Here is a 111,625-nt window from a genome sequence, read left to right as displayed (position 1 = left end):
TTCGGTGAGATGTTGGATGTGAACATTAACTGAAGCCCCTCTACAGGGTTCTTTGCATTACACCCATGCTACATTATCCATGTGAACAGGTGTATTGGTCTATGTTTAGTGGACTGAGGAGAAGAGTCACATGCAGGTGTACATTTAGGAGGGGTGAAGAGAACAGAAGGTGTTCTACAGATCCTCTACTGTGTCTATCAATTCAAGAAACCTCGGTCTGTAATCTCGGTCTGTGTCTCGCAAACCGTTATCTTATCAGCTTCATACTTGGCATGTGTATTGTCAAGGGCCCAAGGAAGTGCAGTGTCAAATTTGGTACGATTTGGACATGTGATACATTCAATACAAATAAACTTGAATAACCAGACGAGCTGCGTTTCTGTCGCAGCAGCGGCCGGTTCTCATCAACAAAACTGACATTGTCGAACGGGAGTTTTGACGACAACGACAACGACAACTGATTCTCCAGTTCACGGTTCTGAGTCGAGCTTAACCAAACTTTGAATAAACAGATGAACAGCTCTTTGTGCAGCAGCAGCAGTGCTGCAGCCTCAGAGTTATGCGGACGGGTACCTCAATTACTGCAAGTCACTTTTACAGTTTCAGAAAGAAAAGCTGCAACCAGCATCACCCCCAGGCCAAACAAACATCCCATTCCAAGCAGGCAGGTTTAGAACAGGCACTGCAGTACTTCTTGTGATGAATTTGAAATAAAATGAGTCTAGCAGGCTAACAACAGCAGTCCACAAAGTTCTGTAGCCAGGCAGCATTTCATTATTTACTGTGTTTTAGTTTCAAAAGAATAATATAAACCAACAGCATTTCCCCGCTTTCAAAGCCTCCAGATTTCACAAGATCAAATGTCAATCTGACAGAGCGTTGGAAGTGGGTGATCAATTGAGGAGGCGTGAAGAAGTGAATGGGAAGCAAAATCTGGTGTGACCGCACCATAGAAGAGAGGAAGTGTGAGCGCATAATGTTCAATATGATATAATGTTACAGTAGTTACAGTGGTGGATGAGTCAATAATTCAACTGAGACTTCATGTCATATCTGAGTCACTGTTCATGTTCTATACACGAAACCAGGCCACGATCTTTCCTTTACTGTAAGAGCCTAAATATCACCATTAAAAAGTTGATACAATAGTAGTTCTTGTACTGCAAGATTGGGTATTTTTGTCAGTGAAAAATTACTTATACATTCAGTACATCATTCTTGCCAAACATGTAGACTATCAAAGATATGTCCTCATTACATTAACAGAAAATGTAGTTTGGGCCCAATCATGTGTTCTACAAGATTTATTTACTGTTGCCGATTAGTTGCATATAAACATAATTCCCACAGGACAGAGCTGCTCTGTGGTCTTTGGCTTTATTAGGTTGGCATGTACAATCCAGTGTAACGTTTCTGTCATAAAATCTATTTTTATCATATCTGGAAAGTTCAGTTTTCATTTATTTGATTATATGGTTCAATATTGAGGTCATAGATGGTGTAATGGTAAAAGCTCAATAATAACAACGGCACTCAGTAGTACATACAGTACCTCTGCATTGACAAACAGACAAACAAAAAGGGGAAAATGTAAAAATAAGCCCGATATGACCCACAACACATCCTTCCATCACCTTTCATGCAAATGTGTTCAGTTGCTTTTGTCAAAGCCTAGTTCAAAACAAACCAACAAACGAATACACCGGTGAAAACGTAACCTCCTCGGCAGAGGTAAAAATACAATTAAATTCACATCGCATACATCCAACAATGTTTTTTTTACATTGAAGCAGACATTGCAGGTGTACCTAATAAATTGGGCAATGCAGTAAAAACAGTATTAAAATAAAATGTGTAATAGGTGCTTTTAAGACAAGAAGAAAAACAAAAGAATATATTCATAAGAATTACAAATCAAAAATATTCACATACAGCTTATGTATCATGTTAATTCACTGACATGTTGGAAGGAGCAGATACACAAATTAACTTAAAACCTCATTAAATAAAATGTTATAACAGGAGAAGAAAAAAGACAGAAGCTATTTAAGTGCAAAAACGATTTAAAAAAAGAATTGTGAAAATGGCGAACCTGTACTCAATGCATTTTAAATCTGTAGGTAACTTATGCATTTTTATCCTTTGAAATATATACTATTAATAACATTTAAGCTTTTTAAGACACAAAGTGAAAGTTGTGTAAAAGTAGTAAAAGTTGATCATGGTTCAAAAGTTTAGATGTAAACCTGTCATAACACACACTTGTGTCTGTATTTGAATGTTTTCTTGGGTGAACGAGGAGCTGTGCTGAACGTAACCGGATCCTGATTGGTCGGTCTGTGGCAGCCTCTGTTATGAATGGCGGTTAAATCGCTCCCTGAGGCACCGTCAGGCTCACAGTAATTGATGTAATCAAAGGCATTTGGCGTTGGGTCACATGCCTGCTCGCTCGCTGACAACGGAACTGCATTTACGTCTTTGTGCCTCTGTCTGGACTTGCCGCTCTCCTGAGGCAGCCGCTTCTTTTTGGCTGGCGGTCCGACCGGGGTGACCGCAAACCCTGATGAATCACTTGGAGATGAGTCACCGTCGCTCTTGAATTGATGACTCTTTGACCAACACGTCTCAAGATTTTTTTTGTTCATGCTTTTGGATCTTGCTTTGAACACCTTTCGTATGAGTCATTGCTTCGAGCAGATGCAGGATTATACATGTGCTTGTTCAGCGCACGGTGCATATTTACTAAGCTACTCTGGCTACACATTGTGTCCCTGTTAGTGACTGAAAAGCCTCATGAAATCCCCAAATATTGAATTAAGAAAAAAACACGAATACATGGTACACAATATGTTTGCAAACGGCTGTCATGAGCGCTTTAATGATAAGATGTTTGTTGTGCAGACAGCTTCCTGAAGAGGCTGGATACATTATGTGTGCATGTTTGTGTTCAGATGAATACAAACTGCTGTTACACAGATCATGTGTCATCTAATCCCTCCGAAATAACAGGCTGTTTTCACTAATCCGACTTTGACACTCAACAGGGCTGGGCCCAGGAACTGGAACTGTATACCAAGAAACCTGTTTTTTCTCTTACTCTAGTCTGTGGCAGTCGTATTATTACCTTCAAGCTACATAATCCAGCACAAACACACATCTGGAATTTTCTAGAAATAAGTGTCAAGTGATATTTTTCCTGATTGTTAAATAGTGATCTGCCTCATTGCTCCACACACATTTCAGAGACTGAAATATGTAAAGTAAAAATAAAAATGGAGTCACTTCGGCAACCCAGTGGTATGTAACACTTCTTGAATGAATTGGATGCTTTAGGTATGAGGAAGACTTCTCCTAGAAACATATAAGGAATGGAGCACGAAGGTCTGGACGTCTTAGGGGCTCCTGAATAAACAGATTGATCCAGTGTTTAAGGGGGCACTGAAGCCCCCTTTTCCACCGGTTGAAAAACCCACTGACATGTGGGTTTTGTCTACAATGGGAATAGATACAATCAGCATTCAGTCCCGACTCAAATGACTCTGCAGCAGACCGGTTTTCATTGGCTCCAGCTCTGATCGGCAGTGATGGAAGTGAGCCATCCGAATAAAAGCGTTTATTTGGCAAGACAGCGAGGTGAGAGAGTGCCTCAGTCTCCTGGGTATTCGTGACATTGAACGAAAAACAGGAAAAGCAAACTCCTCTACTGGCAATGACAAAGAAGTCATCCCCTTTTGTCAGCAGGTTAACCCTGTTTTGGTGTAAAAGAGGCATCAGTGATGGCGGTACTGAACTGACAGCGGAATGACAGGTTGACTTACAGCTGAATGGCACAGGCATGTCAGGTTGAGAGAATGAGCCGGTGGAGCCTGGAGACAGCAGGAAGTGGAAGGCGCAAGAAGGCAGCCTTCCTGACTGAACCTTCGCCTCAGCTTCATGTCATTGTTTTAGAAACACATAGATTTTTTCTCTGTTTTTAAGAAGAGAAGACTGGTGTTAGACTAAAATACTTGATATATTTGACTTGATTTGATCAAATCGATAAATTGATAAAGTTGTAGGAGGCAGGAGATATGTAGCGCGTCTGCATGTGCACCTCCGGCTTCGTTCTTTAAGCGATTGTACTGTTGCTGTTTAGAAAATATATGTAGTATTAATGTAGTTTTCATAAGTTGAAATTCAATAATTCATTTTTAATCAGCAGCAGATTTATTCTTATGAATAGTTATATTAAATATTTACTAGTAATAACACATGATAAGAACAACGTAATGCAGTATTTTGAAAAAAAAATAAAAACCTGGCGGGTGTTCGCTTAGTTAGCAGAAACACAGTCTGAAATATTAGTAACATATTAATAACTGCTCGATAGCGACTAATAAACAGTTTCTTCTTTAGAATACAGCCGGTAACGTAAACTGACTGAGAGCAGGTTTAGCACAGTGTTGTACCTGCAGGGTTGGTTAAACAAACAGAAGGTGGATGAGTAGAAGAGACGTACGTGTATCTGTTGCTTCGCAGTAAAGCATGAATGACAGTGCACATTTCCCTCTGACACCTATCAGCCAAACAATAACATTCCACATGTGTTGCACAATCGTCGGCTCTGCCTTGTCCTCAAGCTGAAGGTTTCAGAGTTCACACCGAGCAGCCTCCCCCTGCACGGGGCGTCCTCTTTCCGTGAGTGACCAGACGGTTCACATGCTGCTTTTATTAAGTCTAATTAGTCTTACCAACATAAGAACACAGTGTTGTCAATAGCTTGGCATTGGGCGGGAAGACTCGGCTAATGCCATCGCTCTGTGGACTCTCTCACCCCCACAGCACCACAGCACCACCCCATTCATCCCCCACACCTTCCCCCTTTTTTTCCGCCACCCAACTTCAGTCAGCCGCCTTTGTTGAAAAGGCCTCGAGGAGAGGTCATTGAGTGCAGGAATGCTATTGCTCACTGTGTGTGTGTGTGCGTGTGTGTGTGTGTGTGTGCAGGGTCTCCATAGTCTGTAATTAAATTCTCCTCATGCACTTGGTGCATTGGGAGCATGAGCCAAGATGGTGACTGTGAAAGTAGCGCTCTGTGACACGCTGGTCAAAGCTCGTCTCCCGGCCCCCTTTGACACCCACTGGCCCCTGCCTGTGTGCGGCCCCCCAGCCTCGCTTTGGAGCTCCACAACTTAGATTTTTCAGAATCAAAAACCCTCACATGTCCCGAAGGTTTCTGCGTGGATGCATATGAATATGAATACCTTCACTAATCTGGGGGATTAGCTGCGGGATTGTCAAACTGTGTCTCTGACCCCTAAAAAAAACACACTCCTTGACAGGCAGCACTTTGCTGCTGCATTTCTTATTGAGCATTTAGCTCCTTATATAAAGACACCTCTGATTTCCCTCTGTCACATTTGACTTTTAAATTGTGAGTACACTCATAATCCTCATATACTTATTATGCATATCAATTTCTAGTCATGTGCAGAGTGCAGTGAAATCTGTGCCTGTCATCTGAATTCTTAGAAGTCAAAATAACACTTGGATTAAGCTGGTGGCTCCACAGTCCGATGTTGAGAGAGCCAGTCAAGAAGCAGCAGGTTAAAGTCAAACTGAAATGTTCTTGTTCTGCAAAGAAACATTTACTGAAATGATGGTGCAGTTATTGTACAGATTTTCAAAAGAGCGTAGAACCACTTGTCAGCTGATGTTGTATCGTTATCTTCTGTGTCGCTAGTGACTGGAAAATACACTGCACAGCCTATAATTATGCTTAAAAACCTTTTCCTCCATTTCTCATTAAGTCCACAAATAGTTAGCTATGAGCATTTAACAATTAAAGCTGTGTGTCTTTACAACAGTAGTATAGTGACTACAGGATAGACATTGTGCAGATGTATATTGTTTGTTAGTCGGTAAAGGGCAAAAAAAGGGGATTGGCTTCTTTTTTTCATTGCAGGTAGAGAAGTCGGCCTTCCTGTTTTTTCTCCGATGCATCATGTTCAACATTCCAATATCACACTGACAAAAACCTGTTTCTACTGCACACTCATTTGACCTGGGAGTGAATGCTGACTGTATCCATTCCCATTGCAGACATAAGACACGTGTTAGTGGGTGATAATGAGTTTGACCAGTGTAAAAGGGGCTAAAGTCTAAAGTTGGTTGTTCGGACACAACAAGAACATTCATCACGTTGGGGGAAACCACTTCTTCCCTTAGATTTGTATTCCAAGTGGAAGTGGAAGCTAGCTAGCCTAGTTTGCCAACATTAGCACTGATTCCCGCTAGGTGTAACTTTTAATTCCTGTTGTATTCAAAGGAGGGAGCCCAGTGTGTTAGCGGCTAACACACCATGCAGGGTTAGGGCTAAGGGATTGTTGTGAGTGAGATATTGCACCATTTAAACACAGCATGTCCTGTAATCCTCTGGGGAACATAAACAATACAGTAGGTGTTGCAAGGGTGGGAGCTTAATAGAAGTTAGGTTCATTTCATATTTGAGGTTAATGTAATTTTGACATGCCCGCAATCAAAAAGAGTCCAATTAAATATGTAATTTCTCAGAAAAAAATGTAATAAATTCAAAACTCTTTTGGGCACTCTGTTTCCCCTCCCTGATGTATTTCCTCTTTCTAGTCAGGTGAGGTGTATTGTGAAAAGGGTGCTTTCTCCCCCTTTTTCACTAGGCCCTGTCGCCCTATATTAAAACATTTGGTCATTTGATTATTATTTGAATTTTGATTATCAATTAGATTCTGTAGATAATCTGGTTTTGAGATGTGTGTTGTGTTATTGAGTGTGTGTTGACAGTTTATTTTGTTATGTCTGTGATGCTGCTCTGTTTGTTGTTTTCCAGATATGTGCATGGGGTCGATCAGGGAGAGTGACAACAGGTTTACACAGATCAGGTCTCTGAGAGAGGAGGGGCTGGGCAGACTCAAGGTGACAGAGAATGGGTGACGTGTGCCGCATCAGATTACATTTTAGTCAACCTATTGCATTTACCTGCTGTGTATTTGTGCAGATAGATTGAATTGATAGGTCAGCAGTAGCCCAGAGTCCAAACTTGATCTTGTCTTGAGTGGGGTTTATCTTTGTCTTTCTGTTTAGCTCACCTTATACTTACCAGCACAGGTGGTAGGTTCCAAGCAGGTGAGGGTATAAAGCTAAAATGCCAGTCAGTAGTGAGGGGGGGGGGGGGGGGGCGAGGGGAGAGGAGTTGGCATCTTGCTGTGAGGCTGCAGATTTTTCTAGTTTTGTGGTATTTTTCGTTCTCTAGTATGATTTAGTTTTTTTTTGCATTTCCCAGGGATCATTCAGTTTTTCTGTTGTTGTACCTTTTTGTTAATAAAATGCTGATTTTTCTGGGGGGTGACGGCGCTACATGTATAAACGTTTGTCAATTATTTGTTTTGATTTATTGCATTTTAGAAATCACCCTGTGCGTGATTATAAAATGTAATCATCCCGTTCCCCGTACATACAGTATGTAGATCTTTTTTTTTTCTACAGTCTTTTTCTGAATCTCACTTTGATGTTCTCTCCACACATATATCAAATGCCTCGTGGTGGTGGTGTTTTGATGCCAGCAGCAGCAGCAGCACCATCTCAAATCACCAGTTTAACGTGTGCAGCAGCAGCAGAGGGGGCTGCTCTTTGAATGCCACTCAAGGAATATCCAGAGAAAAGTGAATACCGCTGTGAAGATGGGGCTGTCTGCTGTTCTATGATAATTCGTAATTACATGCAAACTCCCTGGGGGCAGTCTTTACATTAGAAATTAAAACGTCTCCAGTGAGTGTTCGCTTGTCCAAACAGGATGTGAGCTCCTTCCAGAACAAAACCCTGCCTCCCTCACATGGCTTGTGTTTGAGCCAAACAGCGTTCTCCAGCTTACCTCCCTCCCACCGCCCCGCTCCGCTCATTTAGCATCCTGCATTTGTGTTTGTTTTGGTCAGTATTCAGAGGTGAAAACTTGTTAGTCAATATTATGGTACTATGGCTATAGGATATTTCTATAGAAACCTGTATTGCAGGGGTGGGAAATCGCCACTCTTGTGTAGCCAACAAGATACTTTGATCCAACCGCAAGACAATTCGTAGACACAAAAATACATTAAATAATGAGAAAAATATTTATTTTACAGTCATTTTTTGCCATTCACTTATTTACACAACCATTCATACAGTGTATCTATGTGCAGTACTTTCTCAATGACAATGGGTAATTTGGGTTTCAGTATCTTGCCCAAGGACACGTCGGCACACGGAATGGGGGAGACTGGAATCGAACCGCCAAACTTTTTGTTTAGTGGATGACATGCTCTACCCAGTAGATGAAGAATGTTACACTCCTTCCAAGGGAAATGGGAAAATTATAATTTATGATGAATTAAAAATGAGTCAGTCTGTCGTGTTTGCAGTGATGACAAAGTCCAATTACAGCTGGAAACATGGTAAATTGGATGAGTTGAGTTTGGTTCTGAAAGAGACAATGTTATACACAAGGCAAGTGGTGTGGTGAATGAGCTAATAGCTAAGCTGAAGGAGAATTAAGAATTCAGAGGGAGGATTTATGAACAACCAAACAAAGTCAAACTGTTCCAAAGTGATCCTATAGCTCAGCGCTTATGGCTTATACCATATGGGTGTAAATGCCCTGAGCACCAAGTCCCCTGTTTGACTCCCAGAGGAATCAAGGGAACTACTGTGTGAGCTGATATCTGGTTTACTGCTGTGAAGTGCACATAGACGTACTCAAACAAACTGTGGGTGGAAGTAAATTCATTTGTAAAGATGAAGGGGAAACCTTTGGTGGAACACAGAGAGAGCAAAATCAGAACGGTCTCAATTTACAGGCTGCATCCTTTGGAGACTGCATTTGAAGACCGACTGCATCACAGTGGCGTGACTATAAAGGATGCAGCCCTTTGAATTGAGACACAGCTGCTATGTGGTTTTGCCTTCAAGGTGGACAACATCAATTACCTCTCAGGGCCTAACGTCAAGCAACAAGGTCCCAACCAGCTTCTCAGCCCTCTGCTTCCAAATGTAAGAGATATCTGAAACTAAATGTAAAGCCTTGGGTAGAGGTAACACTGCATGTTCATACTCTGAAAGAACAAACGCCAGCAATGACATCTGAATATGCTGACGAGTGTGTAAAACTCCTTCAGACATTAAGCCACAGGTTTCAGGGCATGAAGTAACTGAACATATTTGTAAAGCTGTTTAATCTGGAACCAGCTGATGTGCCTGACAAAGTACTTCACAAACCCATTGGGCTGCAAAGTAACGAGTTCAAGGCTTATTCAACAACCTCCCTCTGCTCAAGATCTACGAGCTGTATCCTGAGGTTTTTATAATATGTAATATATAGTACTAATAAAATAAAATAAAACCTGCTGGGATAAAAACGACCTCAACTCGAAAAGAAGGCCAAAGAGAAGAGTGCAAGAGAGGGGTCAGATCTAATATGGAGGAATGAGCTGAAATTTAAAAGTTTACGCTAAAAAATCGATCCTGTGAAGAGCAGGAAGCCAGTGAAGGGAGCACAACACAGGTGTAACGTGGTCCCTCTTTTTCTTTCCTGTCAGGAGGCGAGCAGCAGCATTTTGAGCTGCAGGCGTTGAATGGTTGACTGGTCTAAGCCCACATACAAAGAATTACTGTAATCAAGTTGAGAAGTTATGAAGGCATGGATCACCTCTCTAGATCTTTAGGTGGGAGATAGGCCTTTACCTTAGCTCTAAGTCTCAACTGAAAGAAGCTAGACCAAACAACGGAGGAAGTCAAATGTAAGAACACTGTCAAAATAAACACTCTTCACAGAGGAGTGAATATTAGGGGCTTAGAGGGCCAAGGGAGAAATCTCACTTTTCAGGCATGTACTGACCTGCACTCAGTTCGTAATTGTCAGTTTCATTTTTCTTAGGCTTTCGCTAAAAACAAATAATATCTAAGTTGACAGAATTTGCAATCACTTGTTATTTTAGTAATATTGACTGCTGGAGTGCGGAGTCTCATTGTGTTTTATTCCTGGAATCCCCCTAAAAGTCAATCGTCATTATCCTTGCATCATGGATTTATGTTTTTTCAAGGTCTAGTTGTTTAAAGTGCAGACATTTAAGAATGTTTTGCAGTATAAATGACCAACATTTTATTTCTTTTACATTTTGTGAATTCACTTCAATTTTATTTGTATAGCGCCAAATCATAATATACATTATCTCAAGGCACTTTACATATTAGGTCAACAATCATATTGCTGCCTCATACACTTGTGGGTTAAGAATTACAATTTAATTTGTTTGCGTTGCTACAATGATCAGTTGTCAGTTGTTATAATGATCCAAAACATACTTATATATAAGATGTGATCAAAGACAGTTGTTGAACATGTACGTTTAACCTGTGGGTGAAAGTCAGATTCTCATACTGCAATTATAGATGCAGTCTATTAATCATCATATTGATTTCACAGAGATCCTCATCAGCTCTGGTCAAGTTAACAGAGTAGAAATAAAGGAAGTATATAAACAGGACAACCCAATTGAATCACTCTTAAACAATAAGAGCAGAGCTCAATCACACTGATACCGCTGATCACTGTAGTGTTCTCTATTTGGGCTGACTGGTACAAGAGCGACACCACCTCGCCTGTACTTGCAACCCTCCTGTTCAAGGATAACAGGTGTCAGGTTCTTTTCAGCATTGAATGGCCTGTCCCATTACATCTCTGAGCTTCTCTGCCCTCTCTCCACTCTCAGATCCTCCCACCTGTACGGCTCCCGGCTGTCCCTTGGTCCAGGCTGAAGGATAAAGGTGATCAAGTGTTTTCTGTCCCCAAGCAGTTTAGCATTTACAATTAGTTCCCCCTCTGTAGACATATTAAAGGCTACCCATGTTTTCTCTGGCTTTTTGAGTAGTTTTTATCCACTTTTTAGACTTTTCCTTTTCCATTTCTATTTCTGATTTATTTTAGTTTATTGAGTTATTGTGCTTCTCATGTTTATCTAGTACATTATTTCAACTCAGGTTGTTTAAATGTGCTTCATAAATAAACTTGACCTACCTATCAATGTGATATTGTGTAACTCTGTGAAAATGGAAAAGAGCTCTAAGTAATAATACAAATAATTGCTAAATGTTTCCATAATAATGATAACTTAATTTATGTTATACCCATAGTAAAAGCAGTTTGGTCTATTTCATAGTAACACGCAGGTGTAAGTGCCCTGAGGGCTGTGTTCAGCTCCAGTCCCAGGGAGACATCACAGTGTGACAGTGAGTCAACATCAACAACTACACCAGGACCTTGAACCTGAAGCAGCTGAATGGAACTCAGCTGTGGCTGTTTGACTGTTTACACCTGTGCTTTTCTGTGACACATCAAAATGTCTTGCCATGGAAAAAAGGCCCATATATGAAATGCTCTTCAAAAGTCAACGGTTGCACACACAAACGTCTGAAACATTAGTAGACAATGAACTTTTATTCATACAGGTTAATATTTTCTTTTAAAAATGTAATTGTAAAAAACACTACTTCCAAATTGAATTCAAGACGTTTAAAGCCTTTTCTTTTCTATTTGGGATAAACTCCCTTTCAGGGCCCAGCTTTTTTCTTTTTCACTAAACAGTTTAAAACATACTTCAAACATGTAATTTTGTGTGGAAATGTAGTTTGACTCAAAGAAAAATAGTAAAATAAACTGCCTTATCATAGATTTTTAAATGAGTAAAATAAAGTGTCTTATATTAGAGTTTCAAATGTGGTTTGACTCAATAAAAACTATCTTAAATTAGAGTTTTGCATTTAGTTCAACTCAATATTAGTAAAATAAAGTGTCTTATATTAGAGTTTTAAATTAGTAAAGTGTCTTGCCTTAGACGTTTCGATCTGGTTTGACTTAAGGAAACTGAGTACAACAAACAGCCTCACCTGAGTTTGAAATATATAGCGTGACTCAGAGTCAGAGACAAAGAGCAGAGTAAACCGTGCTCTCCTCTGCACTTAGTGAGAATACCTTGAGTCATGTTGCTCCATCATGATGATGGGGGGGAGAGGGGGGGGGGGGCGCCGAAAAGAGCGGGCGCGAGAGGGGCGGGGTTTCAGACGAGCGGGCCCCACTAGTGCGATTCACCAAGCTGCGCTGCGCACGTTCGAGGGCGTACGCGCGCGCCAACGATGTTGTGAATGAGGGGATGGGAGTGACGTCAGCGGCCGAATGTCAACAATGTAGCGGCGGAGAGAGGGGGGGGGGAGAGGGGGAGGAGGCTCCAGTCCAGAGGAACAAACTGCGGAGACGGAGCGCTGCACCAGCACGCGCACACACACACTCACTCGCAGACACGCGCGCACGCACACACGTAACACAACAGACCGGAGAGACGCTCGTGTTTTGTTGTGAAGTGAGAAAAGAGCCGAGGCGCACCGACGCGGGGCGAAGAAGAAGAAGGAGAAGAAGGAGAAGAAGAAAGAGGAGAAGAAGAAGGAGGAGAAGAAGAAGAAGTGGGCTCAGCGCAGCTCCGAGGAAACGACAAAGAGAGCCATCATGTGAAAGAACTTAACGTGGGAAACGGACGACAGGGCTGGAATACGAGCGGAAGAGAAAGTCAAAGGTGAGCCGCCGTGCACGTTTCTTTACGTCCCCCCTCTCTCACGCCGACTCGTGTCTGCGTCGCGTTATTTCTGCGAATCCTTCAAATCTGTGCCTCTTGTTGATATGCGCCCACAAAGCGAGTTGAAAGTTGGTGTGGAAGCGGCGCTGCAGCCGGGAGACAGCCCGCTGTCACACACACACACACGGGCGCAGAAGTGACTTGTAGTGAAAGAAAGAAGGGGATGGATAGGAGAGGACAGGAGGAGAAGCCCTGCGTGCACGGCAGCTGGAAGCAGCGGGCGGCGGTGCGGGTACTGAATGGGGTGTAATGCGCCGGGGTGTGAACGCGGGTTCAGGAGTGAAACACAACTCTGCACCACATCCTGTTGTGCTTTGAGTCAACGCGCCGTGTGCGCTCCCCGTTTTTCTCTGTTGTCTCTGTTCGTGCAAAGTCGAGGCGTTGCTGGTCCCGGTGGAGAGCTGGACACGCTGCTGCTGCTGTCAGGGAAAACACTCCAGAACACAAACACGACAACACAACACGGGAGCTGTCACTCGGGAGCGTCATTAAACGTCTCCCTGAGTCACTTCATCCATCACATTCAAAAAGGAGCATGCTGTTGTTATTTCACGCTGCATTTGTATTGACTTTCGATCGTTGCATTTGTGGTTACACCCCCTCATTAATATACCTTGTGAAAAAACACAATCAAAAATATTTGCTGTGTAAGGACGAGCCTTATTTGCTACGACAGCCAATGGAATCCTCTCATCTCCCCACGGTGCCGTTTAACAACCCGTATTTTCGTCGTCTTTAGTCTTAAGCCCTTATGTTTAAAAAAAACAAACAGACCAGGAGCAAGTTCGACTACCACCAGAAGCAAATGTAAAGTGATTAAACTCCCACACACATTGGTGGCTCTGTAGTCCACTCACAATGGTGATGGAATAAGGCGCTGCGCCTTTACGCGCGGTCCTGCTTTGTCATGAGAATTGATGCTGCAGTCGTGGCTTAGTCAGTCCCTGTCACTCTTATTGTGTAGGAGTCAGTGTTGTACTATATGATGCAAGTCGTACATAACGGTTTATGTTATATGTTTGTATACATTTAAATGACATTTGTTGGGAATCACATTTTTGCACATTCGTTTTTTCTAGTTAAAAACCCTTTTAATAAACCAAATTAATAGCACATGATGTTATGCAACTTGTTACAACCTTAAAGAGAAATAGTGGAGTTTACATTTTTAAATTGGATTATAGTTTTTAAATCGGCGTCCACGTTTGCTTTGCTGACTCGGGAACATGAGAAGCAGCGTGCATGTGTCACACACAGGCTGCGGGGATGTTTACTGTCAGAATCAGACCGCAGGATAAACGTGTGTGTACGTTTTGGGGGTTTTCTGTTGTTCGGTTCCCCGAGTGGCCGAAGTCACCGGGGGAGTGGAGCGATGCTGTCACTAATGCGGTGATACAGCAGATTTGGAGGGAGCGGTGTGGCGTGCACGGGCATCGCAGCCTCTTTGTTAGTGCTGATGCAACGCGATGATGCCACCGGTGGAGGGAGGGGGTCGCGACGTTCCCCCCCCCCCCCATCCTCAGGCATCCCTGTCATCATCATCCAGTGCAGCCTTCGTCCCCGCACAGAGTGATGACATTGAGGATGAGCGGGGGAGTCACGCAGCAGCAGCGGAGACAGCGGGACCGGTGCGGGATGAGCTGCCGGTGCGTGCGCGAGTCAGAGACGCACCGTGCACAGGTTTCGTAGTAAACTCCCCCCCCCCCGTTGTCACCGGAGAAGCTGATGATATTAAAAACGCTCAGTGACGTCGCTCCGCTTTCGCAACACGTGTGCGGCTGCAGCACCCATGCGCAGTGTCGTGCACGGCGCCTTTTGTTCTGTACAGTATCCCCCCCACCTCATGCACTGCCCTTCTTTTTTCATTGGCAATCCCCTGCTTAAATTGTTGGGATGCATGTGTGCGCGTGATCGTGTGTGTGTGTGTGTGTGCTGGTTGGGGGGGGGGGGGGGGGGTGACTCAGTCAGGCTTAAATGCCACTTCATCCAGTCTGCCAGCTTCTCCTGCTGTTGTCACGTTGCCATTGTCTGCTGTGTTATCGGTCACATTTGTTTATCTGCATCATATTTTACACTTTTGTAAAATAGTATGAATGGATCCAGTCCCTTCTTTACTGGTTTAAAAAGTGATTAATTGCTTTTTTTTTGGCTCATTGAGGTGATAACAATGATGTAAGACAAGATAGAACATTGTTACTCAAGAGCTGGATAGTTATGAAATCAATATTATAATAATGTTAAGATAATTTTGGCGTATGTACACAAAATGACACATTGCACATATCTAATGTTATATTGTACATATATTTCTCTTTTATAACACACCACAGCCAAGTCTTTGGATGTGAAAACCTACCTGGTGATAAAACCCGATTCTGATTCTAAAATAATAATAATAAATGTTTGGTGCAGAGAACTGTTTTAAATCAAACAAAACTTTACATTAATCCAAACCTGCAACAATCTGTCTTCATTTTCTAATCACATATTTAATTTGGGCAACAAAGCTCAGTGAAATAATATGTATGACATATCTCAATATCACAGTACGACTCCACCGGATGCCAGTAAACAAGGATTGCCCAGTTATTGCATCACATAGTCCTGAATTGCCTCTCTCGTCTTCTGCCCCGTGCATTATTATAAAAGCTGCAGCTTAAAAGTCGCATGATGAGTAACACAGACTGAGGTCTGGAATGACCCCCACCCACTTTCATTTTAGATTATTAATTGTACAGTTAACTCCCCCCAATCTGAGGAAATCCCCACATTGCCAGAAAAAAACCCACCCATGGCTTGTGACCTAATTGTCCAAAATGGGCGCTACACCCATATTGGGGTGTTTACCTCCCTAAAAAAAAGAAAAAGAAACTTTGTTTAAAGGACCTAGGAACTGTTATAATTATAGAAAACCTTTTGCACAGTTTTTTTAAAGCTTTCTTCTTCCTCTTTTCTGTCGCACCACAACTGAAAATGCATCAATATGAGCTGAGGAAGAGCCCACTGAAATCTCACCCAGCAACAGGAACCCACATGTTAAATTTCTATTCTGACCTGTAGTGTTCAGGTCCTCCATTGCCACAGAGCTCATAGTAATCATGTTTTATAGCACTGCACTTCCTGTCAAGCTAATTGAAATGCTAATGACAGAAGAGTGTCCAAAAGTAACAAAGCACTTTTGGGTTAAAGATTTATGAATTTGCAGCCGAAGTATAGGACACGATAAAGTGATCTCCTGCTGCGATCCGAGATGGATTCCCCCTGAAAACAATCCCAGCAGTCGCCTAACTGCATCATATTTTATTTTCATGAGGCACAGTAAAGATAAAGCTGATCCTCCTTACAGAAATTAACAAAAAGCTGTACATCCACATCTCTCACATAGATTATTTCTCCCCCCCCCCCCCCCCCCGCATCATTAAAGGATTGTTTGCATCACTGAGGATATTTGAGTAACCCCCCCCCCCCCCACCACCAGCTTCGCTCCACATCTCAAGTCGGAAAAAAAGAAAAAAAAAACATGTTCCCATAGCTCTCCCACGTCAGCACAAAGGCATGTTTGACTGGGCTGCTGCCAGGGTGAGGCGTACATGGAGCAGCACTGCTGGGAGAAATCTAAGATCCTGCACTTTACACCAAGGGCTATTGTTCCCACCCCTCCACACCACCTCCCTCCTCTTCCATCATGTCATGGCCGCTCATTCTTCCTCTACTGTCGTTCACGGCAGTGATGTGCACTGGTGTTTTTTTGTTTTTTTGCTCGCCATGTGAAATCAGATTGTATTATCCCGCCAGAGCCATGCAGCTCCCGTCAGTCTGCGGTTCCAGAGTCAGAGTGTTTCTCTCTCTCGCAGTGTGTTTGCTGCTCAGTTGCCAAGAAGATATCAAATCTAAACCACCAGAGGCACATTTGTAATTGCTCAGCTTTTGTTTGGATGTATTTTTTTTTTTTCATTGGGACAAGTAAATCATCCTGATGGTTGCGTCAAACCTGTTTGATGATCTCACAGACTTGTCCTACTGCCTCAAGCTTAGCCTTGTGAACTCCTTATACTTGAGTAACCCATCCAAGTTTATAACTGTGCAAGACCCATTGAACTAGTGAAATTATGCACATGTGGCCCTGATAGCTTTGGAAGTAAAGCACTGGAATAGTGGAAGAGGGAGGGTATAGGAATGAGGTGTTTGTGAAGTGGCGCTTGGTGAACAAAGAGAAAACATTTAGCATAGTACAATGTCCTTTTTGTACTGGATTACTACAACTACTACAACGAGTGGCAAGAGGAGGGAGAGCACTGCCGAGGTCTGTTTGAACGTGCACGCTCTGAACTGGGGTGGGTTCAGTGCAGAGGTGCTGCTGCTTCCTTTGGTCTCCTTATATTCAGTGAGCAGGAGGTTGTACTGCTGCTGAGCCTGGCTCCACTGCTGGTTTGACTTGCACCTCAGCTCCTCAGTCAGAACAAACTCATCTCCAGCAATTTAGCTTATTCATAATAAAGTGTAAAAGTTCTGACATTTGTGAATTTAATTCTGAGTTTAATATTACAACTTTTAACTTAACGCAATAAGTGATAACGTTATATAATTCTTTTTTTTTTCATAATGCCGACTTTGTAGGATTGTTTAAACCCATGGTTTGATTTCAGTTTGGATTTCCTCAGATTTCTGTTCACAGTTCTAAGAATTCTGACAATTCTTACAAAATATCAAGTTAAGCCTTCGCTTCACTGACATTTTCACACACATGCATTTCACAGAAACCAAATGTTGTTCCTTGTGAGCCACATTTATTAGGAATGTTTTTTTAGAAATTATTTCAATGCTCTGTTTGTGGTCTTCATCCTCCACTGAAATCAGATGGTAAATTTAGCATTAGAAAAAAGTGTCAGTGTCAAACTTATCAGAATTGTGAGAATTGACTCTAACCTACGTTTTTTTAATTTCATTTAGAATTGACTTAAATTTATCCCTCTAACATAATTCTGTGGATTCTGTAATAAATCTGAATTCTGAAGAGTCTCACAATAAATCAATAAGTTGAACAGTATTTGTAGCAATATTTGGAACTTGGTTTTATTAAAATATTTCTAAACTTCTTCCACATATTTTAAATCTAATTTGAAATTCTGACAAAAAGAAAAAAACTGTCAAAATGGTAAGGTTTTTCATATCAGCTTTAATTTTGACTTTATTAGACAAAACTCAGAAACAATCTGTGCTTCAGTGTCTGACTTAAAACATAATGGCTCATTCTTAGGAATCTGAAAAAGGACTTCCTCACATTTCTGCTTTTGACGTTGTTTCCTGATAAATGGTTTGCTTTTAATTTCAGTTCTCCCTTCAGGAATCAAATTCAGTTTCCTAATTATCTTCGGTACGCGTCAGTTTGTCTGTTGTCAGTTGGACAGTTCACAGAGTCAGTTCACTGACTTTGGTGTGAGTGATATGTGTGCCACAGTTTCCGATGGGAACAAGAGTGGCCACAGAGCCACATGAAGTGCCTTTACTGTGTTAGATATTCACCTTGGTAACAGTAATGGCGCCATTATTACAGCACATAAAAATGGCGCCTCCTCCATGTATTCATGTTGGATTTTCTTAGGGTTGCAGTGCTTATTCATAGTAAACACTGTTGTCTGTGTACTCCCCAGAGCCCACCCCCTGCTGCCACTGTAGAAACAATATGCAAACCATATCAAATTAGAGCAGAAAGCCAGAGTAAATAGTGTGTCTCTTGGTTTAGGCCTCCTTTGGTGTTAGCAACTCTATGTCCTCTCAGGGAACACTGAAGCACGGTTGTAGTGGCAGTTACAATTTAAAGTCCCGCACTTGTCTCGGCAGCTGCTGAGTCACATAATGTGGATGCTCATGTCGAAAAGATAAAGAGCCACTGCTGCACTGCGACCTCACACAGTCTCTGTCTTGACTGTCAGTCCTTTATTCATTTCTATGGTTTTTGTGATTAACTAAGAGAAGTAGCTACCAATCAATCAATTGCATTTCTACAGACTAATTTATGTTAAGGTTGTTTACAGCTAATAGTTTCCAAGGTCAAGATTGAGCTTGAAAGCTCAACATGTAAGTTATTGTGGATTAAAAGTCCTGTGTTGCCAAGCTGGCTCCTTAGTGTGACATTGTTCAAAAAAAGGACCCATGAGTCCAAGATGTGTTTTGTGCCTTTTATTAATATTTAAACTTAAGGTTAAACATGAAGGTTAACAGAAAATATTGCAGCCCTACTTCTGCCTTTGTGTGTAACTCGTAAATATATAGTGAAGTTATGGCATCCTGAGCAGAGAATGAAGGCCCACTCCCTGTGTACGCTTTGATCCGAGTTTCTGTGTACTTTTGTCTTGGTAAGTGGTTAGGGTGCATGTGCACAGTGTAACGTCTTTCAGAGCACCTGAACAGTGCAACCACACTTGTAACCTGCCAACCTCAGTGCTCTTAAAACAGAAACCAATGGCTACACCTTATCTTATTCTTTTTATTTATACTGACTATGGGCTACACACATCATGTTATGGCTATGTTAACGATGCTAGCTATGCTAAGCACAGCTTGAAATTAAGCTTTAAAAACATGCTCAGACACCAACAGGAGCACCAACCAACAGATGACAAGCCACAGATCTATTTTAAAAGTCTGCTCATAGACTGTATATAGAGATGGACGTCATGTCAGCTCCCAAAAGTGAAGCTAAAATCACATTTATCGCCCCCTGGTGGCTAGCTGTGGTATAAACTAGGTCATAAACCCTGCCTCCTTCATGTTAGCAGCATGGAACGTGGACCAAACTGAAATAAAAATCAAAGTACACATTCACTTTAAAAGCCATGCTTTTGAAATGACTTGAAATCTGCAGAAAGAGTGAAGTAGCCCAAGTAAAACTAAATACTGTAGAAGGATTGCATCTATTGACCCTACTTTTTGAAGTAGCACAAATTAGACATCTGTGTAAATGACGATAGAATAAACAGTGTTAATTTTGACCCCACCCCCCCGCCCTGCACAGGCAGAAGAATGCTGTTCTGTGCGTCTTCGTCTGAAATCTGAGGTCATATCCTCATATGTGACACCCTTTTGTTCTGTTCACTGACATCGCAGTACCCACAGAAACAGTGGAAGGTTACCAGTTGTCACTGTTTTTTCCCTCGTACTGAGTTGGAGTTAAACTCGTCACACTGAAATGAATATGAAATATGACACTAACCTTTTACACACGTTGCTGATGAGGATTAAAATTGTTGGCCTTAAAGCAGTTGAGCAATTCTACTTTGTGTTTATACTCATAACCCAGACGGACACAGCAGAGAGGATTGGATGTCCACGGGTGATGAATATGATATCAAAGAACATTTAAGGACATTTGTGAGCTGAGCCAAAAGTTTATCATCTGATTACATGCTGCAGTTATACATTGATATCACAAGCATCTGTAGACCAATATTTTCTGCTGATATTAGACAATACCCGATGAATTGTTGATGGTGTGTATGTTGGCAAACAGAACATTTTAATTACTAAACATTCCAAAGCTGTTGTATTGGAAGAATTTATTGTATGTTATAAAATTTAAATTCAAGTTTAGAAAGCTCAACTTACTGTCATATTCTGAAATAAAAAAAAACTAAAAATTCATCCATTCCTTACTTGTAGAAGTCTGACTGTGGTTTACTATATAATTGTTTTTCAAAAAGGTCATAAATTGTTGCTTTTAAAGATGTTTGGGGGCCATTTATTTGACAGTTGAAAATATAGAAAGAAAGAAATATGACATTTGATCCCCAGGCCACTGTGAATATTGCAGTTCTGGGGTCTGCACCTATGAGGCCATCAGACTTCCTGGGTATGGATTTCTTGGATTTTCTCAAGTGTTATTATCGGCCTGAAAACCACGCAATCGGTCAGGCTCATATTTTTGACTTATCTTTCCTTCAGCATCAATCTCATCTCTCCTCAACTTCACTGCCAGTGATCATTCCCTGTGTCTCGCTGAGTTACAGTGGCTTTGTAGTCACTGGCTGTAATTCAAACCATTAGCTGTAAGGGGCCAAATGAAGCTAGTTCCCATCTCGCTAGAGGGCTTGATGTTTCCTGCCAAGGTCATTATGTGTGCCCCCCCCCCACCACCCCACCTCTCTCTCTCTCTGTTCTCTGGGTCGATGGGAAAAAGAAGTGGCGCTCAGTCAAGCATAGTGGAAGGTATTTCAGACAATCAGCGGATTGCTGGTACGGGGAATGAGATCATTGTTTTAGCGAAGGAGGGGGAGTGAGGGAGGGAACTGGAATGACCCCTGGCAGGACGTTAGCCAGAACGAACGCGACACCGGCTCTGGCAGACGTCAGAATTCCTCTCCAGATGGATTTATTTGTACTGCTTTGCACATTAGAGACACCTTGCAAAAACAAAACACTACCATTGTGAACCTCTGACATCTGCGAAAGATGAATACGGTATAAATAGAAAGTAATAAGCGTGCTGCTCTGAGGCTGGGGTAAACAAAGTGTCAGGCAACAACAACCACTGATCATTAAGTACACACGCCCAAGTTTGATCTCTTGTTTGTTTCGTGAGCGCACACACTTTAAAGAAGGCAGAGAAATGCTCCATGTTCACGCACTGTATATCATTACAGCTCAGCTTTAACTTCAACAATCACATGAGAGCATGAACTCAGCTGTGCGGCATAACTCTGTAACGTGACAGTTCACTCCAAGCACAACAAAACATATAAAGATAACAGTGAAGAGTGGTTGACGCTTCCCAGATCAAATCGCAGTTTTAATCATCTTAATAGCTTTTAATTAAGACCTCCAGATTAAAGGCTTGGACACATTTCAGTCTGAGGAGCTCATGTTGTCTCATGCAGATTAAGTGCAGAGGTGTAGAGGCTGTTATTTGGATATTGAACCTTTCACCACAAGACGTTACCTAACTGTAGTTTGTCATTGTTACCATAATTGGACAGTGTAGCTGTTATGAAGAAATGATATCCCTCTGAACCCCAAGCAGTTTATGGGCATTTTATGTTTTTAACTCACAATGAGCTCATTTTCCTTTGCAACACAAAGTTCTGTTAGTCTGTGGAAACAGCACAATCATGATTGGATGTAAAGACAACTGTAAAACGTCTTCTGTGCACTATAAACACGGTTATAATGAATAAATTATCATGAAGAAAAAAGCTATTAGCTCTTCATGCCATGTATGTTAATCTGTGACTCAGTTGTGCTGAGGAGCAGAATATTAAAGAATCTTGTTTGTGCGGAAATGGTTGATTTTGGGAAAATATTTAAATGGGACGTGAAATAAAGGGATTTTGAAGAAATATCACTATTTTAAGCTCAGAATTAGCTTTTTTATTCCTGACAGGAGCTATTTGAAGGTCAAAACCTGGTGATAGTTTCTGTTGCTAAAGATCCTGGATGTGCCCTTCAAACCAGCCAGCCAGTGTTTTGGGATCAGAGGGATACACCATGAATGTGAAAGCTTGGGAAATGGAGTTGTGTTTTGCAATGTAGCAACTACATCATTTCAATATCGTACTTAAAAAAAACGTAACAATAAAATTTAAATTTTTTTCATCAGAGACATTGAAAATGACTTTAAAAGAAATTCAACAGCAGCGTCTTCCCTGAAACAGTACAAATAACCAGCGGGCAAAACAACCTCTGTAGAAAATCATTCTAGTGTATAATTCCAAATGTGCGTATGAAGAAGATTATCTACAAACCACGTATCTCTAAAAAAAAACTGTGTGGTGAGACACCACTTGAGTTAAATATGAAGATGTGTTTCCTAATGTGGGCTCACTGACCCTGCATAAACTGGGAGGCAGTTTGCAGCAAACCATGTCATATCTTCGCTGACATTGAAGCAGTGGAGTGTAAAGCAACAGAGTGTGTTGGGCGTGTGGTTTGGTGAAGAAGTGCAGCTGTAAAGGAGTTTGTGTCGCGAGCTGCTGAGGGTTGGAGGATGGGTGGGCGGTTGGGGGGCTCGCATGAGACCACAGCACAGGTGGTTGGGAGGGGGTTTGGGGTAGTGGTGGGAGGGGAGGTGGGCAGGGGCGTGGACTTGCAGTAATGTGTCCATTTCCTGCTCAGAGCCCTTGTGCTGCACTGTAAATCAGTAAGCTTACAACCAGATCAGCAGGATTTGCAGTTGGTGGCTTCTCGCCATTTCACAGCAGGCAGCCATAGGTGCAGATCCTGTCTGTGCACTCGAGTGGCCCACCGTGCCATAACCATGGGCCATAGCATGGAGCAGTAAAATAAATTCTACAGACAAAAGAAAAGGACGAATCACCTTAAAATAACACTTTCATTAACTGCATTTTGAGTCAATAGGTGAAACTGTAGACTATGTATTTGTTTATACACATTTAAATTAATTGCAAAAAAAAGCATATTAATATTGAATAACTCTGCAAAACCACAGATTCTGTTCAGTGGTGTTTTCCACCAATCAAAGATGACAGGGTATCAACCCAGACCTGCAGTGTTAAAAACAGCTTTCACACCCATGCATCACAGCAAACAGCACATCCTCACTTCTCTGTGTAAATGCATCATCTTCAATAATGTACTAAACATACTGTTTATATTACATAGGGTGTCTGCAGAAAATGGAACCACACTTAAATTCACTATATCAGATTTCAGTTTTTTTCATCAAGATCAATGAATTCCTATCTGAGAAATCAATCAGAATGTTGATAAACGCCCCATCTCACAATGTCAAAGATACAGAAAATAAAAAGTCCTGGGTTCGCCCCCTGGTCCAGAATTTAACAGATTCTTCTTTGGGTCATTCCCCACCCCTCCACAAACTTTCAAGGAAGGTGGTCGAGTAGTTTTTGCCTAATCCAGCTAACAAACAAACAAATGGGGGAGGAAAGGAAAATGGGATAATAACACCAATCAGTAAGCAAAATCACCTAACATTTTATTGCCTTCATGATACTGATAATTGATTTATTTAGCCTAGAGTATTTATGAAGTAGAAATGTAGCTGAAAGTTGATGATAATTTGTATAATTGTGTAGGTAACTGTGTATGTATTATCTTCTGACATTGTACTGAATAAATAGTAACCAAAATCAGACAAAAACAGTTTGAGAACTAAATAACTTCTGTTTGACCTCATTTTCATCTCTGACATTGTAAGTGGACTTTAAATTAAAATTATTTGGTCAAACTACAATTTCCAAGGGTTTTGGTTTTGTTAACATCTTATTTTTGTGTCATTAAATAAAGAAATGTTAAATACTTTCTAATCACAAGCAGTCATCGATGAGTGTTGACAAAATAAAAGTCTAAAATTATTTTTTTAAATCGTTGAATCTGGTTAAAATCAATATGACGTATCTGAAAAGACGTGAGCTTTCAGCGCCTGTCTGGTTTTGATGCTTGGTATTCTTGGTGTAGCTCTCTGGCCCATACAATTCTAGATGTTGAACATCCAGTAGTTGCGGCTTTCATATCAAAGACGGAGAAGAAAGATTGGGAAACAAAGGCAGACAGAGCAGAGAGAGTTTGCGCGAGCAGAGATCAATAGTCGTGGCTGCATGAAAGGCTGTAGGAGGCAGCCATTTAGATGGATTACAGTAGCACTGCTCCCCTTTCATCTCACTCAGGGATTGTGTCTTGAGGGAAGGAAGCAAATTGGTTCTCATCATGCTTAGCAACTGCTCAGTCTGATAGCTGAGTCTGTTTGAACACCATGATGTATATTCCTACAGCGTTATATACATGAGGAACATTTATGCTGCGCTCTAAGCCAACTATCGCAGTCATCTTCCCCTCCATGCGCGCAGTGACAGACCAGAAGCGGTCTAATCTATCACTCTGCACTCTGCGGCTTTTCGGGAAAATGTGATTCTTCAGGGCGCCGCTGTAACCATCATCGTATCTGACACAAATGTGCAGCTGTAAGCACACGCTCAGGTCGAGCTGTTTGATCAGTCGACACCAGTGGCAGAATTATAACAGATTCCACTGCTGATTTGAATCTGAAAGTGAAAGACACCAGCACAGACAGACACTCACTGCTGTTATCTCTCACTGAGTTACAGTCAGGACGGGATTTACTGTAAACTGCTCTGTGATCAACAAGTCCTCTCACCCAAATCACCATATACTGTAGTTAATGCAGTCTATATAAAGCACGGACATTTGTTGTCATGGTAACAATGATACGACCTGCAGGAGTGTACCGATGGCAGAAGTACCAGACTTTTGTTGTCATGGTGACAATAATGAACATGCACTAAAGGTCGTGAAACAGTCATGGTTTAGTTAAGTTTGGGCGCAAGAAATACTTGATTAGCTTTGGGAAAACACTTTTTGTTTGGGCTAAAATAAGTTCTTGTTAAGGTTAGAGAACCTTTGGCTGTGGATAAAAGAAACAACATCGGTTCCACCCCACTTGAACCTTACAGCCGCCATAATAACTCCACTATAGGTCGCCAGAGAATAAACGTAACAATGGGTCAGAATAAGGTGCTTGCACTGACGACCTATGGAAATTGTGTTTTTTAGGAGGAGAATTTCAGTCTTTACTTCTACTTGCTTACGTAGTTTCTCTGTTGAAATAAGGCTAGAATAATACGGGAGATAAATAAGCTGATTTATAATTACTATTAAATTGTAATATATAATGTAATATAATATAATATATAATTATTATTAAAAAAGGATTGTTGGAGCTCAGCTAATAAAATTTCTGTAATCCCTGTCAATTTATCAGTTTATTCATAATTGTTCATTCTTGACCTTGATGGTGGTAGTTTGAAAAACAATGGTGCAGCAGTGCTTTCAACGACATCTGTGGATGGAATTTACATGACAACTAGGGAAACCCTCTCCATTGACTAAGACTGTGAATGAAACTTCTTTCTTCTAGAAATATAATAATAATCTTGTAATTTCCTAGAATCCAAACCTCTGTTTTCTTCAGCCAATGTTACAAAAGCTGCAGTGGTCTTAAGAGACATTTGAATGAATCAAATGTTTGATATTTTTTAAAACAAATTGGTCATTTTTCTCTTTTCATGGTTTTCCTCTTCTTCCTCAACAACTGAACAAACTCTGTTTGGAGGATGACTTTGAGAAAGCCTAGGAAAAAAGCAAGAAGTGGATCTTGAGTATTTTTTTCAAACTACTGTTTCCAAAATCAAGAATGAACTTTCTCGCTTAGCATTTAAGTCAACAAGTCTAATTAAAGCTACACATTACTATTTTTAACAAATTAATTTCATATCTCAGGAGCACAAAATTCCTGAAATCAAATAAAATCAAAGTTAATCTTTGTTTATGAGAAAACCACCGAAGTCACTGGAAACAGAGGTTTTTTTAACCCTGAATTCAAAGGGACTGAATGACTATTTGAGTTTGTGCTCAAATGTTTTACATTTTATAATACTAATAATAAATTTCTTTATAGTAGACTTTTAATACCAGAGATGTAGCTCAAAGTGATAACAGTAAAACTAAAAATGAAATTGTACAATAAAACAAGGATGAATGGAAATATATTATAATTAGATAATAAAAAGGCAATAGATAATAAAATATATTCATAAAGATGATTAAGAATGATATTATTTAAAGGCCAAAATAAAAATGTGAATCTCTTTTAGCACCTTGATAGTATGTACAAGTTCCTACTCTGCAGCCATAGCTTCTAAAAGACACCTGAAAAATAAGCAGTTTTATAACAGATGATAAAATCCAATAAAACTCTCTGGTTCTACTCTTCATGTTAAAATGTTGTCCACCTCGACTGTTGTGCATGTCTCTGCAGCTGTCCTGTGAGAGTGGATGACAGGACGATCTGTCCTCACGCTGCAGGGACGTCCTCCCCATGCACCAACGACCTGCCAATCATGTATCTGCCCTCACATCTGTCTGGCTGACAGTAACACAGATGTGTCAGTGTGACTGAACGCCGCTCGTGGATAAATGATCACTAATCACTATCGGAACATGAAGGGCAAGTCTGTGAGTAGCGTTGATACTGTAACATACGTTTAGTTTCGACATTTCAACACATTATTTTTACTGTTGACAGGAAGGCAGTTTTTTTATTTTTTCCTGTTGTGGTTAGTTTGTGTGAAGCCGAGGCAACATTTTACACAGTGATGCACACAAACACAAAAAACAGACTCCTGCTGTTCTTTGATTCTTTATATTTATATTAACCTATATTTAACAAAACTTATTTATTTTTGATTTAAGATAATTCATAGATTCATTTCTGCTCCAAAGCAAAAAAAGTTCAAAAGTGGGTTTTAAAAGTTAAAATTCTTGATTTCAGCCGGTGATTTAAGGCTGTTGAAGACTGATTATGTCACTTGTATGTTGTCAAACAACAGGAGAAAACTGCATTCTTTGAAACTAATTAACTCTTGACAAAGTGCATTTTTAACTCTTTAATTTATAACAAACTGTCACAAAGGAAATACAGCTTCCTTCTCTGACTTCCTTTGCAGGTGCAAGAATAACAACTGTTGTGGGCTTTAATATTCAAAGTTAATTAATCCAACTTTCTCTCTTATGTCTCTAACAAGCGTCATGCTATGATTTACTCAAGTGATTTACTGACAAAATAAACAAGGGAAACCTGCATTTTAAAGCCTTTCCCTCCTATAATAGATCCAGGAAAACTATTTCACTAAATTATGCTTGTTAAATGGGTGAACTACATCTCTAAAGTGACTTGTCGCTCACAAATGTCTTTATGGCAGCTCTCACGTGCATTGGGTATGTATTAAATGGGAGCTCTCCTATCCCAGCTTTTCCTAAAAAGTCTTCAAGCAAACACAAAGGCGTTCTTTGTTCCCTGAACTGTTAGATTCATAGCCAGAGTTTGTGGCTTAGTGTAAGTCGTGGAGTTAGATTGTCAGAGTACTTAGCCCAGACCACGTGGAGTGCTGGCATCTGTGTGTCACGCCCTGAGACTTGCTCAGCGTGGTGACTTTTACTTTTGACGGGGCCATGGTTGTGGCACGCTGTGCTAGTGTAGTAACACTGCTGCCCTCCCCCCACTGTAATATACGTAGATCTGAATTATTTAGAATTGCTTTTTCTTTACTTGTCCACTTATTTTATTGAAAAGATATTTTTTTTAATTTTTCAATTCTTAAAAAAATGATGGATTTATTAACCAGTTCAAAGCTCGGTGATGGAGAGCATACTTTGCTTGTTTTTTGTATTAATTGAGGAATTGTTGTCCTCTCCTCATTGGTCCACAGATGCCTGATGTTTTCATCTGCGGCCATCTTCCTCTCTCCTGTAGCGGTAGCTTGAGTGGCATTTAGGTCACGTCATTTCTCCATGTCATCATTTCTTCACCGAATCTGTCTCCACTGCACTCAGTTAAAGTTATCTTTGATCGATACACCAACTTTTCCACCTCGAACAAGCGCGAAAACAAGATTTTTTTCTAATGCTAGCTAGCTGTCTTCTTCTGTTTAATTATGCTACTGAACAAACAGAACACTTAGTCCAGGAGCTGACAGTGACCCAGCAAGTATGGAATTAAAATGAGCGAAGAAGAATCCAGTGAGAATCAGTGCTAATGTTAGTACGCTACTCTTGCTAGCGCCCCCTGTCTGGATGATGTACAAACAACACATTGGATCTTCTCCGAACTAAACACAAACATTCACTCTGACCACAGCCCCAGTATAACATTCTCCAGTTGGTTGGAACTTGACAGACACTGTTTTCTCGAATATGTCCGATAATGAGGAATGAGACAAAATAGTTGTAGTATCAGTGTACCTAATATTTCCTTACACAAAGAGCATTTAGAATTCAAAGTTTTGTGAGACTTTCATATTCCATAAACATCTGTCTAAGTTGTTTAATATTTCTTTGCTATTCTACCTCGTGGGGTGAGAAATCCAAAATGACTTCCTGCTTCCTGCTCAACTAAATAGAATCCTGTGTGGTTGTTAAAACAATTATTCAAACACTATGTGTATTGCTATTAGTATCCAAAGGGCTCTCTCTGTCTTCAAAGAGCATTCGAAACCCATTTTCATTTCGTCTGTGCATTTGTTTGTCAAAAATACACAAGGCTTTAAGAGAATCGAAATCAAGCATATATCCTTATTTATTTATATTTCCTAAGGCCTCCAATTAAATCCTTGCATTTTTTTTTTTTCTTAAGAAATTTATGAAGAAAAACAATTAGAAAACATTCTTTTAAAACGCTTTAAGCAAACGAACATTGGGAAATACATGAAAACTGCAGTTGTGTCATCTCCACTGGAACAAGTGATGTATCTTTGAACAAGGCAGCAAATGTAGAAATATGGAGTGCAGACAGCAGCCTGTCCTTAAAAGAAGTGCTTGTATTTCTGACTTGTAGGAGGTTTGTGAACTGCTTGCCCTCTAATACCGACTGAGTGTGTGTTTTACAAAGCAGGAGTAATCCAAGCACATAATTCACACATGGTGCATGTCTGGAAGTTTAAGTGCTATTGCTTGTTGCCTGGGTTCGTCCGTGGCCCCTCTGAAGTATCCGAGCTCAACTGAACGACTCTGTCTGCCTGTCTGCTTCCCATCATGCACCTCCCCAACCCCAGCCTGGCGAAAGGCAGTGAAGGAAGCCATTGTTCCTGTCACTGTGAGGCATGTTGCATGCACTTATGACACTGAGTGGGAGAAATTATTCCCATTATATCCCTGGAATGTCTTTGAATCAATCAATTCTGTATGAATATGCGGAGCTCTTTAGCCGAGAAAATCCTTCAGTTACAAATGTGCTTGTTTACATGTTTGAAATGAAGAGAAATAAATTATAGTATTGTTTAAAAACAAATTTAAAGGAGCTCAGATACGTTTTTAAATCAAAAATCAACACCTTGTTTTATGCTAAAATCCTCCCTCATTGAGGCATTTCTCGTTTTTTAGAAAAAGACCACCTCCAGGGTCTGATTCAGAAGTCTGATCCTCTCAATCAGGTTGTTAACAAATGGCGTTCAGAGCTTCTCTCCACTAATTCCTTTCTTTTCCTGCTGAGCTTTGATTGATGTGCAGCAAACCACAGCTGGAAAACCTTGCAGCTTCTCTCGTGGATTTTTCCGGCATGATGTAATGTTTTGATGATTCTCAATGTAGTGTGCCGTGTGCAGTGACATCAAAACAAAAGAAATATCCTCCCCCTGAAAAGGTGGACTCCTCCGTCTCGGCGGGCAGATCATTTATGCTTCACATACCACAAAACCCTTTGAATCCTCAAAGCAGGACGCGCTTTGCTTTTTGACATGCGTGAGAACGTCAGATTGTCTCTGTTCTCAAGTTCCAGGAGATTTGAGGCTTCCTTATCCTATTTCAGGATCTATAAGTGTTGCAAAAAAGTGCCTGTTCTTTTCTGTTTTTAAATCCTGAGCTGAGTCGTATGACTCTTTGCCACAGACACTCTAAACCGAGAGCGCTATGCTGTGGTCATGAAACACTGCCCTGTCCACCAGCGGTGAGTCTATTTTTAACTCTGCTGTATCACCTATCACGTCTTGCCAATCAATCTTTTGTTCTGCCACTGACCGGTTGTAAGGATTGAGAATGTGCTGTTCTTGTATATTTGTGTGGTTGGCCCACACGGCCACCCGGAGCTTTAACGTCATTTGTAATGTGGTCTCCGATAATTGGCAGTCTTGAAAAATGTGCAGACCTTGCACATATGGAAAACCATAAAGGAGTCTTGCACCATCATTCAAGCAAATGATGATTCTTGCCTTTCTAGTTTGAGCAGTTTATTAAAAATCTATAGTGTGATTTCAAAGCAGGAATACTAGTCTCTCCTTGATGATATTCATGAGGTTGCACTTAAGTTTTGACTCATGACGCTGATGGAGATAATTGAGTGAATAAAGAAAAAAAAGGGAACCTGATAGAGAACTTCAAATCCATGCACAATGCATGGAGCAGGAGTGACTGCTGGATCCTTGGTTCTCAGGGACAGAGAACCTGTCAGAGGCAGTACAGATTCAGATGTAACGGGATTGGGTTGCAGACGCTATGTGAGGACCCAACGAGCACTCGTTTGAGCCTGATAAACACAACTTGCATTCAAAATCACAGAAATCTTCATAGTTTTCAACGCAGTCCGATCATAGCCTACACATATTTTTGGAAATCAGTGTAATGCTCTTTCCATTGACAAAAGAACCCCTGTTGAACTCTCCCTTAGACATTTCTAATTTGAATAATATATGCTCCTTGCTCTCTTAAATTTAGACTCTCCCCTTTTTCTATTGGGTTTCTCTATCATTTTGTAAGATCTCGACCTCACTGTGTTAAATGCCTTGAGTTAATGTATGTTGGGATTTGTCTCTATACAAATAAGAAAAAAAAAGTTTCCACATTAGGTAAGTAAGTACCATTAAATGAATGTAGAAAACCCCCAGTGTGTGTAGAGTACAACATGTGTGGTAACCCACTCTGACAGTGACCTGACAGGTGGAAGGTGCCAACCTGTAGGACATATTGGTCGGCTATTTTATTTTAATTTATATTTTGTCATGGAAAAAAACAATTGTTGTTATGAGGGTTTTTTTGTATTTATTTCTGAGTTGCTATTTATGCCATTTGTGAATTTTCAGAGACCGGAGATTCCACACACAGCCTATAGGGCTGAAAGGCCCAATAAAAAGTTGCTGAATAAAACGGATTCAGACAGTGATTTGGAAGGTTCCAGTTGTTTGGTTCAGAGGTCTAGTGAGTGAACAGGGCAATCAGGACAACAGTGAACATCTTGCCAAGGCTTAAGCTCCTCTAGGGTAAAGCTCACAGGCCCGTCTGCTGCTCTATTTGTTTGGGTTGGTTATGATCCTCAATCTAGTCTGCTGCTGCTGCTCTGTTTTGCTCAGAGTTTTTTTTTCTGAGTATGACAGGGGAATGTGTGTGGGGTGGGGTCACAGACAGGGGTGGAGTGCAGGAATTCCCGCTCACTTGGCTCATCTTGCATTTTGCTCCACTGCTCCGCCGAGTCATTCCCACCACACACGGAAAAGGGGATGTTTTGTTTGTGGAAAAGCTGCACTCCCAGCGCCGCGCACACCATCCTTGTTCTTCAAACTTCTGGGACCTGGAGAGGCTGCACAATGTGGTGGGATGAATGCCGCTGAGTTCATTCATCCGCCTGTCAAGGGCCACTTTTTGCTTTTATTTTTAGCCAGAATTCATCAGGCTTGAAAGGCAAGGCAATTTGAGCCAAGCAGAGGGCTGCACTCCAGGTCCACAAAGTCTACCTTCTCCTCCCCATTTGGGAAAAAGCTTTGGACAGCGCTGCTCCAGGCCCGGGGTTTTGTTGAGTCATGTGAGATCATGTCCACAGAAACCCAGGAGAGGTGGGGGCTGAAGGTGGAGGGGGCTGCAGGGTGAATGAGGCAGGTGGGGTTGAGGCCAGGGGCAGCAGGGGAGCTCAAATTTGCTCACAGGCCAGCAGACAGCAGAACACGCTGGTCTTGTATAAGGTAATGTCTAGCGGGCATGTTGGGGTGGGTCGTGTGCACATGATTTATTTTAATATACTGCCGGTGTTGCCAGTGAGGGGTTGGATGTCGAGCCGGTCAGCTCGTCCCAGCAGCACTGTCACACTTCGGACGAGACCGGACTATTTGGACAAACCTGCCACAGACTCGTAAATAAACTGTGAAAAGAGGCAAGTTTGAGGCCGAGCCTGACCTGTTAATCTGCATGGTTAAATTGGATTTCCTTTCCATCCCCTGAAGGCTGTTTGCACTCATTTTCCTCATGCTGTCTACATGTGTCTGGACAAGCTCCTCTTACACATGCATGTTTTGAGCTCATCGCACTACAGGGAGGTCTGAATTTGGCATGTCATTCTGGTATTTAGCATTGCACTGATAGAGTATGAGTTGTTGCCTCAAGGTAGGCGTCTGTTGCAGCTTCATGCCCGAATGGATTTGTTTCTGGTTTAGAGAATGAAAAGTTTCAATGTCTTACCTGAATAATTAGACACTACTGGGACTGCAACTAGTTATTTATTTCATAATGAATAAATGTATAAACATTTTTCTTCACTCAAGTGCTTTGTTTTATTTATAAAATGTCCCAAAAGTAGTGGAAATTTGACAATGTATAATCATGTAAAACATAAAAACAGCAAATGAGAGGTTGGAACTTCAAATGTTTTACAATTGTGCTTAATAAATAATAAAGTATTATCCAAGAGTGTTAAAAATCTGTCCCAGAGGGGAAAGCCCAGGAAATAAATGTGGACCTCGTGTTCAGTGCTTTTTCTAAAACCAAAATAGTTGTTGATTTTTTTCCCTCTCAGTTGACTGATCAATAAAGTTTCTCAAGCTATAAATACTGTTGTTGCATAATTATGCAATCAATTGCGAAAGGCTGAGAGGATATAGAGTAGAAACTACTTCCTTTTCATGAATGAAAATGACTTCCACTGTCCTTAAAATAGAACCTATAATGCTTTTTAAACATTTCTTTCACACACATTGTTATAAAGTAGTTATAACGCACTCACAATTAATCCCTGTGTGAAAATAGCTCAGATATCAGACTGTTCTGAACACAAGGTTTTTAGTACTTCAGCTCGTCACAGATTCCTGTATCACTTCATCCGCATAAAGCACAGGTCATTCTCTCAAAACAGTCAGTAGTTAGTGGCCACATTGTTACCCATAGAAACCTTTTTATAAATGGAGTATAATTGAAATACGTTAAGTGTTATGTCACACTATAAGCAGGTTGTGGGAGTTTTTGCTGTATTTTGATGTACACTGAAGTGCTCGCTCAGCCTTTTTCTAGCAACTCGAGCGTCAGCATAGACAAAAGTAGTTTGGTTTGTGGTACCAGTGGTAGCTTACTTAGCCATGTTGGCGGCAAGGATAAAATCTTTGGTTCTGATTCAAATATCTCAAAAACATTTGGATCATTTGTACAGATATTTATGTTCCTTCATTTTTGTGAGTTTAGCCATTATCATTAACCATTAACATTGTCATTGTAAGAACCTTAACATATTGAAATCAGCGTATTTCTGTATTTCAAAGTGCTGTAAGTGCAGAGGTGTAACACAGGCTGTAGACCTGGTGTGCAACCAAAGCAGAGAGAGAAAGCATGACTATCTAGCATCAATAATTTAATCTGAGCTAATTTTGGACTTGGACTGGAATGGGATGCTACTATCAGGTTCAATGTTGACTTAATGGCTGGTAGCCAGTGCCAGTGATGGCCAATGACCACAGCTTGGGTGTGAAATCCACTCCAAGGAGGGAAAATTAATGAGCATTTTTTTTTTTTTTCTTCCTCCTTCAGTGGCGGCTTTTGCTTTTTTTACGTGGTAGATATTTTCTGTTGTGGGATTAAATTGTTTAGAGGGCAGTCAGTGTAATGGTAATTTTTATAGCCTATAAAACACAGCAACACTCTCACAGGACATAAATCAGACCAGTCTGTCTTCGCGGCATGTTCTTAAGCATGTTGGAAACAAGGCGGCTGCACACCCCTTTCCACCCCACCTTGAGCAATGAAGGTGACACAAGAGGAGAGTAAATGACCAGGGACACAGGGCAACTTTAATGAGCCCTGCACAAGTGTTATTTAGATTCCATTATACCGTGTCTTCCCACTCCCACTATAGCTGTCAGGAAGCTGTATATCCTCTGTGTGTTCATGTGAGACTTTTGTCTCTGGGAACTGTTCGCGTCTGACCCCGCTGTATTTCTCCCAGCGACTCTCTGATGCTTCATGTCAAAGCCAACTTGGTTTCATTTTAAAAAGGCCTAATTGAGGTGTGTCCAGCATCTCCAGACAGAGTGGACCTCTTTCAAATGATCACTTGCTGAGGGCAGAGTCTGTCACATTTAATTCAGACATAATCTTGCATAATTCTGCTTCAACAAGCACCTGGAGATCTGGAGCAAGTCAGTGAGCGAAGTGGGTCAGTGGAGGGCAGATATAGAGTAGGTGAGCTGCCATTAAAGGTTCAGTGTGTCGAATTTAGTGACATCTGAAGTTGAAGTTGCATGTTGCAGCTGAACACCCCTCACCTCACCCTCCCCTTCCAAACATTGAAAGATAACCTGTGGTAGCCTTCAGTTGTCATAAAAACTCAAAGGGTGTTTAGTTTGTCCAGTTTGGACAATCGTAAAAAACATTTTATATTCAATTTTTGCAAATAGATCCCTTTTACCTAAATCTTACACACTGAACCTTTAAACAATAAAGCAGCCAAATTACTTTGTGGAGCAGGGCTGCAAATAAAGATAATTGATCATTATGTAATGTGTTCCCAATTTGAAAAGGTTTAACCAGATAATTTTAACCTTATAAATTACTCTGGATTGTTTAATACTCTTCTATCAGTCGACTAAACAATTAATTTACCTCTATTAAAACTAGGGTTGGTAACTAGCAAGAGTAGACTACACATTGAAAGAATGCAACCAATACATTCCATCCCCTCCCATTGACCCTCTCATCAAAGCAACGCCCCTAAAACACATGAACACTCACTGACTGCTAGACGCCGACTTTTCCGTTACTCGTTTGCTAACTTCTGGCTGTCGTCTCTGCTTCAGTGGTGTACATCTCTCCGGCTGAAGACTTCGGTCATGTGCATGGCCACAGACAACTTTATTTATTGATGCTATCAGAAAGTGAAGAGGATTTCAACAAATATGGTGGAAGTGTTTCAGAAATAAATTACCAACCCTGCCTTTAAGTGTGAAGCTCCAAAAAACCTGGAGACTTCACTTTCCATAACTTAACTCAAGATCAGATCAGGGCAGCATTTAAAACAGGGAAATCAGAAGAGTTTGTGTTACGAATACTGAAGTACTAACTCACTGTCTGATTGGGGACCAAGCTAATTGTCAGTCAGCGAGCAAGGTTGCCAAGAGAGAGCCACGGTGATGGACAAGTGCTCTCATGTTCCCAGCTTCTGTCGCTCCCCAAATAGCCTCGCAAGCAGTCACTACCTCGTCAAGCGCCCAGCACCAGATATCTTGCAAGGAGACCCTAATGAACTTTGCTGTGTCACTTTCAGGCCATTTCTAAGAAAAGAGACTTTTTTTTAAATGACTGATGTCTCCTTTTAGAGCCAAAGCCCTGACTAGATTTATTGTCCTCTCAGTGTCTGATGTTGTGTAGCGTCCAGCCTCTGCTGCTTGTGACCAGGGGTTTATAAGCGGGTCATCACCCCCCCCCCCCTCCAGCTGTCAGCACTGTAGCCTGTGGTCAGTCTGTTGCTCGGAGCTTACCCATGTTTCACCCTTTCAGTGTGACATCATAGACTTGCTCGGCCACCATCCTCCAGCTATGGAGCTTGTCTCAGAAGCATGGAACTCTGTCTTTCTCTTTGTTCTCTTTCCGTCAAACTACTTTGTAGATAAAAAAATATATATATATATGAAGTATGTTCTGTCTCAAATGATTATTGATAAAAAGGGTTCATTAATACCTTATCAGAAGCTGTGGCGTTGTAGTGGAGTGCTGCTAAAATTGAAATGGCCATTCCCAAAAAGGATGTGGCTCTCCAGACTCCACTGGATTCTGTTAAGGATGCTATCTTCACTCAGACTATTGAGGCATGCAAATTCCTTCTGTGTTGTCAAGACCATAGGCTGAAAGGATGCTTCTGAAAAAAGGATGTTTGGAGCTATAGCCGTGGACCATGGGAAAAGCAGAGATGGAAGTGAGCGTGGACAAAAGCGGATTTTCTTTTCCGTAAATCGGAGTTTAGTTACCTTCTGACACAGAATGGAAGAAGGAGCCGGCTGAAAAATGTTCCATAACATGGTGGAAGTTGGGGTCATTGTTCTGCCAGTTCATTTTCTGTACCACAGCCCTGGATCGGAGGACCCATCACCATGGAAACCATTATGTGGGGCAATTGGCGGCAGAGCACTTTAGAAATCTCTTTGGAATATATTAGGAGCTGCAAAGGCCCCACTCCCCTCATCTTCAACCTCTCGCCATTGTCTCAGAGTTTACTCCAGGCGCTGTTCTCAGAATTTCAGACCGCGGCTCAGGAATGTTCAACCTACAACCCATCTCTATGCGGGGATGTAAAAACAACCCAGCTTATGTCGGCTGAGGTTTGAATTCTCAAAAAGGAAGGCTGTAACACACAAACCTTCCAATAGTGAAGCTCCACTGCCCCCGAATTCTCTCTTTTCCTATTTTATACACAAGAAATCCAATTAAAAAGATGAATTTCATGACTCATACATACTCATGCCGTAGCAGTGCAGAAGTTCAATTTTGACTTGAAATTAAATGATTTCAGTTGCAGCGCTAAATAGAGACACGCTGTTTTTCCTGATGTAGCAAAACTCTAAATAAGACGAAGACTTCACATGTAGCAGTTGTGCTGAGACTGAGATTTCACAGAGAAGCTGCCACAGATTCAGAATGCCCATTGAACCACTCTGAAGTGTTTTTATTCATCTCTTTCACCTTTTTGCCCCTGACACATTTCCCTGTGGTCTTTTGTTGAGAGTTTAGGTTCTAAGATTGAAATGCTCAGCAATCTTCAGCTCTGTCACCTGGGATCGCTCAAAGGCATTGGGTTTACTACCACTTTATCTTTTTAGGTAAAAAAAATGTTGGGGATTTCTGTGTTACAACCCGATATAGCATATTTTTATTGTGCAGGAAAACAAGCTTCCTAAAGATCTAACCCATCTGGCTGAGGTGATTAGCAAAAGCTGTGGCAGATGGTGCCACGACGAGATTCTGCATTGCTTCAGGGCTGTATTAATCTGCATATACGTCTGACAGCCATGTTTGGCAGTGAAAAGAATATATATTTTTTGGTGTGTTACATGACTGAATGGGAGTGTGTCAGTCTTTTCCTGCAGTGTGTGTGAGGTTTCTCGTGGAACCGGCTCATTTGACTGGGACCCTCAGGATGTTTTTGTTAGGGGACGAGGGGTGGGGGCGGAGGGCGGAGGGCGGGCGGTATGCGGACATTCCCCTCTTCATCTGCAGCAAAAACACTAAAAGTGAATGAGCCACACAGCAGTGTGCCCCCCCCACCCCTCCACTCCTTCTCAATGTTGGCAGCGAGGTCTGGAAATGTTGACACACGGAGCTTAGAGCAGCCCCAGAAACCCCAAGAATCCCCCTGAGAAGTCGCAGGGCGGGAGGGTGAGGTGGAGCCTTGGAATGCACTTTGAGGAGTCAGTCACTTATTTACTAGCTGAACTCAGTGAACCTGGCCTGAGTCAGCCACTTCCACCACAGTCAGCCTGCCCCACCTCTCTCTCTCTCTGTTGTGTTGTTGAAGCTACCCTAATGTCTGCATGCCCCTCCTTTCACCTCCTTATCCGCAGGCACTTGGCTCCTCATTGGCCGCCATCTTTGCCCATGCCCCCTGAGCATCACTGACCCCTGTCACCCTGTTCTCACCCTCAAGCTGCAACACTGAGCTCATGATGAGTAACAAAACAAATGTCAGCAGAACTGTGAGTTGAGCTGGGCAGTGCGCGGAATACAGCCAAGGTACAGGAAGTACCTCACGTATTTAGGCTTCTGTGAAAAGTACTCGTCAGTTCAAGGAGTGAATCTGATCTTCCTCAAAGCCTGGCTCGTGATCTGCTGTTTGACCTTTACGGCAGCACATCCCATCCAGTATTCTAAACTGGGGGTTAAAATGAAGGGTTGTTGGTGGGCCCAGACACACTTCACAATGTTTATGAAAACATCTTCATCAGATAGTCCTGCTCACACCCCAGAAAAGCCTTTGTGTGAATCCCTCATTGAACCTGCCACTTTTAGACCCTATCACATAAATGTGCTGCCTCAAGTCTTCAGAGAGAGATTAAAGCCATTTTTAGACATGAACTCCAGAGGATGCAACCCAGTTGGGTCTGGAGTCTCACACATGAACTACGCAGCAGGATTCTGTTCAGACGTTCTGCACTCACTGCAACACAGAAATCTACAGAGGGTTCAGTTGAGGGGTGACGCTGCAGGTGGAGACAGGATGTTACGCATTAAGGCCGCTGTGTAGACCACATGTTTTTGTTTACAGCACATCGACACATCGGCCCATATCACCAAAAGCTCTCTTGACACATTCATCAGTGTCTTCTACGTGTATGGCATCGCGTGTTCATCCTGAGTTCTTGTTTTCTTTTTTGAAGGTCAGGAGATTAGCTGGAGTTCAGCATGTCTGAGAGTGACACCAACACTTTCAGGTTCAGGGTCGAGAGTAAGAAAACCTCTTTCAAAATCACACTTTCATTTCTTATAACAGACAGTAAATTGCTGAAAAGCCAGCCTTAAACCTTACTCAGCAGTATGTTGTAAAGTCCATTACATTTAATACATCTAATTTGCATTTCAGTTTGTAATTTTAATTTCTTATTTATTCATGTTTCCAGCAAACATCATTTTCCACAAGGGACTGTTGCAGTGTCAGTTACTGATGTTTCCTAGACTGGAACATGGAGATTCACATGTGTGTTTCCACAAACAGTGTCTTTAATTTTCCCTTTAATCAATTAACAATAAATTAAGATGACTCATCCACCAACAGCAAATGCAGCGTGGTTTATTGTGAAGTAGCCAGCACTATGCAGATTCCATGTGAGTGGACTCAGGATCCAGAGGGAGGGTGAGTCACTCCTCAGCCAGAGAGATGCGTCATGAGAGGAGATGTAATGATTAATAACTGTCTCTGTCTTTTTTTCTCTGACCACTGATCTGATGAGGGAACAATAATCCATGACTCCGCAGGAATCCGGCGCTGTCTTGTCAGTGATACTCTCTGCATGACAATTACTGTCGCTGGGAAATGTCAGTGGGAACGCAGCAGACGCTATAAGCTCTGCGTGAACAATGATGACTGAACAATCGTTTATTATTGCATAGATAGATGAAGTAGATCCAACACAGACGGTGTGTTTCTGAGGAAAGGAGAATTAAAGGCATTCTTATCTACATAGCTACTTGGGCCTTTGTCTTTTTGTGCTCTCGTGCTGTGTGTGTATTTGTGTTCATGTGTGTGGTCCACAGAAGGCTCATTTGACTGTGGATATTGAATGAACATAAGACTGATGGGGGGGGGTTCTTCATGTGCCAGCAGCAGACAGCGTAGATGTGTCCAACTAGGTGCTGTTTCTGCTCACTTTATCACCTTCATCCTGCTGCTTATGTCGCTAACATTCTGAGAGAAAAAGCTTTTTCAGAAAAGGTAAAAGTGAAACTGCTGAAGTTGTTGCAACAATGGTGTAGCTCATTTGTAGCCTATATTAACTTTTACTTGTGCCGATAGTGTGTTGGCTTCAGTCATCAACATTTTGACCTTTCTGCAATAATCCAACAGTGCAGCACTTTATTCTGTCAGTTGCTTTATCAAATCATTGTAGTTGATTAATCGATTAATCAATCCCATTTGATTCAGTTCTAACTATGTGGTTAATTAGCTTGGGTTATATATTAATGATTGAGGAGACTGACTTTGAGCCGTATGTCTTGAATTATCTCCAGGAACCACTGTGATATTAAATAAACATTCCTTGGTCTTGAATATGAACCAGATTTAAAGTCACATTCCTCAGATTTCTACTCAGCCCTACAGCAACACTCGTCTGTAAAGCCTCATGTTTGAGTTTGGTTTTTGTTCACTGCTGTGGTGTTTTCGTACCTCAGAGTTCACCTGCCTGTCAAACGGTGGAGCGGCGTTTTCTGTTGATGCAGGTGGATCTCTTTTCTTTGTCTGGCTCAGGGTGACTGCTCCATTCTTCTGCTGTACTCAACTGTTGCTTGTGGCGATGAAAGAAAAGAGGCATCACTTCCTTTGTGCTGGACCGACTCCTCTCCAGGCAAAACGGAAAGTGTAAAAGCCTTGGCCCACTATATGTAATGTGGTGAAAACATGATTATCAGTGCATAATGAAAAGCAGAAAAGAATTCCTTGTGAATGAGAATGAAGAAGTTATCTGTTCAAAAGTGTTTTGGAATCATATCACTTTTAATTCCTGTGCATACCAACACGGCTGAAAAAGTATATCATGAGACCACTCACATATGCTGGTGATACACGTTCTGGTGTAAAAAGGCATGTGTGTCCCACTGGACACAGGAATTATCACAGATTGCTTGAACAACAGCTCGTCTCCTACGCATTTATGCAGACGTATCATTTTAAATTGCAGAATTTAACTGCACTAACAGCTGGGTAAGGACCTCTTGTTATTGTTTATCCATGTGGCTTTCTGGTAGTTGAGGCTAATACCGCTTGTTTTTCTTCTGTAAAGGAGTCATGTGATAGAAGCCTGACGAATCAGCGAAGGCTAAGTTGTGGACAAAATGACTCAATGTGGCTTTGGAGTTTTGAAACAAAAAATGGGTCAGCAGTGTTTCCAAACTTCTCAGTTTTAGCGGCTCTAAAAATCTGGAGTAGTGTGGACGCCAGGCCTATGCGTTGCAGAGTAGATACGTTTTAAAATGAACAGGTTGTAGCGTGGATGTAGCCTCAGCTTATTGAAGCAAGGTGTTTATTGCCACAGAGAAAATCGTCTTCTAAACCTGACGGCCTGTGACACAGTTAAAGACACAGACAGGCCAGGCTGACAGGGTTGAGCCTTAGTGCCAGGGGCTGATGGGAAAGATGTGTGTCCAACAGACAGATGCTGCCAGAGTTTACCCACTGGACCTTTGCCCTAGTTCTCTGATCAATGGCACTGACTGAGAAGAGATGTGGGCTTTGATCAAACTCTTTCCTGATGCATTTAAAAAAAACAATGGATTACTTCGATATGACTTTCCTTTACATCTGACTCTGATCTTTTCGTGGCTGCGCAAGGTCTTGCACAATACCTTCACCACATTTTCCTTAAATGACACTTGAAGTCGGTCTGTGTTTTTGCTCGTCGGGAAGAAACAGACACGGCCCCTAAACTCCCCAAAGACATTCAACACAGCCTCCTAATCAAATCAACCAGAGAGAGAGGGTGTCTTTTGTGTTTTTGCACTTATGTTTTGACTCTCCACATCCCGGCAAGAAAGTAGGTCACAAGCTGACCGAGGTAAAGTATGAGGCAGCAGTTTGCCGGCCAGCCCCCGTCGAAGCAGATCGTGTCTCCAGGAAGCTTGTTGCAGAGGGGGAGACGTTAAACACACAAGTTCCTGTTTGACATCTGTTTCCAGCGAGTCTCACAGGCCTGTCTTTCCCCCCGCCGCTCAGAGGGCCTCGTTCACCTAGCCCCTCCATCACAGCCTGGTTTGTCCGTTTAACTGCTCTTCGACCCCTTCCTCCCCTCCCTTCCTCGAACCCCCCCCCCCCCCCCAAAAAAAAAAGAAAAAAATCGTATGACGTGCCTTCCGTTGACTCTGTGCCCAGAAAAACGAAAACTTAAGCGATAAAATCAGGACAGACAGGTTCTTACGCAGGCAGCTACTCTGCCAGACTGCAAACCCTCCGGGTTGTGAATAATTAACCAGGTGTATATTTAAGGAGACAAGGCAACACTGTGTTTGGAGTACATCTGCTTGATGTAAATGATCACATCCTGTCATTTTACATGTTAAAAAAATCTTGAAATTGCAGCTCAAAGAAAGACGTGATGACAAAGAGAGAACTAACCAAGGAATTCTTTAGGTAAGCTATGAACGTGGGCTTTGTTGTTTGCTCAGAGCTGGCTCTAATTTGTTTTTCCGTCATCAATAAACCGGTGGTAAACCTCTGCCAGTTCTCCGCGGGCTTCCCTCCCTCACATGTATGAAGGCGGACACACGAGGGGTGTATTTTTAGCTCAGGAAGATACTGTGATACCGCCAGACATCAGAAGCCCAATTATCCTCCCACTACACCTTGCTTCACGTGAAACCCTAGATAGGCTGAGCTGGAGGGAGACGGCGACCTGACCCCACGAGCAGCGCTGATGTCAGAGGCGAGGCTGAAAAGCAACACGAGGGAGCGACAGGGGAGTTCAGGCAGAGGGCCAGCAGGGCCACGGCACAGTGCCCCCCCCCCCCCCCACACAGGGAAAGGTGTCACTGCTTCTCCCACCTGGACTCTGGCCTGCACCGTCATGTAGACACACAGTTGCAGCTCTTAGTCAGTGACAGTGCTTCTTTTCACACTGTATAACATGTATTATTTTATAAGTCGCTGTTATTAAATACAAAATCTAATTGAATTATTACACAATCAACTCATTGTTTTACGTAACTTTTATATTTGATTACACTATAAAAAATACTCTTGTGAGTAAAAACTCTGCCTTTACTGAATAATGATATACTACTTTAGATACTGTGTGGATCATATTTTAGATGGCTATTTCTTATTATGGAACTTAAGTTTGACTATCAAATAATTGTTAAGTAGCAAATGACAGAAGTATAAAAACAAGAAATCGACCAAATATTCAGTCCAGTACCGACACATTTATATAACATGGCCTTATAGAGCCTGGGTCAGCTATATCTGAAGGTATAAACTCTAAATAATGCTTGTTAATATTAATCAACAATAGTGATATTTACATGTTATTGAACAGAAACAACTTTAGATTAGAAGTCACATTTACTTAACAGCTTCAGCCTTAGTTTTCCATCATCCTCTAAAATAGGACTCTGTCAGACTCACCACTGAACACATTTGCTACAACTACTCCTTCAACTGCAATATGCTGCTTGTGTGTTAAAACTGCACTATACAAGGAGCTTTTCTCTATAATGTGCTTCACCCTGTGATACATTTAGGAAATGAGGCTGGTTATACATCTGCACTTTCACTTCAGTAACAATTTGAACACAAGTCAAAACTATAAAAATAAGAGTAGAGTTGTAGTAAAGTGAAATTATTCTTTATGACTGACTCTTTTTCACAAAGTGAGCATGTGTTTGCCTTGTGGAGCGCTGACATTAAGTATCAATAGCAGCCTTTAACTAAATGCCATACAGTTAGTCATTACCCAGTAGATGAAAACAGTGCTGTGCCCACTTCTCTCCGTGGAGGAAGATCTCCTGCTGTCAGGGATGTGATACAGTCGGATTTTATGAATATGTTAAAACCCCTGTACATTTTCCTGTGTGGAAACAATGAGAGGTGGTAGGCCTAGCCCACATTTCCACTGATTTTTTTTCTCTCGGTCTGAAGGGTTACAGTGGGTGAATAAGATTTTCCACTTACTGTAAAGCTGCTGGCAGCTGAAGCTTCTCTGTCAGTACTTTGTTAGTTTTTAGAATAATGTGACAACATCCTCAAAGTTTTCCTTCACAAAGTTACATCTCTGCAACAGCTCACATGTGACATGTTGAATGAGTGCAGGTGCTGTCATACAGTAACCCACTGTGTCTCATTTCTCCTTATTGAGCGGTTGACTCTGCTCTCAGTAAGTGAATAAAAACGCAGAGTGAGTGCAGGTGCTGTATAAGCACCGATTTGCGTCTTCTTGATCATGGCCTCGCTCCAAAACCAATTCAGCCATGAGGTGTGAAAAGACTTCTGTATCTGTATGATTGTGCAGCTCGGTATTTGAGAATCTCGGCCGTATTGACGTGGCTCTGATCGATAAACCATGAGCGGAGGGTGCAGGGGATTCGGGAAGGGAAAAAGAAAGAGAAGAGAGAAACGCTTGGTTTCTCTCATAGTATGTGGGAGTCAGTGCGATGAGACGGAGGAAGAGGGAAAATAAAAGAGCTTTGTTTGTTGTTGCTCACCAGCGCTGCAGGCTGAGATCAGACTAATCAATAGCAGGGATAATGTGGAGATGAGGAGTATGACATCAATATCGCACACAGAGCCCAGCAACACCATTTTGCTGCTCTCCAGCTCGCCCTGTGCTGAGTAAACAGTGGCTCCCCAGGGAGGAAGGAACTCGTTGATGGGTCTCCCGCCTCCGTGCGGCGTTGGGCCTCCCATACACAGCCACGCCATGAGCAGAGGGGGGGAGGGGGACGACCATACCTGCTGGTCAACAGAGGATGAGGGCTCCTGGTCGATAAGCGGTTAAATTCAATAACTTCTCAGTGGTTTGAGACGCTGAAGTACTCTTACCCTCCACTCCAGTGTTGTTTGTTATTGGATTGTGAAATAAATCACGAAGCCTCAGCTGGGGCCATTCATGTGGGTGATTGAAGGCTCTTCCTTGTGGAAGTTTAGTGTTTCACTGATGCCTGATGATTTTTTACAACATCTTTCATTTTCCCACTGGGAACGTGTGTGGGTACAAAATGAAATATACACAGTTTAATGAGACAAATAAAGTGACACCTCTTCCTATAAACCGAATCAAGTCATTACCATAGAAATGAGGAAATCATTTTTTATTTTTTTCAACAGTTTATTACAAACTTCTCACTGATGTATACACTGGATATTGCTGCAAATTTCATATAATGATTAAATCTTAAATGGATGCCGTCTATACTGATCCTTTTTAGCCACACAAGCACTGTAGCTTCAGGAATGGAAATGTCAGTCATTTAGTTGTTCAGTCAGTTACTGAAACATCCTCCCAACCATTAATGGATTGCCATGACATTCATGGTCTCACTGGAAGAATCTCTCTTGATATTTCTGGTAGTGTCACCATGAGGTTTAGTAAAATGTCCTGACGAACATTGGATGGAGCCATTGGATAGTTTAAATGAGCCCCAGAGGATGAATCCTAACAGCTTTGATGATCACAAATAAGGCTTTAACTTATTTAGTGAAATATCCCAACATTTATGTTATAGATTTGGCAGTTCATGGCCTCTAGAGGATGTATTCCAAAAAAATGACTGTAGATCGTCAACATTTTGCTTTTGTGACCATCTCTTGTGACCAAGTTGAATTCAGACATGCACTGAACTCCGGATAATCTCCTGATATTCTCCAGAGGGGCTGTGTGTGAGAACACAAATGTCTGAGTGAGATTGCTGTAAACAAAAACATGTTAAACCATTAGTACATTACATCCTGCCTCTGCCTGCTGCACCACCCCTCACCTTGACACTCCGGAGATTTCTCTGTTGTTGTGAACGCGTCTGAGCATCTAATCTTCTTGTTCTTGTGTTGAAAGGCAAACTTCAGAGCAATTGTGCGGACGTCCTCAGGAGTTCAAATCAACAATGAAAAGTGATTCTTAAAGTGAAAAAACGAATAAATACTGTGAGGTTCATTACAACTTCTGGTGTTAACAGCAGATAAATATTAAGTATTCCAGTCATGCATTTGGTGTTTAGTTCAGATTACTTGAAGAGTACCTGCTACCTGACCTGGTTGGCTCTGCCTCCGACAGGCCGCAGCTGACCTGCAGTTTGATGAATATCTGCTATTTCCCCTGTGGTTCATGCAGCAGCAGAATAGGTATGATAAGAATCCTCATCTTTCTCTCGAGAAGGAAACGCACAGGATGTATGAGTCAGCGAGGCCACTGACAGGCTAATGCTGGTCATCTCTTATACATCTGTGCTGCAAGCAAAGCACTTTACTGATCTACTGATGAAGCCTCTCTGACAGTACAGAGAATAACTGTCACTTTGAATTAGTTATGCAAGATTCTACCTAAAATTCTAAAATTGTAATACTTTTTTTTAAATTAAAAACAATAATCAGTTGGACCACTGCTTCGAGTCAAGTCACATTATCTGGTTCCAGCTTCTAACATTGCACATTTATATGATCCTGTAAAGGATTGTGCTGAAGAAATCAAAATATACTAAAGCTAGAGCACAGTTTGTGATCTTCAGTTAAGACTTTTCTTTGTCAAATCACTGCTTCTTAGATCATGAATGGAATTTCACATGTAACTGAACAAATTAGGAACAAAACCATTTTCACTACCACTAGTGATCCTTATGTGTTTTTTTTTACCAAAATTGTAATTGTTATGATGTGACACAATTCCAGTTTGGCTCCAGGAATTGCATTCACGTTTGACAAATGTGCACCTCACAACTTGTGCTCAGTCCCTCATAGCCGAGTGGAGAGCAGCAGGTCTGTTGTGCATCTGACTTTCATGCACTCAAACTGAGTTTGTGCTCTTGCACAATCCAGCAGCTGAACATTCTCTTCTTTGAGACTGTGGCCACGACCTTCCCCTGACATACTTTGATTATACCATATTTGTAATGCACAGATAAAGAAACTTAAACTTACCTTTTTTTTATGTTGTGAGTTCACATGAACTTGGGGTTTTACAGAGCGGTCTAATACGGGGACAGTTTCAACTAGTTTAAATCTAAACTGATATTTTCAGAGGATGAGGCAAAGAAAAGCTCCTTATAGTGATTGTGTTGTCCTGCAGTGGAAATTGTTAGCACTTGTCTAAATTAAAATCCAGTTGGTGTGCAACAATAAGGTTGTTTTTTTTCCATGTGTGAGCTGGAGAGACAGTGGGACAGACAAATGGTCTTGTGACAGACTTAAGTAAAAGCTTCAATTGATCACTACCCATGATCCTCCATTCTCCTCCCTCCCTCCCTCGTTGGCGGTCTGCCTCGCTCATCTCGTGGAGTGGGGGACACCTGACGTAATTGCTGGAGCTTTGATGTGACGCTGCTTTCGCCGAGCCTCTCGATTCAGCACTTAGCACTAAACAATGCACGTTTCTTTTCATCTGCCGAAGAGTGGAGTAGAATTTCAAAGAGCCGCTATACAGAGGGGCTGTATATAATATATACATTCTCAAAGGAGATGTGGTGTCACATTACCGCACACAATGCTTCTGCATTTTTTGGCGTGAAGTTTTTGCATGACTGGATTATGCTGTCGTGAGAGGTGGTCTCAGAGGCGGAGCAACCAGTTGACCTCAGGAAACCTAGGTTCAGTGTTCTCACCACAGTGTATACTGCAACATCAGGGTTTATTCACAGAAGAATTTTACTGCAGGAATAAATGTCACCAGACGGCAGGTTCGGTCTCATCACTGGAGTTATTTATTGTGTCAAGAGACAAACAGTCCCTGAGAGTCATTCATGCAGCACTGAGATGTACTATTAGGCTTGTGGAACATTTTCTGACTCATTTCTGTCTTCCTCCTTCATAATATGACTCAGATGCACAGTGTGAAAGACAAAAAAAAGACAAAAAAAAAAATCTGACTTCAGAGCATTGTTTGTGAATATGTATTTGTGTGTGCATGCGTAGTAATCAGAGATAGAGACAATGCAAGGTTTAAATGTAATTGGATTACAAATGAAAAAGTGACTGGACTCCCCCCCAGGATCTATTTCTAGAAGTAGGTAATCACATTACTGCAGCTGCTCCTCAGGAGTCACCGTACGTCTGGTTTATTTTATCACTGATTCATTTGAACATTTGCAAGTTAAAATAATTAAAGTATGAATTTGTCTTGATTCGTCAGAGGCAATTTGTGTGAGTGTCATGTCACCACCCTGTGTAGTGACCTGCTTTTCCTGCGAGGACGAGTGAAGTTGAGACAAAGGTGCATCATGGGAAGTGCAGTTTGCAAATTCAACTCATGTAGTTTCCGAGATCCAAGTACACAAAAGGCTACACAGATTATTTTATAAAAACAACACTAGAACCAACAAATAAAAAATCTCATTGGACTATTTTGCAAAAGGGTCAGGTTTAGGCAAAGATTGTGGTTTTGATTAATGAAAAGACAGACCTTAACTACCAGTCTGCAGTAGATCCAGTCTCCTGGACTCAAACTGCCCCAAAACACCTGAAGTTTTCTCTCTTGCAAATGTTTGAAGACTTTAATCCCTTTCTCTTCGAGAGAATCAACATTTGTTTGTTTATCGAATGCTTCTCAAGGTTTAAAAAGCAATAGGACGAGAAAATAAGAGGGAAGGTAAAACTACGCAGACATTGGGAAAGAATATCTTAAAGCGCAGCACCTACAGACCTCAAATAAATAGGTAACCTCCACCTGTAGAATGGTGCTTGTGTCATTGTTCATTTCATTTAAGCATTTATAGAATGTCCGTCAGAGGGTGCAGACGTTTACCAGGGCCCATGTCAAACAACATGAACCAGACATCAGAGGAAGTTTGGTTGACTTAGTACATGTTTTGTGATCCTGCTGGCATACAAACAGAATGCTTAGGATTTGACAAAACTGTAAAGTTGGCGATCTTTTTAAATTAACCTGTTTACGTTCATGTCCAAGTTTCTCTTGTTTGCAGCGATCTGCCTTATTCATGTTTCGTTTGAGGGTACAGACATTAGCAGAGAATTCTCCCTCTTAAGCTTTTTTGTATGAGAACCGGGTTAACATTTTAACTGCCCTCAATAACATGACAGAAAAAGAAAAGTGATTCAGAACTTTTGCCATTACTGATTTGACATTTCTTTTAGAGTATTTAAAAACTGTGCAAACAGGTCTGATGGTTCTCTTAATGTCAAACAGGCTTGTGTGCTCATGCTGAGTAATCCTCCAACACAGAAACATACTTTTCATATGTGTGCATAAATGTGCGTGTCCATACACTGCTCCATTTCTGTGGGAATGGGGAAGTGAAATTGAGTCCAAATGCCCCGACCGCCCCCCCACACCCACCGCCTCCTCGTCCATCAGTGCAGTACAGTGTGCATGTGTGTGTGTATGTGTGGAAGAATGGGAGGGGATGCATGCCCTGCGGCAAACCCCGGTTGCTTTGTGTGCGCTTTGTTTACGAGTCTCCTCTGTAGCCCTTTGCACCGCCCTAGCTCCTCCCCTCACCCCCACCCCCACACTCACCCCCGCCTTGCCACAGAGAGTTTGTTGTGACGAGCCGGAGCAACTGTTTGAAACAAGATTACGACAGTCACACAGGATGTGAAAGGGTTCAGAATAAGTCAGCTTGTCACATATACCATGCAGCGATATCAGTTACGGATGGTCGTGTTTACAGTGCCTGGTGTGACTGTGATTGTCGCTTCCTAAATCACGAGCAGAGAACGGTGAAGAGAGTCAAAGTTCTGAGGCAAAAGAGCAGCCCAGTGAGTTTGGTTGACGTCAGCTCTTCCCTCAAATAACCTTCGGCTGGTGCAGAGCTGGTGAATGGACCATGACTCACTGCGGGTTGTTGCCCTGACAGGTGAAGTCTGGTCTGTGGAGCTTTTACGAGCTCTGTGAGGTGCAGAGGTGAGAAAAGTTCACCCAATGAGATGACTGAGGGCCGGAGGCACTGCAGAGGCGTGCTAGTAAACTGTGCTGCAAAGCTGCAGGTACTGTGAGAAGCTGCCCCAACCAACATGCAAGGAATGTAGAGTTATTACACTTTCAGTGCCACCACATAATTCATTTTTCATAAATTAATACAGGTGTCATCCAAGCAGTTTTTCAGACTCTTGTTTGATGGATGGTTTGACAGTTAAAGTCTGAAGTTTGATATGGTACTGCAATTTAATTATTGTACAGGCTACTACTACTACTCTACAGATCCTCTATTGTAGTGGTGACTTTGTATGTCAGGGATTCGCCATTAACTGCTTTCATACCCCTTTTGCAAAGACATATGTCTGTATCGTGCAGAATAGACCAGATGTTGAAACACAGTCATTAAAATGCAGCTGAAACAAAGGCTGTATGAGCTCATTTTTGTTTTTGTCTGAAACATGGCTTCACTCTTTTCATTATCATGTTGCCTGACTTTAAAGAACAAAGCTACGTTTAACAATTTCATAATTTTCAGATTTTTCTTAATTGATGGATTCAATCTAAAATACAATGCATGAAACTGTGAGTTGGCTCATTTCAAGATGCAAGCTTAAGTTTATTTATATGTAATGTAATAAATGCACATTAATACATAGTACATTTTTAAGTGTAAGTGCAAGTCTTAGGTCTATATTTTTGCTTTAAACATATTTTATTCCAAAGTCAATGTCATAACAAGGTTCAGGTTCAAGTTTTCAAATTGAATAACACATTCACATTGACTCAGTTAATGTCTCAGAGGAGGGAGCTGCTGAACGTGATCATTCACAATCATCCAGTCAGTCCACATCAACTTAAGAGTGTTTTCACACCTACTGTGTAATTCATGTGCTCTGGTCTGAATCAGTTGATTAGTATCTAAACATGGACTTTTCCAAACAAACCAAAATGCAACATTACAAATCACTTGACAAGGTTAGTGGAAGGAGCATTTGTGCTCTGGACTCATGCATATGCATATCAGAGCCTGCTATAGTTAGCGTATCCTGCCACGTCCCAAAAATGCTGCAAGAGTCCCTGGCTGCTGGAACCCTTTAGCTCAAATTTGTGGAGTGCACCTGGTACTTGTGTTGTCACACATGCCCAAAGGAATCACACCAAGGGGGAAAACAAACCAGAGTCTGATTTAACTGAATTAAAAGTGCAGGTGTTTAAACTCTGAAGCCACTGCAGTAATGGCGGGATATCAGTTAGAGATGGGCCAAACTCTCTGCACCGTGTCTCTCGGCAATGTAATCAAACAGTTGGGAAAATCCAGTGTAGAACAGTCCACCTTGTCTTGAACTGAATCTAGTTCCACCTAAACCAGTTTGCCGAAATGATGCCAGTGGCCAGAAATGGAAACGTTTTGCTTACCACGCCGAGTAAAAGTCCCAAACCAAAACCCCAAAACCGGTCCATGACTGTCCAAGTCTTCTGTGGTCAAACATGATTGATGAACTTTCCTGTTTGCCTTGGTAAGCGGCATGACTTTGAGACTTGAGGTGTTAAACACAGAACATGTCTCAAAGTTAGAATCCTGGTAGGTTGACAGAGTTCAATCACTTGTATATTCTGAGCTCAGACCCTCGTAGATCAGTGATCCCGGGAAATGCTTCTGGCGTGATGAGATCCAGACATGTGATACTGTCGGCTGGCAATCTTTGCCTGGATGATATTCACAGATGTACAGTGGCTGAGATAGATATGTGTCTGCAGTCGACGAGTCAACTGCTGGTTTTACATGAGGATACAGTGAGTTTGACGGTGCACAGGGAAGTGGGGAGTCAGCATGACCTCACGATGGACGACGAAAGAGCAACTCATCGGGGCTGAATGTAGAACAGAGCCCATTTGTCAACTCCTGGAAAATAAATCACCTGCCATCATGTCACCACTGAATGCACGTGTCTTATCTCCCTGTCTTGTGGAGAGGTTCAGAATAGACTCTGTAACGCTGAAAAAAAAAGATTCCGTGCACTTCGTTCTCTGCTGCACACGTCTGCTTGCACACCCCCAGTTTTCCCCTTGCATGAGAGTACTGCTGTGAAACTAAACTTCTTACATGACCTATTGGTGAGGAAAATACATGTTTGCCTCATCTCACCTCAAACTAAAATTCAGTGCATTTCTGACCTCAATCTGTACTGGTCAGTTTTGCAGTAAATCTTCGCTATTGACGTATGACGTAATCTGCTCCTTGCTTGCTTGGCACCGGACGACAACATATTCTCACAGGCACATTAAACAGTAAAAATAATGAGGGGGAGAAATTGAAAACATTTATTCCGTTACTTCATAATAAGGGAAAGGCGTCCAATCTGAACACCCCTATAGGTCATTTGTCATATTCACTTTCAGATACGACCTGTTGGAGAGTCTCCTGACATCGTGCCCATAAAGCAACAGGCTAATCAGACCTCATCATCATGGTTAGGATAACAAACCCGAACTTGGTTACCATGGTTAGGATAATAAACACACGGTTAAGGGCCTCGCGGGTTGGTGAGAAAGCTGTCAATCACTGTCATCAGTGGTCACGCCCCCAGCAATTCCAATGTTTACGATATTGAATCCTAATTTTATATAATCTTCTTCATTCAGTTTGGCTAGGTGGTCAATATTTGGTTTGACAAATTCTGAACAAATATTTATTGCTGCTTTACACTGACTTTCATTTTAGGATTTATTTGTTTTTTCTTGGTGAAAGTAAATATATATATTTTTTTATAAAGAATCAGGCAGCTTATAAGACAAGGCAGAAAAATAAGACTTGCAAATACACAACACATCCACAGCATGTCTTTTTTAGCACACTGAAGGCTACCTGTGTAATGGTACCTGTCAGTTAAAAACAGTAAGCTGAACTCCTGGTCTACTTCTATTGTATCAATGCCTGCTTGGCCATGTTTAGGAGTTTAGTTTTTTACTCCTTGTGGGCTGGTTGCCGCTGCCTATTGATAGGCTTCCAAGCTTTTAGGTCATTTATCAGTTTTTAATTAAGTAAATGTAAAAAATGTGTTCAAAACAACATGTTGTGGATGTTTTGAATTTCCATGTTGGCCCGCAGCACCCAGCTAAGCGAGATGGAATGATGGAATGATTATGGGAGAACAGGGCTCAGCTCCCAGTGTGGTACTTTAAAGCTATAAAGGGCCGAGAGGTTTAGGCCCAGCCCTGTCTCTTTATGTTTATGTCTGCAGGATCCTACACAGTCAGAGGAGTTCCTGATACAATCCTGCGATGGGTGGGGGTTAATGCAGTCGATGTGTGGTCATGTTTGTTACCACCCACCTCAGCAGATAAGCTCCTCAGTTAATGCTTAGCAGAGCAGAATGTCCGGGGTCACGTCCAGCAGTTATGAAAGAATGAATCAGACGCTCTCCATGACAAACCTGTTGTTTTTAACACTTGCTGAATGGTTGCTTTCCTCAGAAATGCTCTCAGCTGACATGTATATTTGTCGCCTTTCATTACCGTGACTGCAGGATGCATGGATTATATTTTCCTTAGGGAAATGTAAAGGGCAAAAAATAATTAAAGATCGTGCATAAACCCAGTATATGCTTCAACATGAAGCTTTTAATGTTTATTTTTGTCATCTGGTCAGTCTGGGCCATTATAAATCCACTGAAGGATTAGGCAGCTAAAAATAGCCTCTTATGATAGGGGACTTAGTGCACAGTCTGAACCGTAAACAAGCAAATGGCAATCTCTCGCCGGCCCTGTCTGCCAGCATTTCAGGGAGTAATTTGTGGTGTGCAGAGAGGTTGACCTCGGTCAGGAAACTGTGGCAGGATACAGAAGGGCCATTTAGCTCTGTTTGGAGCTCAAGAAAGGCTGCTCGCAGGCCGTGTCCACCTTGTGGCAGCTGCATGGCCGCAGACGAGCTAAAACGCTTAGGATACTCAAGCGGAGATGTGCATCAATCATGCCCTCCAGGAACTGTGAACCACTAGAAAAGCCAGTGTCCTCCCGCAGTCCAGCATGTTGTTCCAACCAGTGCCGTCTCTCATCTGCAAATAGCAGCAGCTTGCGTCGTGTTTTTTTCCCCCCAGAGGATTCAAGAGGCTGATCTGAGAAGGAGGAGGAGGAGGAGGAGGCAGGCTTCCTCTGTCTGTCAGTGTAATGTTTGCTCTGCATTTGGTGAAAGTGGCAGAGGAGGGTGACCTTTGATACACAGAGCAGGGGCCCCAGGTATTTCATCTACCTGTTCAACAGAGGAGCACAAAGCAGTTTAGCGCTCGGTAGAACAACCACATCCTTTTGAAGCACTAAGAGAGTGTGGCGCAATCAAAGGTGTTAAAAGAGAGAGCGAGACAAAGCTCCTAAAGGATACTGAACAGAAAAGTCTGTAACAGCAAAGATTGCAGTTGTATGAAGCATATCCCACCCCTCCGCCCAATCGTCTTGGTAGAGAAAAAAAGCAGTTTTTACCTTATTTGGAGACAAAGTCACCAAGAATCGCTTACTAGTGATTTTGTACATGTAGTCTTTATGTCCTGTGACCTTTAAGTTTTGTGCAGTTATGGCAGACGTTATGCTGCTAACTTGTAATAAGACCTAGCAGTGCTAACCAAACATAGAGAAACAGTATATAGCCGTTATAGTTGTTTCTGGCACAGAGGTCATGTGCAAAGTACGCTGTGATGTCATCATAATTATCTATAGGTTTGTCATTACAGGCGACGCTTTAACATTACACAGCCATTTGATGCATTGTTAATATGAAAAACATTGATTAGTGCAGCTTTAAAGGCTAAACGGAACACCTCTCTGACGGTGACTGATGGGAAATTGGTTCCCAATCTGAACCCTTTACACATGAAAAAAAACCATTTGTATATGAGTAAGATTTATTCCCCTTTGATTGACTGGTGAATAAAATGGAGCGGAAACATTTCCCTCATGTTCACACTGAAAGAGAAACATTCATGAAAGGACTGAGAGCAGGTGAACGCTGAATGGCTCTGCTTATTTATCTTCACGAGGAGACAGATAGATGGAGATATGAACACTCATCCGTCTGCCTTGCTGCTCTCAGCCATGATGACACTAACAAATGGCAGCACACGGGCTTGTCTGCTCTCCCAAGCTGCAGAGTCATTGAAAACATCAGAGTGCAGTGAATGAAGAATGACAGATTTTAAATTTAAACCAGAGTTTCTCCTAAAGTCACTGTCCCGAAACATCTCTTGATTTTACATTCTTTTTAAGTCCCATCAGAGGAGGATCAGTGTGTGAAAACAAACAGCCGGGCTCTGACTTGCTGTGTGTTGCCTATAGATATTGTGCTTTCAGCTGATTATTGGATTACTCATTTCCAGCCATGATGGAAAAATCAATCCCACGTCGCTTGGACAAATGTCATCCAGTATATACCACCGTGTGTGCACTCTGCTGTGTCGTGCTGTGGTCTGGGTGTACAGTATAGAGTGTGAGCTCAGGGTTTCTTCCACAGTGACTCGTACACCATTTGCTCTCGCTGCTCCTTCTCCTTGAACTTGGTACAGTTGCATGTTTTAATTTAAAAAAAATCAATACTCCCAGAGATAAATATTGATCCCTCAAGAGCCAAGACTGTAAGTGAGTCATTTGACCAGTGGCCTGCACTTTTACAGCCAGATATACACTGTGGAACTATGGCAATGTTTGGAAGAAGAGCGAGAGGTGGCTTTTTGTGAGCGTCTAAATGTCTGTATTGTTGATTTTTTTTTGAGTACTTTCTAAACCTGGACTCCTGAGGATTTCTGCGCAATTGGGTCTGGACTTTCTTTGGGGTTTCCCTTTAACACATTAACAGCGCAGCAGGAGATTCTCTCCTTAGACGTGTTTACAACAACAAAGAAATCACCGGAGCATTCAGGTGAGGGGGTGGCACACCATGCAGAGGCAGGACGTAATGTAAAATTCCGCTGGGCAGATCACTTTTATTTGTTCACAGCACATTAACACTAGTGTTTGCCCGTATTTACAAAAGCTCTCCTGACGCCTCCTAATTGTATGGTTCTGCATTTTCATCCTGAGATATTTGTTTTCTGTTTGTTTTTTTAATTTTTGCATCTGTTGCATGTTAGAAAATGTCTTCAACTCGCCCAATCGCTCGTTGTGAATCCTGCGGAGTGCATGTCTGAAGGCAGCTTAAGTCTAACAAAGAAACAAGTAAGGGACACTTCAGGAACTGAATGATAATCACCAGTGAAACTTATATAATTATATAATTCTGAAAACTTTCTTTGTATTTTCAGGTGTTTCTTTTAGAATTTCACTCTCAGGAATGTGGTTTCACCAATTTAAAAAGAGTCCTTGACTGAGTATGAAAGAGGTTTTCTTTCTCATTCAACAACATTTTAGTAGATTCACATATATAAGCAGCACATACCAGCTGTGTCCGAAATCACTACGTAGTCCACTATATGGTGATTTTGCCATTTTGTAGTGCTACCATCCTGCATTGCACTCACAGCGTTGACAGGATGAAAAAGGGTGGAGAGACGAGACTAGAGAGGGCAGCACTTCTCTCTCTCTGTGCTGATTCTACTTCTTCTTATTCTGATGAAAATGATCTGAATTATTGTGAAGATAAAGACATGCATGTTTATATTTGCCAGCATTTTTACAGACACAATTTTAAAACAGTCTGTTTTAGTATATCTCTTATATTTTCAATGGCGATTTTTTTTCATAACCAGCATGAGACAAGTCTGAGTTGTGGCAGTCATCACACCACAAACTGCAGCAAATAAGTTTATGTCTACATTTAAACATGGGGATTCAACAAGCATTTTGAGGTTAAAGTATAAGTACTATATTTAAAATATTTCAAATTTATTATGGGACTTTCCACCAGCTGACGTTGTTGTACGTCATAATCCTGCAACGATGATGTAATTACCAGCTCAAAGAAAATGACCTGCGTAGTGTCTGAAAGTGTTTTTTTCTTTTGCCGATGAGATCACTGTATAGTCCTCTACATAGAAGTCCCTATTCAGTGAGTAGGGGGTAGTGAACGAGTGGGGGATTTTGGACACAGCCACTGTTTTAATAACAGTATTTTAAAGTCTGTTCTCTTAGAAATATTCATTTCACGGTAAATATTTAAACTGTTATGCACCACATTGTAACGTTTTTAGATTTTTCTGTTTGTGCATATTATCAGTCTGTCCTTCTCCTATCTATCACCATGTGACAGTGCGCAGCAAACATGAATAGTCCGATTGCAACACTGTGTTTAACAGATTAGTCTAATGGCTGCATGACACAGCTGGCCCACCCATGTCAAGATAAATCACTGCAGGATGGATCCAAATGCAATAATTACACAGGGAGGACTTCATGACTGAGAGCCCTGCTTTACTTTTTACTGCCAGCCTGTGACAGGGGGAAACAAGTAGAGTTGATGGAAAAAGTTGAGTCACAAGTTGTGCATTTAAAAACAGAAAATGCTCTGTCATCACAAGGTGGACAGGGTGTTCAAGGGGATTGAAGGCGTCCATCTTGAATGTGCTGTATTCCAATGTATTTATGGTTCCAATATATATTGTATTGCTTCATAATTAGGAGCAAGTGATGAAAACCAAACGCCCCAAACAATTCACACTCTGCTTACGGGTGATGCACTTCCTCCTCCCTGCGAATATTTCCACTGTGACTTGTGATGCTTGGGCGTGCAAATGAGTCCAATCAATAAGCAATATACTTTCTCTTCTCAGTCTGACTCATCTCAGGCGGCTGCCCAAAAGCCACTAAACCACACTCTGTGTCACATCTGCGCACACTTGAAACCATAACCTTTCATTCTGTGCCCTCGCACTCGATTGCAGACAGGCGGCGTTTGCGCTGACGTACTCTGACAGCGCTGACTGACCTATGACACATTCATTGCACTCACGCTTTACAGTAGATGATGTCATATACCCTGTAGGTATATTGTAAATTGTTATTGATAATACGTGTTGTACGAAACAGAATTGGCTGGATTATATTAATTTGAATGAATGAAGCCACTCATGTTTACAGGGTGGATGGAGAGTGAACAAGATGCACAACTCTCACAGCAGAGGCCGGTCTGCATCCCGAGACCTGGCTGTGCTTTGGTTCAGTTCAATTTAGGGAAAGATCATGGTTGTGTTTAATTTGTGTGTGAAGTTACTGGGCTCAATTTGACCTTATTGCTATGAGGGTCTAAAAAGAACGATTAAAAAGTGTCATAGTTGTCAGTGGATATTTTACTGCAAGATTAGATGTTATGGTGGAAAACAAATTTGTTGTCTGTGAATGTTTTTACGGATACATATCAGTGTATCAGTGCAGCTTACCATAGAGGCCTATTTAAATCAAATCATATCCACATGATGCTATTAGAAAATACACCTCTGCCACAATTACATTCCTTAAAAAACATTTGCAGTTGAGTTGTAGAGAAATGTCATTGTGTGTGTGTGTGTGTGTGTGTGTGTGTGTGTGTGTGTGTGTGTGTGTGTGTGTGTGTGTGTGTGTGTGTGTGTGTGTGCGCATATATTTTCACCCTCACATCACTTCCCTGATTACCTCTGCGTGGCTTCTACTGCTGCCAATGGGTCATCTAACCTGGTGTAACATTTTGTTGATTAACTTATTTTACTTATTTACTTATTTTTTCATTATGTTGATTATGTTCAGTAAGCATTATATTCTGCCCCTTTAGATTTGGAACCATGTGATGTTGCCCACATTGTCGGTGATGAAATAAGATTGTCGGAGTGATATGATGTAAGATTAGATGTGCCTCTGGTGTTCAGGTGTCCCATGTTTCCGGACATTAAAATTTGGATGGAGTTTGCTCTGTGAGTTTAGAGTTAAGGCCGGGAGAAACCTGCCTCACACTGACGTGGCTGTTCCCTGGCTGGGTAATGTGAGTGAGCTCCTAACTCAGCCTCAAGTGTTGGAACATGTGAATGTGTTTCCCCCCCCCCCCTCCTCGTGCCCCTCACACTGGCATCGCCGCGGTTGCCGTAAACTGACAGCAGCGGCTGTTCAGCAGATCCATGACGTGAATGACGTTTAGGTTTTTATGTGACCCGGTCTGACTACCTTAGAAGCCAGGGAGGTTAAAGTCAGCAACGTACAGTAGCCACACTCATCAGAGCTTGTTTACACTCGCAATCAAAGTCACATGGAGTCATAAAAACATCATAAAAACTGATTTATTTGCCATTTCCATGCATGGGAGGGGTTGAGCTCTCTGAAAATTAATGTTGAAATGTCATTTTAAGTATTTCTTCTGTAATAAAGATCAGCCTGTGTGAGCCTCCATTCTGAGCCTGAAATTCTAGCACATAAAATATTGACATAAAATACTACAAGTAAAAAAAAAACGAGTCACGCTGGATCAGGACACACAGGAGACCACTGTTCCAGGCATTGTTGTTTCATTTATTAATCACCATTAATCCACAACCTTAAACATGGGTTTATCCTTGTAGCCATGAAGATGAAGGTCCTCGAACCTTAAGGAATTTTAACCAAATCCACAAAGCACAAAAAACTACATGGTTAGAAATAGTCAAAACCTAACCAAGGATTTTTTTTGTGCTTTATCCTTGACTTACTTCATTACCATTTCATTTTTATTTATTGTTACCATGACAGCATGTTGATGGATAACTGCACTTTTGGAAACCTGATCGTGTCGTCTGCGTTGCTGTGACACTGTTTTTATGCTGAGTGGTCACATTATCCTCAAATTAGATTTCTTTAGTCAGAGGTAAATATGCTGATGTTGTCAGGCGTCTCGTATGAATGACAGCCGTATGCAACCTTGTGAAGGAAGAGAACAAGAGCTGCAGGGCGCCGTGCTAAACAAGCTTGTTTGTGAATGGTTGAAAGACAGTTTGGAGGGAATCCGCTCGCGTGGCCTTCCAGTCTTGCGCGTGGTCTTTCACGGCAGAACAAGACGTTCCGGCGGCACATGAACAAATACACACGAAAGAATTTGATGATTAAAGAAGCGTCAGCGTGGTGTCAAGCTCCGACCCTGAGTATTGCGGCACGCAGGGATGTCTCTTTGTGCTTGTCAACTGTGTGTTACAATCAGTCGCGTTCGTAGATGTTGTCTTTTATCGTTTTATCACAGCCTGGTTTTGCGGCCTTTTGATCTTAGCAGGATATTTATACCAGTGCTCCAGTTTTGCACATTGACGCATGTTTCTACAACAATGTAAAGCACATTCGTAAAACCTGAGATGTTGCACACAAGAGAAACGTGTGTGAAAAAAAATGCTTTTCTTTGCCATATCAACAGGCTTGTACCCTCCAGCCCACTCACTCATACACACATGATCACACACACATGCTCCCTTGGCTTTGCACACACACCCACACACATGCATGCGTACAGACGTGGCTTTTGAAGGTTTTGACGTGGGCGATGCCTCTGTGTCAACTCTTTCCTGTGGAGAGACTTTCCACTTGATTTTTTTTTTTCCATGAGAGCTCTGAGTGTGAGCTTTTTGTCGAAATGACGGTTACATTTTTTTTCATGCATGTGCCGAGTCTATTGTTTCAGATGAAGGCTTCCACCTCAAACCTACCGACCCCCCCCTTCTCAACTCTTCACTCCATTAATAATTCAGCACATAATCCAGGCTTGGTCACACTCATGCTAGCAGCCCCTTGGCCTGCCCATCACTGGCCTAATTAGTGCAAGATCTGCTCCTTTTCAGGCGGTTGCTGGAGAACACTCCACTTATCCTAATCCAGTCCCTCAGAGGGCGCCTTCCCTCTTGGCAGTGGTGGTTTTGGGGGTGTTTTGTTTCCCCCTTTTGGCCTTAGGGGGGCTGGCAAACACCAAAACTTGTTTCCTTGTTAATTCAGCCAATCGCACAGAAAGAGGTTTAGACAAACAGATTATTGTGTGTGCAGGTGTGAATGTCAAGCACCAGTTAAGAAATGCAATATGTATCCGCTAACCTTTCTGGAGTCGAGAGTCTTTGCTTTGGCGCATGTTGTGCAGTAATGTGGTATTTACATTAAAGGCTGTGTCCAATGAAAACCGAATGGGGTCTGAGTCACGTTGAGTCACACCAGAATGTTGGGCAGACTGTTCAAATACTGAACGTCTAATTCACAGACATCAAAGATATTTCTTCTCCGACGACTAAAAGAAGAGGAGTTAGTTGTCATATCATGTGAGGACCAAGAGGACGCTGACACAGAGCAACTCTGCTTCAGACATTTGAAACATCGAGCCCAGTCTATAGATAACCCCAGTGTTTCTATCACATGTGCAGTGTGTTACCATATAAGACAGCAATATGACTCACCCCGCTCACTGACCTACTATGTGGGAAGTCATGATTCATGCAAGCTGCATTTAAGCAGGCAGGGTCCAGAAATACTCTGGTATGCCATCGCACATGCAAAACTACCACACACACACACACACACATACACACACATACCTCAGTTGCTCAGTCATACTCACCACCCACAGACACTGATAGGCTAGATCCCGACAGTAACCAACAGTGAGAGACATTAGAAAGTTATCAGAGCAGACTGGAATAACAAGATGACTGGATCTGTGCTTAGGCCTTTCTGAGGTAATGGCAACGTGTTCAGGTGACGCTTACACCGCTTGATTTACACTGTTTCTGTGACGTTTGATAGTAGGCAAAGGTGATTTTTAAAGAAATCAAAGTAAAGTCTTGTATTTTTCAACAGGCAGCTCCAGTGATACTGACTGCATTTCAGTGAATACTTTCTGTGACAGGATACCTATTTTTGATTATTTGGCCGTCAAGGGCGGGTGGTTTCCTTCATTGTTTGTCTTGATATTATTCTTCGAGGTGAGCTTTCAGGAGGGATTAATCAGCAACATGCATCTTTACATAGTGTCTTGAGTGTTGTTCAGTTAGATGCAGATGAAAGCCACCGCAGTGACACCAGGTTTGGAAGACATGCTGTAGAAACCCGTGTTCACACCTGGCCACGAGTGCCAAGCGTCTGTTTCCACATTATGCTCTTCCGTTGTCTTTTTGTTGATTGAAGCAGTCTCTTACCCCTCTGACTTCACATTTTCCTGATGTCAAAGACAAAAGCCTCAATGCAATTTTTACCCTGATAATGAGTTTCTTAGTGTGCAATCCAGAAGTCTTTGATTGTTTCTGCACGGCTTGTGCTACACACTAATTGTTTTTTTTAAAAGCTAAATCTCGGCGGTGGTTTGAGTATTGATTCCGTGGCTGAGGTCACTGCCTGGACCTTTCCATTGCCGGGAGATGAAGTAGCTCTGGTGTTAATTAGGCCAGTTGCAGATAGATGCAGGTCTGTGCAGCAGTCCAAGTGCATTCTGGCCTGTTCAGAGCTTGCTCACTTGCATGCTCGCTCTCTCAGCCAGTCCCATTCATCAGTGTCAGCAGCTGGAGCACCGTGGGATGGTCTGCAGCTTGGCTGCACCCAGGGGACGCAACCTAACCCAGGTTACTCCAGTCATGTGACCATGCCAGTCCTGAGTGTTTGCTAAGGACATTACATTAATGGAGTACAGAGTAGGTGCCTTCTCAGGACAGGCACTTGTATTAGATCCAGGGCAACAGATCTAGAGTCCAGCTGAATCTTGTGCATGAATACCTCCTCTGTGTGGAGGGTTTGATGCTGTGTTGTCTTTGTCTCAGTCCTCCAATCGAAGCACAGGGAGACAGTATTGATTTCTATCTGCAACGAAGAGCACTTGATCCATATGTAGATGAACTTGAGGATAATGAGTCCAGTTGCATCCTGACATGGTACCATGACACCCAGGTTTTACTTTCAAACTTTCTAGAATACCATCTGTTGTGAAACACCTTACCTCAGTCATATTCCATTTACAACCACAGTGATACCCATTCTTCAGTATTAAATATTTTATGATACATACACAACAGGACTTATGATTTGGAATTAATTGCACAGTGGAAATAATTCAGATATCTTTGTTAGTGCAATCAAACACGGCAAAGAAAGGTTCTCATCATGCTTCCACATTTCTCAGTGTTTAATCAGCAGATCCCGGTGAGCATCAGCTGCATGTCTCTGAGGTGGCTGTCTTGCACATATTATCTCAGGATCAATATTGGCAACCCTGTGACCTTCTGAAAGCTGTTTGGCTTATCAGCAGTGTGGAGAATGAGGAGCATCTGCCATGGATGTTAGTGAAGCCTCTGTGGTCGGAGTGGAAAGCCCCACAAAAACGGCTCGGCTCTAAACATGTCTTACAATCTGAAATGGAGGAATTTACTTCAGGGATGTCGTCGCGCTGCTGGTTTTGATACAGCGCACTGATGATGTGCTTTATCTAAATGACAATTCAAATTCATCCATTTTTAACCGAGGTGTGAGGAAACAAGTTGAATGCTGAAGTCACTTAGTTCTCTTTTTTGTGTCCGAACACCACATCATTGAATGCATTACTCAGTTACCTCTTAAGTTACAGATTTTTTTGTTGCAATAAGGAGACACACAAGACTTCCTTCCTCTTACCAAGAAAGGCCTCTCCTTTTGAAATCACGTATTTGTGATGGCATAGTTTTGGCTGAATATGGGCTCCATTAATAATTTCTGAGGTATATGATGCAGCCTGGGCAGGATGTTTAGTCTGTGACAGCAACAGTTGCACACACAAAACCTCGCTGTGTAATTAGAGAACATCTTTTTCTTTCAGGAACAGGAAAAGAAGACTTGTTTTTAGTCTTGATGACAGTGCATATTTAACAGGTTTTGCAACACTATCAAAAGCCACAAAGTTCAGAGAGTTGTATCAACCACCAGGCAACCACTCAGTCCTGCTTAAGTTACAACATAACAGAAATAACCAATATTTGTCGAGTGGAAAGGTGGATCACAAGTGAAGTCACACAGTTTTTGCATGACCATTAATTATAATTTCTGGAGAGTTTAAGTGATGTCAGGTACACTGATCAGTCACAACATTAACACAGGTAACTAGTTTAAATGCTGTGGCTCATATAATACCAATCACAGCTCATTTAGAGTCTTAAATAACCTGAGTGTGAAACCTGAACAGGACTAAAAGAAACAGAGAGGGGTGTAGTTGCATAATATCCAGGGAGACATTTGAAGCAAGTTAGGAGCTGTAGGTCTGAATCCAACCTCATTTGCATTTTATATTACAGCCCAGATAGAGTAATCCCTGTTTAATCAATCCCTGTGTCTGATATCCCCATTCGGCGCTCGTAATGAACTATTAACGCGTTTCTGATGATCTCTGCAGTTTGTCCATCCTGTGTATGCACCACCTTTTGATAATAAAGGACAGCCCCCTATTGTCCAAAATGAATGTATGATGCAGTACTGCATGACTGGAGATGCACATGTTTCAAGATTATTATGCCATCTTAAATATGAACTGTTTATTTTAACAGAACAACTAAATGAGATGCTTTTTGCATTTGTTTGTGTAAATGTTTTAGAGCTCACAAGTTACAGTGCACAATGATCATGTCGGCCTCACTCTATCTGTACTTTTGTCAAATAAGCTGGTCTTTATGTCACCATGTCCTAAAGATGAAGCTGTGTATAGATGATCATTTTTCTTAAAAGCCAAAAGAGTGCTACTTTCAACCACAATGGCTGATGCAGTACCAATGGTTGCGGTCCAAATGGGAATGTCATGCTGTGTGTGTATTGTGGGCAACTCTAAACTTGTAACCAGGTCAACAGCTCGAAATGTTGAAGTTTCACAATAATAGGAAACACAAAATCAGCCGAACCACACAGCACTATGACAGAGAATGAGAGAGAAATTGAAAGTATGTTGCAGACTAGAGTATGTAAATTAAGACAACTACATGTAAGCTCATTGATTATTACCATCATTTTCCAAAAAAGATGCTACCTGTGAAAAAGTTGGTCTGGAGAATGTAAAACACTTTCAGAACCAACCACATCCGCACAAGATTTAGAAAGAAAAAAAATGACACAAACCAAAACCCCAAACCCCTAAATCTGTACTTTCCTGGAATCCACTGGGTCTAGGTGGTGAAGCAGAACTCTATTTCATTCCTGACTTTCTCAACTTCTGTCTTGTCAGCTTGGGTAGCTGACAACTTACCATGTACATACATGTGCTCAGCGCAACCTGCCCAACATTGCCACAAATAATAATCAGAGGTTATGAGGAAGCAGATAGTTTCACATGAGGAAATGAAACCTTTAAAAAAAAGTATCAGTACATTGTATTTAAATACAGTACATTATGATGTGCATTTGTGGCTAAAAATGTTTTTTCTTGCATTTGCTTTGCTTGCAAACGTAGAAGGAAAGCATGGTAACATACGCTGTTATACTTATACTACTGTATTTATCATCATCATCATTATCATCATCATCATCAACATCATCATCATCATCATCATCAACATCATCATCATCCTCATCCTCATCCATTTTGACATTTGCCACCTTGTACAGCACCAAGGGCATTTGTAACTGTGGCTTAATTTGATAATTCCAATTAAAATCAGTGTAATTACAGTCATCTGGCAGAAGTCCTCCCCCCTAATTCCACACAGTGACACAGTGTTCATGCAAGTCTCCCTCTGACTGTACTGCCTCAGTGGTTAATGTTATTAGTCTGTCGCAGCAGCAGTTGAGACTAACCTTGTTTGTTACACGGAGCCACAGTGCATTTGGATTTCGTCACAGTCATGCTCTGACGATGTTCCGTGGGACAAAATCGTCCCACAACTATTATATCTGTTGACCCACATTTGTCTGTGGTTTGCAGCAGGTGCTCATGTTGCCTCATTCTGCTCCGTGCTGAGCATTGTTGTTCTGTCAGAGGCACTAATCTGTCAGGAAAATGATGGAAAACATCATCAGATATGTCAACAAATCAATAAGTAATGGAACAAAAAACAATTTCATTGATTAAAAGGAAGGCTTGGTAAGTTGTTTGGCTGGCGTACCTGTCCGTCACTAACCTACCTGCCTACGTGAACCCTATCCGTGCTCTCACTGTGCATGACAGGGTCTTCACAAGCCGGGGAGACATACACCACTGAAGCAGGGTCAATAGCCAGAAGTAAGTCTGGCCAAAAGTCGGCTTCGAGGAGTTGTCGGGCAGTGTGCGTGCTTTGACAAGAAGGCCGTTGGGAGGGGGAGGGATGTATCGTTTGCATTTTTCCAAAGTGTATCCTGCTCATGCTAGCTTTCCCAGGATTACCAACCGCAGCTTTAAGTGTAAGAAATGGAGCAGGTTCCATCTCTACAAAAAGGATGATGCCATTTCGTCCTAGTTTCAACTGGTAATATAGATATTATACTCGTAGAATTCGTTGATCAGATTTCCGAAAATTACAAAATGTAGGCCTGTAATGTCACAATCCTAGATGTGAGTTATTCAAAATGAAAAGATAAGGTCCAAGTCGACAGAACAATGTTGCTGTTGATCTTTTGTCTGTATCACAGTCTTCATCACAATGGAACTGTGAAAATCATTAGGAAGATTTAAAGATCTACGATATCAAGAGATTAAAGGCCCCATAATGAGAAAGTAATACACTTTTAACATTTTTACACCAAAGGAAGCGCATATGTAGTTTATTAAACATGGGTAAACCCTCTAAGTAGACTTGTGTGTCTCTCTGTCTTTTTTTATATTTAGTACATCCACCACGGTGTCATGTTTACATTGGAGTTGATAAATGGGTCAATGACGTATAAGGATTTTCAACAGGCCAATTTTAAAATAAATACAAAAATTTAACATAAACCGTTGTTTCTGAAATATTAGAAAAAAATACTCTAATTGCATAGAGATATTTTCCAAATAATACTAAAATAAAGTACCTTATGTATAGAAATCATTAATTGAATATAAAAAAGCCCCAAAACTCCCAATCTAGGACATATATCTATCATGTAAAACACTCTGCAATGGTCGCACCACATTTGGTCGCACCACATGATATTTTCTAGTTCAGTCAAAATTTACAGCCACAGAATTGTCCACCTAAAGAAAACAAACTAGGTCAGCACAAAAGGTCACTATGAAATTTATAATCAAAATATATATCTTTAGAAATAACTAAAAATTCATAGTTTTTTTGAGCTGTGGAAAAGGTTATTTTTTTCCAAATTTGAGAGGTTTATGATGCAACTTCCTGTCTTTGAATGGATTTCAACAGTCCCAAATTGGTCCTTTCTTGATGGTCGCACCACATGATATTTCATAAAATGGACATCATCGGACAAAGTTTGTTTGTATACTATGATGGAAATATAAATGCAAATGCTTTGCAATTTTGTACAGGATTACAAAAGACTTTGGAAATCATGCGAAATATGGCAGAAAATAAATTTGAATAGATTTTGAGTAATTTCAAAGAAGTTTTCACAACAGCAGTCATGGCCAGACGGTTGCACCACATGATATTTTGACACTTTAAAAAACAGAAACATTTAAATAACTAATGGTTTTTGGAAATTTAAAGTGTGTACATATACGGGACAGGTACTACATATATATGGTATTTCTTTATGTATTTAAACCTTTTTTTAACCGAAGAAAATGCAGTCGGACAGAAAATATAGGCGTCACGTCAATGACCCAAATACGTGTGACCTCTGCATAGTAATTTGACCCAGGATTTAATGCCAATTGTATCCTCACGCAACACAAGAGCCAGATGTTAGTGGGAAACAGGGATAAGTGGACCTTGAGTGAGGATTGTTTTGTCACCAACTTGTCTCTTATTGTTCTCAGTGATTTGTGTCTATTTTTGAGTAAGTGGACTTTGACTGGAGATTGTTTCGTCACCTGCTGTACATGTTCCAAAGGTCAGGAACCAACTGTAAAGCTCCAAGACTCAAGTTGTTCTGAAGATAATCACCCTTTAATGTTCCTCTATATGTGTCCACCTCTGTCTTGCTTTGATATTGATGGGTGTTCTTGAAAACATCCTGCCTTCAGAGTGTTGACGGACTTTGTCTTGAAACTGTCCGACCAGTGACTCAGAAGAACAATGTTAGTCAGGAGGGTTAGTTGATATCTTCTGGTGCTCGGATGCAGCCAGGTTTCCAATCTGGTTCTGTTTTTCTGCACGTTAAACTGGCAAATCCCACATGAAAGTATTTCGTCGTTGCAGAGGTGCACAGTATCTGTTTGCCAGAAGCACAGAGAAAACAGGAAGCCTCCACATCGCAGCTTTCAGTGTTGGCTTTGCTTCAAGGAGAAATGGCAAAACAAACTATGTTAAAAGAATCCATGCTGTTGTATATAATCTGCATATAGAAAACTCAAGGAGGGCATCTCTCCAGGAATGTGTAGAAGAGCTCCATGAATAACGGATGATGTGTTTTTTATGATAGGAGTAATCATGACTCTGCCACCGGGGGCTCAGTTCAGCCCCCAAACACTGTCCGCCCTCTCTCCTTCGTATATTTAAATCTGTCATGGCCCAGCCCCGCCTCTTCCTTCCACACACCCTGAACGTCATCCTGCCGAGTCTTGACGAGGGGAGGGGGGACACACATCACAGAGCACATTATGATACTCAGTCACACATTACTACCCCTCCTACTTAAATTCCCCCAACCAAGACCACATGAATATGATAGCGTCAGGCCAAAGCTGCCTCACACCTCCTGCTGCTCGTCCTCCTCAGATCAATGACTGCTTCAATGTTTTTGTTCCTCTATAAATGCTGCTGTTGTCCACAGAATGAGTCCAGCCTTAGCTTTGCTCTTATAATGAACGGATGCATCCAACTAAAGCCTGACTAAGGCCAAAAGATCTTTCTGACCTACCCCCGAGGGAATCTCAGCTGCGTTTCCATGGCGATAATCAGTGACACTGCCGATAACTGAGAAAAAAAAAGAGGAAAGCATGGCGCACAATTTGTGGTGTGTGTGCGTCAAAGGAAATAATGTGACATTGAGCCTGTAGACAGATTTTCATTTCTGCTTCTGCCACATTAAATCAGGAAATCGTCCTGAAGTGTTTTTATTCTCCCAGCAGGCACAAGTTCACCACGCAGCTTGAAGTGGATGTTTGTAGTGCTGAAACAACTCAGCACTTAATCAATTAATCAACAAAGCTTTAATCAAGACAAAGGACTACTGGCTACTGTAATGACTTTATCAGGCAAACCAGCCAAATATTAGCTTGTTCCAGCTTCGTCTTGAGGATTGTTATATAAAATGATAATACCTCATTTTAATGATATAACTATAATTAAATTTATATATTAAATATCATTAGGTTATCGACTGCTGCTATGGATATGAATAGAACATGCAGATCTTACCTATGGCTCTGGGAAATGATTATGAACAACTTGCAGTCCTGATCCATTCTTCACGTTTTTTAAGTCCAGCAAGAATATGTATTTACCCAGAATGCGTTGTCCACTATTCTTTCTTAAAGGAATAGATGGACATTTTCTGAAATATGCATTTGTACTATTAGTCAAGAGGCGATTAGCTTTGTGTAAATGTTGCAAGATACATCTTTCGAGTTTGTGAGCTTTAGAGATGTGGGTAATCTAGCTCTTTTTCCTTGCTTCCCCTCGCTAAGCTAACCACATCGTGACTCCAGCTTTGAACTGAAGTAAGTAAGTGAGTAAAGTTGAGGACCTTTCCCTGAGCAAAGTCACAAAATGCTTCCCAAAAATAAAATAACCATGGCTGTGGCTTAGAGGTTGGTTCGCTAAAGTGCTGTCTTTAAGTGGTCGACTTTATGCAAAAACAGCCCATTTACCATAAAAGTAGTAATTATCAATAAATATATGCAATAAAAGACTTGTGACTGACATTGATCTTCCTAGATAAATAACAATCTTAGATTTAGATTCAAGATGGTAAAACATCACTTGACCAAGGACAACAGTCAGGCAGCAGCAGATACAGTTAGTGCTGGCTCTCGATTCATGACAGGTGAACATTAGTGTAGTACAAGATGTTACCTGCAGCTGCTTCTGACGCACCTTCTGTACGCTATGGCAGAGTGCTGCTTTAAGTGGTGCACCGAAGCTCCACAAGCGTAATTGCTGTAAGGCCGAGTGCAGAGCTAATGGGTCTCCAGCCACATTAGTCTTCATCAGCTTTGCTCAGATCAGCAGGCTCGCTCCGGGAGAAGCTGGCCGTAAACCCTGAAGTCAGCTCTGCCCTGCCGCTGGAGTGTACTCATCGTGATCACGCCGCACGTTTGATCTGCGCATAAATGTTAGGACACCCACCAGAAGCTTGGCGGCATCAGTATAAGCAGCTGCCGTCAACAACTGACCCTGGGAGTTAAAAAAGGAAATCAGCACTTCTAATCATAATTCTGCCACAGCCGGCTATTTTGTGATGTGTGCGTCTGGGTATGTGTCTGTCTTCATGTATGTGTGTGTTTGTAAAGGAATATGCTTGCAAAGTATTTGTGTGTGTGTGTCCGTGTGTTTGTGTGTGCCATGTGTTTGTGTCATCCTTGCATTTTCCCCCCGCTGCAACAAACCATCTGAAGTCCAAGTGAAGGGTAGAAATAGCATGTTTGGATTGCTCTGAACCTCGCAACCGCATCTGGAAACATTATTCTTGGAAGACAGGTCATTATCCGAGGAAGCCAACTGAAAAATGTTTGGTGGAAATAAGCAAACTGTACAACAGTTGGACCAGCCAGAACCGCAGGAGGAGTCTGGACTGACACAGTTGTTCCACAACAGCCCCCACAGCAGACTGCTGCAGTCAAAATCATTATCATAACTCTGTCATATAGGTAAACAGCTGAATCTACAAATGGCCTCATAGTAAGGGGCCTGTGGTTCAGTGTAGCCGCACACAGCCAGAATGTTCACTTCCCTCATTTCTGGTTGTCTGGGCTCAGTGTGAGTTTGCTTGTGTCCGACGTCATTTCTCTTGTAGAAGAAGAACTCTCCTATATGCTGAGGCATCAATGTGATTCTTTCTTGCACTTGATTGGACAAAAAGCACAACTCACTGGGCTGCTGAAGGTCTCTTGGTCTGATTTTCCAACATGCCTGTTGTTCTGGAAGAAGTCTCAACTGTCACCCAGTTCCCTTATGAGGATAATCAGTTTCTCAGGGTCAAGACTTTGCTCAGTCTTTTGCATATTTTCATCTGGTTTATAGATGATCATTGGAGAGTTTTAAAATGATGCGACTTGCATCACTAACTAAAACACCTTTTTTAGTCTGGCTTTCAGCTCAGAGCGGATTGTCAGTGGATGTTTTCCAGATGTTTTCCTTGAGCTTCAGATTTAAAGCTCTTTTATGAGGCTTGTCTCAGCTGACTCACGGCCCAAAACTCCCGCTCAAGTCTGGAGGAATGAATCTGTTAAATCTGTAAAGGATCGCGGTTGCATAAAATGTCAACTCTAAAAACTAAAGTAAATAATATAATTTTTGCAATCTATAGTTTAAATAAGTACTTCTTCTTTCTATCTTAACATTTAGTCCAATAATCTGCTCTCATGTTGATTAAGAAGGAAAATGTTAAATGTGGTTGAATATGTCTGTGAAGTCAGGAGTTACACTTTCTTCCAGCACTGTTCCCCACATTAACATGGAGCCTTTTTACTCCACATGCACTTTTTGTAATATCTATATTTATTCCACATATATTTACCCATTCTAGTTAAGCCAGAGGCCTTTGTGTAGTGTCTTTCACAAGCTCTTTGTTCATCTCTCTTGGCAGAACCATCTTTAAACCGGTGACATTTACTAATTTCACCTCCTGTAAAGCTCATCTGACAGTTACCTTCAGCACTCCTGTATATTGTTGTGGGGATTGTGAACTGGACTGATTGCCTTCAGGAGGAGAAACATTTGCTCGTGACACCAAAGCCGGTGATCAGAGTCTCAGCCGATCCGCTACAGTGTGGAGAGATTCCTACTCCTCATCCTCACCCCGTCCTTTTTCCATTCACACAATGAAGAGCTCCCATTTTCACATGATGGGAGCTTATTCCACATGCGAGGTGAAGGCTCCTCTCAGTCTTCATTTTCACAACAACACCGTTCGGCACACACACCACTGTTCCTGAGGCCTCTCACCCAGATTTACTGACACTCAGAATCCTGGGTGACGGAAAAGTAATCTCACACACTCAGATAAAAGATTGTGCCATGACAAGTGACATGTTTTTACTCCAGAGGTGTGTGTGTGTGTGTGTGTGTGTGTGTGTGTGTGTGTGTGTGTGTGTGTGTGTGTGTGTGTGTGTGTGTGTGTGTGTGTGTGTGTGTGTGTGAGTGAGTGAGTGAGCAGGAGAATCTAGGCCATGTGTTATTATGTATGTTTGTGTTTTGACACTGACTTACTGTTACTTCAGCCAGGTTACATAATCTATGTTTTCAAATATGATATTATTTATTTTGATATGCTTGAAAATGTAAATATAGTGGGTAGGCACAGAGTAAACAGTACCTTGCATTGTTCCTGATACTGTTCATGTAAATCCATGCGTGGATTTACATGAACAGTATCAGTATTTATTTATAAATCTGTCTATCGAAACCTGGATGAGAAGCTTGATATCAATGTAATCCTTCATCTCTGTGTTTTGAGTACAGAGCTGAATGGTGGAGAACTGAGGTTAGAATAAAAACTTGAAGTTCTCAGCAGGCAGACAGACCCATGTCACTCGGGCTCTGTTGCACATGAGAATGCAAATCTCTTTTAAATTGAAATTATTACAAACTAGTAAGCAAAGACACAACAAACCTGGAACAGAGTAATATTCCTGTGGACTGCAGGTTGACTCTTTCCTGCTTATAGCATTTATTCAACTGCTTCTATTTTCATGCCTAATCATCGACCTCAGTTGCGTCATTTCATTTCTTATCCTGTGAAGAAGCTCCTCCTTTTAAATTTCTCAGCCTCTTTCCGCTGATGGTCTGATGTGTCCAAGTGCTCGGAGTAGCTTGACAGTGATTGTGACTTTTTTATACAATGCATGATCTAACTTACCTTCTAGCACCTGGTCGGTAGCCTCCACCATAGCTTTCAAAAAAGAAATGGCCGAATCTTTAAATTAATTTATCGCCATTGTTCTGTTGTAATATATCTGTCGATTTTTGTATTGATGGAAATGTGTATAAGCTGGAAATACTTTCTAAGTCTGTTCTTGTGTGATTCATGTCTGTGTGAGTTCTTATGTGTAACTAGTAACTTTTTGAATAACTAAAAGTGAGTATGTAAAGCGTAGAGCAACAGTCCGTCAAGCCTGTGTAGGAGGTTGTCTGCAGCAGACAACCAGGGCAGATATCAGCTCTTGGGTATGTGCTCACCAGGCTCAGCTGTAAGCTCATCCCCCTCTGTTTTGCTTCTATTTTCAGGGCGTGAGCGGAATGTCCGTGGATGTGAAGCCTGAAGCCCCCATGTATGTGTATGAGTCGACGGTTCATTGTACCAATATCCTCCTCTGCCTCAACGACCAGCGGAAGCAGGATATCCTGTGCGATGTGACTGTCCTGGTGGAGGGCAAGGAGTTCCGCGGGCACCGGTCCGTGCTGGCCGCCTGCAGCGAGTATTTCCTCCAGGCGCTGGTGGGCCAGGCGGAGAATGGCTTGGTCGTTAGCCTTCCTGAAGAGGTTTGTTCATCAAACACAATGTTTCCCTGAAATGCTATTGACTTTTAAACAATGTAAAACTTAAACTCCCCCTGACACAGAAACAAAGGCAATAACCAGGCACTCAGCACTTTCCACGCAGTAAAACACTCTTCTCAGAACGCATCTTGTGACCATAAACAAAGAACTTGTGTAAATGATAACATGGTGAACTGTGTCCACTATATTCTTATCATATAAAACACATCAAAAGCAAACTAAACTGTTTGTTTTGGTTGCACGGTCAATTTCCAAGTTCGTGGAAAAGCCTGACACATGTTCTCATCCAACATCTGATAAAAATAAGCAGCACATAACATTTACATTTATTCTAGGGGCAGAAACTTTTATCCACAGAGACATTAGCAGCTGTCTTGCAAAGTACAATAGGCTATTCTGAGTCAAGAAGTTCTCCAAGACACAGACAGCAGCTGAGTCAGAGCAGACATCTCAGGGCCACAACACACTCCTGTCAACAGAGCAACTACAGCAGCCAGAAGTAGATCTGTTGCTACTGCAGTGATCCCGTCCATTGGTATCTTTTATTTTGATGGAAAACACTTTCAGTTGTGTTAGGGATCTTTCACACTCCCATCAGGTTTGGAAGGGTCACTTTTAAAGCTACGTCCACATTACTACGTTATTGTTTGAAAACGCATGAGCTCTGTTACAGATACTCCACAGATTAGAGCGAATTAAAAGGAGAAATTTGGAAACGCTGCTGGCCCTGGTTTAGTTTGAAAATGCCAGGTCAGCATTTTAGTCTGGAAGTAGAGATGTTGGGAAACAAAAACACATGACCCCCCCCTTCTGGAAGAAAACAACAGGAAATTAGTCTCAGCTACCAGTGTAGAACGCAACATGGATAATCAATAAGAAGTGTTGCTGACCATGATGTCTTTCCTAACAGCTGTTAAATTCTGCATTTTACAATAATACAACTTTACATTTTCAAAAATGTTAGAGTGGACAGAGATTCAAAAACCCTTATTAGATTACATAATACTTGAATATAATTTGTTAAATATTCCATTATATTACTCAAAATGAGTGATTTATTTTCAATACTTTGGATTATGCATCATTTTCTTTCATTATTTTTCCATGTAACACTGTGAATGAATGTTCCATTCGTACAATATTGCTCCCTCATGTAGACTGAACCCAGGAAATCAAATTCTGGTGACTGACAGCCAGTTATACTGCGCCTGATGTGAATTTGTATGTTTTCCGATGTCATAAAAATGACTGATTATGAGCGTAATTACTTCGGACTGCTGTGGACCTTTGTTTGTCATAAATAGTGATGAACAGACACAAATGGGACAAAAAGAGGCATTTTGGGCTCTTTTATTACAAAGGATGATGTCTGGTCGCTGCATTTCCCTGGTTTCACTCCCTCTTATTGTGAAACTCTCTGTAGCACACTGTAGCCTACAGAGTAGGACACACTCTGTGGTTGTACATTAACCAGAAGGTCGGTGGTTTGATCCCCGGCTCCTGCAGTATGCATGCTAAAGTGTCCTTGGGTAAGACACTGAAGACATTGAATTGCCCCTGACGGCTGTGCCAACAGTGTGTGAATGAAAGAGCACTGTCTATAGAAACTTTTTATGAATATGTGTGTGAATGGGTGAATGTGACCTGTAGTGTCAAGCAAATAAAATAAGATTCTATTAATCCCGAAGGAAATTCTTGTGCAAACTTCCTCCAAGATTATACAATATAGCACAGTAGAACAAACAATAGGGTAATAAATAAATAAAGAAGTGTATTATACATGAAAATATAAAGTGTATATGGAGTAAATGAACCAGTGGCTAATAGAAATAACAATAGAAATGAAAATAAAATAAATTATTTGAAACAATTAACGAATACTAATAAAGTGGAACTAAGTAATATAGGATATTGCAGATGATATTGTACATCTTATGATGCTAAACATGGCAACATTGCACATGAAAAGAACAAAGTAATATTGCACATAGTATTGGTATTATTTTTCTCAATCACTGAGTGGTCTATTAGACTGGAAAAGAGCTTAGTGAATTCTGTCCATTTTAGTCTGTTTACACACACTGAGACACAAATTCTGTACAGTTGGTGTATTAACCGTTTAAACGTCCAAACTGTAAATTTTCACAAATAATCCACGTTGAAAATCTGCTTCATGTTCTGTCTGAACACCTGAGGAGTGTCAGCTTTGATCCATCAGTTTTAATGACACTACAGAATGTTGTTTAAAACACATACATTTAGATTTTACAATACATTATTTTGAGAATAGAATTAACTATAATTATAATTAGAAGTAATAATTTGATTTTGGATTCATTTAATTCCTTCGCAGGGGGGGTCTGGAGGGGCATGGCGGTTTCCCAATGGCACCAGAGAGTTTCTGAAAATCTCACTTCATTCCCACCTTTTTTTTTAATTAATATAACATCTTAACATCTCCTGACTTGACTTTCTGATTGCTGAAGTTATTTTTCTTATCACTTTACGGGGGCCTTTCTTTCACCCAAATGATGTCAGTAAACCTTTATTTAAATTTGATCTGCCATTCACTGGAGGATAAACACCCGGTGAGAGGTGTGAGAAAGTGCAACACTGAGCCTATGGGGCTGTGATTGCCAATTAGCACCTGTCAGCTGACGCCGTCGTCGTTGTCGGCAGCAGGTAACACGTCGCAGATTAACGCCACCTCGGGCTCGGCGCTCGTCAGGTTCAGCAACACCCCTCACTCTTGCTCACCTCAGCTCTCACGCTGTCACTTTAAACTGACTCAGAGCTGCTTCGCCAAACACACGATGAAAGTACTCTGACGTATTGATGTCGCACACCCACACTCACACACATCCACATATACATGTGCCGATGAAAAAACTGGGGCACATCCCACATGTGCTGTGGCGTTGCGGCTCTTTGCTGGGGCCAGCATGCATTAATAAAGAGGCGCCTGTCAAATGACTTTGTCGCTACACTCATTGAAGGAGAAGTCGCTGTCAGATTGTCGTCTTATGTAAAATGAGCATCACAGTTTGTTTTTTTTTACTCTTTAACTCAAAAATTGACAGCGGGGAAGGGCTCCTGGATGCACAAAGCTGCCTCCCTTTCATTCATTTGCTGCACACATGAATAATGCATGAGCCACTGGGTGTTTCAGGTGTGAGATTGAGTGTGGAACGTAACATCTTTCAATGACTGTCTCTTTTATGTACCGGGGAGAGTTACTGCCATTGAGGATTTAACCAAGCCTCCTTTCCTTTGTCTATCACCGTTCAAGTTGACAACATTTCACACATATTTTTTTTATTTTTATTGTTTTATCTAAATGTAAAAACAACATCAAATGAATATGTTATTCTGCTGCAACGGACACTTAAGGTAGCCACTTCATTTTCAACCACACCCCCCAATGACATGCTACAATGTGTAGAAATGAAAATTTGCTTCTAATTGTTATTTTCGTTATTGATTTAGCTTCATGAATCAGATGTTTTCTTTACGAAATATCAGAAAGGATTGTCAAGTAGTGTCAAGACTGACTTCTCTGCAGCTTGGCAGAACAAAATGTGATACAAATCTAAACATATTCTGTTTTCAAGTATTTGACAACATATATTTTGCTCAATAAGTGGGAGTTGCATTGAGATCCCAAAGCAGCAATACCAAAATGGACCCTTCCAGATTATTATAAAATATAGCCTACGTATATTTGGTGATGCACTCACAAGTAAGAAGCATTTTAAATGTTCTGGCTGGGGTGAGCTTATGTACAGTTTTTTTAGTCTCTGTATTTTGGGTGTAAAATCATAACCACTAAGTATAGCTGTGAAATATTGTGGAGTAAATATGAAGTGGTATAAATTGGAAATACTCGTTTTTACTTCTCTAGTAAACAACACTTACTTCGTCAGTGGCTCTTTGTTTGACCTCATATATTAATATTTATTATACTCATATTTTAGGTGAAATTTCCCTTTAAATAAATAAAAGTCTTCCGCCCTCTCCAGCAGGTAGTGCATCCCATGTGTGACTGTCTAGACAGGTCACAGCCTCCTCGTGGAGGAATGTGATTTCACTAATGTGGCTTACTGCCGCCCTTTGCTTTACAGTCAGTGACTGAAGCATGCTGACGCAGACCTGCTTCGTGTTTGAATGACGTTTTCTCCCTGATGCTGGGGGGGGGGGGGGGGGGGGGCGCACTGCTGTGTCTGCTCAGAGCTGCCCCCTTTAGCTCTGCTGCAGGTTAGCAACACTTCACTGACGTGTGTGTCTGTCTGCGGCCACGGAAAGCTGCCACCTACTGTATGTGCAACATAGGGTGAATCATGGAGGCCTCTGCTACTACCAGAAGAAAGAGGGGGAGGCTGGTGCAAAATGTGAAACAAAGACCACCTCCCCCACCACCTTCATCATTCCTCTCTCATGGCCTCGCTGCCCCTGCAATAGCCAGGGCTGGGGAGGGTGAGTGACATCATCTATATCTTATGTGACTGCGGGCTTGCTGAGGGGCGGCCGGTTTAATCAGGGGCTTTGTTGGCCATCACATCATGGGGACAAAACAATTGTGCTTTATCTCAGCGATGCTGACCTCCCGGACCACCCGGCAGGGGGAAGGAACAGAAGAGCACGATGTCCATGTTGGACGATAGAAGATTTACGCACACATAAACAGACACAAGCTGACACTATCCCCATGGGGGACACTCACTCCCTATCTCTGGACCCTAACTTTTACCATCACGACTAAATCCCTAACCATAACCAAATCTAAAACCTAATTCTAACTATAACACCAGGTCTCAACCCTGAAAATCAGGCTCTACCTATGGAGACCTCAATTTTTGTCCCCACGGTGACGCCCTACTAAAATATGAAAACAAACCCACATGCTCAGTGTTTCTCTTTATCATAAGACTTGTGAATGTAAAAGCCAATGAGGATTCCTTAAGATTGGCTTTTGTGAGTGTGCCACAAATATAAGGCAGGGAGTAGAATTTCAAAGAGAGCCCTCCACTGGAGAGGATCAGTCATCGCTGAGATGAACAGAAATGACCTCCATATTGTGGGAGCAAGATGTCAAGTCAAGTCAACTGTGTTTATATAGCACATTTTATACATCAGGCATAGACCCAACTTGCTTCAGGATAACAAACAAAAAAAGGTAAAGATCATACTCGACAAAAATATACACTTTTACATCCCACTGTATAAAATAAGAAAGTAATAGAAAAAAGGATATTATTAATGTACAAAAAATAATAATAATAATAATGATGTGGAAAAAAGTTATCACAAGCTCTAAGTATTGTGAGAAGACCTTTGATGGCCTATGGGTTCTATCTAATCTTTACCATTCATAGATTTAAGTAAGACGTTTGTTTTTTCACAATAAAAATAAATTATTTCTTATTCTGGGATTCACTGCAGAGAAGATAAAAATGAGGGTGATGTGTTCAGACCTATTGGTTTTAGTTAATACTCTGTCTGCAGCATTCAGAATGAGCTTGAGTTTATTTACCGCCTGCCCTTTCAATCCAGCAAAAAGTGTATTTCAGTAATGTAGTCTACTGGGAATAAATGTATGAACTAGCCTTTCAGAATCTGACTGAGGCAGGAACCATCGATCTTTAGAGATGTTTCTGACCTTATCAAAGACAGTCTCAGAGATGTTAGATATGTGCCAATAGAAGTTAAGATCAGTATCTGAAATCACACCAAGGTTATTGGTATGCAAACAAGGTTTTAAGGACAGAGAGGTTAGTAAAGGTCCTGGGAGAGGGATCCCTCACATGTGGCTCTCTCTGAGGTTTCTACGTTCTTTTTACCCTGTTAAAAGGGTTTTTTTTGTAGGCAGAGGATGTCACACCTTGTTAAAGCCCTATGAGACAAATTGTGATTTGTGAATATGGGCTATACAAATAAAATTTGATTGATTGATTGATTGTTAAAGAATGAATCTGGTGTCTCAAAGCCTTGGGACTTACCAAAGGAATTGGTATCTTGTTTTTCAGTAAAAAATGGCCAGGTCAGGTCACTTACTGTGCCGAGGTTGTTGGCAATGAGAGTTGGCATGTTTAATAGTGTATTATCAGCTATAGGAGAAATGTTAAATTCTTGAATGATGGACCCAAGTGGGAGTATAAACAAATTACTAACAGCAGTGGACCAAGAATTGAGCCTGGAAGAACTCCATGTGGAATGCATAACCAATTAAAACAGAGAATGATCTTCCAGTAAGATAGAAAGCAAACTAACCCGGATCTGTGCCTCTCAGGCCGAGTGAAGAGCACTGAAGAGGCATTTTATGGTTGCCTGAGCAAAGTTTAAGACGGAAAACGTAATTGTTGCACTTCCCAAAAGAAACAGGCAAACATGCCAGTGTGCCTAGTTTGAGCAAACATCCTCGCAGTGATGAAAAAGGTCAATCTCAACCATCACTACCGCTTACCTACAAGGAGAAATGCAGCAGCATGTAGCCTTGGCTCTCATGAGGGTTATTGTGAAAATCCAATAATAATCACAAATATTTATGTACACTGAATTGTTTTTTTGAAATTGCATCAGATAGCAAATTAACTTTTTTCATCAGATAAGGGAATCATTTTATTGGCTTGAATGAATCAAATGACCAGTCAAAGCGTGATTCCACTTATTGGCTCTTGCACTGCCTACTTGTCCGCTGAGGGAATGTTGGGACTGGCTGGAGTGATTGATTCCAGACCAGTGCAGGGGTAGCGTAGGGCTCCACTAGGTGGAGGATCTTTGGCTAACGTTTGTGCCCTATGATTTATATTCTGGAAAAAAGGGGGGTCAGTACTGTGATTCAGCAGAGTGCTGGTTCACAGACCTCAAACCACCTCCTGTTTGTCAGTTCTTTCCTCTGTCACGAGCCAAGGAATACTGCACATTTTTCATCTCCAAAAGAAAACACACACACACACACACACAGGTAAACACACTGTAATTCGTTTTAAAAAGACTTAAAATTGAAACTACTGCTTGTGGCTACAGTGTTTTTTACACCACACAGTTTGAAAAAGTTGCACGGAATTCTGAAGAGTTTGTTGTTATGACAAATTAAAAGATAAAAAAAGTAGTTTGTCCTGATTGTTGTGAGGGATACGACCAGAGTTGGGGTTAGTTACAGTCGGGGGTAGGTTATAGGGAATAGAGGAAACATATATTATATATATATAAAGTCTATGTCAAGTGGAAATTTTGTCTTAATAATGGTATAATCCAAAATTAATCATAGGTTTGGGAGTGTTTGAGAAACAAATTGGCTTACTGTCAGAATGACCAGACACAAAAATGACAGCTCTGGTTGTTAGTTCATTTTATTTTTTATTTAATTAATTTTTATAATGTATTTCCCGATCCTGAAAGTAAAAGTGTATCTAGAAAGGGTTTGGAATGCCCCTCACTTGAAGACGAGAAGATCCTAGAGAGGATGGGGCAAAAATAAGCAGAAGGCTCATGAGCAGAATCTGTTTTTAGACATTAGGGGATTCCTACTGATCATTTGTACATCTGAACATATGCAACTTTCACAAGCGTGGTCAGTCGCTGCAGGGATATGACTTATTCCTCTGTTCCTGAAAAGCAACTTCTCGTGACCACCTGAATAATGACTGTCATATCCTGAAAGCGAAGGCAGGAGTAGTGGGTCACTTGCACTGCAAAACCTCTTAGGGAGATCAGGGTCTTACCTTGGGTCAGCGAAACATTGTACTCCATCACTGACAAATTTAGTTTCTTGTTACCAAGACTACAACCTTTACCAAGCAGTTCTTTAACAGAATCCACAATCTTTCTCCAACCTCATTCAAGTAGCTGTAGTTAGCTTACACTATACCCAACTATATAGGTACCCTCTGCCCTGAGACAAATGTAATGGTCTTGTGTTGGTTTAGGAAGGTTGATAAGTGACATCTATCCACCACCTCAGGTCAAACAGATGATCAGGGCTGGACCGGTGAGATGCCGGCTTATCTGAGGGGGCCTTGCCGGGACACCATCACACACATATAGCCTATTAGACAGATGGTAGGAGGCAGGGACCGAGCCTTCCTTAAAGATGGGGGGTTGGGTTGTAGAATATGAAGAGGGAGCAGCACAGAGAGGAGTGATATGGTGCGGTGGGAGTGCTGGCACTAATACCCAACCCCCTCGGTCCAGCAGGGGGTCTCTCTTTCTCTGCCAACACAAGGGCACATCTCAGCCCGTAAGCTGACAGAGAAGATGCAGAGTCTTTGTCTTGAGTGTGAGCGGCCGGGTAGAGGAGCACCTTGAGCAGCCGGCCTGCTGGGAGACAGCGCGCGGTGTGACACCCATGGATGTGCTCTTTAAATTTAACCTTCAAACCCGGCACAAAGAAGTAATGAACATCCCTCTTAATGTAAGGAATACGCAGAATTCATCAGTCTGGGCTTAAAATTCTGCCGTATGTGGTAACAAAAAAAAAAGCTTGGATTGTAATTGATTGCTCCGCCTCAAAAAATGTGTTTGGTCAGAAACAAACAGCCCAAAGACAATCTTGTTGTGTGTTAAACAGTGTAAAGCTGAGGTCATGTCCTCCACAGTGTCTGGTCGCTACTGTAAGCTTAGGTAAGATTAGGATGTACACTATCTGATTTAATCCCCAGTCAGGGGGAGGTTACTTACCCAAAGCTCAGCACCACGAACATCTGAGTTTCTAATGACATAGAAAATGACACTTTACTTACACTTCTCAACATTTCTGTGAAACTGCATGTATTCACAGTTCTCAGCAACGACCCTTTTCACGATGTCAAAGTAACGTTGTCTGGCAACAAAACACTGGTGATATTCCAAGTGAAGGCAGTTTTGAGTCTTTATGGAAAGAATGGTTGTTTGGAAGGAAGAAAGGATGGAAAACCAATCATCAATCTGGAATGAAACCATGAGCATGATATAAAAAATAAGGATGGATATGCAGAATCTCCAGAGTGGTATAAAGGCATTTTAACTGGTTTTGTAATGTGCTGTAAGCGGCTAGTCATATGTGTTTGTTTTTTTTATCCAGGTGATGTTGCAGTGTCTCATTATACTGGATTTATCAGTTTAATGTGTCTTTAATGCAGAGTGCTAGACAAATAAGAGGCTGTCTGATTGCTTACTGTATGTTTTGCTCCAGCTGTCTTTATCAAAGACTTTGCTTTGGCTTCGCGGCAGGCCTTTGTCCCTGCACAGTTCCTGTCATCTCCTCCGGCAAAACAGCTTAACCCACAATGGCGTCATGACAGTGTACAGTGCAGCACCCGTTTCGTTTTCATTGGAGCTGTGACTCAGGCTCCTTACTGTTTGTCTGCGAACACAGAGGTTAATGTCAGGTTACTCAGCAGATCTGATGTTAAAGCGTCGGCGGCTGCCTCCAACGGAGATGCAGTGTTTTCTCTTGCACGGGGAAGCGCTCCATTGTCATGCCATGCCGTGTCTTCATTAGCATGCATGACATGCAGGAATTCACTGAAGCCCATTTGAATACATTAGTCCTCTCTACTATGAAGGCGAAAGGCTGATGTAAGGGAGGAGTGCTGGGTGAGGGAAGAGGGAGAGTTATTATGGGAGGGTAGGAGGGAGAGAGGGGAGGGTGATGTAGTATTGCTCAGCCTGTTTATAGAAGGATATTTGGCAGGCTTCCTAAAATTGTCATGTGAATCGCCAGTGTTTGTGATTGGCCTCTGCCTGTAATTTCCTGCCCTGTAATGGTATTGCTTGTCCACTCCAGATACATAGCACAGGACTGTTAGACTAAAATGGCCCCTATCTGTCCTGTTGATACATCTGTGTCTTTGTCTTAACTCATACACTAAGTACTGCTAACAGCTGACATGTTTCAAACATCATGGTGGCCAGCTAATGACCAGGAAACACTCCGTGTATCCTATTCTTTGTTTACCCGTGAGTTTCCTTCATTGTGACCATCCCTCTCCCTCTCTCATTTGCCTCCGTCCACCGTGCCCCACTATTTTCCTCTTCCCTCCCTCCGTCCTGCGTCGCTCCCTGTGCGATTCCCTTCATTAGGCTGCTGTGCTGGTTGTAACAGTGGAGTAATCACATATGGTACAGGGCACACATAAAGATGTGCTCCCGCAGGCAGCAGCTGCTGATACTAGCTGAAAATAGATCCCTGGTATGCTCAGCACTTTTTCCTCCAGCGGCATTGCTGTTTATCAGCAGCCTTGGATGCAGCCGGCCTTATTTAAGCTACCACTGCCTCACCAATGCGGTCGGCATGGTTCAATCTACCACACATAACTCGTGTGTGTGTGTGTGTGTGTGTGGGTGTGTGTGTGTGTGCGAGCGTGCGTGCGCGTGCATGCATGCTTATGAAGAGAGGCCGTTGTAGATATTTCCGTGCACACTTTCAGAACACGAAAAGGCTGTTATGTATGTTGTTCTTTGTGTGTGCGCTTTATGTGTGAGTAGAATAACTATTAATTTACATATCATGCCTCAACTGACACAGTAGAAAGTTTACAATAACAAGTGGTGAAAAATGAAACATGGCAACATAGTATAAACTCCATTGTGCTGTCTCAACTGAACAAATTATTTGACTACTTGTTAATGATTAACCAAGTATAAGGGGTCACTACTGGTCCAGATAAATATTTTACACTGGTAATGTCAACTTCATTATCATTAAGAAACCGTTGATTGATTAATTTGCTGCTGGACTGATTGTTTAGTCTGACAATCCATCACACACAGCCAGTTTGTGTATCGAGTGTGTCTGTGGTTGTTTGTGTGACAGTTCAGACTCATCAGGAACAACGTTTATTTGTTCATTTTAACCAGTCGATCTAGTTTTGGTTTGTTTCTTCATATAACTATGAAGTAAAGTCCCAAGACCCAGAATAAGCTAGAATCTTTGTCTTCAATTAAAACTATTTCAACTTCCGCAGATGTGTCTTAACTTTGCTCCACCTGCAGTGGAACTTTGTCATTTGTAACTTTATTGCAACCATATTCAACCGACTTAATTTCTTCATGTCTAACCTGCTCATATTTTCACTGAAAACTCATTAGTTACTACACAAATCCTCAAAGAAGAGAATTAAAATATTTAGAAACAAAATGGTATTCGTTACACATTGTGTAAAGTGTATACAAATTTTCAAATGTCTTTTGTAGCTGCAAAAAGCTTCCTCAGCCCTAAGCTAAACTAGGAGTTTGAATTTTGAAAGGTGAGGGAAAGGGTCTCATTAAAAGAAAATGCCTTTAGTTGCATTATGGTAAAAGTAGGAGCCAGTGCTTGTGGAGATTAGCTCATACAAGTGCTGAATCAAAATATCACTGCCTCTTCTGCACAGATTTTATCCATCCTATCATATTATCATTATGTCTAAAACGACTGTTTTTTATGGATGTGTTGTAATGGTAAATCACTGGAGGGTCCCTTCAATGCAGAAATTAAATACTGAATTTATAAATATAATCAAGATCACGCAGCGGCATGATTGTGAAGATAAAAGTGGCACACACAGCAAAGTATTGCTGCTTGGTAGAGAAAAAGAGCGATTCAGATTCATCGGGTTCATTAATGCAGCATGTTCAGAAATGTGTGTGCTGCAGCAGGAGTGTAGTGGATGTGCTGTGCTCATCAGTAGAGCAGCTCGTCCAGTCAAAGCCTCTACCCTCCCCCCAATACATCACACTCACTCACACACACTCCCACCCCCTTACTGTAGCGCAAGCAGGTGCACACATACACTCACAAGCCCCCAGCACAGATATGGAGTCAGCAGCTTCCTCTTCACAATGACCGATGCTCACAGTGCCGTTGGACTGTCTGTTAGCCGGAGCTCACTGCTTCAGACCAGAGGAATACTGGAAAATACAGGCTGTGGATGCACTGGGTTAACACAAGAAGGAGGTTCAGCTACCACAACCGACTGGAGCGCACCATGCAGATCAAAAAACACTGAAATATCTTAAATTAAGTGTTTATAGTTGGCCCATAACACATTGTACGCTGTATGCAAACAGATGTGTATTTAGCATAGGTCACATCTGCTAAGTCTGCTGCTGGCATTGTGTTTTAGATCATAAACATTTGGCTGTCTGAAATCATATCAGCGCAACAAAGAAACCAGCAGATGTGTGAATGAAACAAACAGGAGAATTCCGATTTAAGCCCAAATGAGACATGGCAACAGCAAACCCATCTAACGAAGCGATGCACAACTTGCTTTTTATAGCACGGTTGATCAAAACTGGTCACTGCTTCTTTGGCAATGTGGGTAAGAGGACCACAAGTAGTGATTTATAAAGCAAACTGGGAAATATCTCAAGCTGTTATGGGCCAGCTGAAAGAAGAATGGAAAGATTTGACAGCTATCGCTTGGAAGGAGCTGCAGCAAATTTCACTGCAAATAACAAGAAACATGAACTCATAGTGTTTTAAGAGAGACTCACAGATAACAGTGGCTTTGTGGAAGAGAACAATGTGCAATGGAGGGCCAACAGGTTATGATGCTTCTCAATGGGTTTATCATAGGATGATCAGTGGGACTTGTCAAATGCTTTGACTTCCACAGTCACCAGATTCCAACACAGATGAACACCTAAGGGAGATTTTGGAGTGGTGTGTCAGACAGCACGCTCCATCGTCTGCCCTGTAGAAATCCACACACTTGGAGAATCTATCCAAATGCATAAGTGATTTAAAATCATACAATTAAAGCTGTTAAACCGATAGTGTTAACGACATGGTAACATTGAAATAGTTTTTAAAAGGCAACTCTAATGTCATCATTTTAAAAGGAAAGAAACCAATATAAAAACGACAAGTAGCATTCCTCATACCAAACCACTCCAATCAAATTGTGCCACTACATTATATAAACATAGTGGTTAAAATGCAAGTGACTGATTTATAGCTCCACCACAGTCACAAGCATAGGGCTGTAGCTACCATTTACACATTAAAACATCTTAAAAAGACTGGACCTACAGTAGGTTACAAAGAGATGATTAATTACATGATTCTAAATGTTCAAAAGAAAGTGTATAATTTTAAACAAGGCCATGGTCTGTTGCCTGTTAATGATGCAGTGACACATGCAGCAGCAATGTGATTATCAAAATGTCGATGTCATTTTTAACAAAGAAGTTTATCCAGATGAAACATGTTAGTCATCAGACATCTGGATCTTACTTTGCCTCGTGGTGAAAACCTTCTGTCTGATGAGCACAGATGTAATCAATGGTCGTGAAGACAACAACTCCCACTGTCCCACACTACTTCACAACATCACCAAACTCTGTCTTTTTGTTATTGTTTTTAACCCCCAGCAGCAGATCATAACAGATAATGCATTTAACCACATTATCCCCATCTGTATTTTGGAGTCATGTTCCTCAAGCTATCTATACTGACATCTTTTTGTTTCCTTACCAAACTATTTTTTCCGAGCAAAAAAATCCACAGAGTCAATTCTGTATTTTTTTAAGCTTGATAGCAGAGAAAATAAATCCTGTTTTACTAGTGAGGTGTCTGGCAGAGATTGGAGGACCTCTGGAAGCTGCTGCCGATCTCGCACAGCGAATGCTGTTCCACTATGGGTTATTTCATGTTCTCGTTTCCGACAACAAAGGCAGCAAAACAATCAGTAAACTGTGGGCTCATTAAAACCACATAGGAATGCTCATCCCTTACATCTACGAGCCTCTGTTAGGTTTCGTAAAAAAGCGTTTACATTGCTCAGACCCTGAAAAGACACTTTGTGGAGCAAACAATACCACCCCAGATTCAAAGGGAATCGATGGTAATTGCATTTGTGAGCGCACCTTTTCTCCATGTGTGGTTTGATCACATTCCCTGAGTGCCTAAACAGTAATATGCTTGTCACCAAGGAAATGAACAAAGGTAAGGCTGCAGGGACTGGATTCTCGAGCCTGACTTAAGTGATGAACGCAACCTAGTGTGAACCTCACGTTAATCTCTAAACAGCAGACAAGCCCTCTATTACAGCCAGCTCCTGTGGATCCTTTCTCTCGTCTGTGTGCTCGGTGACAGCAGAGGGCAGTCTGGACTTCTGCAGGCTCAGGAGTTTACCTAATTATCTGGCATTAAGTCTAAATGGAAGGCTTCCCTCTTTCATCCCGTGCCACATGGCCACAACAGGGATAAGCCACAGTCTTACAAACCATTAGGCTTTACAGGCACTTGACCTGAGGATGCAGGGTACTGACACAGAAAGTGAGGCAGTGGGGGCAAGTCTTGATCAGAGCACAGTAAAGAGCGATGCTAGAAATATTCATTTCAATGTTGTGAGGACAAAATTAACTCTTCAACTGAGGTTTAACCAAAGTATAATGGGGGCTGAAAATCAACATCATTATTTTGTCCATCAGACCTGCAGTGTAGTGTGAAGTGGCAAATGTTTTCATTGTGCTTGGATTCATAATCTGATTTGTTTTGTTTATGACCAAATAGTTCCTGACTTAAATAATAGTTTTTGGAGTTTCAACCAATTTTTTAGGCTGCTTGTGTTTAAACAATATTTAACTAACTTAGCCTTCGTTTGGTATCAGTGTCATAGGTTCTGGAACTGATACTAAACCTCAGTATCACGCTATAAAAACTCTGTAAATTCACTGTCATAAAGAATGACCATCATTTGGCCTTCTAGCAACACACTTAAGGCATGATTTCTACTCCCCCTGCATCCAAAATTGAATACATGAAACTGAATGAATGTAAAGCAGCGTTTGTGCTTAGACATCTTTCCTTGAGTAAGTCCAGGTTTTTCAAATATATAGCAGTAACAATGCTATGACCACAGAGCACACAGAGGTGGACTGCTGGAATGTCCCACAGGTTATCATGAATATGAGGATGGACACACAACCTGCCAACATTCCCAGAGTACCAGTTCTTATTTACTGCTGTATACAGTAGAATGTTCAATGCTGACCCGATAAAAAGATTAACTGGTACTTCACAGTGTTTGTTTATGGTTGTTGGAGCTGTCGGGATATCTCACCACACTCCGAATGCTCTGAACAATGGCTGTGCTGATGGTAATGCTGGCAATTTCCCTGTTTTTTTGCAGGTCACTGCCAGGGGATTTGCCCCATTGTTGCAGTTTGCCTACACTGCTAAGCTGTTACTCAGCAGAGAAAACATCCAGGAGGTCATCCGCTGTGCCGAATTCCTGCGCATGCACAACCTCGAGGACTCATGCTTTCGCTTCCTGGAAGCTCAACTGCGCAGTGAGGATGATGGCCTGCTGCCCTACCACAAGGTGGCTGCGGTGGCTAACAACTCAGAGGATGAGAGCATGCAGCCAGAGATGGAAAGGCCCACCTCCCCTAGGGTGCAGCAGTGTGCTGATGCCCTTACCTCCTTTCGATGCCCTGACAATGATCGGCTAGCAATTGCTATTCCCAGTAACTTCACGGATGGCCGGCTGGACTTTGATAGACATGGAGTGTCAGACCTGCCACGATGCCCCAAGTACAGGAAATACCAGTGGGCTTGCAACAAGCACAATAATGACAACTCCTCACACACCAGTACCTCAGGTTTTCCAAGCACATTAAAGGAGAGCAGCATTGGTGGGGCAGTGGCAGGTCAGGGGAAGCTGCCTTTGGCACAGATCAAAGTTGAGCCACAGGTGGAGGAAGAAGCCATCTCATTGTGCCTGTCAGGGGATGAGCAGGATGTCAGGGATAAGGACGTTGTGACAGCTATGGAGATGGATAACCCAATATCTATTGAAAGAACCAAGAGAACCAAGTCTCCTTCCTGCCTCCGAGCCCTCATCAAGAAAGGGATTGACCTCCCCAGCCTGCCCAACACATCACAGCAGCTATTCGCCAACAGACTTGTTTGCCCCCAGGACAAAGGAAACTCTCAGGGAGATCATAAAAAAGACTTCGGGCCTTTCACTGGGGAGCTGGGTCTGACTCTTACATCCCCAAAGGACATGGACGGTTTCCCAGCAGGGTTGTCTCTCAAATCTGCTTCCTGTGATGGGGTCTGCAAACAGGAAGTTGAGCTAGACCGTCGTAGTGTCATATTTTCCTCAGGGGCCTGCAAACGTCTGGGAACCCCAGCGCATTCCTACCCAGGAGGGAACTCTTTGGAGATGGAGCTCTCTGAGCACATGCCAAAGGGCCTTTGGGCTGGATCCAGCCAGTCTCTCCCCACCTCCCAGACCTATTCTCCCAGCACCACCTCCACTGAACCTCCACTTCTATGCCGCCCACGGCCCAACACCAGCTGCCCAGTGCCAATCAAAGTATGCCCGCGCTCGCCAACTTGTGAGACACACACCAGGACTTCCAGCTCCTGCTCCTCATACTCCTATGCGGAGGACGGCAGTGGAGGCTCTCCCTGTAGCCTGCCACAATTTGAGTTCTCCTCCTCACCATGCTCCAATGTGGTACGCTGCCTCAATGTGGACCAGCAAGAGCAAAGTGTGGGAGGGGATACCCTTTTTAACCAAGGGCAGCCCAAGATCAAATGTGAGCAGTCGTACGGCACCAACTCTAGCGACGAGTCAGGGTCCTTCTCAGAGGGAGACAGCGAGTCCTGCAACGTACAGGATCGGGGTCCAGAGGTGAGTGTAAAACATTGTCTTTCACATGTAACACAATGATACATCACACTCAATTCCACCATGGCTAATTATATTGCAGTGCCCTGCTCTCCAGGTCTGCATTAGCAGTCATTAAATCATCATGTAATTGAAGTAGGAGTGTTCAGTACAAGATTTACAGCACCACCAAAGGGCACAGATGTGCTTTGATATTATTAATCTGCTTTATGCTCTGCTGGAGATCTGTGTAATGAGTCTGAATATGTGAGCCCAAATGCACTAGGACACTCTAAATACATGAGGATGTGGTGTTGTTTTTAAGACTGTGATTGGTTGATCATCCTAGCTGTGAGTAGAGCATTTGTGAAAAGCACTGCAGGCGATTGAGGGGTCAGGATTCTCCCAGGGTAGACCTGCCCTCTGAAGTGATTCCCTCCGGTAATGTTTTTCCCTCTGCCAGTGCCAACAAGTCTAACTAGCTAATTTTATCCCAGCAGAAGCACTGACATCTATAATCCGCCTCCATAAATCTGCATATGCTAATTCTCAGTGTAGCCCAGCCAACTTCTGACATTTCTGATCTATCAACAATTAGCTGTGATACCCAGCCGCAGTGAAGGTGCGCAATGCGTTGCGAAAGGATTACAACCAATACATCACAGCAGTGCTGTGCTCCGGAATGTGAGTGGGCGAGAGGTTGCGCTCAGTCTCGTGACAGGACTGTAGTGCAGTTTGACAGTGCTGGCAGTGACGGATGAATAGCCAATCCTCTAATCGTCCTCCCCTAATCCCCCTGGGCAGACGTTCTCCAAGCTGCAGACTAGACGACTGTTGTTGTTTACCAGGTAAAGATCAGTGAGGGACTCTAATTCACAGATGCAGTGCAGCGCAGGTGTAATAACATGAAGTGAGCCGATTACCCACCTGAGGTAAAAAGACAATAAAATGATTTCACAAAGAACACCTTTGCTTCCTCATAGAGCTGCTGTTTACTTTAATGATCAGATTAGTTCCATCTGCATTTTGCTAACATATTATTATTATTATTGTTATTGATGAAAACTCTCTATCACTAAAATGTCTCAAATACTATTAGACACTTGGAACAGGCTCAGTTTTTCGTTTACTGCCTTGCTGTGGATTTTTTTTTATATGAAATTACAAACTTTTGGCATCACGTTACCACCATGATGCCTGATGTCTACATGCATAGAAAGAAATATTTCTGCTGATCTTGGTGGAGAGGCCTATTTAAAGTGCACATAGGAGAGAGAGAGAGAGAGAGAGAGAGAGAGAGAGAGAGAGAGAAACTAGTGTGTTGCCATGGTGATCAGATTCACAGAGCATGCTGGTGTGTTGCAGGGGTAGGGAGCTATATGACAGGATTGTGCTTCTCCGTGGAAATAATTCAGTTCCACTGCACAGAGTTGCAAGATAAAGAGGCTCAGCAGTAATGTGTAATTATTACCTTCCGAGCATGACCCATCGCCATCAGATTTATGGGGCTCTGAAGGGCCTGCTGAATGTGCTGCCCTATATTATGTGGGATTGATTTACAGCACTGAGCTGTCAACCCAGCTCAAAAAACGACTGCAAGACGTATCAGTTCCCTTTGTGTTGGTGAGACTGTGTTTATATACTGTATGTAAGTGTCAGCCATTGTAGGCCGTCCATTACTCCACACAGTATTGACTCATACAGGGTTATCTGCCAGCTCTTGACTAACTATCACAAGCTGTTGATAACATTCTTCATGAATGAATGTCTCCCAGATCTGCCTGCTCTACAGTTTATTGTGCCGGTGTTATAGTGGAGGTCACAGAGGGGTAGTTACAGAATGAGGTTCCGTGTCAGGTTACTTCTCTCTGGCCTTTATGTGGTGAAGAAATGCTACCTCATGCTTCCTGGGGCACTCGTTTGTCCTACCACCCTTCTCAGTAATTCGGGTGTACAAACAAACATATGGAGAGGGCCGTCCTCACTGTGTGTGCCGAACAAATAGCAGAGGGGGAAAGCTGCTTTGGTAAAAAATAGCTGTGGCCCAGGACTGCGGACTAGACACAATGAATACTGATGAGGAAGGAAGTTATTAAATTGCAGCCCGGTCTGACCAGTGCGTTGTCATTCAAGGTAGCCAGAGTCACTTGAGGTCTCTGGGCACTGCCCAGAGAACTGGAGCTGCCCAGAACTATCAGGAGCTAAACACAGACAGCAGACACAGTCACCTTAAAAAGACTTAGGCCAATAACACATTCTTCTCTCCGGCTCTCTTAGGGGGAGTTTATATATAGTGTCATGTTTAGATTATCAAGTAAATTGGCCGTAGCCTACTTTTATGACGAAGTAATGTCTGTTTAAATCAGTGTAGGTGTGACTTAGCCTAACTCTTTAGTAACAGTAATGATTGGATTAACTTTCTAATTATTGCACTTCAAAATTAAGCAAAAAAATCCCAGATTGCCACGGTTGCCACCATTTTGCACTTTTGACCTCATATGGAGCCAGAGTCTGGGCAGTAGTAATCGTAGTGTGGAACCATGGTATCAAGGTTCCGCCAATACATGCGCTGGACCAATTGCAAATCAGTCTGAGCTGGCAATCATGACGTTTCACCCTTTACAGCATAACATAGCTTGTTTAAACCAAACTTATCAGAAACATGGAAACTGGAACATGCATCAGTGTGAAAGGAACTACCTAAAGTGATAGACACAATTTTTTTTCAGGTGATTTGACTTTTTAGTTGTTAAGCAGTTTTCTAACATCGAGAATTCAAGGTTTATTAACTGCAGCGAGCCACAAGCATTCACCCATGAATAACCAAACTAAAGTTGAATCCAACAGCATGAAGATACATTTTTCCATTCACTACACAGCCAATATGCTCGCTTATGTGTGCTGATCTTATCAAAGTTGCTGAGATGTTGAGACAAGAAACTGACATTATACTCTATCACTTGAATGTCTTTACACTCTTACTTATTTGTGTTACTTTTACTCTTTGTTTTACACTTTAGTACATATTACAGTGTCCACATAGGGTGGCTTTACAGGCCTTGATTTGCAGCAGAACCACAGGACGGGTCTCAAAACAGTAGTTCAGATATTGCAATCATGCAGGTCACAGCTAATGTTATGTGGGCTGCAACAATCCCACTTGGATTTAACAACTCTGAAGGAGAAATTGCATCTACAATTATCTGGACGTATAGAGATGCACGATACACGCAGAAGCATTTGTTCCTCAGTCTGTCTCCTTCTCTCTTTGTGTCTCTCCGAGTTGCAGCTCCGAGTTGCAGCGTAGGCGTTGAGCTCATTTCAGTTTATCGTCTGGCCACTGAGGTGCAAATATTGATCTCAGAGCGAGTGGGAGGAATAATGAAGCAGTCCTGATACATTAGCACACAGTTTTTTGTTTGTTTTGTTCCGTTGTTTTATAAAATGAAAAAAAATATATATTTTAAAAAACATGAAGTAGAATGAAAGTGTTCAATATCCTACGCGCCTTGGACAATGACAGAGATGCTCTACTGAGTTGGCTGTGGTCAGAGTCCGATTGGCCATTCATCCCAGGGGACTGTGGTTAATTTAGTTAAAGCAACCTGACAATATCTGTTAGTGTTAACTGTGATAAAATAGTTTTTTGTAAATACAGTAATGGCTAAATTATGTAAACCATTACAAAGACGTACTGTATCTGTAATGTCTCAATGATGATGAGCGCAGCTGAATGGAAAGCAAGTTTCGACGTTTCAAGTCAACATTGGTGGGATGTTTGTTCCCTTCTTAAATCTATATTTAACAAGGGGAACATGTATAAAAATGTACTTATGCTAACACAGGGAGCCTTATTTTGTAGCCTACCACGTACACAGAGGGAGACTTGTTCAAACTGAGCAACAGAAGTTCTGTTTACCCGAGTGTTTTACTTTGAAATCTATATTTATCTACCTTGATTCATTTATATACGAAGAATGTAGTGACAGGGTAATGAGATACCCCTGAATCGATCCTGAAGTATGTGTTGCATCACTCTGGAGCGCTGAGATAAAAATAGAGACCTTAAAGAGAATACTTTTATTTGTTGAGTCTGCAGAGAAGAGGACAGTGTGTGTAGTGTGTGATCGGGCCGGACTGGCGATCCCCGGGATGCTGCTAGAGCTGAGCTACAGCAAACTAGGAGGGCCCTCAGGGCCAGCCGGGGCACAGAAACATCTCTATTCCTCTGCAGGGCTTTACATCCTGTGGTCGTCCTGGCACCACTGAGACATTTAGCATCCAGCTAACTTACAGTGGTAATCTGCGAGATTCTTGTTGTGTTGCTTTTGGCCACATCCTTGCAGCTTGGAAGCGAGTGCCATGGTGTTTTTGCACTCAGATTCTGAGAAATAGCTTGGCAATCAAACAGCGTGTCCAATGCTGAAAAGTTTGTGTTGGTGTTGGGGATTTTCTGTTAATGAAGTTTGACACTTTTTTTCATAGTTAACTATGAATTTCCTCATGTGTTTATTCCAAATATTGCAGTTGCTGCTGCCAGTACATTAAAAAAGGATCAGTAGATTTTTCCATGGAAATATGTACATGAATTTCAATGCTTCTAGCATAAATAAAGTTTTTAATGAAGCTGATAGAGGTAAAAATAATAATTCATGATTGCATCATTCAGCAATAATAACAACAGTAATTTATTCATCTGAAAATGTTTCAGATTATTACTATAATCCCCGGGATAGAACAGTTACGACTGAACTGCTCATCGGTACCTTCATTAAGATTTAACCCAGCACATGCATGTGTATTGCCGCGTTATAATCCCATTTATTAGCATGTGCGATGTAGCAAGGTTAATTACAGAGATACTTCAGAGATACAAGATGCGATCTCATTTGGTTTTGTATTAGATAAGGGACAAGTGTGACACCGACCTGGATCAGAGGTGTCAGGCAGCAATCACTTTAGAAAATTGCTTCAGCCTCGAATGCAAACTGACAGAGGAAATATCAGAGTGCTGACAGCCCCAGGGCCTTTGTGTGAAACGGCTGTGAATGGAGTAAGTGCTTTGGTGTGAATGAAGTGAGTGTTAATGTCTTCAGAGCAGGTCAAGAGACTGCAGGGGAGCCCAGAGTGACCCCTTCCAGTGTGGGTCATCCAGGAGCTGTCCCACCCTGCTATTACAGCTCACCTCAGGTCTCCACCTGACTCAGCTCAGCAGCTGCCCGGCCTGCAATGTCATGCAAAGATATCCTATTAACCACTAGAATAAGAATTTTACTACAAGAGCTAGTCCACTAACACATTGTTTATTGATCATTTAAACCGTACAATTAGGAGCCCACTTTAAATTTTGTATGTATGCTTTGTTGCCAGAGTTTACAAAGTCTTTCTGCTTATCCTCAACAATGTAAGTTAGTCTCTTTTAACCCAACACAATCATATCCACATTTTCAAGTGAGTGTCCCCCCTCATGGTTTGAAGAAGTCCAGAAGTTCAGTCTGTTTCAAGTTTTGCACAAAGACATTCCGATGTATTCTAATTACACAGAGTTTGACATGTAAAGGGACTTTGGTGTTAAACCTGTCTGACATACATTTTATAACATCCCTCCAGGGATTTTGGATATTTGAACATTCCTGTAAACATTGAAATAGAGTATCGTATCATAGCACCAAAAGCTGGGAACCTCACTGTGACAATATTTATCAAAAAGTAGTTCCAGCAGTCTATCTCCCTAAAACTGCAAAATCTTTAACTTTTTAGTCTATAGGGTAAAGCAATCTGATGCAGCTTGTTGATTAATGAACATTTTTATCTGACTCTTAGAAAGAAAATAAGGGATTTCTCTAGATGAAATAACTGTTGCAGTGAGGCGATATAGTTTTAAAGGAACACAGAGCCCTCTTTGTACTGGAGGCACATATATGTGTACTCTCTTCTAATCTCACTCTGGGTAAGATAAGATACAGATCATGTTTTTTCGATAGTTTAAAAGAAAAATCTTCGTTATTTCAACTTAGTTGGTTGGTTGGAGTTAATATGTCCTTCACATATTAACATTTGGTCCAACATCATAAAAAGGTCCAGACTGTATAAGCTTTGCACACCTGCAAGTGGGCAGTTTATCACTTGCTAAAAACAGCAGATCTGTTGAAGGAAAGTCAAAGACGTGTCCTGAAGACACTCGTCTTGTCTGTTTGCTTCAGGTCATTGTCGTGCTGAAATGTGAACCTTCACCCTATAGTCTCAGATCACATGCATCCTTGAGCGGGGTTTTCTTCACAGACCACTTAGTGTTTGGCTGCATTCATTCTTCCCACTGTTCTGACCACTCCTCCTGTGTCCCTGCCATTGAGAACCTTCCCCGATGCCATGAGGCTGCCACCACCATGCTTCACCATGGGGAGGATAACCAGCTGCAGGGCTGCATTTCCATCAGACTCACCCCCAAACAGTGAAATTGTTGTGTCATCAGATCAGAGAATCTTTTCGCTCACTCTCTCAGTCATTTTAAATGCCATGTAGCAAACTCCAAGCAGGCCGTCATATAACTTGTATTTAAAGTGGCTTCTGTCTAGCCACATGACTAAAGGCCTGATTGATGGAGTGCTGCTGAGCTGGCTGTCCCTCTGGCAGGTTCTCTAATCGTTGCAGTGGACATTGTAAGAGTGATCATTGAGTTCTTGGTCAACTAACCAACCTGACCAACGCCCTTCTTCTTGGATCGCCAATTCTAGAGGAATCCAAACTTCCATTTCACAAACATTCAGGTTACTATTTTTGAGACATTTCACTTTTTTTAATTGTAATACATTTAACTTTGTCATTGTGAATAATTGAGTGTAGATGGATGTGCAATCTACTTCACAATGAAGTGAGTAAAAATGAAAGGGTGTGAAAAGCCTTCAGTATGTAAAAATGATCACGTTACTTCTTTGACTGAATCTTCCCTTTGTCCCACATGGTGTTGTATCTTGAGACAGAATTTGAGTCTTGAACATCCATTATGTCTGCACGGTGCCCGGTGTCAGGGCTGGGGCCCAGCACAGCGCTGGTCCGGATAATAGATGAGCCCTACTTCTCACTCTGTACCCCACTTGCAGCATAATGACCCAGAGAAAGAGAATGACTGAGGGAAGGGGGAGGAGGGGGGGTGTGAAGAGAATTGAGGAATAAATGTAAATCCAGAACGTTGGGTGTGAATTTATGACCGCGGTGGAAGTGTACTCAGTCATTGCAGCTTTGCCACTGAACTGGTTCTCATGGTGGGCGGCTAAATTTAGCCATCCCCTGTGTACCAGTGAGTGGTGCATGCAGGGGAAAAAGAAACCAGCACAAGGTTGCAGCGTCTCCTTCCCCCTTGACTGGTTTGGACAAAGATCTCATCAGATGCTGTGGCGGTAAAGCCCGCACTCCTCTCTCTGCTGTTCAGTGTATGGTACAGAAGCTATCTAATCACAAATATAGTCATCTTCACCTCTGCTTTACATGAAGCTGGCAGCTCGCACTGATGTTTTATAGCCCTCCCATCACCTCGCTTTGAGGCTGGAGTTGTCATGCCCTGGCAAAGAAGCGAGAGCCCACTGTGGCCTTGAAAGCTGGGGTCATTATTTATTCATGTGTCTGCATGCAGATGTTGAGCTGAGATGAGAAATAGGGCTCCTGGCGGCTCAGAGGGCTGCATTTCTAACGAGGAAACTCGAGCTATTTTCTCTTTCAGAGACAGATTGACGTCTACATTTGCCACGCTGTGAGGAGTAATTTCAATTATGTCATGAGTAGGCACCTTGCTTTATCCCCCTGTGTGCCGAGCTCACACCAGGTGACACCTCAGCCACTTCTGGGCTCCGGTATGGAGAAACATTGCTGCGCTGCCTCTGCTGCAGCCCCTGCTTGCAGTCATCTGAGCGTTTAAGGGTCTCCGGGGAGCATCTGGCCCTGCTTCAGCAACCAGGTACATTGGGAATAGAGTCGCATCCCCTGCTCCTTTTCCCCCCCCACTCCTCCTCCTTTGTTTGGCTTTGTTCTTCCTGAGCTCCGCGGAGGCAGCCACAGGGAGGGAGAGGAGAAAGAGAGAGCTGCAGCTCCTCTCATCTCTGCCAAGCTCTCCGGCTGTCTTCCTCTGGCTCTTTGTTATGCCTCTGCTGCTTCCCTCGCTGCCTAAAGCTACAGCTCCCTGGTGCACACAGATACCACTGGGGTGGATCTGCCTATGATGTGCTTATCATAAGGTTTGCCATCACCTCAGGGAGAGGGGCTGACTTGTTGTTGCTCTCCAAACTGAGAAAAAGAAGAAAAAAAGCATACAACCTCACATTAGCTGAGGTGTATCTGGCTTTGTGCTCTGCCAAATCACTGCCGTATTTATTGCACTAATTCTTTTGTTCTGCAGCCAGTAAGGAGCGCTGCAGATATTCATGACCCCAGAAATCACCTGACACTGATTTGGATCAGGTTGACAAGTCACTTCCCCCAAATCCTGGCAGACTCTTCGATCAGATGGAGACGCGCTGTTCCAGGACAGATGGAGTGGGACTCTTTTCTTGGATCACCTTTTCCCCTCTGCTGGAGAATGTGCTATATGTTCAATCTGAGGAGGACGGAGCTGAAGGCTTCTCTCATGTCCTGCTCTGTGTGGAGTGGTGCTCTTCTGTCACCTTGTGGTCAAATGTAGCGACTGCCTCACTGCAAGTGCACATAGTCATACTGTACATTGATTTCCCTGGAAAAATACTCTTCATAAGCTTAACCCTTCATCTATCGCCCTCATTATAACACACATCACACAGGAAATTTTCCATTTCCATATGTGTGAAAGTGGAATATATTTTAAACTTATAGTTCAGTAATACATTCTTAATTGAGTTAATCAATTAATAATTGATTGTATATCTAAACTTTCACGTGACTTTGTTTTTTGCCCTTTCAAAATGTCCCTGTTGGTGGCATGGTTAAAAAGAGTATTAGTGAGATTAATAGATTAAACATTGTCAAAAGACAATGCTTTTTGCAGTGAAATACCTCAGACTCAGTACAAAATAAAGAAGACATTTTTACTTTAACTATATGAGCAATGTCTATCCATCTAAATTACTGCTGAATAATAATACAAACTGAATCTGTCTAATGGATGATGTGACTGATCTTTTTTGTCCTTTTTCCAGGTGAAGCTCCCTTTCCCCGTAGATCAAATCACAAATCTTCCAAGGAATGACTTCCAAATGTTGGTGAAAATGCACAAACTGACCTCGGAGCAGCTGGAGTTCATCCATGACGTGAGGCGGCGGAGTAAGAACCGCATCGCCGCACAGCGCTGCCGCAAGAGGAAGCTGGACTGCATCATGAACCTGGAGTGTGAGATCAGGAAGCTGGTAAGTGGACTGCTTCCATCAGCACCAACTATGAGACCCCCATGTCTTCATTATGGCATCAAGAGTAACAGTTGATGAACAAATGAACTGATGATGAGGTAAAATACCTGAAGGACGGACTGTGGTTGTTTGGTGCAGCTCCATTCTGTCAGCACTTCAGAGTGCCCTCCGGTGTGAGTGTGTAAAACTCGGAGGCTTTGAGTTGTTGTGTCAGCCTCAAGATGTGTTACAGCCTCTGTTAAAGGTCCCCAGATATTAATTACAACAATAAAACGTTTATTGTAAACAAGCTTTAAACATCACAGCTCACACGACTGACTGAATTTCCTGATAACCTCATAATAATAAAAAAAATTAAAAAAATTCCAGGATATCATAGGGATGTTAGGAACATGGGCTGTGTGGACCTCTAGTGGTAGGACATCTGAACTGCAACAACATCAGACACAACACCCCCATATTATTGATTTTATTTGTATAATGAGGCCGAAGTGTAATCAGTAACATTTCAGATACTGATACTGGTGCTGTTGCATTTCCACTCAACTTCAAGAAGAGTCTAGATAAGGAGAAAATAAACAAACCCCAAAACAATGTAAACTAAGTTAACTGTACACTGGGGATATCATTGCATATTTAAATAATGACATGTCACACTGCAACAAAAGATTTTTCAGTACCACAGAATATTATCATAACTTTTAGTTGAAATCCCAAAGTTATACATAATCAGACATACCAAATGTTGGACTTATATTTGAGAAATCATGTATATAAATAATGAACAAGATGCCAACAATATTTTTCTACGGCTGCTGTTGTTAATTCGATGACGTAGAAGTCACGTGTTTAATTCAGTTCGCGAACTGAAGGCACCTCGCCTGCCCCCACCGAATGCTACAGAGCACTGTTCGCCTGCTCAATCAACTTTTATTAATGCTATGTCCGAGATATCCTCCTATTAGCTACCTACCACAATACCAACATAATGCAATTAAACAAGGTGCAACTTTAAAACCGGCCATTGTCTGTTTGTTTGTGTGTTTGTGTTTGTGTGTGTGTGTCTGTGTGTGTGCAGGTGTGTGAGAAGGAGAAGTTGCTGACAGAGAGGAACCAGCTGAAGGCCTGTATGGGGGAGCTGTGGGAGAACTTCTCCTGCCTGTCCCAGGAAGTGTGCCGGGACGTCCAGCTGAGCCCCGAGCAGGTCCAGTCTCTAAACCACTATTGCCCCGTGCTGCGGCCCGCCAACTCCACTGCCGGCAACAATGCTGGGCATGAGCCCGAGCCCCCCTGTAGCCCCGCCCCCGGCACCAACGCCAGCCCCCTCACCACCAGCATCGACCTCACCACCCACTCAGGCTCGGCCACGCCGGAACCGAGCTTCCACGGGTCCCCCGGCCCCTTGGAGAGTGAGCCTGACGTGGCCGTCAGGAACGGGGCTGTGAAAGATATGGACGGCCAAGACGCCAGCTTGTACACAAAGTCAGGGCTGTCCACTGGAAAAACCAAACAGACGGTAACAGTTGATTTTTGCCAGGAAATGACTGACAAATGTACAACTGACGAGCAGCCAAGGAAGGATATTACTCAGTAGTGGTGGTTCTCTGTGTTGTTGTTTTTTTTTATTATTATTTAATTTTAATCTTCAGACAAACCCTCTGTCAGGGTTGTTGAGATGTCGGCCTCTCCCAGTGTTCACTGAAAAACAAGCTTTTTATGTATTTATGTCTTTTTGTGCTGTTTTATTTTTTTTTTGTTTGTTTTGAACGGTTGACACTAAAGTTGTCTTAACAGCAGCAATACTGTTCTCCAGGTATTTTCCTCTTATCATGACAGAGTGGGAACTTCTCACCAAACCCTTACAATGGTGCTACATTCGGCCCAGCAGCAACCTCTACAGTGGAGACTCTGCTCTTCGTGTGTCGCTCGTCACAGTTCAACCTCATCGGACCTAAACAGCAGCTCTCTGCGTCGCTCTGTGTACCAACAGCATCTCTGCTTCTGCCTTTCTCTTTCTCGCCTCCTCCTCTCTCTTTCTTTCCCACTCTGTTTTTTAACAATCTTCTCTACCTCTCTCTGTCTCACCCTCTCTCACCCTCTCTCTGCGGTCTCTTCTCTCACTATGTGTTAGTGGCTCTTTTCGTCACAGCAATTCAAACTCAGGAATAAGAAGAAAAAAAAAATCCTCTGAATGTTCAACCGAATTCATGAAAAATGAGAATACAGTTTCTGTACACGAGGAAGTTAACGATGCAGTTAGACTGTAAAATGTTCATATGCAAAAAAGAAAGAAGAAAAAAAAAACGTCTTCAAGCGTCTCACATTTGTATTTCTGTACAGGAGAACTTTGTACAGGCTGCAACCGAAAACATTCCTCCTTTGCCTTCCTCAGCACTGAATTGAAAGGAAAAAAAATGTTTTTTGCAGGTGGTTAAATGACTATTTTTTATTTCCCACTCATCAGCAATACCATTGTATTTGGGTGTTGTAACAGTGACTGACTTTTCAAGTGCTTGTTTGGCAGAATTGTATATAGTCTGGAGCATGATGACTGTAACAGTGATTTTGTACAGGTAGAGGCTTAGATGTTTCTTTTTCACCGGGGTTATATCAAGCACCTTTTTGCTAAGGGAAAATCTTTGCTTTGCTGTTTCCTGTCCTGCCTAATGAATATTCCCCGTCATGGTGGGTGTTCTTATACTCAGGAAATCAGCTCGATACACATGTAGACACTCACACACACAACAGCACATACAGACACATGCGTCAACACACATGTAAAATTGTTAAGCCCCATGCATGTATAAAAGTTAGACATTCAAGATGTTCTCTGTAATGCGCGGCTCAGGCCTGCTCCTCTCCACCTTTGACTCCTCTTTAAATGTGAAATTGACTTGTGTTTTTTGGGGTAAATCTTATTTCTTATCAGTATTTAAAGATGCTATTCATGTACACCCGCGCAGACATGTTTTGGGTTTCTTCAGTGTTGCCGTTTAATGCCGTTTGACAGCGAAAGTGCAGCCAACATCGATGTGTCAGATACTTTCCTTTTTTTCAAATTGATCCTGAATAATGTAAAAACCTCTTGACAAAAAGATTTTAAGAAATCAGTAAATTGGACTTTATTCAGACACTTTGTTTTCCGGCCACGGAGCCATTTAGCACTTCAATGAGGCACTTTGTCTTTGTTTCAGAAAAAGGTCTGAGACTGGAGCACTTAAATTGGCACTTAAAGAGGGAAAATCATGTTGATATGATTATATGAATATACAGTAAAGAAAATCCCAATGAAGGAGACGTATCTGAAACCTAAATACAAGAGGAATCTAATGTTTTAGAATAAGAGTGTTCACACCTTGTATTTGTATGTCTTTAGGACTTGAATAAGCTAATTCAGAATTCATTGGACGTGAAAGCAGTGTAAGTGTCGTCAGAACGATTAAGCAACAATCATATAAGATAGAAACATGTTTGCCCTGATAGTGCATTTGTTTGAACATCTACTTTGTGATGTGCGTGCATGCTGCCTATAGCTGTTTGGCCTAGTTAGTTTGTCCAGCTTCTGTTTTTCCTCGCAAGTTCTCTGCGGAGCAGCCTGCTTTTAAAATGATTCTTTTTAAATCTATATATAAATATATATATTTCTATGTATAAACAAGCTGAATTATCACAACTCTCACTGGAGGCTGGCTTTTACGTACACGCAGAGCCACGCTCTAGTGCAAAGGTGGAGTTCAATTGGAATGTGAAACTTTGTTCGTTGCTCTTTAAAGCCCCAATCCAAAATGGCACTCCTGTTAGACTATTAGAGCTCATGCGAGATTAATAGAGAGCATAAACTAATGTCATGTCTGCCACTGTTCCACTGGCTTCTCTTACCCTTCGCTCACATGTTACTATTGATCGGTATCTACTACAGCACTCTGTATTACATATTCAAACGTGAAGTAGTTTAACAACATTAGTTTGAAGCAACAATTATATTATACATAACATATTATAATTTGTAAGTATACAAAGACGTTAAACAGATTACTACACCTGCAATTAGACAAACAAAAATATTATATATGTATACACACTGTAATATGTGGAATTATACAACCAAATAAATCATACAACCAAATAAATGTTAGCAATACAGATAAAACCATTCAGTGCAGCTACGGAGCGCTGACTCTGCTTCAGTTGAAGAAATGAGAAAAGCTCATTCAAAATCACACCGACATTTTGTCTTTTACTCAAAATGCTGATCACATAACAAAGCTAAATAATGTGCTGTGTGAATCATGCACAGTCATTGCTGAATATTTAAATTTACTTATCACACAAGGTCCTAATTCTAATACAAAGTACTGTAGTAGATACTAATGACCTGAGAATATGAACATATTCTATAGCAGGTAAGATAAGGGTACAACTAAGCTAAGCAAGCCACACCCCCTTACATGTACCAACTCCCTCAGCCAGTTTTGTGATTTTACTTTGGTACATGAGTTGTGCTGCTGGAAGTGTTTCGTAACTCTTTAAATGTAATTCCCTGAAAAATGTATGTGGACATGTTGTTGCCAAATAGATTTCGGACTCGGGCTTTAAAGTTTGAACAAAATATTTTGGAAGTTTTACCCCTGATTTTTACTGATGTAAATTTTTTGACTTTAAAATAGTAGTTTAGAAAATGATCTGACATGACTCTAAGTGTATTTTATGAACCTGTCTTTAAATTGTTATAAGACCGGTCTCTATTTTGTAGAGTACATTGACCCGCAAGCGCACAAACACATGCACACATGCAGTACACACACATATATACACATGATACACACACAGTACATACGTGGTGGCACAGCCTGGGTGCAGAGCAGTAGTGATTATTCGTCGACTGGTGTGGTTTCTCTTGTCCTCAGCCCCTTTTTTTTTACTGTTTATGCTTTTTTCATTCTTGTACTTGTAACTGAAGCAGAACAGTATTTACCCATGTGGAGGTTAAAGCCAGAAAATCATTACAGAAGCTTCTTTTCTGCAAACATTTTCTTTTTGTGTGCTTTTTCATTTGCTCGATGTTAAAATGAAGAACCCTGGTGTTGCATTGGGGAGCACAGACTCTTTCACCTTGTGTTTTTCTGTCTGGAGAAAGTTCATTCATGAAGTTTGTCTTGTAACCATTGTAACAAAGGAGCCTTTAGATGTGCTTGATATGCTACGATGAAGAACTTCTGTTACCCTCACAGACCTTCTCTGTGTTGCTAATTCAACTTAACAAACCCTAGAGGATGAAGCGGACAAACAAACACCTCTGAATCACACTCTCCCGGCAGAAAAGCCGAGCTGAGCTCTTTGAGTCTTGCTGCATGCTCCAACACTGACTGGTTGGTAAAGTTACAGTATAATCCTCCATCCATCCTCGGCTTCAGTGGTGGAAAAACATTCTGGTTTACACCCTGGAGACTGAGGGAGTCTGTCTCTTGAGATTTCTTCTTCCATTCTACTAATGAAACAATAGAGGAATTTTGTTTATGGTGCTCATGTCATTGGAAAACTACATTGAGAAAAAAAACCTCCTTGCCCCGCCCCTCCGGATAAATGTGCAGCTCTATAGTTCCAATGAAAATGTAAACAAAACCAATTTTTTTAGTCGCCTCCATTGTTTTGTGTTGTCGGCAGAAATCTCAAACGACCTCAGAGCTTTGGCAAATGAAAACAAGACAAAGTACATTAAGTGACAAAATATGTTTTTGTCTTTTGGGTGAAACAACTACTAAAGTTGCTCAGGGAGCCAAGCATTTAAATCTGCTCTGTCACTCAAAGTCAACTTTTTTGACTTTGAGCTTTTTTCAAGTAAAACGTAATCCATTAGAAATGATCGCTAATGTTGATATCATTTAAAGCTGCATTCATTGATTTGTTCGGCCACTTGGGGGCAGCAGAACAAGTAAACAGGCATATTATCTATCACCGGGGTTGATTTGGCTCATTTACACATTCAGCAGAAACGTTAAGTGTTTGTGTACATTTGATGCATGTTATGTCCACTCTCCTTTTAGCTTTGATTTGGTCTCCTCCAGCTCCTTAGAGGAAGGACGTGGCTCTTAAGTTCTATGGTGCTGCTATGTCCATCAGCTAGTAGCTAACTTTCTCACATTTAATTGATTAGAAATATTGATAAGTGCAACTTTACAATGAAGTTACAGAAATAACTCCAAGTTTAGGAAAAACACTTAAAATGAATGAATGAATTTGAGAATTGGGGAATCCTTCAGGTTACTTTGTGCAGGCCAGACCCTTTTTGTTCATAGCTATTACAACGGATTGATTTAAGTGAACAATTTCGCTGTTGCTGTAACTCTGTAATTGAATGCTCTCACCATTTTTTGCTGTGTATTTGTCTTTTATAGTTAAACTTTTTTTTTTTGTTGCTGCTTCTCTGAAACAAACACTGGCTTTTCAACTCCAAAGGTTGTTCTACAAAAGAATATGAACAAAATCATGCCTTTCTCACAGACTGCTCAACTTTACTGAGAAGAAGAAGAAAAAATCTGGTACCCTGGTTGAATGCGCAGGCTGAGCTCATTGAAGATAAAACATGGAAATGGAATATGTTTACAAATAGGTGTCATGTCATGTATGATCAATTCTTGCCATGTAAAAATCACTTGGTTCAATTAGACTGGTTCTTGGTGTTGTGTAAAGAGACAAAGATTGAAATTCCTCACCTTGTCTTTAATCCAACTTTTGGGATGGGTTAGCATTACATGAATACAAGTGCACCTCCGATATTTGCCTTAGAACGTGCAGAGGCCATAGTTCACATTCAAGTGAAGTGAGTGTATGCAGGGGCCTGGGCCCCCCATCCCTGAGTCACCAGTGCGGACTTTCTCACACTTATCTACCTGTGAAATCCTTCATACCTCTCATAACTGGTCAATGACTGTATCAGCAAACTGCATCAGGTGTTTTTTCTACATGCTTTTTACACAGATTATATGGATTATTGTATTAGTCAATTTTGGTGCATCATTTTTAATGTAATAGCTCTTAAGCTTGTAGTTCAAGTTGTTGTTTTTTCTTTCATTTTTCTAGATGACTGTTTTGTGTTAATATTGTCAATTCGAAATAGCTGTTATTTGCTTATTCTCTACTAAGAGTTCTTACCTTTATAATTTTTAAATGCTACATGACCCTAATTAATTAAAATGACTTAATAACCATTGTAAATACTGTATTGTGCAAACCCAGTTTTCATTAATTTCAATTGCTAGTGTTATCTAAACGACTTTTTTGTCTAGACACCATTTCTCTTTATGAAATAAAGAAACATGCATATCACATTTTATGTTTGTGATTGTTTTTGTGCAAAATATGATAAAAATGTTGCTTAGTACCAAACATGGAATTAATACAGTTTTATTATGTCCTGGACTGAGACGCTGTTGAGATATTGTATCTAGTTGTGGACAGAGGCCAACAGGCTCAGTTTGCTGTGTTCATGCTGCAATTAAGTCCCTCCAGAATAAAACAAAACAGACAGACAGACAGTTCAGTCCAGCTGAAGAGGGGAAAGAGTTTAATAGAAAAAAAAAAACAGGACACCGGAAATATTTGCAATAACAGCTCAAATTTGTCACATATCTTTATAAACAATATTATCCGACTCTCAATCAAAACAAATGCTAAATTTGAAGAGTCCTTTTTTTCTGCAGCTCGTTCAGTATGATAAACCATAAACACCAGTTCAGAGAACTCTCGTCTTTGTGTGGTCACCAATTCCAACATCTGTAATTACAATCTTCTGTCAAGACTTTTGGCCTCATTTTATGAGCCGTTGCTGGAGATAGCGTCGGTGTGAAGCAAATTACTAGGCATCTTCATTATGTGAAATTTAACTGAAGCTTTTGCTCATGCACGATACACACTGTATAAACATACTGTGAAAATGCACAGCTGCAGCTGAGAGACGGGATATTTGCTTCGCAATCAGGATCCTCAATCCCCTCCTTTAACTCATCCTCTGGCTCGGACCCAAAATGGTCCTTAGCACTTTACTTTTTCATGATTGAAGACAGCTCCAGAATCATGCTCTGAAAGAAAGAAAGAAAGAAAGAAAGAAAGAAAGAAAGAAAGAAAGAAAGAAATGTGTGAAAATTGCAGTTTATTATCCTGTCACAGACACTAACGTGTTTCTCTTACGCAGCACTCACACAGACATGTCATTCACTTGAATGGTGACCTGTGTCTCGTCTCATTTCAGATCCCACGATATCTACGGTCCTCCCCTGATTTAAATTGGTCAAACCGCTCAAACCTTATAGATATGGAATTCATGTAGTTACTGACAATACTTTATAATTAATGTTCCATTTTCTCAGTCAGCCTCTTCAGGGCTTAAAGCAGCAACATTTCTGTGCCTGAAACATGTTGTGTGTGGGCGGGTGGAGCATGTTTGTTACTACTACTAATACAAACTATAACACATTTTACAGTAAGAACTAAGGTTGTAAGCTACAAGGGACGACTTGTCGCTTGTATAAGGGCTTATGTTAGGACCAGTTTCTGAAAGACAAGACCAGATCTAATTGTTTCTGTATGTGAATCTTCATGTTCATTTGAAAGGTCCAACTGGTGCAAAAATGGACAATCAACCAGGGCAATGAATAAAGACGATTTGTTAAATTTTTAAATAAGGTAATATACATGTATTTCATTCTGACATACAGGATGGTTTTTCAGATTTTTATCTTTAATAACTAAATTATTTTTCAATTTAATGAATTTTCCATCAAATCAAATCACAACACCAGTAAATAGGTTTATTATCTACCAGTGTTGTCTGGCCGCATAAATGTTCCATACCAAATGCTAACTGCTGTCATTAGTTTTCATGGGAGGTGCTGAGGAAGCTTTTTCTTTTTTTTGATGGAGATGTGTTGTCCATGCCGAATGGAAAATAATCGACTGTCAGTCAAGCTGGTGGTAGAGCTTGTTGTCAGTGAAACAAGCTGATGGCAGCCATACAGATAACAATATGTAATCATAGTCACTTTATATGTATGTTTTAATTAGATATTATTCAGGCAATTTAAATCTTTCATAATGAAACAGCGCTTCTTAGCTTGATGCAACATGGTAGACTCCATGGATGAGGAGCTCATTATAGGATTCACAGTTTCTGGGTCTATTTCACTTGTGAAATTATAATAATGCATATTATTTTCCATTTCTGTCAGGAGACCATCCTAAATCCTGCACATTGGACACCCCTACACTCTGAAGTGAATGCTTTATGTGTTTATGCTTTTGTGTGCTAAGTTAAAAGTCTGTAGCAAAAATAATCCTTCCTTCCCTCAACGAAAATACTGCTCCCCCACGTCGGGTCAGCATTCCGGCTTTTTTCCAGTGACACACCAAACAAAATGTAGCAGGTCTTCCAGCTAGCTTGGCTTTCATCGATATGTCACAATTGACACGAACTGGGGCTAGAGCTGTGTTTACCGCTGATCAACCTCTGTGTATATATGGGCCCTGACATTTCCATCACACCCACTAAGAGGTTAACCAATTGCAAAGGAGTGGGTTAGTTGACCAATCACAGCAGACTGGGCTTTTTAGGAACCAAGAAAAAGCATAAAAAACTGTTGTAGTAAATCCCAAAATTTAGTTTATAAACGTCTAAATGGACAAACATGGGCTACACTGTGTCATTGACATATTGAGCTAAACTCGTCAGATAGCCAGGTGGTTTTTTTTTTTCCCTCTCTTTATTCAAAAGTATGGCCTTTTAGTTTGAGAGCAGGATTTTACGTTCAGATTTTATAATGTGCTCACTCAAAAGCCTGCGCTTGCACTCTAATATACTCTGCTTGTGCTTAGATTTCCTGTGCTCCAGCTTAGCCTCTTTTCATAGAGCTCATGCTGCCTCTATCCTTTTTGTAGTTTCTTCTGCTCTTGGATTTTGTTGTCCTGCCCTCGTTTTGGGTGTGTTGGCTTAAAGCCTTTGAGTCCCGTACAGGTGGTTACTTTAACCGGGTTCTTGCACTCCTCACCTACATGGCGTCATGGAGCAGCAGTAAGGATCTAAATTAAGTTTTATTTACGTTGTGGAAACACTGTTGCAAGCAACTATAAAAGTAAAATAAATGTAGCCTTGTTTCTTTCCCCCTGTATCGTATGGGAACAGCACCCACAGCAAAAGTAATAATATTTGTGGGCAAAACACAGGGTTTTGGGTGAAGGCATTACAAAATCAATCAATCAATCAATTATAATATAACCCATATCATACCATATCAAATCTGCATGTGGATTTATTGAGTCCTGCTCTCAAACTGAAAGACTGTGCTCTTGAATAAGGATTAGAAAAAAGAAGAAAAAATAGTAGCAACCTTTGTTGCTTTAAGGGTTCCAGATAAAACAAGACAATGATAATTGCATGTTCTCACCATGGACATCCTCCTCCCACTGGATGGAGGTGGGGTCACCATTGGACTCTCTCCCTGGTTGAGGTGCTGGGCCTCGAGGTCTGCTCCGCTCTGAGAGTCGGCGCTGTCGGATGAAGTGGCCAGCTGGACTTCCGACATTCCTCTGGACATAAAACTGCACTTCCTGGCTGTAGGGTAGTGGCCGCTTTCCGGAGAATCACTCGTGTCACTGAGCTCCTTAAAAACACTCACCTTGCTCTGCTTCCTCTGCGCGTTTTTCAGGGCTGCGGCGATATCCATGTGGCCAGCCATCAGTGTGGGTCGGGGTCCTGCATACTGCGGCTGGCCTGAGCCGTGACGTCCATTCGACTCATCGCTGCTACATGAGAGTTTCCTGCTCTCGAGAGTGAAGCGCCGCTCCATGGCCCCCAGCTGCTGCAGACCCTGGATGTCAGCTTGACTTTGCAGATAGATCTGTCCAGGGTTGTGATGGGAATGCTCCTGAGTCTCAGGAAAACCAGGGCAGTTTAACTGTGTGAGCTGCACCAACCTCTGTGGTGAGGAGTTAGTGAGCATGCACACCTGCTGCACCATGGAGTTTTTCTTTGACCTGCACACACTTTCATCATCTCCATATTTGTATCCGTACAAGCTTTGTTTGATCTTCTTCACCCCCAGATGGAAAATCTCCATGAGGTTGAGGAATAAAGAAACTCCAGCAATAACCAGCATGAAGACCATGAAAATGTTCTTCTCTGTTGGTCGTGACACAAAACAGTCAACACTGTTGGGGCAAGGCAACCGCTCACATTTGTACAGAGGAGAAAGCCCAATGCCGTACAGAGCACACTGACCTATAATAAAACCCACCTCCACCACAGATCTAGTCAAGATATGGAAAACATATGTGCGCAATAAGGAGCCTCTGAGGGGAGCTTTCCTTACTTTCTTCTGTTCGTCCAGTTTCCTGAGCTCTCGCTCGATCCTCTTATGGTCCTCCTGGATGGGGTCTGTCCCCTCCAGCTCAGCTTTAAGACAAGCTTTTTTTCTGTGCCTCTCTTTCTCCAGGGTCCTCAGACGGTATAAGGCATGACCCATGTAGACCAGAGACGGAGAGGACACAAAGATGATCTGAAGGACCCAGTAGCGGATGAGGGAGATGGGGAAAGCCTGGTCGTAGCAGACGTTCTTGCAGCCAGGTTGGTCTGTGTTGCAAACAAACTCACTCTGCTCGTCGTCCCACACGTCCTCAGCTGCAACACCGAGCACGAGCATCCGGAAAATGAAGAGGATGGTGAGCCATACCTTCCCAACAATGGTGGAATGGATGTGGACTTCTTCTAAAATGCTTCCTAATAAGTTCCAGTCCCCCATCTCCTGTCACATTATTATTAGCTGTCATCGAATAAAGAAAAGCACGAGTAGTTTAGTCATTTTTCAGATGGGATTGTCAAAATTCGATTAAAAAATGTTTTACTTACATGCTTTCTAGGGTCCTTATCTCTGGCGCTTCAGTGTGAAGCCACTGTAAAAGAGCAGATTCATTTGAGGGACGTCTGGGCTCAACTGTCATCCCTTGAAGACAGACGAGACCCCTCTGCGCAGTGTAGCTGACTATTTCAGTGCAGTAGCAAACTAGGACTCCAGTTTGAAGTGATTGATCCACCACATGACCCTATAATGCCCTGAGGTTGGCTTCACCCTGCTACTTTGAACAGGACACAACACAAATAGCACAAACTGAAACGTCAATACGCTGCCATGGACATTGTTTTCAACTTTATTGCTTATAAATTAGTTCCAATGAGGGTGCTACAGCGTATTAGGATATACATGCAGCAGTATGCTTTCAACCTCATGGTTTAAGTTAATACATGCAGATATGTTTTCC

General features: G+C 41.7%; 2 protein-coding genes across 4 annotated transcripts; one reads left to right on the top strand and one right to left on the bottom strand.

The window, feature by feature from the left end:
* The first annotated feature begins 12,286 nt into the window (after positions 1-12,286).
* bach2b (BTB and CNC homology 1, basic leucine zipper transcription factor 2b) lies at positions 12,287-106,645 on the top strand. 3 transcript variants are annotated; one of them, XM_034579621.1, is made up of 5 exons: positions 12,287-12,611; positions 73,093-73,347; positions 88,464-89,975; positions 99,113-99,319; positions 100,398-106,645. In XM_034579621.1, the coding sequence occupies exons 2-5, from the start codon at positions 73,105-73,107 to the stop codon at positions 100,911-100,913; spliced, it is 2,478 nt and encodes an 825-aa protein (XP_034435512.1). In that variant the 5' UTR covers positions 12,287-12,611; positions 73,093-73,104; the 3' UTR covers positions 100,914-106,645. The 3 variants fall into 3 exon arrangements, with proteins under 3 accessions (XP_034435512.1, XP_034435513.1, XP_034435514.1); XM_034579622.1 differs by lacking the exon at positions 12,287-12,611 and adding an exon at positions 32,160-32,349; XM_034579623.1 differs by lacking the exon at positions 12,287-12,611 and adding an exon at positions 61,308-61,353.
* Positions 106,646-107,019: 374 nt separating this feature from the next.
* cx52.6 (connexin 52.6) lies at positions 107,020-111,264 on the bottom strand. Its single transcript, XM_034579644.1, has 3 exons — positions 111,216-111,264; positions 109,756-111,129; positions 107,020-107,397 (listed from the first exon to the last, which is right to left on the bottom strand). The coding sequence occupies exons 2-3, from the start codon at positions 111,106-111,108 to the stop codon at positions 107,359-107,361; spliced, it is 1,392 nt and encodes a 463-aa protein (XP_034435535.1). The 5' UTR covers positions 111,109-111,129; positions 111,216-111,264; the 3' UTR covers positions 107,020-107,358.
* Positions 111,265-111,625: the final 361 nt, after the last annotated feature.

The sequence above is a fragment of the Hippoglossus hippoglossus genome, chromosome 24 (assembly GCF_009819705.1).
Source record: "Hippoglossus hippoglossus isolate fHipHip1 chromosome 24, fHipHip1.pri, whole genome shotgun sequence".
NCBI classification, from domain to species: domain Eukaryota; kingdom Metazoa; phylum Chordata; class Actinopteri; order Pleuronectiformes; family Pleuronectidae; genus Hippoglossus; species Hippoglossus hippoglossus.
The sequence above is the reverse complement of the archived record's forward strand: the minus strand, read 5'-3'. Positions and strand labels throughout refer to the sequence as shown.

Bases quoted from the DNA above. Each gene is read 5' to 3' on its own strand.
- bach2b (XM_034579621.1), top strand. From the start codon at position 73,105: ATGTCCGTGGATGTGAAGCCTGAAGCCCCCATGTATGTGTATGAGTCG. The intron at 73,348-88,463 runs GTTTGTTCATCA...GTTTTTTTGCAG, and splicing joins TCGTTAGCCTTCCTGAAGAG to GTCACTGCCAGGGGATTTGC. The intron at 89,976-99,112 runs GTGAGTGTAAAA...TCCTTTTTCCAG, and splicing joins TACAGGATCGGGGTCCAGAG to GTGAAGCTCCCTTTCCCCGT.
- cx52.6 (XM_034579644.1), bottom strand. From the start codon at position 111,108: ATGGGGGACTGGAACTTATTAGGAAGCATTTTAGAAGAAGTCCACATC. The intron at 107,398-109,755 runs GTGAGAACATGC...TCTTTCTTTCAG, and splicing joins GTGGGAGGAGGATGTCCATG to AGCATGATTCTGGAGCTGTC.